Source organism: Hevea brasiliensis, chromosome 6, assembly GCF_030052815.1.
Source record: "Hevea brasiliensis isolate MT/VB/25A 57/8 chromosome 6, ASM3005281v1, whole genome shotgun sequence".
NCBI classification, from domain to species: Eukaryota; Viridiplantae; Streptophyta; class Magnoliopsida; order Malpighiales; family Euphorbiaceae; genus Hevea; species Hevea brasiliensis.
In genome coordinates this window covers 100,986,511-101,130,689 of record NC_079498.1, presented here as the reverse complement: position 1 = coordinate 101,130,689, position 144,179 = coordinate 100,986,511, and the positions used below count along the sequence as shown (strand labels likewise).

The 144,179-nt window shown below is 32.6% G+C and overlaps 13 protein-coding genes, 1 long non-coding RNA gene and 3 pseudogenes across 21 annotated transcripts in view; 6 read left to right on the top strand and 11 right to left on the bottom strand.

Annotated features, from left to right (window-relative positions):
* The first annotated feature begins 5,663 nt into the window (after nt 1-5,663).
* On the top strand, nt 5,664-6,579 carry LOC131180876 (uncharacterized protein At1g15400-like). Its single transcript, XM_058148855.1, has one exon. The coding sequence runs from the start codon at nt 5,848-5,850 to the stop codon at nt 6,220-6,222; it is 375 nt and encodes a 124-aa protein (XP_058004838.1). The 5' UTR covers nt 5,664-5,847; the 3' UTR covers nt 6,223-6,579.
* Nucleotides 6,580-8,447: 1,868 nt separating this feature from the next.
* LOC110659206 (probable polygalacturonase At1g80170) lies at nt 8,448-12,705 on the top strand. Of its 2 annotated transcripts, none has more exons than XM_058148853.1 (10): nt 8,448-8,649; nt 8,774-9,188; nt 9,458-9,589; nt 9,715-9,885; nt 9,983-10,003; nt 10,161-10,368; nt 11,330-11,411; nt 11,492-11,600; nt 11,731-11,847; nt 12,054-12,705. In XM_058148853.1, exons 2-10 carry the CDS (start codon nt 8,970-8,972, stop codon nt 12,330-12,332), a joined length of 1,338 nt encoding a protein of 445 aa, XP_058004836.1. In that variant the 5' UTR covers nt 8,448-8,649; nt 8,774-8,969; the 3' UTR covers nt 12,333-12,705. The 2 variants fall into 2 exon arrangements, with proteins under 2 accessions (XP_058004836.1, XP_058004837.1); XM_058148854.1 differs by having other exon boundaries at nt 8,471-8,649; nt 8,785-9,188.
* Nucleotides 12,706-15,877: 3,172 nt separating this feature from the next.
* LOC110659195 (uncharacterized) lies at nt 15,878-16,505 on the top strand. The gene has a single exon (XM_058148852.1). The coding sequence runs from the start codon at nt 16,009-16,011 to the stop codon at nt 16,333-16,335; it is 327 nt and encodes a 108-aa protein (XP_058004835.1). The 5' UTR covers nt 15,878-16,008; the 3' UTR covers nt 16,336-16,505.
* Nucleotides 16,506-20,520: 4,015 nt separating this feature from the next.
* On the bottom strand, nt 20,521-22,781 carry LOC110659186 (glyoxylase I 4). The gene is made up of 3 exons (XM_021817053.2): nt 22,417-22,781; nt 22,178-22,283; nt 20,521-21,045 (listed from the first exon to the last, which is right to left on the bottom strand). The coding sequence occupies exons 1-3, from the start codon at nt 22,569-22,571 to the stop codon at nt 20,788-20,790; spliced, it is 519 nt and encodes a 172-aa protein (XP_021672745.2). The 5' UTR covers nt 22,572-22,781; the 3' UTR covers nt 20,521-20,787.
* On the bottom strand, nt 21,201-22,171 carry LOC131180875 (uncharacterized). The gene is made up of 2 exons (XR_009149550.1): nt 21,423-22,171; nt 21,201-21,323 (listed from the first exon to the last, which is right to left on the bottom strand). It is a non-coding gene; the product is annotated as an uncharacterized LOC131180875 (long non-coding RNA).
* Nucleotides 22,782-25,836: 3,055 nt separating the features above from the next.
* Nucleotides 25,837-30,862, top strand: LOC110659174 (O-fucosyltransferase 13). Of its 2 annotated transcripts, none has more exons than XM_021817039.2 (6): nt 25,837-26,148; nt 26,269-26,348; nt 28,118-28,188; nt 28,286-28,374; nt 29,212-29,433; nt 29,637-30,862. In XM_021817039.2, exons 1-6 carry the CDS (start codon nt 26,021-26,023, stop codon nt 30,367-30,369), a joined length of 1,323 nt encoding a protein of 440 aa, XP_021672731.2. In that variant the 5' UTR covers nt 25,837-26,020; the 3' UTR covers nt 30,370-30,862. The 2 variants fall into 2 exon arrangements, with proteins under 2 accessions (XP_021672731.2, XP_021672736.2); XM_021817044.2 differs by having other exon boundaries at nt 26,088-26,148; nt 28,084-28,188.
* A 756-nt stretch (nt 30,863-31,618) lies between these two features.
* On the bottom strand, nt 31,619-35,299 carry LOC110659166 (pentatricopeptide repeat-containing protein At1g52620). The gene is made up of 2 exons (XM_021817033.2): nt 32,268-35,299; nt 31,619-32,171 (listed from the first exon to the last, which is right to left on the bottom strand). The coding sequence occupies exon 1, from the start codon at nt 34,941-34,943 to the stop codon at nt 32,475-32,477; it is 2,469 nt and encodes an 822-aa protein (XP_021672725.2). The 5' UTR covers nt 34,944-35,299; the 3' UTR covers nt 31,619-32,171; nt 32,268-32,474.
* Nucleotides 35,300-35,803: 504 nt separating this feature from the next.
* Nucleotides 35,804-40,601, bottom strand: LOC110659156 (uncharacterized). Its single transcript, XM_021817023.2, has 8 exons — nt 40,316-40,601; nt 38,968-39,080; nt 37,651-37,722; nt 37,151-37,186; nt 36,731-36,776; nt 36,464-36,551; nt 36,173-36,230; nt 35,804-36,048 (listed from the first exon to the last, which is right to left on the bottom strand). The coding sequence occupies exons 1-8, from the start codon at nt 40,392-40,394 to the stop codon at nt 35,998-36,000; spliced, it is 543 nt and encodes a 180-aa protein (XP_021672715.1). The 5' UTR covers nt 40,395-40,601; the 3' UTR covers nt 35,804-35,997.
* Nucleotides 40,602-41,371: 770 nt separating this feature from the next.
* On the bottom strand, nt 41,372-42,783 carry LOC110659760 (RHOMBOID-like protein 5; annotated as a pseudogene).
* A 21,907-nt stretch (nt 42,784-64,690) lies between these two features.
* On the bottom strand, nt 64,691-66,991 carry LOC131180684 (probable polygalacturonase At1g80170; annotated as a pseudogene).
* Nucleotides 66,992-68,861: 1,870 nt separating this feature from the next.
* LOC110659150 (DEAD-box ATP-dependent RNA helicase 15) lies at nt 68,862-80,279 on the bottom strand. Of its 2 annotated transcripts, XM_021817013.2 has the most exons (11): nt 80,130-80,279; nt 72,227-72,327; nt 71,686-71,858; nt 71,307-71,538; nt 71,081-71,199; nt 70,657-70,713; nt 70,382-70,566; nt 69,959-70,103; nt 69,736-69,819; nt 69,444-69,507; nt 68,862-69,185 (listed from the first exon to the last, which is right to left on the bottom strand). In XM_021817013.2, exons 1-11 carry the CDS (start codon nt 80,258-80,260, stop codon nt 69,175-69,177), a joined length of 1,302 nt encoding a protein of 433 aa, XP_021672705.2. In that variant the 5' UTR covers nt 80,261-80,279; the 3' UTR covers nt 68,862-69,174. The 2 variants fall into 2 exon arrangements, with proteins under 2 accessions (XP_021672705.2, XP_058004834.1); XM_058148851.1 differs by lacking the exons at nt 68,862-69,185; nt 69,444-69,507; nt 69,736-69,819; nt 69,959-70,103 and adding an exon at nt 70,155-70,262.
* A 1,503-nt stretch (nt 80,280-81,782) lies between these two features.
* Nucleotides 81,783-83,753, bottom strand: LOC131180874 (embryo-specific protein ATS3A-like). The gene is made up of 3 exons (XM_058148850.1): nt 82,854-83,753; nt 82,455-82,560; nt 81,783-82,272 (listed from the first exon to the last, which is right to left on the bottom strand). Exons 1-3 carry the CDS (start codon nt 82,973-82,975, stop codon nt 82,243-82,245), a joined length of 258 nt encoding a protein of 85 aa, XP_058004833.1. The 5' UTR covers nt 82,976-83,753; the 3' UTR covers nt 81,783-82,242.
* A 147-nt stretch (nt 83,754-83,900) lies between these two features.
* On the bottom strand, nt 83,901-86,029 carry LOC110659124 (uncharacterized). 2 transcript variants are annotated; one of them, XM_021816996.2, is made up of 2 exons: nt 85,809-86,029; nt 83,901-84,726 (listed from the first exon to the last, which is right to left on the bottom strand). In XM_021816996.2, exon 2 carries the CDS (start codon nt 84,722-84,724, stop codon nt 84,014-84,016), a length of 711 nt encoding a protein of 236 aa, XP_021672688.1. In that variant the 5' UTR covers nt 84,725-84,726; nt 85,809-86,029; the 3' UTR covers nt 83,901-84,013. The 2 variants fall into 2 exon arrangements, with proteins under 2 accessions (XP_021672688.1, XP_021672680.1); XM_021816988.2 differs by having other exon boundaries at nt 85,729-86,028.
* Nucleotides 86,030-88,797: 2,768 nt separating this feature from the next.
* Nucleotides 88,798-103,235, bottom strand: LOC110659752 (uncharacterized; annotated as a pseudogene).
* A 10,485-nt stretch (nt 103,236-113,720) lies between these two features.
* Nucleotides 113,721-114,840, bottom strand: LOC110659106 (ethylene-responsive transcription factor WIN1). Its single transcript, XM_058149313.1, has 2 exons — nt 114,657-114,840; nt 113,721-114,426 (listed from the first exon to the last, which is right to left on the bottom strand). Exons 1-2 carry the CDS (start codon nt 114,734-114,736, stop codon nt 113,925-113,927), a joined length of 582 nt encoding a protein of 193 aa, XP_058005296.1. The 5' UTR covers nt 114,737-114,840; the 3' UTR covers nt 113,721-113,924.
* Nucleotides 114,841-121,364: 6,524 nt separating this feature from the next.
* Nucleotides 121,365-130,319, top strand: LOC110659095 (phospholipase D alpha 1). 2 transcript variants are annotated; one of them, XM_021816951.2, is made up of 4 exons: nt 121,365-121,550; nt 121,977-122,076; nt 126,977-128,876; nt 129,630-130,319. In XM_021816951.2, exons 2-4 carry the CDS (start codon nt 121,984-121,986, stop codon nt 130,061-130,063), a joined length of 2,427 nt encoding a protein of 808 aa, XP_021672643.2. In that variant the 5' UTR covers nt 121,365-121,550; nt 121,977-121,983; the 3' UTR covers nt 130,064-130,319. The 2 variants fall into 2 exon arrangements, with proteins under 2 accessions (XP_021672643.2, XP_058004832.1); XM_058148849.1 differs by having other exon boundaries at nt 121,801-122,076.
* Nucleotides 130,320-138,893: 8,574 nt separating this feature from the next.
* LOC110659081 (phospholipase D alpha 1) overlaps nt 138,894-144,179 on the top strand; it is a 6,657-nt gene continuing 1,371 nt past the window's right edge. The window contains exons 1-4 of one of the 3 annotated variants that reach the window (XM_021816929.2): nt 138,913-139,106; nt 139,403-139,463; nt 139,604-139,703; nt 142,033-143,932. In XM_021816929.2, the coding sequence (XP_021672621.1) occupies nt 139,611-139,703; nt 142,033-143,932 (1,993 nt within the window). In that variant the 5' untranslated portion in view covers nt 138,913-139,106; nt 139,403-139,463; nt 139,604-139,610. Of the gene's footprint in view, nt 139,107-139,402; nt 139,486-139,603; nt 139,704-142,032; nt 143,933-144,179 lie in introns of those variants that run through there. The other 2 variants (XM_021816922.2, XM_058148847.1) reach the window with 2 other exon arrangements.

Sequence of the window (144,179 nt, the reverse complement as noted above, 5' to 3'; positions counted from 1 at the left end):
AAAATAAATTAAACTTTTTTAATAAATTCAGGTGGTAACCTCAATAAAATTAAAAAACTTTAATTAAGCGTACAATCATGAGGCGCCTTTATTGATAAAGTTGCATGGAAATTTCCTGATGAGTGACAACGCACTTTTGAAAATGGGACCTCATCATCTTACTATGGGCCATTTGTTGCAATAAATAATGATTGCAACCCATATCAAAAAGGTTGTGATATATTTAATATATTTTTTAATTATGTTATTATAAATTTAAGAGTACTGATAAATAGCTCAATTTGAGCTAACTCAAATGATACTAATGTATATAGTTTTACTATTATACCCTTAAAAAAAAGAGAGGAAATAGCTTAAAAATAACTTTAAAGCTTGGAGTTGGTGAGGTTGCTTATTTAATGGCTCATGCAAAGGAAAGTGTGCATGCAATAAACTATTATTGCTTGCAGCCATGCACACCATTCAAGAACTGATGATTCGAAAAGTGTGTCTATTGCATTAATGCATACACATATGAGCTACTACATGCAGTAGTGATGAGCTAGCATAATGAATTAGATTGCAGAGAAGAATTAGATATAAATGTAAAAATAAATATTACTGGACATAATATATAATTTTGACAAATAAAATTTATATTTTTGAAAAAAAAATATATATACACATTAGAACTTGTATAATATATATATTTCATGCAATAAAATGTTAAATGAGAGTAAGTAGCCCAACTGGCATAGAAGTACGCATTTCAGCCTGGTTCAGGGTTCGAGCTCTCCTTATGTCAAATATTATTTTTTTCCATTTATAAGTGCACCTAACACAATACATTCTTTATATATGTATATATATATATTCGTTGATTTAAAAAGTGGATGAGGGCTAATAGTTCGATTGGCACATGCTCCCAAGCATAAGATAGAGATTTTAGGGTTCGATCCCTCCATTTGTCCCTTTTTTTTCTTTTGTGATTCTTTATAATTATTTACATTCCAAAATATAATATTAAATTATGATGATTGTAAGTATTTTTAAATCATAATTAACATTTTTCCTTAAAATTATACAATTCAACTCAACTCAACTAAGCCTTTATCCCAAAAATTTGGAGTCGGCTATATGGATTCGCTTTTTCCACTCTGAACGATTTTGGGTTAAATCCTCATAAATGTGTAATACTTCTAAGTCATGTTGTACTACTCCCCTCCAAGTCAATTTAGGTCTACCTCTTTTTTTCTTTCTATCCTCTAACCTAATGTGCTCTACTTGTCTAACTGGAGCCTTCCGTATGTCTACGCTTCACATTACCAAACCACCTTAATCTCCCTTCTCTCAACTTATCTTCAATTGGCACTTTTCTTTAAAATTATAATATAACAAATATTTAAATTTAAAATTATAAGATATATATATATAAATCATTTACTTATATACACCTAGTTTTATAGTATTAACAACACTTCACTACTATTAGAATAGTCACATATACAACTATCAATAGTTAAATCAGCACCACCGCTATAATCACCACGTGTACAATATTACCATCATTATCATCATTAAATAATTGCTTTTAATTTAAATATAGAGGGAGATAGTCAAAGATATTTAGAGAATGATAAAAATAAAATGAGTTATAGATAGATATATTAAGATTATGATATATATAAAAATAAAGAGAGGAAGAGAGATAAAGATGTGGAGAGAAATATATAGAAATGCATAAATCAATAAATCAACTCATATTGATTTATGCATTTCTATATATTTCTCTCCACATCTTTATCTCTCTCTTCCTCTATTTATCTTTATATATATGATATATAGAAATGTATAAATCAATATATGTGTTGATTTTGAAATCAACACATATATTGATTTATGCATTTCTATATATCTCTCTCCACATCTTTATCTCTTTCTCCCTCTATTTATCTTTATATATATATGATAATCTTAATATCTCTATCTATAATTCATTTTATTTTTATCATTCTCTAAATATCTTTGACTATCTTCCTCTATATTTAAATTAAAAATAATGATTTAATGATAATAATTGTGGTAATATTGTATACGTGGTGATTATAGCGGTGGTGCTGATTTAACTATTGATCGTTGTATAGGTGATTATTCTAATAGTAGTGAAGTGATGTTAATACTATAAAAGTAGATGTATATAAATAAATGATTTATATATATCTTATAATTTTAAATCTAAACATTTGTTATATTATAATTTTAAGGAAAAGTGTTAATTAGGGTTTAAAAATACTTCTAATTATTACAGTTTAATATTATATTTTTTAATGAAAAGAATTATAAAGAATCATAGATAAAAAAAAGGGCAAAGGAAAGATTCGAACCCTTAACCCTCTACCTTATGCTTGGGAGCATGAGCAATCGGGCTATTAACCCTCATCCGCTTTTCAAATCAACGAAAATGTATATATACATATATAAAGAACGTATTGTGTTATGTGTGCTTATAAATGGAAAAAAAATAATATCTAATATAGAGAGGGCTCAAACCTTGAACCACGCTGAGATGCATGTTTCTATGCCAATCAAGCTACTTGCCTTCATCCAATATTTTATTGCATGAAATATATATATTATACAAGCTCTAATATGTGTGTTTGTATATATATATATATATATATATATATAATATTTTTTTCGAAAATATAAATTTTATTTGTGAAAAGTGTATATCATGTCAAGTAATATTTATTTTTACATTCATAACTATCTATATTCATATAATTTGTAAGTAAATGATTTAAATAACGATAATAGTGGTGATTGTAAATCGTGGTGATTTGAGTGTTTATGGAGTATATATGATTTAAAATATATATATAGTGAAATTTATGTCATATTTTAATATTTTATATACTGAAAAAATATAAATATAACTAGTTTGACCTCACCCTACCTACACAACCACCGCCATCATTATCACTCTAACACCACTATCAAATTTCAAACCAATTTTAATATGATACTTACTTTAATATCAATATTTATTGTTATAATATTTAATTTCATTTTTGAAATGCTATTTACTTCATTTCAATTAATATATATCATATTTCAAGTTAAAAAAAATAAATATAACTTATAGTATAACTTATCATTAAAAAGCAATATATCTTATCTTATAACAAATATATTATATGTAATAACTTATAGTATACAATATCTCTAAATTTATATATTTCTCATAGCATTAATTTTTAGAGTTTCAAAAACTGCTAGCATCTTAATTTGATATTGGAAAATGTTGTTTGGTGAGTAGATATTAAATGAAAAGATTTTATAGTCAAGTGGCTTATAAATGAGCTAAATGGCTCACAAGTCACCATAAAATGGCTCATATATTAAAATGGTAAAATGATAATGAATTTCAATTTAATTACTAATATGTCATTTTGAGCTAGCTCAATTTGAGTTGTGTAGCATTTTTGTAAATTTAATTTTACATAAAAATGAATTTTATAATTATTAAAATAAATATTAAAATATAAATTTATATATTTTATATAAAATTTAACATAAAAATACTTCTAATTACAAAGCTTAAATCATGCGAAGAACTCAACAGCAACGAAACAAGTGCCCCCCACCACAAGAGCCGATCTGCCCAGAGCTACGACATTCTTCCTATGGAGGAATCAAGAACAAGAAAGATGTGATCCCTGACTAAAAGTATAGGAGTTTACGTGTTTTTTTTTTTTTTTTTTTCAAAGATGCAATCAAGGAGAGCCTCTGGTTTCCGTGAAATCCAAGAGTAATGGTTGTCCAAAAAGGCAATAGCAGTCAAACTGTCAAAGTGAAGAAACTCCGTAAAGTCGTCTGTCTTAAGTTTACCAGGAACATTGGCAGCACGTGGCAACCCCTGCTTTGGATTTTCTAAATATTATACCTTCATTAGAACAATTTCTATGATCCTTCTCTTTGTAGTACACTGTAGGCTGTGACTAATAATATATATATATATATATATATATATATATATATATATATATATATATATATATATATATAATAAGGCATAAATAATTATAACTAATGGATTTTAGCAAAACAGCATTAATATTATTTTTAAAATTGTCAAATTTTAATTTTAAGTCACAATTAAAATTAAATGGGTACAAAATTAAATTATAAATTTATTGTAAGTTTAAAAATAACTAAAATTTTTAATTATTTAAATTAAATTTTAATTTCATATGTCAATTATAATGCATGCCCAATTTCTATCAAATTGACAAAATTTACTTATATGGCTCTTAACTTTTTTTAATAACATTTAAAATGGCTTTCTAAAAAAAAAGTGTACTTTTAATCTTTTAGGTTTCATTTATTTCATGAAAATTTTTTTATATTTTTTAATATTTAGACGCTAAAAAAAATATTAATAAAAAATATTTTTTTCGATCAATAAAAAAATTAAGTCTATTTTAAGAAAAGATAAAATTATTTTTTATTTTTAAATTTTAATAATCTTATTAAAATATGAAAATACATATATATATATAATATAAATATACATAATTAATTTAATATTACAATCAAATAATAAAAAATATTTTAAAAAAATTTCTTATAAAATATTTTCTATATATAAATTATTTTTCATGAAACAAATTCAACCCTAATTTCAACTTCAAATGGATTGTAAAAGTTAACTTGTTTTTAATTTTCATCATATTATTATTTATCCATTTTCTAAATTACTCTAGTATTCTTTTGATAATTACGCCAATTAGTAATAAATTTTATTTTAGGAATTTAATTTTAAAGTATTAAGAGAAAGGAGAAGTGGAGGCTAAAATTAAAAAAAATTAAAAAACAAAAGGGGAATAAAATAGTTTTCATCAAGTAATTCTCAATAAATGTCATTTTCCTATAAATAATAAAAAAAATACATTCCAAGTAAATAACGTCTCAACGAGCTTATTCTTAAAAAAAAAAAAATTAACTCAACAAGCAATTATTTTTTTTTTAAGGGACACAAGCAATTAATTTATTAATAAGCAGACGTACACCAAAATTCAAGTTAATTTGTTATTTTTTAAGAGAAAGTGAAGGAAAAATATTAAAATACAAAAAAAAAGTTTAGCTTATTTTAGAAATCATTTTTAAATTAGAATTTGAATTTATAATTTCATAAATATATTAATAATTTGAGTATATTTAATTAAAATTTATTAATAAAAAATAAAAAGAAATTGAGGGCGTTACAAGTGGACAGAATATTAGAAAAAAAAAAGGGAAAAATGGAATATTAATTCGGTTGCGGTCCTCTCATTTCTCGGAATTCTTTATCTTCATTTCCTTCCATCTTCAAGCATCTCGCCCTCAAATCCTTCATTTTTATGGATTGGTATTATTACAGTGAGCTGCTCGTTGAGAAAATATATTTTAAATAAATTAGTTAAAAAATATTAAAAATATAATTAAAAATTAAATTTAATAAATTTTAGTTATAAAAAAAAATAATTAAAAAAAAAAATTTTAGCTCTTTAATTCTAAGTATCAAATAGACACTAAATTATTAAGGAATTAACAACTTTGAGAATATTTTTGTTAAATTAAAATATTTATTTGAGATTAATAAAAAAAATTTAAATTTGATTTCGATATTAAACAAATGTCGATGTATTTGACCCAGCTGCCTTGTTGTGACCTTTTCTCTCTTAACCAAAACAGCCCTTCTTTATCATCCTCTTCTTTACCTTTCTATCTGTGAATATAAAAGAAACCCTCAGGTCGTATATATGCAACTAAAGAACACAAGATATTCGTCCGCAGAACTCAGCAAGAAAGATCCAGAGAGAAGCCATGGCTGGTTTGCAAAGATCTGATGTGTCTTTTAGGAGGCAAGGATCTTCAGGTATTGTGTGGGATGATAAGTTTTTGTCAGGGGAGCTAAACCGGGTAGCGAACCTGAAGCAAGAACGAGAACACGAACAAGAACGAGAGCTACAAGAAAAGCTAGATATCAATCAAGAAAAGGATGTTAAGCCATCATCAGGATCAATCACCACCATTGAAAGAAGCCGATCCAACGGTGGACAACGATCCTACCGCACCGGCAAGGTCTCTCCGGCTATCGAACCTCCTTCGCCAAGAGTCTCTGCTTGTGGGTTTTGCGGTGCTTTTGGAAAACCAGCAAAGAATCATCGGAAGAGGGCTGGTAACCCCAGATCACGATAATTTTCCACGTTTTACTGTAGCCGGGGATGGAATATTCCGGTGAGTTAGGGGAAGAGGGAATATGATTGTTTGCACTATTGGTACTATTTACATATGCTGTTAGGTTTGTAGGGTTAAGACCTTGGAAGTTCATCTCACTGAACTGAGATGCAGGGGCCTTTTTTTTTTTGAACAGAACCGAGTTAAATTCCTTTCTTGTCCTGCTAATTTAGCTATGTTCATTTTACTGAGTTCTTGTTCTTAGATTTTACAGATGGTTTTGTGTTTTGGTTGGATCCAGTTATGTGTATATGGTTTGGTTATCGATCAGGAAATTTGCTTTTCTTCTGTATAAAAATCACATCTTTATTTTTTTTTTCTCTGTTCTTGATAGTATGATATTGGGATTTTATTGCAGGGGAAGATTTGTTAGTTAGAATCTCCTGATAGAAATATAACAGATTTGGATTTCACTTTCTTGATTAGTATCAGGATCTCTCTTTTTTTCTCCAAATTCTGAAAAGAACAGAATCTAGGTGAATCTGCTTCAATTCTGGTTCCTTTGCCAGGGAGATTCTGGCCTTCTTCTTGGGATCACCAAGGAGGTGGACCCTGTTAATCAAAGTTGTTGCAGTCAGTTAACAAATAGTTAAGCCTTTCTTTTGACAATCTAGGAGTTTGTACATATCATAAAACCTACTTCTACACAGATTACTCTTTGATTTGTACCAAATGTTAACCATAACCCCACTAGATGGATGGGCTGGTTGGTTGGTCAGGCAGGCTAATTAAAGGGATAGGTTAGGTCAATGTTTTGTGAAAATCAACATTCTCTACAACTTTCCTTCAATCCTCCTTCAATATTTAATGTTGTTTCCAAATCATTTTAATTCAGTGATATTTAATTTTTTTTAGCCTTAAAAATTGAATCTTAACTGAAATTAATTATATATATGAAAAAATAATATCGTAAAGAATTTTAACTTATTTATACTAAAGTCTCTCAAAAACTAAAGTCCAGGAAGCTCATTTTTCAAATTGATTGCCCTGCAGCAAATGCGCAAGGCATCTCTTTTTGATTTGGGATTCTGCGTGTCTCTCGCATTGACATTAAGACCCCCAATCATTGGCCCACACCTGCTGCTCTCCACGCGCTCCCACAACATACATAGAGAATTTTCACAGTTTTACCACTGCCAATCTCCAGCCTCCACAGTTGAAAAGGCCAATCATGCCAGTGTTCTTATGAGGCTAATTTAAATTTGAATTCAGTATATAATTATTTTTTCAAGTATTCTCAGGCAGAAGGGTAATGTAATTGCCTGCCTAAGGCTGTAGTGAAGAAAATTTACGGACATCAGGACATACAAATTAATCTGATAATTAAGGGTAAGTGAGAGCATATGTCAGTTTTACCATATCTTAATGTATTTTGTTGGTTATGAGATGATTCAACTGCAATTGGGTTTGCAAATTTATTATTTTTCTGACACATTGACTGAATTCCTGACACTTGACGCTGACCATGCAAATTCATGGTGTGTTATTTTCCCTTTTTCTTTAAAAAAAAAATATATTTCAATCGTGCATGTGCAGCAATGCACTTTTCAATTTTCATTATTCAGCCCTTTATGGATATATTATCGTGGGGAAAATATATTTAATTAAAAAATATTTAAAATAATTTAAAATTAAATTTAATAAATTGTAATAATAAAAATATTAAAATAATTTAATAATATTTAAAATAACGTTTTCTTTTTTAAAAATAAATTTAATTTTCCAATATTAATGCCACACATATTTGTAGAGATTAGCACTCATGCACTTTCAAAGTGTTGCATGTTATGTTGATGGGGACCAAGAAGTGGTTTCCAATTAATGCCCACATCAATTAATTATCAAGACTTTTTTGACCAAATCTGACCCATTTCATTTTTTAAAAATATTAGACAATATCTATTAAAAATTCAAGCTCAATTAAAAAACCTTGTGTTAGGATTAGAGAGACTAATAAGTTATAAAGAAATTCTAAAATTTATAAGTAAACAATGTTGGTTAAGAGGTCAGGAAGATTTTTTTTTTTTATTTTTTATTTTTTTAACGATATACGAACAAAATAGAGTAGAGTAGATGCTCAACTTTCAGGTTTATTAAGAAAGGTCCATGGTCCAAGCCTAAGTAGTAAGTGAACAGACAACATGCTTCAAGCCGAAGCCCATGTAGTACAATAGATAAAAAAAAACAAACACCACAATAACAAAGAAACAAACTCAACCAATTGGTTTCACCTCACCATCAAGAATTCAAGATAATTGCAGTTCAAACTTGCTCCTCTAATGGCATGGTCCGAGCTTCCAACGTCCCTTTCTCACCTTTTAGGAAACGACAGCTAAATGGGTGTGATAGGGACCCGACCACAAGCATTTTCGTTTGTTAAATCAAACTGTTAGTTTCGGCCAATCAATTTACTATTTCAATTCGGTTATTTTTTTTTTTATTGAATCTATTAATTAGTATTTTCGGATTGATTGTCGATCAAGTTTTCAATTTTTTTTGGATTGTTTCTCAGCTCTGTTGCAGGAGGAGCCTTCACTGGAATCTTTTTGCTTTCTTTAAACGTGGCTTGTCAAATCAAAAGAATAAAAAGAAAGACTAAAAAATGGAATGGGTTGGTGTGGGAAGGTCAGGTCTTTTGAGGTTTCTATACTTCTAACGAACTCTAGAAGTTAACAGACTTTCCACGTTCATGTCCTCTTCTAAACAGCATGAGCTGCCAGGGAATTGGTTCTGGGTCATCATTTCTAACTCTTCTCACTCATATTTTATTATCTTTGTGTACGAGTTTTGTGTATATAGAAGGTTTCGAATCTCACTTGCAGCTCCCACAATCCTTGTTGTCGGCAACTTCCGGATCCAGATCCAAAAGGGTCTTCTTTGTCACTGATTTTGGTGCTAGAGGTGATGGTGTTAGTAATGATACTCAGGTGATAATCTTATCTTATATTATCTGCTTATTTGTTTACTTATTCTTTTTCTCATTTTTTTAAGCTGAGAAATAATTATTTAATTACTTTATTTGAATGGTTTTTAATAATGGGTTATGTGAATCTTTCGTGTTGATTTTACACAGATAGGAAACTATCAGATAGTCACTGTTAGTTCCTCTTTCATGCAAAATCTTTCTGCTATCTCAAATTATTTCAAGGATGTTTTAAAATGCCCTCGTGTGTATTTTTATTTTCTGGGTTTTCAGGCTTTCAAGGATGCTTGGAAGAAGGCTTGTTCTTTCCCAGCAAGAACAAGAATTGTAATTCCAGCTGGAATAACTTTGCTGGTCCATCCTGTTGAATTGGCTGGGCCTTGTAAATCAAGAATCACCCTTAATGTGAGAACAAACAGTTAGATTACTCAATTTTGCAGCCAATTTAGCTTTATATTTGCATTTTTATGCTTTTTCTATTTGAATATGACTGTCCTCTTAGTCATGTTATTGGAATTGTAATTTAGTAGATCTCTGGTACTATTGTTGCCCCCAAAGATCCTGCTTCTTGGAAAGGTCTGAATCCTCGTAAATGGCTATACTTCCATGGGATAAACCACCTTACAATAGATGGGGGAGGAACAATCAATGGTATGGGACGGAGATGGTGGGCTCGATCTTGCAAGATCAACCCAAAAAAAGTATTGCCATTCATTCATTCTCAGACTTCATGTTTCTCAATACGCATTTTAGTTTATGCAAATTTCTGAATCTGGCTTTAATTTTTGTTTGTGGCAGCCATGTCGACATGCTCCTACGGTTAGTGCAGCTTACATACATTATTGGAGCAATGCATTTAGTTCTGTTAAATTTATTTCTTTGTGTTATACTTTCTCTTCTAATTGTGGCCCAAACTTGTTGCTTTTTTTTTAATTTTTTTTTATGGACTTAATCTGGTATCACAATTGCACTACAGGCAATGACTTTCCACAAGTGCAAGGATTTGAGAGTTACGAACCTTCAAATTGTCTATGGTCAGCAAATGCACATTGCATTCACTAATTGTATCCGAGTTATGGTATTCCGTGTTTTGGTGACTTCACCTGCTTTTAGCCCCAATACCGATGGAATTCATATCAGTGCATCCCGTGGTGTCGAGGTCAGAGATAGCATAGTCAGGACAGGTTGGTTATTTCAAAAACCATCATGTTGTTTAAGCTTTACAAATTATGTTCACCTCATAAGCATGTAAACATCAGTAGTTTCACATTTATATCAAGAGTGGAAGGTAGAACTTTGGTATTCCAGTGTCCTTAATCTGCCTTCTATAAGCTGCTGCAAAATAAAGGATTACATAGTGTAAGTAATAAGAGGAAGAATTTTGAATTTAGGTTTTTTAAAAAATATATATAAAGGAATCTAGGATTTGGGAATAAATGGGTTGGCTGAGTTGAACATGGATTATAGGGATTGCTATTTTTTGAATTTCACTGAAAGGTCTTGAGAAAACCATTTCAAGAATTAAGTCAAGGAACAACAGCCAAATGGCAAGTTGGAACCACAAGTCCAGCATAACATAATTTTCCGTCTCTTCATAGATGGAAAGTACATAATATACAACTTTGGGCCAGGGAAACCACACATGATTTAACTATGCATCACCCAATCTAATAGCATCATTTTTGTTCCTATGATGTTCCTTCCTTCAAATATCTCAAGTTTCCTATGGAGTTAAGTTGGGTTTCAGTTTATTTATTAGTTTTCTATTGAAAAACAAAAAAGATTTATAAATATAAGGGGGTTATGAAATTCAAGTTGGCAACTCTGTCCAGAATATGAACATTTTGAGTTCTTGGACTTGTTGTAGCTATGAGTGGCATCAAAAAGATTTTTATTCCATTCTGCATTATGCCTGGGCTAATAAAAAGCTCTAGTTCGCTAGAGTTGCTGGGATGATGCAGGAGCAAAGTTTTCGCTATTCCAATTCCATGTGATTCAAATGATTTTTGAAACCTTCTGGGAAGTTGTTTCTGATATTTTTTTGTCTTCAGCAGCATGCAATACAGACACTAGGCTTCACATATGCATTCTTGTGCTGCATTTTTCATTTCATAATTTTGATTATATGCTAAATTCGGCATCCAGGAGATGACTGCATCTCCATAGTCAGCAACTCCTCACGGATCAGAATCAGGAACTTTGCCTGTGGACCAGGGCATGGCATAAGGTAATGACAATTGAATATAATCTCTAAGGATTATATTGGCATGAATATTTTTTTAACTAATTCTAATATTCATCTATTAGCATTGGAAGCCTGGGAAAATATAACTCGTCATCAAAGGTTTACGATGTAATGGTGGATAGGGCATTCCTATCCAACACTGATAATGGGCTTCGAATAAAAACATGGCAGGTAATTTCCAACATCTCTCTCTCAAAAATGTGTGCTTGTGAAAATGGATGAGTTGATGTTTTGAACAAATGAATTCATAATAAATGGGATCTTGGTTTTTTTTTTTTTTTTCCCCTTTTCACTTGATCAGGGAGGTAATGGTGATGCCAGTCAGATCAAGTTCCAGAATGTTTTAATGGAAAACGTATCAAATCCAATTATAATAGATCAATATTATTGTGATTCACCACTTCCATGTGCAAACCAGGTATGGAATTCTTACCCTCTTTGAGATTTACTGTGAAAACTACAAAATCATTGAATCATTTGGCTGGTTATAATGTTGCTTCCTGGATTGCCCATGTTAACACCATTAGTTGGGATGACTATGTCTTATCAGTAGTCTAGAAACACAAGGGTAGTACTAATCTTAATTAAAAGAAACTGTATAACCTTATATTCCATGGAATGCAGACTTCAGCTGTTAAAGTGGCGAATATATCCTTTATGCACATCAAAGGAACTTCAGCTACAGAGCATGCTATAGTATTTGCTTGCAGTGATTACTCTCCGTGCGAAGGGTTATATTTAGAAGATATTCAACTAGTGTCATACACTGAAGAAATCACAAAATCTTTTTGTTGGGAAGCCTATGGCTCAAGCGTGGGTCTAGTCAGTCCCCCTTCCTGCTTCTCATGTACTGAGAGCTTCATTAAGCAGAGAGTCCCATCCGACTCCCTACTGTTCTTCTGAAGAAAGGCTGCACCATTTGAATTGAACATGTACAAAAATCATAACCAGAAAATTATTATTGGTCCAAGAATCTTGTTGGATCCGATTCTTTGTCAAGAAGACATCGAAGGCATTCCATATTATGGATCATGCCATGGTGAAGAATAATTTATTTCTAGAACTATTCTTATATTTGTTTCTCAAAATTTGCTGATGCCCTTGTTTTATATCGCGGAGAGCATCAGATGGGAAATGATCTGTAAATAGTAGAGACGTCAAAGACTTGAGATTTGATCAAGTATATTCATTGTATAATCTCATGTGACATTAACAATGCCTGAGTTTATCAAAGATTATTAAGTATTTATATAAATGGAGAAATTTGGCACAATAATATTTCACTGTTGTATAATCTCACGTGAAATACAAGCAAATGAGGCAGGCATATTTCACTATTGAACTTCATGTAATGCAGTTCTGTTGCTTTTCTCTTAAAGCTTTGGGTTCAGGATCACCTGCCTCAAATGAACTAATAAATTGTAAAAGTGAAGGGAAAATTTTTGTTTTGAGTAGAATTATTATTAAAATAATATAAAATTTTTAATTTATAATGATTAAGAATTAAATTTATTTAGTGATTTGTTACTTAATAATTATCAGCAAGCAACAGAATTTAATGGCTAATCTTTCATAAGTGGTATTATTAGTAATAATTCTTTGTTAGTGGTATTTTTAAAAAATAACATTATTCTTTTGCCCTTTGAATTCTATTTAGGAGCCTAATTCAACAAATTATAGTTTTGAAGATAAATTTAATATTATTGATTTAAATCTTATTTTTAAAAAAATAATCTTAAAAAAAATTTGACTTTTAAATAAAATTAAATAAAAAATTATCTATATATCATACTGAACGCTTACCTTAATATAAATAGTTAAAAAAAAATAAATTATAATATTTTTTTTAATAATTTTGCAAATAATTATAAACAAATAGGTTCTATTGTTGAACTTGTCTGCGCATGCGAGTATTAGTGACGCGTCGCCAGCTGCATTATATGTGTTTGTTGGGGTCAATATATATTAATATTAAAATTAAATTAAAGTTCAATAATGGTAACAATATGCCATTTATTATTATTATTATTATTTTTACCTTCAAAAGTGAAAAGAGTCTCGAATTTAGAGCACACCATTTACATATTATAAGATAAAATTTATAATAAATACTATTAAAATTCACTAATTATTATTCAATTTATTAAATCTGTATTTTATATATATATATATATATATTTTATAAATAAATTATTTTTAAAAATAAATTATTTTTAAAGATAAATTATAAAAATCTTCTAGGTATTTTAAAAATTTATATTTTTATCTTATTTTTATTAATTATAATTAAAATTTAAATATTATAAACAATTTTAATATTAACAAATTAAATTTAATAATATTAAAATTATTTTCAAAATTATAAATTCTGAATTTGTACAAGAGATAGTACTTTCAAAATGTTTCAATTAAGGACATACACCAAATAATTAATTAGAAGGGGATTTGAGAACAGCAAATTACCAAATTGGAATTGGACATACTCAAAAATAAATAAATAAAAGTATTTGGGCACTTTTAGCTAAATTTAAATTACTCTATTATTAGTTCTTAAAATAAAATAAATAGTCTTTTTCTACAAAAACCTAACCTCTTCTTCCTCTAATCATCTTCATTAAATACTTTCATTTATTATAGAATAGAGACCTTTTTTCTAATCTCCATTACTACAATTTGGCTAAAATATTTCCTTGATAATTACTAGTTTTCAATTTTGTTTTTCCTTTTATAATTACTAATGCATATAGATAGTTACAGTATATTTTCAAAGTACACATATATATTTTCTATTAACAAAATTTAATTTAATAATATTAAAATTATCTATAAAAATATGAAATTTTAAAGTTAAAACTTCCACCAAAACTAAATAACAAATATTAAATTTATAATCTCCTATGACACAAAAGGGCCAAAATATTAGACTCATTTATAATATATTCTCTTCATCCACTTTTATCTGTTATTTTTAAAATTTTTTTATTTACATTAAATACAATTATAACTATTTTTTATAATTTTTTAAAACAAATCTTATTATTTCTTTTACTTTTAATTAGATAAAATAAAAAATAATTTAATCAAATTAATAAATATTTTATTATAATTTAAATAATATAATTATTTATATAAAAACTTTAAATGATGGATAATAGTAGAGTTTATTAAATGAATATATGGGCAACTATTTTATTTTGTTTTATTTTTAAATCATATAGGCAACAACTTGCCAATCCATATCTTAGACAATTAATGTAAAGCATATGCAAGTTGTCCTATCCACTAATTTATTAGGCAAAATGTGTGCAAGCAATGTACCTAACACTCTACAGTTGGACATTTAGGATTTTAGGTATAGATGCCATTCCCTTTCTTCATTATACTTCAACCCTACACTCAAATTATTCAACTACTTCTACATCAACCCACTTCATTTTAGAGTTGACCCTTTTACCTATCTACCAATATAACTTTAACTTTACATTATATATTAATCAAATATATAACCTTAACTGGCTTTGATAATTTATATTAATAATATATATATACATACATATATATATATATATATATATATAGAGAGAGAGAGAGAGAGAGAGAGAGAGAGAGAGAGACCTCGTCTTAAGCCGCACGTTTTTGAATTAAATGGTTCTTATCACATGCGTGCAGTTAATTCAATTATTTGGCAATTATTTTTTTCCGGTCAGCAAAGACTGCTTTCTTTTTTTTTGACGGAGGTCAGCAAAGACTGCTATAATCCTTATTAATTGGGCACTCCATATTTTGCTAATTCAAAACTCTTAAAATTTATTTTAGATATTATTGAGGAATTGTTTAATTATTTTATAATTTTTTTTTCAATGAAAATTTAAATAATAATGCAAAGTTAATTGAGAAATATACCCTTTTTAAAATAAAAAATTTTAATTAAAAAAATGAAATTTAAAATCTCTTATAATATCAGCTGTTAATGCAATGTTAATTACAAGGATATATAATTTCGTATAGTATTGTTTTAAGATGCTATTCTCAGCGGATAAACTTTCCAGAGATGGAAATTTCTGAATTTTGCGGTACATGTGTAATAAATGCAAGTTCTTATCATCTTTTTCTTTTGTATCTCCAAGAAAATTTTAACTGAATTTTCATACCAAAAATTTTGAAGTCTTAGATTGAGTTTTAGAATTTTTAATATTCCAAATGTCTATAAAAATTTAATTCTTTAAATTTTATAAATATATGAAATTTATTTAAAATTATTTATTAAAAAAATTATAATAAAACTTATAAATTATCTATTAAGAGAGAAAAATAATTAATAAGACTTAACTCTTAATATAGTAAAAGCATTGAATAAATCTTTTCAACTAAATCAACTTTCATTGGCGCATATGCTTATCTTTTATCTATGCTTATCTTTTATTAGGGAGAAGTGCTCTTTTAGCAAAAAAATAAAATAAAATAAAAGATTCAGTTTTTACTCATTTAACAAATAGCACCTTCTCATCATTCTCTTCCATGCATATATAAGGAGGCATATGGGGCGTGAAATGTGTATATTATCATCAAGAAACAATAGATGGAGGCTAGCTTTCAAGAATCAAGAAGATTAAGAGAAAGAGAAGAAGCAATGATGAAGAATAATAGCTCCTTTCTTTCTCAATACCACAACTCCAAGCCTTTTGAAGCAAAAGAAGAAGCTCCCAGTTTCAATAAGGAAGATAGAGCTGTGGTGAGGCCTCTGGTTACAGAGAATAATAAACCAGCACAAAAGCTAGAGAGCAAGCCATCCATGGACATAAATGAAAGTGCAGAAGCATTCATCAAGAATTTCAGGAAGCAACTTTTGATCCAGAGGCTCGAATCCATCGAGAATTACGAGAAAATGCTAGAAAGAGGTCTTTAACTTAACCCATGCCTTATTATATATATATATAGGTTGGATTTGTTTCATTGGCTGTGAACTTGTTATCTCTCTTTGATGACCATATATATATGTGTATGTTTGAGAGATGAAACATGTATAAGAATCGTGACAACAATAAAATATACCTTATCATCAATTGGGTATTAGAATTTCTTGGTTCTCTATTAAATATAATATATTGCCTTTATTTCCTCTACCTTTGGCTGATTTCTTCTATCTTCTCACTCTGGGTATTCGTAATTCTGGCTTTTGTTCTTCTTCTTTTCTTTGATTACCTTTATGAGATCAAAAGAATAGAATTCTATGATGATTAGTGATCCAGCTCGTTAATTTGAAACAAATGAATTTCAAAAAAGTTTTATATTTGCATCTAGATATGGATGAATTAAGAGTGAAATTTGAATTTGATGACACATAAATTTTCTTTTAGTTGACACAAGCAAGTAATGAATTCAGATTAGGCTAATTAATATGAAAAGATCTCATTTTCCTGTATTAAGGATGGCCTTTGTCTTTGGCTATTCAATTAATCCCAATAGCCCTGAAATTTTCCGGGCTTAGAATTGGCAATGGAATGGAGTTTTCTGAATCCCAGAACTTAAAGAAATCATATGATTCTGTTTTTAGAGGAAAAACTACTGATTTCATTACACCAGAGGATCTTAAATCAAAGAATACAAGATCAAGAATTTCTTGGGGGACCTCCTGAATCCACAGTAACAACAAAAACCAATTTTAGCTGGAGAGTTAGCCAGATTTTCTGGGAATCCACCCACACTTCACACTACCAAAATGCCTTGTTAGAAGACATAATCGTGGATTTTTCTTTTCATTAAAGTTCTAAAAACTTGATCATTCTTTAATTCAGTGATTAAAGTAAAAATAAAAACTGTCTAAGAAGCAGTTTTTAATATGAAATTTAGGTGGATTATTGGCAATAATTGAATTTTAAACCAAACTTAATTAGGAGCAATAAATCATGTGAAAATTTATAGCTGGCATTTTTAAAGTTATTTGTTCCAATTATTCATGTAATTAGACAGCCAACATGTAACATGTAAAATGCATGGCCATTATATACAAAATAGCATTTAGAGTATTCAACAATAATTAAACCTTAATCATAAATTAGTTGGATTGGTTATGTGAGTTTTTTTTTTATTCAACTCTGTTTGAAATTAATTTCGCGTTAATATTTAAAATTTGTAAATATTTTAATATGACTTTCCTCCATGTTATTTTAGGCTTCATGTTTTCTTTTTCACTCCTTTCTATCATTATTTTATTATATTTTTGTATTAAAAATTTTAATTCTCTACATTGTCCATGACCAAATCATTTTGATCGATTCTCTCTTATTTTATTGCTAAGGTGTGTTACATTCGCTTTTTGGTAAATGTGTTCATTCTTAATATTATCCATTATCGTAATACTAGATATTTATCTTAATATCCACATCATTTTTACGCTCATCTTGTAGATATGTTGTATCTTAGATACCCAATATTCACTTTTATAAAGCATAGCTGACCTAATCACAGTTTTATAATACTTAACTTTCATTTTGTTGGGGATCTTATGAATGTATAACACACCTATTGCACTCTTTTATTATGAGTACAAACTTAATTATTATTCAATTCTTTTAGATAATATAACCTAAATACTTGAATTGGTTGCATTTTTGTATCAAAATTTCGTCCAATTGAACCTCCCCTTCATTCTTTCTATAAGAGCTAAATTCATGATGCATAAATTTCATCTTACTTTTACCTAGCTTAAAACCCCTACTCTCAATAGTCCTCCTTCACAATTCTAACTTTTCATTCTCATTCACTAAGATATAATATTATCTGCAAAAAATATGCACTATGTGACATCACCTTAAATATGGTTATTTAACTTGTCCTTGAGTAACTATGAGGGGAACTTATCCTTGAGTAACTAAGGTAGGCAAACAGGTATGAACTTAGCAATCTCTGGTATAAACCCATTGTTGTGGAGAACTTGTTATATATCTGAGATTGACTCCTTCCTTTTCTAGCACCTACCAAATAATTTCGCTTAGTAATCTATCATATGACTTTTCTATGTCATTGAATATCATGTGTAGGTTCTTCTTCCTCTCCCTATAAATTTCTATTGATTTTCTTAATAGAAAGATAGATTCTATTGTAAATCTACTAGGCATAAAGTCAAACTTGTTCATTGATACCTTTGCTCTAGTAGTTTATATAACTTTAGATGTCTTCTTTATTTTTAAAGATAGAAACTAAAGTGTAACTATATTTAAAAGTTTAATTTAGCACTTGGCACCCATCTTTAATGGCATCCATTTGACACCTAAACTTTATAAAAATAAAATTATTTAATCAGATGAGACTTGTACATGCTTTAATTTTTTGTTACAATTTTATAAAGTTCAAAATTTAATAATTATACTTCTAAAAATTTATGAATTTAACAGTTACATTTTTAAAAAAAATTAGGTATTAAATAAGATATAATTAAAAGTAAGATGTCAAATAACTTATTAGACAGTCACTATGCCACATGTTTTTCTGGTATATGCATGCATTTACGTTTCAAATTAAAAGCCAGAACCATTTTCCATTGTTTTGCTTTTTCTGGTCATAAAAACTAAAGATTCTTCTTGTTATCTAATTAATAAGAAAACTGATTTTATCTTTATATTAATTGTCATCAATTATTATAATTGTAATTATGTAGAAGCTTAATAACTGTTTTTGTCATAATTGTGTCATTGCATTAATTTTTTTTTTTTTATTAATTTTAGTTGCTATATAACTCCGCCTAAGTAATTTGCGCTTAGCCGATCCCAAGCCAGGATAAAGAAGGAGGGTTGCGGTAGGTGACAACCAGCGTAAAAATTCCGTCACACCTTATGATATAGATTCAAATGAAATAAACGTTGGGACGTCCTTTAGGTGCCAATTGAGGATAAGTTGAGAAAAGGGAGATTGAGGTGGTTTGATCATGTGAAGCGTAGACATACGGAGCATCCAGTTAGACAAGTAGAGCACATTAGGTTAGAGGATAGAAAGAAAAAAAAGGGTAGACATAAATTGACTTAGAGGAAAATAGTACAACATGACCTAAAAGCATTACACATTTCTGAGGATCTAACCCAAAATCGTTTAGAATGGAGAAAGCGAATCCATATAACCGACCCCAAATTTTTGAGATAAAAGCTTAGTTGAGTTGAGTTAATTTTAGTTGCTATACGTATATATATATATTTACGAGACTGCATTAAATGATTATATGAATGCTGCATAATATTAGTGGAATATGCTAATACACGTATTAATACCTATATTGTATCTGTAATTCATATATAGAGACTTCCGCTTATATTTGTTCATAAAAAGTGTTGATAAGGGAGAGCACAAAATCTAGCTAGTCATGCATAAGATTAAAACATAATTGATCAATTAAATAATATTTATTAAATAAAATAAATAATTCTTAACGGTTTCTATTTTAAAATATCTAAATATTAATTATATGTAACGTTAAATAATAACTCACATAAAAATTATGTATTTATACATTACATTCATTAGTAAATTATATTATATTATGACATTTTTTCATACAAAATAATTTCAATCATTAATAAAAGATAATTTTTTTAAGATTTTTTTAAAAAATTTTTTCCTAACTTTTAAAATTTTTTATGAAAACGTTTTTCCTAAAAAATTTCAAAAAAAATTAAAAATATTTTTAAAAAATTTTTCTAAAAAGATTTATGAAAAAACAATATTTAAAAAAAACCTAAAAATCACTTTTTCAAATAATTTTTTTTTTATAAAATATTAAGATCTTACTCATGTGACTCAAATGGTTAGAATCAATAAAATTTAAATTATTTTTATGAATAAAGTAATTTTATTATATTTTAAAAAGATAAAAATAAAAACTATTATTAATGAATTTATATATAAATAAATAAATAAATAAATTATTTTTACTTAAATATAACAAAAATTAATTAAAAAGTGTATTACTAAAATTGGTGAAAAAATCTTTAAATTAAATTAATTAAAAAATTAAATAAAAATTATTTAACATTAATTAATAATAATAATTTAAGATTAAATTAGTTAAAAAATAAATTTAAATTATAATTAATATATTAAATTAAAAATAAAAATTATATATTATCACCACGCATATTACTAGTATTTCACTAATTTTTTTTTTAAGTAAATTTACTAGGAATGACAATCTACGTTGAAGTGCAAGACATTTGCGTTTACCTTATTGGTACCAAAAGACCCGACCCAAGTAAAAAAGAAACAAAGGAAACTAAAACCAACACATACACAAAACATAATAAAGACCACACCCCTTAGCCCCACAATTTTATTGACAAATTACATCTATTGCTGGCCTCTATACAACTCTCTACTGCTGGACCACCTGCTGGATCTGCTGCTTGTTATGCTGTATTGTAGGCAGATTCACAAGAGAGCACGTTCGTGCCATCTCTCCAGCTAGAGGAATCACAGGCAGACTATCACAATTGCATATTTCAATCATGAATCCATCTGGGTCATGGAAGAAGAGTTGATCCACATGGACTCCACCTTCCTCCACCATGGCTCGCACGTACTTGATTTCCATGTCCTTCAGCTTCTTCTCCACTGCCCCCATGCTTTCACACTGTAACATAAAATAATAACAAGTTTGTCAGGTAAAATGATTATTAAGTCATAAATTCACCTAATAAGCTAACACTTTGTGGTTTCTAGCAACTTCCACATCTTTTTCAGGATTTATAGTCTTTAGAATCTTTTATATTGATACTTCTTTGCTCATCTGCCATTAGAGAACAAAATTTAGATTATGACTCTTTAGGCAATCTCTATTGCCAAAACTTGGAAAACCCAAATTTTCTTCTAATAGCGGACAAAATGGTCCCAGGCCCCCCCATCATTGCCCTGCATAATTATGATAGTGAGAAAATTGAGAGAAATAATTGAGAACCCAGGCCTTCATTCATAGAAAGTAGAGAGTAAAGAGAACTACTGTATACGTACCTAACTTTCTTGACCTTTAATACTGCATAGCAAAACTTCAGAATCAGCAGGTTTAGTGTCAGATTAGTCATGTTTTTTTTTTCTCAAGTAATCAACGCTATAGGGACCAGGAGTCTGTCAGATTATGGAAACTCCAAAATGGTCATCCAAATTGTAGAAAAGTTAGAATTATATTCAATTTGGAAAGTAAGAGATTATCCCTGCAAAACTTGCAATAGCTGACCACTGTACAGGAAAACTTGCAGAAAGGCCAATTTAGCTGCTCACCACTTTGCCAAACTCTGTTTTAGCAATCAATTGACCTGTAATTGGCTAGTGGCCTTTCCCAAAACTCTTGATCATGTTTGTCAGCTTGATGCCCGAACAGGGCCATGTAATGAAATTGCAGTTCCAAAAAAAAAAGGTATAGAAAAACATGATTTTCACTTCCAGCATCATGTTTTGTCCTTTTGTGCTTTTTTATTATAGGATTCCTCCACAAGTTCCATAACAAACAAAAAAAGCCACTAGGTAGTGACCTCATGAAGCCTGAACCAAATAAAATATGTCTTTTTTTTTTTTTTTTTTTGTTGAATTGCTATGTCTTGGTTCATTGTTCATATCTATAATTACATCTGATGCCTCCAAAACAACAAAAAAGAATCAAATCAAAGAAAAATAATCAATTAATATTAATATATGCCCAGTACAAATTTAAAATCAAATTGAAACCTTAAAAACAAAAGATCAAAACTAAATTGAAAATTTATTTTTACCTGGAAAGAAATATGATTGTCTTTGGGATTAATATTACTTTTCTTGGGCATGTTCTTTGGATCTTCTGATTGCAATAGATGAATTCCAATTCCATAGCCAAATAGCCTACACATACAGTCATACACTCAAATATATGAATAAACAAAATCACAGATCATAAAATTGAAAAAGAAAAAACAAAATTAACTTCAGGAAAACCCAGCAATTAGGTTAAGATCTATGAAAAAAGCAAAATTACCAAGCTCCATCAAAGTCAAAAGATCCTGGCCTCCTAATTGGCACAAACCCAAGAACATTCTGATAGAAATCAATGGATTCCTCAACTGATCTGCACAAAAGCGAGATGTGATTCAAGGACTTGAGATGGAGGGGATTTTCCATGCTCTCCTTCATTATCCAAGAAAACAATGCAAAAGGAAACGAAAGAAATTAAGAAAATTAGATTCTTGAAAACAAATGGTGGACTGCAAAGAATCAGGCACAAAATCAACAAAGAGACGAAAAAAAATCAGGAGAAATCAGCCAAAAAGATAGAAAAGAACAAGAAAGAGAGCTGCCGAGACAGTCACAGAACTGCGAATTGCAATGAAAAAATGGTAGGAAAGTGGTGCTTATTTATGGACGCAGTGGGGTATATTCAAATGTGCCACGTGGCGTGCAAGCAATATCAAACTATTGATGACGACGGCACGTAAATCTCCGGTGCTGAGTTGGATTAGCATCAATAGCAATCTAAACATGGAAATTATTAATTGGGTTTGGATTCCACGTAACCACCAACCATCATGCCACAATCTATAGTTTGGAAAAATTATATATTATTATGTTATTTTATGTAAGGTAATTTATATGAAATAATAAAATAATAAAATATAAATATATTTATAAAAATAAATTTCTTAAAATAATAATTATTTAATAATGAACCTTATAAAAAAATTAAATAATTAGTAATTTTTTTAATAATTGAATTTATTTATTCATTAATTAATTAACATAAAATAACTGATATATTATGAAAATTACTGGTAATTGATTTTTCATAATGTTGAGGATTAAAAAAAAAAAAATTTTTTATTAAAAAAGAGAGAATATAATAGAAATATAGAGAAATAGAAAAAATTGATAAGAGAGACAAATAAAATAGAGAAAAAAAAAGGAGTCTAGTATGGATACAAGTAAATTTATCTATTATACTATTTTGATGAGTAAATTTAGGTAAAAACACTTATTTTAAATAAATTTATTCAATCAAATATCCAATAAATTAAAAAAAAATCAGACTTTTAAAAAGTTGTCACTATATATTTCTTTAATTTTTTTATAAAAAAATCTCTTTTTTTTTTATGCAGTATAATCTGCTTTTGAAAAGATATTTAATTCTGTTATAAGCTATCTTGAGTGACTATTGATAAATATTTTCACCCGTGATTATATATATTTATTTATAGAAATATATTTATATATGTGTTCAAATAAGTTGATTTTATCTTTTTATTGATGTGATTAAAATTTTTAAAATATTAAATTAGCTTAATTATTAAAGTATAAAATTTTTTTAAGGTCGTATGGTTATCATAATTATAAGTTTACAATATTTTATTTTATAATTATAAATTTAATGAAAAAAATTAAATTAATTCTATGCTTTATTTATATTTAATTAAAATTAAAATATTTGAATAAAATTATAGAAAATCTCGCAAATGTTTAGTGTTTTTATGTTGGATGGCCTTTTCAAACTCCTTTTAAAAAAATTATATTATTATTTTAATATTTTTAATTAAAATTAATCGAATTTAATTTTTAAATATTTTTTAATTAATATATTTTAAAAAATAATTTTTAAATAATAATTTCATTAATAATACAAATCGGCTTTTATATATAATATATTATGTTGGGCACCTAGAGTATAAAAATAGTGGCAATTAAGTTTGCAGGACAAACATTGCTCAACAAGTCAGCCCTCACATAAACATTGACACATTGAGGTTTGAGGTTTGTTTTCAAATTAAATAAGGGCTTAAATAAATAGGATCCAACCACTATATTATATATTTTTATTCATCTCATGCCACATATCTTTTGAAAGAAATTAAATAAAAAAAGGTTCTGCGTGCAAATGGTCAATTTTGTTCAAATCATCAAAAAAAAAAAAAAAAAAAAAAAAAAAAAAAAAAAAAAAAAAAAATTAAAAAAAAAAAATTAATAAAAAAAAATCAAAAAAATAAATAATTTCGATTGATTTTTTAAAAAAAAATTAAAAAAAAAAATTTTTTTTTTTTTTTTTTGATAATATAAAAATAAAAAAAAAAAAAAAAAAAAAAAAAAAAAAAAAAAAAAATAAAAATTTTTGGGTTTTTTTTTTTTTTTTGTTTTTCGATTTGATTTAGTTCGATTTTTTTTGATTTTTTTTTTTTTATTATATATATATATATATTTTTTTTTTTTAGATTTTTTTTATTTTTTTTTTAAAAAAAAAAAAAAATAAAATTAAAAAAAAAAAAAAAAAAATAAAAACGAATAAATCATTGCATTAAAAAAAAAAAAATTAAAAACCAAAAAAAAAAATGATTCGATTTTTTTTTTTTAAAAAAAAAAACGCTTCTTCCTACTCATCCCATCTAAGTAGTTCAAAAATTATATGGAACTGACACGTTTATTATTTTTCTCATTTGATTTTTGTTTAATGATTGGACTTATATAATGTGTATGACAATAATTCCTGAATTTAATATAAAAATAAATTGATGATTATGATATTCTAATTATAAAAATTAGTATAATAATTAATTAAGCATGGCTTTCAAGTTAAAAGAAAGGTCGGATATTGAAATTCTTTTTGAAAATATAAAAATTAAATTTTAATTTTAATTAAAATTAAAAAAATATAAAACATTTGTTTTGCTTGAATGTGATGAGATCATGGGTTCACAAGTTCATGCAGAAAGGAAAATAAAATAATAACAATAAAAAAACCCTTTATTTAATATGAGCTGAGTGCCATAGCCATGTAAAGTTAAATCCTACAGAAGTTCTGAAAGTGATTGAAAGTGCAACTTCTTTAGCTTACAGTGAAACTCCTTTTTTTTTTTTTTTAAGGTATTTTTCCACGTTCATCCTTGTCAACAGGCACTAGTTAACAATCACAAATTTGAAAAAAAATTAATTTTTTATAAATTATAAAATGAACATAAATAATATATTATAGTAAAATAAAAAATAAATGAAGTGAAAACAACACAGGACGTAGAATATTGAGTTGGGTGTCTATTTGTGGACACAATTTGAGATTGCAAATAAATGCTTTTTATGTTGTCTGATTCTTTTTTCCCACTCCCTATTGGGCAAAAGAGATCAGCAGCATTTGTTATTGTAATGTATTAAAGGAAATAATTATTTGGATGATACATCATTCTATGGAAAATAATCATCAACAATAAGATTCATTATATGGAAGGTACACCATAAAATTCTTTTTAAAAATTATTTTAATTATATTAAAAAATATTTTACCATATATAAATTGATAAAAAATAAAATAATTTATTTAAGAATATATTAAGCTGCTCATGCAAGCTTTATAATTTTGTAAAATATAACACATGTCCATATTGAAGATAATTGCTCTGTCTGTTAAAAAAACAAAGATATGTCGGGTTCGACCCGGCCCATTGTAATCACCGATATTCCCATCCATAGCTCTAGTTCAGCGCCCACTGATATTACGCACGATCTAATCTAGCGGTTCTCAGATCAGATACTCACAAACCCTAATACCTCTCGAATTTCTTTTCAATAATCAGATCAATTCCTAAATCAGATATCTTCTTTGACAAATGATTGCGGTCTCTGTAAAGCCATTGTTCATCGCCATCTTCACTCTCTCTCTCTTCCTCGCCGGCATTTTGCTCTCTCCTTCGACGCTATTTTCTTCGAGCCTAGTTTCCCCTTCATATTCATCCGCGTAAGTATAAATATTCATTTTGAGCTTTCTTAATAGTTCATGTCTTTATGTTATTTTTAGAATTGGTAATGGAGAATTCACCTATGTGATTCACCTATGTGTATAATTTCTGTAATGCAGAGGGAAATTGGATATATGGAGTGTTAGAAGGGTTGTGGAATGGAGGCCTTGCGGGTGGTGGCTTCAAGGACACCTTACTGGTAAATATTTCTCTGGTTTGCTGCTTTTTGTTTGTGTGAATTGTGATTCGCTATAGAAGTGGTGAAGTTGAAATACGAATTTAGAGTGAGTTGCTAGCGCTAATAGATAGTGGTGAGTTTGTATGTGTGAATGATTGAAGTCGCTGTTTCTTTTCTTTACTTTTGTTTGGTTACTGGGTTAATCTATTATCTAGAACAATACCCTTCACTTCAGCTACGTTAGAAGGAGAAACAGATTTCAGGTTAAATGCAATCCGTGTGCGCAATAGCTAGTTTGAATAGTGGAGATTTGAAATGATTTGTAATTGTTGAAGTAGATAGTACAAGTTTATCCAGTATTTGCTATAATATGCAATTAGGATTAAATTTAGTAGGGATTGTAAAATTGACAGTGCTTCAACTTTTATCCAGTTTCTATTTTAGTCTTAGGCTTTAATTTTTGCAATCAAGTGCTTAAACAGATTAATAATTTCTAATCAAGTGCATTTAGCTATAATTTCTTATCAGAATGTCCGTTTTGACATTAGTGCTTACTTGTAATAGATAGAAAAAAATCAGTTAGATTCATTGTTCGTTTGTTATTTTTACAACAACTTTGTTATTTGTTTTTACTGTTGTGAGTTTTATCTTGTTTGAAAATAATAATGATGGTTTTTTATTAGAAAAATTGGGTACATCCAAGTTACCATTGTAGCTTTTTGTTTTATTTTTCAGTCAAAATATTTTATTTCTGAAAACTGGATTTTAATGTTCATATCAGCATTTCAATGAATAATTCTGGACAAATGCACTTGATTAGAAAGTATTAACTTGTTTAGATGCTTAATTACAAAAAGATAAAGTAAACACCTAGATGGAAATAAGGTGAAAATTTGACCACCATCAATGTTATTATTTCAATCCAGTGTTTTGGAAGATTTAGAGCCTGTTTGGCATTAGGGATGGCAAAAGTTTCCAAAACCGCCCCATCCCGAACCCGATCAATATTCCCCCGACCCCACCCAAATCCCGATTTGTGAGGGGTGGGGATGAGAGGACCTTCTTCCCGCTCCGAAACCCTATAACCCACCCCACACAGTAATATATTATTATTTTTTAATAAAAAATAATTTATTTTTATATATTTAAATATTATAATTGTAACAAAATATATAAATATATTGTTAAAATGATGTATAAAACTTGCATCTAATTATATTTTATTTTTTAATAAATAAATTTATATTATATATTAATAAATTAAAATAAAAAAATAAAAAAAATAAAAAGAAAATTCCCAATGGGGAAACCCGCCCTGCCCCGCTTCGGCCCGCTCCCCAGCGGGGAATGCTCTGCCCCGACCTCAAACTCCTATGGAGTGGGGACGGGTGGAGCGATCTCCGCCCCTGACCTGCTCCGTTGCCATTCCTATTTGGCATTGCTGTTGAAATTGCTGTTGATAAAATGGCTTTTTTAAATATACTAGTTAGAGAGTATTAAAAAATAATTTAAAATTAAATTTGATAAATTTTAGTCATAAAAACACTAAAATAACAAAATAGTTTTTTTTAAATTGTTTTTTTCAACAACATCTAAAATGGTGCTTTTATTCAGAAAAACAGTTTGAACCCTCCAAACTCAATGCCAAACAGGCACTTAGACTATAATAAGGACAGTGTTTGGGTTGCATTAAAGGCTATGAATAGGGTTTTTTTCCTTTTTAATTCTGAGTCAATTTAACTGGTTTTCATTGCAGACAATTGCATTGGTTTTTTGTTGAAATCCTGCAGCTCTACCAGCAGAGAATAATGGATATATCCGTGTGGATTGCTATGGTGGCCTCAATCAGATGAGACGAGATGTGAGTGTTTAGTAGATAAATACATTTGTGTGAAAATGCTTGGTTTGTATTCGCTGCTTCGGTAACTTTTTCTTTTAATTGTTTATGATGTTTGCAGTTCTGTGATGGTGTTGGCATTGCCCGTTTGTTAAATGCAACACTGGTGTTGCCAAAGTTTGAAGCTGCTGCATATTGGAATGAATCAAGGTAATTTCCATTGATTTCTTCATAATTTGGATTGAATGTACAGTTAACAGGATGATTTTTGCCATTGTGCTTTAAAGAACACCATAAGATAATTTCTTTTGCTAATCTCTAAAATTTTAGTAATTTAGGGAGAGGAGCCTGCAATATTTATGTTTTCTCCCTCTATATTGATCCAATATGTTATCAGGCCAACATGTAATAATGTTATGAGATGTTTCCTTACCAGGAGCTGCATATTTCCTTTTCTACATATTGAAATTAGATATCAAAATTTGTTAGTCTATATTTTAGTTTTAAAATAATTATGTTTGTTTCAAATTGGCATCCATAACCGTTTCTTTGTGAATGTTTTCATGATGAACATTTTGGTCATGTGTTCTGCACGTACTTAAAAGTGATGTAGTTAATTCATGATATATTCCAGTAGATTAAAGGAATGAAATAGAAAATACACTTATGAATATATAATTTTTTGTTTCCTTGATCTGAATTTCTTTCTGAATGAGTATCGTATGTTAAATTTTAAAGATTTTTTTTTTTTTACTTATTGTCTTTTTAACTTGAGTTCTTTTTGTTTTGTTTGTTGGTATTCTTTTTGTTTTCTTTGTTAGCATTCTTTGTTTTATCATAATAGACTCAATAAAAACTTCTTTTGAAGGTAACATTTCCAATTACTTTGAGATGTATATATTTAATGCAATATCATAGAGTTGAAACTTGAAGGGCTAATGGCTCACTGATGCATTAATCTTCTTCTTTTTGGGTTACATTGATTTAGTCCATTTTATTATTGTTTTGTAGACTGTGTCAATATATAATTCATTAGTTTTACCTCAGTGGCTTTGCAGATGTATTTGATGTTGATTACTTCATTCAACATATAAATGGCTTTGTTAAAGTCGTTAAAGAATTGCCTCCAGATATAGCATCAAAAGAACCTTTTCAGGTAGACTGTAGCAAACGGAAAGGCCAATTTGATTATATCGAGAGTGTTCTTCCGTCCCTGTTGGAACACCGTTATATTTCAATTACACCGGCAATGAGCCAACGAAGGGACAGGTAGCACGTTGTAATTTGAACTTTCATAGTTTCATGCATGTTTATTGCTATGGAATAACCAACTTAGCTAATAGGCTGACTGGCTGTTGAAACTAAAGTATTGAAATGATATAGTGTCATGTATCTGTTATTAAGGATTTTCACAAAATATTCTAAATTTGGGTATCATGGATACAATTGAAATAATTCATTTTATTTTTTAGGTATCCAAAATATGCAAAAGCTGCACTTTGTCAAGCTTGTTACAGTGCATTACACCTTACAAGATCCTTGGAAAAGAAAGCTTCAGAACTTCTGGAAGCTATACCAAAACCCTTCCTCTCACTTCACCTTCGATTTGAACCTGATATGGTAGCATACAGCCAATGTGAATACTCAGGCCTTTCTTCTACCTCCATGGAAGCCATTGAAGCTGCAAGGGGAGATAGAAAACCATGGACTGGAGAGTTGGCCCGTATTTGGAGAAAACGGGGAAAGTGTCCCTTAACGCCTAGTGAGACGGCCCTCATACTTCAGGCACTTTCTGTTCCTACAAACACAAATATATATCTTGCAGCTGGGGATGGCCTAATGGAAATTGAAGGGTTAACATCTGTATACACCAATGTTTATGTAAAGTCTGCTCTTCTTAGTGGTGAGGATTTCACAAGCATGCATGGGAATACAAAAGCTGCATTGGATTATTATGTATCTATCAATAGCGACTCATACATGGCTACTTATTTTGGTAACATGGATAAGATGGTTGCTGCTATGCGAGCTTATAAGGGCCTGTATAAAACCCTATTCTTAAGTCGAAGAGCTTTTGCAGAGCTCACTTTTCAAGGCTTGAAAGGGAAGGAGTTGATGCAAGCCTTGTGGACAGCTCACAAAGGAGATTTTATCATGGGAAGAGGGTCTGCTTTGCCCGACTGCTTTTGTGAATTTAAATTGTAACTTCATCTTTTGTCTTTTTTTTTTAAATTTTTTTTCCCGACCTGGTTTAGTGATATAGTTTCTTTTGTATCTGATATCATGCTTGTTGCTGTTCCCTTTTGGAAAGTCTGGTGGACAGCAGGAAACCATTTTTTGAAGTCCTTGGAGATTGATTAAAACAGAAAATAATCGATTACCTACTTCAAGCAATAATGTTGGTTGGATAACGTTATGGAAAATATTTTCTCATAGGAAATTTTGGTTATGCTTCTACTGATACGGTGAACACAACGGTGCTTGTTTTTCTCCTGGCGATGAAGCTTTTGGCTTTGGTGACCGTGACAGCTTTAATAAGCAGAGAAGTGTATGGAGATATTGGCACTGTAACATCTTATGACTCTCTACATTCGTGTGGATATTGCGCCTTTTATTTTATTATTTGAATGTTGCAAACTTGCAATGCTTTTAAAATGATAATAGTCGAAGTTGAAATCATGAAGAATTCCCTTTTAAAGGTCTTGTTATTGTACATATACTTAGGGTTGATTTGACATTACTGTTGATAAAATTATTTTTTTAAAATATACTAGTTAGAGAGTATTAAAAAATAATTTAAAATTAAATTTGATAAATTTTAATTATAAGAATATTAAAATAAGATAATTTTTTTTTAATATTTAAAATAGTATTTTTATTTAGAAAAATAATTTTAGCTAAACAGACATTTGGAGAGTTCTTCAGAGAATATTCCAATTGTTAGAACTTGACGTTTTTTGAAAGTTCTCCGGTTCAAAACACATCTTGGAAGAACAGGTAATGCCTGCGATGCAAACGGCAAAGTTAACGATTTTGCAGCTGCCAGGTGCAACGGAAATAGGAAGGATCCATTCCCGCCTGGAAATATTTTTGGTGCAGCGAGGGAATGATTTTGGGGCAATGGTGCTGCCAGTGGATCGCTAGATTGACACGCCTTAGTGGAGCTAATAAACCTTGCAAGCGTAATACCATTGATGTCAAAGTGGACTTTTGCCCAAAAACACCGTGTCCCTCTCCAAAGATGCACTTGCCGCAATTTCACCCTATGCCCGCGGAAAAACCAAAGTTGAATTTATACGGTTAATCAATCTTTCCTCTCCTGGTTGACATAAATATTACATTATTAAATCTTCTATAAAACTCAACCATTTTTTCCATGCAGGAATTGAAGGAGTATAGCGCGTGCAGCAGTTCAAATATCCAATCCCAATCCTTTCATAGACCCGGTCGATCATGGAAAAAGATAAACGATTTATAATACTACCCACCTATTTTACATGAAAGTTCTATACATTTGTGTTTTGAATTATGATAAACTTAGTCTAAACAAAAATAGAATACAAATGGTCACTGGTGACATGCTTAAGAAAACAACAGTAAGAATGGCCCACTGAGAAACCAAAATATTGAGCATTTTTCCTGCCAAAGTTTACCTTTCAAAGAAACAGAGAGAGAGAGAGAGGGAGAGAAGCAAGGAAATTGCCCTTTTTTTGTACGGTCTAGTCCAACTGTACAGGAGCACACGTTACATTTTGTTAAACAATATCCAAGTTAGAAAATTAAGTGTCAAGATTATGTCGTGTCTATACAGAACTAATTACGCAGGATTACTTGGTTCCCTTGGTATATTTGAGTGAAAGAAGGACAAAATGATATTCTTGTGCATACCTCCAAAAGCAATGTCCCCTTCAATATCTTGCTTCCTGGTGCAAAACTTATTTGTTTCACAACATGGTTACAGCAACTGTACAAATGTATTTAACTGTACTTCAATTGAATCAAACAGCCTACAGAAGCACCAAAAACTGAGTTATAATCTCTGATCATAAATTCAATGCATGAACTGTATAATAATTTAACTGCCAAGACTCATGCCACATTACCATGGTGACTGATGTCATCTTCAACGGCCAAATGTACAACAGTTTGTAAAATCCAATACCAACAGGATGTAAAAGGATTTCTGGCAGATCCACATCAAGGAATTAACAAGCATTCTGAAGAATCACTAGAACAGGACATTTATCTCCATGACTCTGTTTAATATCAACTCAGTTCAAAGCATGACCAATCAAATTTTCATCTCCTCCCTATCTTGATGAGACTTCAAATTTATACGCTTGTTGAATATGGAGTTTAAACTGGTCAACCAAGGTATGCAAAATAAGTGAGGCCTCAGAAGTTTGCCCTTGGAAGAGGAACTGATCCAATTTCTCTGAGTACTTGACAGCAATTTGGAGTTGTTGTTCATTCAAATTACAGGGCATAACATTGCTCCAGTCATGCAATCTTCCTTCCAAGCAAAGACCATGTACCAATGCGACAAAAGAAACAGGATCAGGAGAGAAACCCTTGTTCATCATTTTATCACGCAACTGCAAAGCAGTTTTCACCATTCTATGTTGGCAAAGGCAGATGAGGATAGAATTATAGGCAGCAGTCCTCTGATCCCATCCATCTGATGTCATCATTCCAAAAAATTCCAGGACTAAAGAATTCCCATTCTGTTGAGACTCAATTATTTTGTCAGAAGTTGTAATTCCAGTGTTATGTGTTAAGCCATTTATCAGATAGTTGAAGGTAACATCATTAGGAATACATTTGTTTATCAACATTAGTTCAAAAAAGGAGCAAGCTTTTAAAAGTTTACCCTCCTTACAAAAGCAACCAATAAGTATAGTGTATGTTACCACATTAGGCTCCAATCCACAAGATCGCATCTCTTCAAAAGTTGTTTCAGCCATATTGAAGTCTCCACTGCGACAAAATCCATTAATTAGAGATGTATAAGTTACAACATTTGGTTTGCATGTCCTTTTCACCATCAGCCCAAATATTCTCAGTGCTCCATGCAAGTTGTTCTGCTTTACATACCCATCTATGATTGTGGAATACGTGAATTGATCTGGAGAATGAACATCTTCTATCATTCTTTTAAAGCATAGCAGTGCATCGTTCATCCTTCCAGATTTGCAATAACCCTTAATCATGGCATTATAACCAACAATGCCAGGATCTATACCCTTTTCAATTGTGAGCTCAAAGAGCTTTTTGGCCTCATCAAGATCACCATGTCTTACAAATCCATCAATCAAAGTGGCATTAACAAATGCATCAGGGGCTACATTTTGGTCTAGCATCTCTGCAAGCAGGAGCTTGGCAGCAGGTAGCCTCCCTTTCTTGCAAAGTCCACTCATCAAGACATTGTAAATATTTGCATCTGGTAATACTCCCCTCTCCACCATTTTCTCTCGAACTGTCAATGCCGCATCAGCCTCCCCTGCAGCAACAAGCCCATGGACAAGCGCTCCATAAGTAACCAAATCAGGTGCATGTCCTCTTTCTGACATCTCAATAAGCAAATCTGAGGCCCTAACATATTCCCCTTGTTTGCAACACACATGTATAAGAGGAGTATAACTAAATTTATTTGGCAACAATCCCCTCTTTTTTGCCTGTTCTAGAAGTTGTTCAGCTTCATGAACTTTTCCATAGCTACATGAACTGCTAATCAAAGTATTATACGTTGCCATATCAGGCACACAAGTACTCTCAATCATCCATTTTAAAGTCTCTGCTGCTTCAATTTTACAACCATGCTTAAATTGAGCATCAATAATGCTATTATAAATTTGAACACTAACAGTCAAACTCCTCTCCTTCATTTCTAGCAAAACCCTATCAACTGCCTCAAACTTACCTTTCTTACATAACCCATTAATTATAGTGCCATAAGTCTTCACTGTCGGTAAAAACCCCTTCATCTTTAACTCCTTGAGAAGCACATTAGCTCTGTCAATGTCTCCTTTCTTGCAATATCCATCAATTAGCGTGTTATAAAACACAATATTTGGCACACACCCCTTTCCCCACCTCTCCTCAATCAACTTCCTACCCTCCTCAACCTTCCCTTCTTTACACAAGCCTGTTACCATTATACAAACTGTATAATTATCAGTACCACCATCTCTATGGACCATTTCATCATATAGTTTACGTGCAATTTCAACCTTTCTATTTTTTACCAGGAAATTAAGCAAGGCATTGCAAGTAAAACCATCGGGGGCACAATTATGGACATTAACAGCAGTATGGTACCAATCAAGAGCCCTATCAACCAACCCACAATCTGCATACATGCAAATAACATTACTCAAAGCTTCACATGTAGGCACTAAATCCATAGCTTTCATTGTCTTCAACAAATTCTCAATCTCTACAAACACTCTGCATCTCGCTAAGAGCTTCAAAAGTGAAGAACAAGCAAATCCATCTAAGGAATTGCTGCAATCTGATTGCTTTGAGGCCCATTCAAAGAACTTTATACCCAATTCCGGGTCTCGAATTTGATCAAACACAAAGTTTGCAATCTCTGAAACATGAGTTCCTGCCTCCGCAAAATGGGTCCTTAGAGATTCTTGCCATAGTGGGTCGGTTTTGATAATTTGGATGGTGTCTCTGACGAGATTTTTAACATGGGGTGTGAAGGGAATACGAGAAGAAGAATTGGGTTTTGGGTGATGAAGAGGTTTGATGCGAGAGAGAAGACTTTTAGACATGATAAAGTGATGCAAGGGGGAGAGTATATGAAGGTTTTTTCAGGGCTTTAACCATTTGGGATTTGAAGTATTAGCCTTTGTTCTTGCCAGACTGCATAGGGCTTCTCTTCAACAGCAAAATGGAGCCAAATTTGAATGTAGTTTTGCTTAAAGCGATGCCCATCTTCAAATGCAGGGCATAAACCTTGGTTCCTGAATTGGTTAGAATAATCGATCTCCGTCCAGTTTCGAAATTTGTCCCTAAATTCCCATTTTTGAAAAGCAAATCAGAGGAAAATAAAATTGATCGAAATTGCTTTAAAAAAAAAATCTAAATTTTAGTAAGATTTCAATACTAAACAAAAGCCAATTGAATGAAAAATGTGAAATGTTCACATCAATTTATATTTTGTGTGAAACAGTCTTAATAAAAAGAATTATTTTATTATTATTATTATTAATTATTTTTATATTTTCCAAAAGATAAACTAGCTGGTGCCGCTCACATATTATTCAAGTAGCAAACTTCGCAAGGAAACGCTTTCCAATATCCTCCGAGCATTGAACGAGGATCATTTTGGCGGTAATTATCTTGAGAACTGGGTCTCATGAACAGCTCTAAGCTGTGATGACTCTCAAAGTTAAAGGAGGAACCATAAAAGTCTCATAATTCTTAATTTCTTTTTTGACATTTTTTTTAATTTCCAAAATTTCTCTCTTCAACTACTGCATCTTTAAATTATTAATCCAAAGGCATCTCTTTAAAAATGAAATCCCTTCAACCCTCCTCTTCATAAGAAACCCAAGTTCATCTTTAGGCATAAGCCAAAATTGTAGTAAGAAGTTAGGCTGGAAATCAACCAAGTATCAGACAAAATCCAGGTCCTGTAACTAGTCATGCATAAACATTTATAACAGAATAATTTATCTGATAAAATTATCTTTTTCTTCTGTTTTGATTTCAAAAAAGGATTGGAAAATCTCTCTGAAAGGGGAATAAAATGGCAACAGCCACTCCTACAAGAATGGTTTACTTGGAATTTTTTTTTCCCAAGCCTTCATATTGCTCAATCTTTCAGTCCTTGGAAGTTATGACAAGCAATCCCAATGCGCCAATAAGAATGTACTGCAAGCAGAACAAAGGTTATAATTCATCAGAGACTGTGATAATGAAACCAAAAGAGAATTCCTAGATACAATTTCAAAGATTACTATTACAGTTGTATCAAATGACTCAGAGAAAAACAAACCTTGATAATAGGCTTTTCAGTCATGATAATTGTCACCCAACCAACATAAGGTAAGAACCTAGAAATAAGAAAATGTAAGCAACATTTAAGGGCTTTTTCACTTGTCGAACACTGAAGTAGTTTTCTGAAAAAAAGTTAAAAAAATTGGAAAACAAAGTTCTGTGTTCACATATGCCCCTTTTTCAAATGGAGAAATGGTTCTGACACCGACACAAAATGAAGAGTATTCTAAGACACCCAATTACACCTCCTATTCTAAAACAGAGAACAAAATAGTGACTAAGCTTTTACCCAACAGCTCTCCCCATGATATGGTGCCGCTGCAGCCACAGTTGACCTTGAGCATACAAAAGCCTGTCATCCCCATAATTATTATCTCCTGAGAGAACAAGATTATGGTAAAACATTAACATAGTTAACAAAACACCATAAAATAACAATTTTGATGACGTTAGTAAAATTTTTTAAGACTGCAGAAAATTTGAAAACACAGGTAGGCATTGTAAGAAGCAACTATGTCAATTTAGCAAAGTAATCCTTAGATCAAGACGCTGGCACCTTTTGTGAGGACCTCAACTTCCCCAGTATCTTGCCTTTCATGGACCTGCACAACAATAAATATCATGACTCATCAGACAACAAGGAGAAAATTTAAATTTCCACTCTTATTTTTGAGGATGCAAAATTTAATTCAAAAGCTGATGCAAAACATGCCAAAGCAGTAACTATTAAACAGAGATAATAAATAACTCTAATTCATAGATAGGTAAATGGAAGACTTTGCCCACCTCCATTTCCTCCCTAACCCTCTCCCAGCAGTCCCAACTCCCAAGTCCCATATATACACACAGAGAGATTGTAACCCAAAATTTCTCTCATATTTTTATTGTTAAGAGTCAGACTGTTTTGTCCATAAGGAAATTTTGGCACAGGTAAGGAATCAAAATGAGCATGTATTAAGGGGAACCAAATCTTTACCTTGATTACACGATGCACAATTGGAATTTCGCGGCCCTGGCCAATTAAATAGCAATGCACATGGTGAGGGCAAAAGTAGAATAAAAACATTAAGAAAATATGAAAGGGAAAAAAAAAGAGAAGTCAACCATGCAAACAAAAACAGAAGCACGGCAACATGAAGTAACTTGTATCCTAAGATGAAAGAACATTAAAATATGCAAGAAACATACAACTCAGCTATTAGCAACTGAAAATATAATAATAAAAACAGTACATAGAAGATGCTTTACAGTAAATGCTAAATAACCAGTAGCATTTTCCATCCATTTTCCTTTTAATATAAATGATGAGATAAGATTCTATGGTAATCGTATGAATGATAAAATGAAACACAAAACTGGTTTTTTAAGACATTAATAAAAGGGGAAATCAAGGCACTAGCCCACCAACAAACACAAATTAACTGAAAATATAATTAAGGATAGCAATACAGAGCATAAACATAGAAGGGCCCTTACATCTACATTGAAAACTACAATCTCCCCTGCACGAATAGGATCTTTACTCATGTGCAAAAACAAAATATCACCCTGCAAAAGAAGTGAATAGTTACTCAAGGAGCATGATTAATTGGTACAACTAAAGATTTAGAATGTGAAGATGGCACTATATGACAGTATCATCATCATCAAGCACAAGAAGTTAACAACAGCAACAAAATTTACAATAACACACATCAGTGAAGTGTTACTATTGCAGTCTCAAGCAATATTCAAATGATTCCCTAACCAACTAGAAACTCATTTTCCAATGGAAAGGAATGCCTGCATCTTTAAAAATCAGATTGTATTTTTTTTCTTTATCTGTTGTAGATAAGGAGGTTTCTTATCTCTTTTTTTGGCATATGCCTTGCCTTTCAAGTATTATGTAACTTGATTGGAAGGCATTACTTTCTTAGTTGATCTCTATATCCATTAGTATTTTAGGTCCAGAGGATTTCTCATTCTCAATGTTGTGATCTCCTTTCCTTTACTTCCAAAATTTTCTTTTTTTTTTTTCTATCAAAATAATTTGAAATGAGTTGCTAGCCAACAAGTAAAGATGCCTATTAGATCTCAGTAAAAAATTGTCAGCGTGAGTATTTACATTCAGCAGCAGCATACCAATAACATCTACTAGATTTCAGTTGCATCTAAACTAAACTACTTGTATAACACTGCTTTTTGCCAGTTCTTATAATCAGCCTGAGGTATGGAAGAGAGGAATAATTAAAAGAAATGGTAACATAGCAGCACATTAAGAAATGGGAATCAAACATGAGGTTTCTTGGTTGCAGCACTAAGCACATAAAATACCTGCAGTTCAGGCTCATAGAGATGTAATACAAAAGTAGTAAATTTTTCAGAAATGACTCCATCAAAGATGAAACATTTCATTCTATTTCTTTCTTCCTCTTTTTGTGTGATTCAAAAACTATGTTTCTCTTCAACAATATACAAAACACAAAATACAAAAATAGTCTTAATAACAAACCTACAAAGAATAAAAAGATGCTCAAAATCAAAGAAGAGCTTCAAAAGAAAAGGTAAAAACCATAAAGTGAATATGCAAGGATGATTAAATTTTGCTCAATTAAAGACAAGCCATCACAAAAAAGCTTAATCATTTAAAAAATGACATGCCATCTCACGGAAATTGATACAGTACTACAAACAATTTCCAGAGCATTTAATAGAGAACATATGGCTGAGAAGAAAATAAGATCAATATTCATTCCACAAACATGGAAACTACTAAGAAAAGATGATATTAACAAATCATTTATTTTGACTTACCCTCTTAAAGCCAGGTTCCATACTTCCAGATAGAACAACCACCACAGGAGACTCACTACCAGTGATGCACATCAACGCCTTCCATATTATTAGCGCAGATGTAACAATCATTCCTGAAACCAAAAGAAGGTACTGAATAGAACATACACTCTAGCAGATGGGACACAGCTAGAAATTGTAACATTCAATGCTGTGCTTTAGAGATGCAGCTTTCTTTTACAAAATCAGAAATGTGTTTGAATATTAACATAGAAAATTATTTGAACCATCAAAGTGGAGGAAAGGCAACTTAAACCACATGCATGCTAAACCTGATCCAAACACAGAATATAGTGGCACTTGATTTTTCCTATTTTATGTGATCGCAAGATTCCCAATAAGTTGAAAGAAAAATTTTACCGTACAACCATACGACTAGCCATGTTATATGGTACTGAGTGTTGGACAATGAAGAAGTCGTATGTGTCTAAAATAAAAGTTACAAAGATGAGAATGTTAAGGTGGATGAGTGGCCATACTAGACTAGATAAAGTCTGTAATGAGAGTATTAGAGAAAAGGTAGGAGTGGCGACAATTGACAATTGAGGATAAGTTGAGAGAAAGGAGATTGAGGTGGTTTGGTCACGTGAAGCGTAGACATACTAGACAAGTAGAGCACATTGGGTTAAGGTTAGAGGATAGAAAAAAAAAAAAAAAAGAAGGGATTGATCTAAACTGACTAGGAGCTTGGAGGAGAGTAGTACAGCCCATTAGCATTACATTTTTAGGACAAAGGCTTAGTTGAGTTGAGTTGATTTTTCATGAAGAGAATTCTCAAACTTGCATAATCCAAACCAAAAACCATAATTTTAATGGAACTATGCATCTATCAGATTATGATTCATGACTGTGTTTATCTCCAACAAAACAGAAAACCCAATTGGACATAGAACCTACAAATTGCATTAGTTCATTGAAGTTCAATACTTTATTAAGCACCAGTTTTAGGCTTACGCAGCTCGTTTTCAACTATAGTGCAATATTCCTCTCACCCTCTATATCAATTAAAGCTCTTGGGGCAGTTACAAGAGAATCACATAAGTTGTTCATAAAAGCAAATCAACCAAAGAAAAACATGGGCGATAAAGTGCCAAACTTTAACTTTTTAGGCCCATTAACTTAAAAATAAAAATTGTGACAAATTAAAATTCCATTACTGTAGCCAAATTCAACCAGCACCCAAATTTTAGAAATTACAATTTTCTCTCAGTATCTTCACACATCCATTACTCAATGTAAGAGAAGAATTGCAAAAGCATGCATACATTTTCACACAGAAAAACGAATCAACATAAAAGTAGAGACTGACCTAGACTGACAGCCTGAGTGAGGAGCTGACGGATCTGGATAGATTTGATGGAATCGACAGTATCTCCGATCCACCCCATTTTCCTTCAGTTTCTTCTCTTCACTTTCCTTTGTTTTTGCCCCCTGCGTTTTCACAAGGCTTTGATGCCCTCCTTCACTTCGTTTCCTTTTTGGTTTTGCTCTGGTTTGTCTTCTCGTCTGGTAGGGTTTCGTCTGTAATTATGTAGAGGGAAATTAATAAAGCAATTAAATCAATTATAATAAAATGTCATTTCCTTTATCTCATGAGACAATAGAGACGAGTTTTAAGAAATTACATAAATATTTATAATATTATTGTATTTAATAAAAATAAAAATAAAATTAAAATAAAATAATTAATATTTTTAAATTAATAAATAATTATGAATAAAATAATTTTTAAATAGAGATAGTAATTTTTTTATTTTTAATTTTTTTAATTTAATAAAAAAATATATAAATTTTCAAATATTAGGGGAAAAGAAGTTTAAACCCATGATTAACTCATAAATTTTAAATTTTTTATTTTTAATTTAACCCTTGACCAGACATCGCATATTACACCTATAATTTATTTATTTATTTTTAATTAATTTTTTATAATTCATTTTAAATTTATAAAAAAATAAATTAACTTTAATTCAATAATGTTATAATCATTTATAAAAATATAAAATTTTGAATTCAAATTTCATTCAGAGAGAAATCAACTTCCAAATTATAAAAGTTCAAAAACTTTGTATAAAAAAAATAAATAATTTATCATACAAGTTCAAAAACTTCCAAATTATACATGTTTAATATAATATGTGCATAATTATTCCATCATAAAAATATTAGTAACTTACTTATGTGTCTTTGGCTCTATGGTACTGAGTTGTCTTGAAAACTGAAAGATCGAGTTCAAACCCCAATTGTAGCCAAACGAACTAAAAGAAAACTATTAGCAACTTACATGTCAGGTGGGAGTGTACATGCTACATTAATAGGACGATGTATGTATTTTCTGTGCTGGTTGGAGAACTAGCTAAGCTAATTAACTGAAGCTTTTGGAAGGAAAGTTCAATCGACGGCCACTGTACCGCAGGGCCAAGCCCCACAAATACCTGCCAAATTCAGAAATTTTAGCTAAAATTGTTAGTTTGGATATGGACATGTGCCTTAAAACAGTATTACACTTGAGAAATTTTAGTTATTTACCCGATGATTAGGACGATTAATGCTGTGATCGACATTATGTACTGATAGCACTTATGCTTGGGTTTTCTTTTGATATCATATCCTGCAGGTATATACCTGCGGCTAACATATCCATATTGAGGACGGATTAGAAGAATGAACCCAAGAAGAAATCCTGAAAGAAATCCTCCGATGTGAGCTGGATTGTCCACATGAGGAATGAGACCGAAGGCTAGATTCAGGGTAATGATTAGCAGGAGTGTGGAAACTGCATTACACTGAATTGACACGATTAGAAAATTTCCTTATGCAAAGATAATTTTATAGTCAAATTTTGCTTGTTCATGTTTCAAAATCATGCAAAGAAGCCGCTGTTACCTTATTTGCATAGACTGTCTAGTTCAAGAAGAGCTCGGAAAGCGTGGAATCCAGAAGTCCAAGAAGTGCACCAGAAGCACCAATTGATATATTTGGTTTCGGGCTAAGAGCAGACATCAAGCTTCCACCAAAACCAGACAATACGAACAATGTTCCTATCTTCACTGCCATATCAAGAAAAATGTATCAATAGTGGATGAACATATAAAACCAGGTTTGATCATGTCCAGCTACATATAGATTGTAAGTTCTTACAAAATCCAAATTCCTGCTCAAGTGGGATTTCTATAAGTAGAAGGCTTATCATGTTTGTAGCTAGATAAGCAACTCCAGCATGTAGCCATATGCAAGAAAAGAAGCGCCATTCTTCTCCATCCTTCACTATTGCTATCGGATCAAGTGCTCCAAAACGTTCCAGCCTGTGAAGAACAAAAACAATTGGGAGATACTGCTAATCCTAAATCGTCTTCTTAAGCAGTAATTATTTCAAAATAATGCTTGATTTCTTAACTAATTTTTCTTGCTTTTGAAACTCTAAGAAACAGAACAATTCTGGAAACAAAATTAATGAGCAAACTTAAACTTGCAGAAAAAGGTGAGGGAAGAGAAATCTTACGTGACGAGGGAAGGCCCGAGAATAGCATTTTCTTTCAGCGGCTGGAACGAAAACCTCCCTAAATAATCATAAAGGATACAATTATCTGATCCTGTATTTGCAGGGCAGTCATTCACATACATTGCGTAGATAAACATGGTTATATTAACCTCGAATATGAGCGGCAAAAGCCATGAGCACCATTGCTCTGGAGGCGTGGGGGTAAAAGGAGGGAGAGGCGGATGTTTGACACAGGAGCCGGTCTCGATATCCGACGATGGTGGCCTCTTGCCCATCGGCAACGAGAAGAAATGTACAAGGGGAGAGAGAGAGAGAGAGGGAGAATTGGAGGGATGGTTTTGGATGGAAAGATTGGACCTTGACAGGTACCTTTTCCGCTAATTGAAGGGGGAATTATAACATAAGCCCGACGTACCATGTTACAAAGCTTATTTGGCGCTCTGGCCAATAATAAGACAACACATCAGTTAATTATAATTAAAAATAAAAAATAAAACTTACCAAACTGAATAGTATTACTCAAACAATTGAAAATATATTCAAATTTTCACAATAAAAAGTAACTTGGTAGATATAAAGTTGTGATATAAGGTGAAAATATGCACTCTCCAGGTCAAGCCACATATTCAGGATAACGACCATAAACTCAGTGTCAACTGCCAGATTAGGGAGAGGCCGTCTATGACCACATGGATCTGTCTGCGCCCTTAAAAGAGGTAAGCCCAGACTTAATATAGCAACGACCTACATATTATGATTACGACTATTCGTAAGGGCTCTCCAAGCTCCTTTGTGCACAGTACACCATTCCAATGGGTTTCTTGTCACGACCCAACCTATGAACCGGACCGGCACTAGGACCTGGGCCAGCCTAAAGCCCCCGAGGCCCGTAGTAAGCCTTAACTATTCATTAACCCAACTCTAAGGCCCATTTGGGCCCAATTTCAAGAAATCAACCGGACAGAGTCCGACCATAAAATAGACCTTCCAACGGGGAGTTTTTGACTCACCCGACCTGTAAACACAATAAATAATCAATTGGGGAGCATAGCTCACCCTCCACATACTCATATCAACATATAAATAAATGGGAGCTCAGTTCCCTCATCCAGTCCATCAAACATGCATATTATAACAATTTTATAGGTCCGAAATAACAATTTATATTAAAGACCCAAATCAATTAAATATTTCTAACACATGCGGAAATTCTAGAAGTTTATAGAATTACACAAACATGAATAGACGACCTGCGAGGAAGAAAAGCAGGTTAACCTCAATTTCAACCATAATCTCTATAACTATCTAAAGCTAATGCATCCTGTAAAGTGAAATGCAACATCAGCAATAAATTCACATCATAACATCAAAAAGGTAATTTGGAGCACTCACACACCCAGTAATATCAATCATAATATATGGGAGCTGATCCCCTATACAGCTCTCTTAAATCCAACCTGTGCCAGCGAAGAACTCAGCTCGGACTTCCACTTAATAACCAAATCGGGGTCCCAGCGAAGAACTCAAGCCGTGTCTACCCCGAAGGACCGGGTCCCAGCGAAGATCTCAAGCCGTGTCTACCCGTCCTATCCATAGTCCACACCACATCACACGCACGCCAACGCACGCACACTGCTCCAAATTACCACAACAACATCCATGGCACTTCAACAGTTATGAATGCAACATAAAACGTGCCTAGAGTTTAACTACATAGATACATACATATAAGTGATGCATGGGCATGCTTAAACATATAATAATATCGAAATTACAATTAAAATTAATATTTTACTCACAGACTTGACAGCAATCACTGTGGCGGCTGGGCGGAGGAAGAAGGCTGTCCTGACTCACCTGACAATTTTATTACAATCATTTAATAAATTTGACTCGATGCAAACTAAGAAAAGACCAAATACGTCCAAAGTCGTGCCAAAAATCCAGCAGAGTCTCCCCTATACCTAGGATCTACCCAACCTGCAAAAGGGCTCAAAACACACTTCTATATTCACAACCCATATATCCACAACTCAATCACATCACACAGCCCCTCCTCGGCCCATCAAATTAGTCATCCATCACAAAATGTAAAATTTCAATTTAGTCCTTATAATTGATTATTTTTACAAAAATTGCCCCAATAAGCTCTAAAAATTTTAAAAATTTGCCCTGCGGTCCTTAGCAATATTACTAGGCTATTGCAAAAAGAATCATAATTTTCTGAGCTACCACGAATATTTTACGGATTTTTAATCTCATTTAAGCACTAGAAATTTACAAAAAAGTAAGGTTTGGGTTTACCTATGCCGATTCTTACTTCGGGGGCGCGCTCGAGACGTCTGACAATGGTGGGGTAGCCAAAACCTCGTTCCAATTTGGAGACTTTTCCGATAGTCGGTCTGTCTGGCCGGAAATTCACAAATCCGGACAAATGTCAAATTTTCGTGAATTGAAGATATCTACACGAAGCCCACAACACGGGGGTTAGTACATAAATTTTACGAAATTTTCTAAGCTCATTTAATGCTCGGAAAAACACTGCGAAATTTCGTGGGACCCACCAAAAAACGGTATCGAAAAATTTTGAAATTTATATCCCCGCGAAGCTCTCGACGAGTGGAGCGCTCTGGTACTCTCAGTTTTCTCGTGGGGTTTACAGTTTGTGAGAAATCTAGCCCAAAAGTCAAAATGGGCTAAAACTTCCCAAGCAAAAATTGGACAAACTGCTAGATGCATTTCGATGTTCTTGGTGTCTATGGAAAGCTCTCGATGAATAGATGAGTTTAGACACAAGACCCGGTCCAATTGGTGGCCGGATCGGCTGGATTTCGGCAGGGAAGACGGCGAGCGCTCTGCGTCGCGTCGCCGGAGCCTTTTCTGCGTTCGAGCGGCCGGTGGGTGGGGCAGTGGGATGGCGGCGGGTTGGGGTGGCATGGGAGGTGGGGGTGCGGCAAGGGGAGGAGGGAGGAGAGAGAAAACGGGAGAGAAAGAGAGGGGGAGGAAACGCGCGCGGGAGAAAAAGAGAAGAAGAAGAAGGGGCCGGTCCGATTCAACCGGTCCGATCCGGTCCTGTTCGATTCGGCCGGTTCAATTCAGGATACAAAATTTTGAATTTTTACTCTGCCTTGGGACCGAAAACGAGGCCCAAAAATTTCGAAAAAATTCTAGAAAACTCAAAAAAATTCGTAGACTCCAAATATATTTTTAGTCTTCAAATACCTGTAAAAAGCACTTCTAAAAATTTTTCTCAACAACTGCTTCAATTTCATACTCAATCTCAATCAATTTCTCAACACATTTATCAACTTTCAAATTTCAAATCCACTATCCAATGATCATCAAAATACTAACAATCCATTTCATTCAATTTAAATAAAATAGTTCCATTCATATTTCATTAGAGACAAAACAATTTAGATACATCATTATAAAATTTACATTAAGAGAATTTCAAACTACTATATATATTACAACTTTATACAAATTTTATACAAACTGCTCAAGACTCATTTTTACATGTCCATACATTTATGTGCAATATATACATCAAAAAAATTATTTACAGTTAGGGTATAAATTATACCCGAAGACTTTAAGCTGATAGCTCCTCACACCTCAAAGACTCAATCTGCCGCTCCTCTAGTCTCTGTCTGCATGACAATAGAAGCTATCGCTGAGCACTAGGACTCAGTGGTGCACAACATACTAAAATAATCTTTATGCAGAATATAAATCACATTTATTCAAAAATTTGACTAAACATGAGCATTAAACACAAAACATGAATTATGAAATTTTAATGCAAACCAAGTTCATTTCGAAGTATCAAAACACATTTCATAAAACTTACAGTTAGATCATGCCATTCGAAACAAATAGAATCTCAATAGCCAGAGGCTAAAGAGAAATCACATCACAAGGCTAGCTAGCTCAAATATATGGATATCCATTCACATCCTCTTCTACTGGCACACCTCAACACTTCTCCAGAGAAGGAATCAAAATTCGAAACTAATTACCCCTACTAGTCGTGCTAGTGAGGTGTTCAAATATATGGTCATGACACTGTGGTTTCAAAACTTATCTTAACAATTTGCTAAACATTGTCATTTCAATATACATAATAACTTTCAACAATTTAAATCAAAACATCATAAGAATGCCATAATCCAATATTTCACATTATTCAAAACAGTATGCAAAAGATGATTACAAAAAGTATACGTTATGCACAAACCTCAGACGAGTCGCCCCTTAGCCTCAACTCGGTTCCTCGGGTTCCTTCCCGATATTCTTTTCAACTGAAACACACAATTTTACAATGTTTCAGTACTATGATTTAACATAAATCCAAAATAAATTTAGCCTCATTTTTACCTAGCCCTAGTTAAACTTGACGTTCTTGAAATTTTGTGCTTCGGGTTACTATTCACTATACTATTCAAGTCAATTTGTTGACTTTCTAAGGTTTAATAGGTATGGGAATTCCAACTTCACCCACATACCACATTTTGGTCATTAAATTTGTTGGTTTTGGTCATTTTCTCAAAGCTTAAGTCCTTTTGGAAAAATTGTCAAATTTTCAGTTTTGGTGCTTCTAGTTGCACTGTTTCATTGGTAATTTTACTGTTGGAATTTGGCAAAACTTCCTTCATAGGAAATGTTCCTTATTGTCTTAAGTTTATTCCTATTTTTGGATCACCCCAATTGGAGTTTTGTAGCTCAAGTTATGGCCATTTGAACCATGGCTGCCGGATTGGAAACAACTCAGATTTTCTGGGCAAATTTGGTGCTGGCAGTTTTGGGTCACCAACTTGGGGTGGCCAAATGACTTGGTTGCTAGCAGAATTTGGGTTTGTGTTCTTCATGAAAGTTTTATGTTTATATCTCATCTAACCACTGGTAAAATTTCAGGTCATTTGGACTTGCCTAGCTCGAGTTATGACCAAATGAACAAATACTGTTCATTTGGTCAGTTTGTACAGGGCAGCCTGCACTTATCCAACTTTGGTCAATTTGTTCACTAGGTTTTGGTCACTTTTTGGGCATGGTTTCTAAATTAAAATTGTGTCATTTTATGTCTATTTTCATCCCCAATTGGTCCCATATCAATTGGACTTGTAAAATTTCATTTTTGGTCCTTCAAAGTTGACTTGGTCATGCTGCCAGTAACATGACCACACTCCCTCCGAATTTGATTTTAATTCCAACCATTCCAACACAACTCATTTGGTCCCAAATGACCATTTTTAACTTCAAAATAGGTCAAACATATCATTTACTAATTTCTCATAATTTTGCCTCCCAAACCCTAGGTCTAAACCCTAACTCACAATTTTTGTTACATTTTATTAATTCAACACATATAAACTTACTTGCTCAACTCATTCAAGCTCATGTTTACTTTTAATTCAATCAAATGCATGCAATTCTCACCCCTACATAGGCTGGACGAATTTCCCATATGGTCCCTCAACAATAATTCTCTTTTCATTTTAAATTAAAATTCTAAGCTAAAGTAACTCAAATCATATAAATTTAAACATTAAATTTCAATTTAATGCTTACCTCAACTTGGAGTTTCCTCTTCCTCAATTCCTTCCTTTTCCTCTTTTATTTCCTTGCTCAAAATTCTTTTCAAGTTGCCTAGACAAGCTTTAATCAACAAAATTAGGGAATTTATGGGAGATTTTTAGGGTTTATGGAGCTTGAAATCAAGCTTCAATGGTGGATTTTGAGAGAGAGGTGAGAGGTGACGGGAATGGGAGAAGAAATCAATTTTTTTTTCTTTTCTTTTTGTTATTTTATGTCTTAGGAAGACCATAATTCTAATTAAATAAATTTTTAATTAAAATACTTATGGCATCATGCATGTGTCACCACATGATGTCATTACCTTTTTAACTTTTTCATTTTTTTTTATTTTTCTATTAATTCTTTAATTTAATTCTCGATCCCGAAGTTTTCTTTTCTCCGATTTTATTTGACAGTTAGGTCAGGAGTCAGCTCTCGGGGTCAATTGACCAAATTGCCCTTCACCGGTTCAACCCGGTTTACAATTAATTCCATATTTCTTCCGGCTCCCTGACCTAATTATTTGACTGGCTTAACAGTTCTTTTTCGTGATTTTCTCTTTTCCACTGTGTTCATAAGGGTCCTAAGGACCGCAGCGTCACATTTTACGGTTCGAAATTTGAGTTTAAAACGACTTCTCAGTCCTTCCCGAGAAGGTCACCCATCGCTGTGACTCTCGGCTCGTTTAACTTCTTATGTTCTGTTTTTCTTATTTATACTTAACTAATTGAACATTACTAATTATTTGTGTTTATGGCTTCTCTAATTGAATTAAGAGTGGTTCTAATCCCCTTAATTGTCTGGGCCGACACCGGTTACCGGAATAGTGAAATCTACCAGGCTATGCAAACGGGGGTGTTATAATTCTCCTCCCCTTAAAATAAATTTCGTCTCGAAATTTTACTTGGTACTAATCTCTGAATAGCTGTGGGTGTTATCTCCTCATGTCCTCTTCTCGTTCCCAAGTAGTCTCCTGGCCCGAATGATGGTTCCACAGCACTTTTACCAATGGTATCTGCTTGTTCCGTAGCTGCTTCACCTCATAAGCCAGAATTTGTATGGGTTCTTCTTCATATGTGAGGTCTGGATTCACTTTAATTTCTTCTACTGGTAGTACATGAGATGGGTCTGATCGATACCTCCTCAACATAGACACATGGAAGACATTATGTATCTTCTCCAACTTTGGAGGTAGTGCCAACCGATATGCCAAAGGACCCACTCTTTCCAGAACCTCATATGGCCCAATGAAACGAGGGCTCAGTTTCCCCTTTCTGCCGAATCTCATAATTCTCTTCCAAGGAGAAACTTTGAGGAAAACTTTCTCACCCACTGCATACTCAATATCTCTTCTCTTCAAATCAATATAGGACTTCTGACGGTCTGATGCAGTCTTAAGTCGATCTCGGATCACCCTGATTTTCTCTTTAGTTTGCTGAACAATTTCGGGTCCAATCATCTTTCTTTTACCCACGTCATCCCAACATAATGGGGTTCTACATTTTCTGCCATACAAAGCTTCATATGGAGGCATTCCAATGCTTGATTGGTAGTTGTTATTGTAAGCAAACTCAATCAAAGGCAAGTGTGTATCCCAACTGCCTTCAAATTCAATCACACAAGCCCGTAGCATGTCCTCCAAGATCTACATTACCCTCTCGGGTGGCCATGCATGCGTGGGTGGAATGCCGTATCGGAAGTTCAATCTAGTTCCTAGGGCTCTCTGAAGACTACCCCAGAATCTAGAAGTGAACCTAGGATCTCTGTTTGACACGATGGATAATGGCACTCCATGCAGTCTCACAATCTCATCGATGTATAACTTGGCCAATCTTTCTAAACTGTAGTCCATTCGGACTGGCAGAAAATGAGCAGACTTAGTTAGTCTGTCGACAATGACCCATACTACATCATGACTCTTCTGTGTCCTCGGAAGTCCCATCACAAAATCCATTGTTATTCTTTCCCATTTCCAATCTGGTACTGGTAGTGGATGTAACAACCCAGTGGGTACTTGATGCTCTGCCTTTACTTGCTGACAAGTTAGGCATTTGGATACAAACTCTGCCACATCTTTTTTCATACCCATCCACCAGTAATGCTCCTTTAGCCCCCTATACATTTTTGTGCCATCAGGGTGCATGGCAAAAGGAGACTCATGTGCTTCCTTCAAAATGATTTGCCTCAAATCAACATTATTAGGAACACACATTCTGCCCTGGTGTAGCAATAGACCATCATCTCTGATTGAGAATTCTGGTTTCTTGCCCTGTCGGACTTCTTCCATCAACTTCTGATACTTCTGATCATTTTGAGCAGCCATTCTAATATGATCAATCAACACTGGCTGTACATGCCATGCAACTGCTGTCTGCCCATCATTATTAATCTCTAAGTTGGCATGCAATGATCTTAACTCATGTACCAAAGACAAAGGAGTAACTCGTAGACTTGCCATAGTCTTGCGACTTAAGGCATCAGCCACAACATTAGCTTTCCCTGGCTGATAGTCTATCAGACAATCGTAGTCTTTTATCAACTCTAACCATCTCCTCTGTCTCAAATTCAGCTCTTTCTGGGTGCCAAAATACTTCAAACTCTTATGATTTGTATAGATGTAACACTTTTTCCCATACAAATAGTGTCTCCAGATCTTAAGAGCAAACACAATAGCTACAAGCTCCAAATCATGTGTCGGATAATTCCTCTCATGCGGTTTTAGCTGGCGTGATGCATAGGCAATGACATTTCGATCTTGCATCAACACACAACCTAACCCATTGTGAGAAGCATCACTATAAACTGTATATTCTTTACCCGGAGTAAGTAAAGTCAGGACTGGAGCTTCAGTCAAACATCTCTTCAATTCATCAAAACTCTGTTGGCATTTATCCGTCCACTGAAATTTCACATCCTTTCTAAGCATCTTGGTCAATGGAGATGCCAACATGGAGAATCCCTTTACAAATCTACGGTAGTATCCAGCTAAACCAGCGTGAATTTACGTGACATTTAGGTGGTCTTCAATTAAGGACAGCTTCAATCTTACTTGGATCTACCTTAATGCCCTCTTCTGATACTACATGCCCCAAGAAAGATATCTCCTTCAGCCAAAATTCACACTTCAACAATTTGGCATATAGTTGTTTCTCTCTCAAAGTCTGCAGTACAATCCGCAGATGTCTATCATGCTCTTCTGCATTCCTCGAATAGACCAATATATCATCTATGAATACCACAACAAACTGGTCGAGGTATGGTCTGAAGATGGTGTTCATCAGATCCATAAAAGCAGCCGGAGCATTAGTTAACTCGAATGGCATGACTAGGAATTCATAATGGCCATAGCGAGTTACGAAGCGCTTTAGGAATACTCGCTCTTGTACTTTGGTGATAATAACGATCTCAGTCAATTTTGGAGAACACAGCTGCACCCCTCAACTGATCAAACAAGTCATCAATACGGGGCAATGGATATCTGTTCTTTATTGTCACCTTATTCAACTGCTGCTAATCAATACACAAGCGGAGAACGCCATCCTTTTTCTTTACAAACAATACTGGTGCTCCCCAAGGTGACACACTAGGGCGGATAAAGCCCTTGTCAAGCAGTTCTTGCAACTGCACTTTCAACTCTTTCAATTCTGCAGGTGCCATTCTATATGGCGTTATGGAGATTGGATCCACACCAGGCATAACATCAATCTCAAACTGCACCTCTCTTTCGGGAGGTAATCCTGGCAATTCATCAGGAAACACATTCGGAAAGTCACATACAGTAGGTATGTCCCTTAGTTCTGGGCTCCCCACTTGGGTGTCCATCACATGTGCTAAGTATGCTTCACACCCCTTTCTGATCATTCTTCTAGCTAGTGCAGCCGAAATGATATTTGATGGCAGTAAATGCCTCTCCCCATGTATTACCACATCACCGTACAGAGGGAGACCAAAAGTGACTGTCTTCAGTCTACAGTCAATCATGGCGTGATGCCTGGCTAACCAATCCATGCCCAAGATAATATCATAATCTCTGAAGGGCATTTCAATCAAGTCTGATAGGAAAACATGTCCTTGGATCACCAAAGGACAGTCTCTATAAATTCTGTTGACCCGGACCTCTTGTCCTAATGGACTAGTTACTAGCACTTCAAAACCCATTTGCACACATGGAACAGCAAGTGAACTGACTATGCTAGCACTAACATATGAATGGGTTGAACCCGGATCAAACAACACAAATACATCTTGATCAGAGATAGAGAATGTACCAGCTACCACATCGGAAGTCTCAGCCTCTTCTCGCTGTCTCATTGAATAAACCCTGACTGAAGCACTCCCTTGTGCCGACTGACCAATTGTGCCCCGACTGCCTGAAGCAGTTCCTCTACCTCTGCCTCTTCCTCTGCCAACAGACTGTTAACCTCTGGGAGCAGGACTCTGAATAGATCCCTCAGCAGTAGTAGGAGCTGGACCATATCTCGAAGACGGAGCACTAGTGCAGTCTCTTGCTAAATGACCCTTGCCTCCACAGTTAAAGCAGGCTCTAGTGGCCCAATAGCACTCCCCCCCATGAATCTTGCCACAAGTCTCACAGGGGCGGGCAGAATGTGAACCCTTGCTCGACTGTTGACCAGACCTAGGGGGTCTCTGTCCAGAAGATCTGCCTCTACCAAATCTTCCACCTTGACCTCTGCTGGGTCCACTAAACTTCTTTCTCTTTCCAGAGGTAGCACTAGAACTCTGTTCAACTGATTTTTCCCCCTTGTCTTTTTCTGATTTCTCAGCTTTTTCTGATTTTTCTTTTACTGGGGTTGCTTCTGATTCAATTCACTCCAGTTTAAGTGCTTGAGACATAAGCTCTGAGAAGTTGCTGTGTCGAAATCCCACAACTTGCATCCTTATGCTGGGCTTCAAACCCGTCTCAAATCTCTTGCATCTTGCCTTGCTGGTAGTAAGGAGACTCCTCGCATAGTGACTCAGGCGGGAGAACTCCCTCTCATACTTTGCCTCCGATCGGTTCCCTTGTTTCAGACTCAAAAATTCTTGTAGTTTCTGATCAACATATGCATCTGGGATGTATTTACGTGCGAACTTTACGATGAAGTCATCCTGTGTCAAGATCGTGGTTCACCAAGCCGTGGGGATAGTCTTCCACCAATCATATGCATCCCCTTGCAGTAGAGACACAGAATACTCAAACTTTAGTTCATCTTGACAGTGCAGCTTCTTAAATACTCTGTCCATTCTTTCAAGTCATTGCTCTGCCTCTAAAGAGTCCACTGTACCCTTAAATTCTACAACCCCATACTTCAGTAGTTTATCATATTGTCTGGCTGGAGGCAGTGGTTGTGCCACAGGTGGTTAGGGTGGAGCTTGAACAGGCATACCCCCAGCCATTTGTTGAAACATTGCCGCCATCTGCTGTGCGAACTGTGCAGGAAATTACGGCATTTGCGGGGCTGGTGCTACGGATCCACTGACATTCGGTAAAGCTGGGGCTTCCCCTTGTGCCTCAGCTTCAACAAACTGCTCAACTGAGCGATCCCCTTCTTCCATTTCAATCTGAAGTAGGGTATCTCCTGAACAAATAACACATGGAGATTTCCCTCCGTTAGTTCATATTTATGATGTAATGCACTGTATGTAACAAAAATGGAAATTGAACAGTTGTACTTAACAAAGAAAGACACAAATTCATAAGTTAAAACATACTTAAAAAATTTGCTCTGATACCACTAAAACATGTCACACCTTACCCCTCTGTAAGGCATAACATGATTCCGTAGAATACTTAATGAACTACCGAACTTCACCTACCGATAACTCATTAAGCACCCTACAAGGGATTTTAAAACAAATTTCTTACTTTTGGTAAGTGGTGAGCATTTTCTAATAAGTACTTAAAACATTTAGTTAAAATTAAAACTAGTTAATATTTTTTGCCCATTTTATTTTTACGCAAATTTTATAAAAATTTTGATAGAGTTCCCTCTGTATTTTGAGAAAACAGTTCTTCAAATACCTGTAAAAAGCACTTCTAAAAATTTTTCTCAACAACTGCTTCAATTTCATACTCAATCTCAATCAATTTCTCAACACATTTATCAACTTTCAAATTTCAAATCCACTATCCAATGATCATCAAAATACTAACAATCCATTTCATTCAATTTAAATAAAATAGTTCCATTCATATTTCATTAGAGACAAAACAATTTAGATACATCATTACAAAATTTACATTAAGAGAATTTCAAACTACTATATATATTACAACTTTATACAAATTTTATACAAACTGCTCAAGACCCATTTTTACATGTCCATACATTTATGTGCAATATATACATCAAAAAAATTATTTACAGTTAGGGTATAAATTATACCCGAAGACTTTAAGCTGATAGATCCTCACACCTCAGCAGCTCAATCTGCTGCTCCTCTAGTCTCTGTATCTACGACAGTAATAGAAGCTATCGCTGAGTACTAGGACTCAGTGGTGCACAACATACTAAAATAATCTTTATACAGAATATAAATCACATTTATTCAAAAATTTGACTAAACATGAGCATTAAACACAAAACATGAATTATGAAATTTTAATGCAAACCAAGTTCATTTCGAAGTATCAAAACACATTTCATAAAACTTACAGTTAGATCATACCATTCGAAACAAATAGAATCTCAATAGCCAGAGGCTAAAGAGAAATCACATCACAAGGCTAGCTAGCTCAAATATATGGATATCCATTCACATCCTCTTCTACTGGCACACCTCAACACTTCTCCAGAGAATGAATCAAAATTCGAAACTAATTACCCCTACTAGTCGTGCTAGTGAGGTGTTCAAATATATGGTCATGACACTGTGGTTTCAAAACTTATCTTAACAATTTTCTAAACATTGTCATTTCAATATACATAATAACTTTCAACAATTTAAATCAAAACATCATAAGAATGCCATAATCCAATATTTCACATTATTCAAAACAGTATGCAAAAGATGATTACAAAAAGTATACATTGTGCACAAACCTCAGACGAGTCGCCCCTTAGCCTCGACTCGGTTCCTTGGGTTCCTTCCCGATATTCTTTTCAACTGAAACACACAATTTTACAATGTTTTAGTACTAGAACTTACCATAAATCCAAAATAAATTTAGCCTCATTTTTACCTAGCCCTAACGTGCTAAACTCGACGTTCTTGAAATTTTGTGCTTCGGGTTACTATTCACTACACTATTCAAGTCAATTTGTTGACTTTCTAAGGTCTAATAGGTATGGGAATTCCAACTTCACCCACATACCATATTTTGGTCATTAAATTTGTTGGTTTTGGTCATGTTCTCAAAGCTTAAGTCCTTTTGGCAAAATTGTCAAATTTTTAGTTTTGGTGCTTCTAGGTGCACTGTTCCATTGGTAATTCTACTGTTGGAATTTGGCAAAACTTCTTTCATAGAAAATGTTCCTTATTGTCTTAAGTTTATTTTCATTTTTGGATCACCTCAATTGGAGTTTTGTAGCTCAAGTTATGACCATTTGAACCATGGCTGCCAGATTGGAAACAACCCAGATTTTCTGAGCAAATTTGGTGCTGGCAGTTTTGGGTCACCAAATTGGGGTGGTCAAATGATTTGGTTGCTGGCAGAATTTGGGTTTGTGTTCTTCATGAAAGTTTTAGGTCTATATCTCATCTAACCACTGGTAAAATTTCAGGTCATTTGGATCTGCCTAACTCGAGTTATGACCAAATGAACAAACACTGTTCATTTAGTCAGTTTGTACAGGGCAGCTGCACTTATCCAACTTTGGTCAATTTGTTCACTAGGTTTTGGTCACTTTTTGGGCATGGTTTCTAAATGAAAATTGTGTCATTTTATGTCTATTTTCATCCCCAATTGGTCCCATATCAATTGGACTTGTAAAATTTCATTTTTGGTCCTTCAAAGTTAACTTGGTCATGCTGCCAGCGGTATGACCACACTTCCTCCGAATTTGATTTTAATTCCAACCATTCCAACACAACTCATTTGGTCCCAAATGACCATTTTTAACTTCAAAATAGGTCAAACATATCATTTACCAATTTCTCATAATTTTGTCTCCCAAACCCTAGGTTCAAACCCTAACTCACAATTTTTGTTACATTTTATTAATTCAACACATATAAACTTACTTACTCAACTCATTCAAGCTCATGTTTACTTTTAATTCAATCGAATGCATGCAATTCTCACCCCTACATAGGCTGGACGAATTTCCCATATGGTCCCTCAACAATAATTCTCTTTTCATTTTAAATTAAAATTCTAAGCTAAAGTAACTCAAATCATATAAATTTAAACATTAAATTTCAATTTAATGCTTACCTCAACTTGGAGTTTCCTCTTCCTCAACTCCTTCCTTTTCCTCTTTTTATTTCCTTGCTCAAAATTCGTTTCAAGTTGCCTAGACAAGCTTTAATCAACAAAATTAGGGAATTTATGGAAGATTTTTAGGGTTTATGGAGCTTGAAATCAAGCTTCAATGGTGGATTTTGAGAGAGAGGTGAGAGGTGACGGGAATGGGAGAAGAAATCAATTTTTTTTTCTTTTCTTTTTGTTATTTTATGTCTTAGGAAGACCATAATTCTAATTAAATAAAATTTTAATTAAAATACTTATGGCATCATGCATGTGTCACCACATGATGTCATTACCTTTTTAACTTTTTCTTTTTTTTTTCTTTTTATTTTTCTATTAATTTTTTAATTTAATTCTCGATCCCAAAGTTTTCTTTTCTCCTACTTTATTTGACAGTTAGGTCAGGAGTCAGCTCTCGGGGTTAATTGACCAAATTGCCCTTCACCGATTCAACCCGGTTTACAATTAATTCCATATTTCTTCCGGCTCTCTGACCTAATTATTTGACTGGCTTAACAGTTATTTTTCGTGATTTTCTCTTTTCTACTATGTTCATAAGGGTCCTAAGGACCGCAGCGTCACATTTTACGGTTCGAAATTTGAGTTTAAAATGATTTCGCAGTCCTTCCCGAGAAGGTCACCCATTGCTGTGACTCTCGGCTCGTTTAACTTCTTATGTTCTGTTTTTCTTATTTATACTTAACTAATTGAACATTACTAATTATTTGTATTTATGGCTTCTCTAATTGACTTAAGTGTGGTTCTAATCCCTTTAATTATCCGGGCCGACACCGGTCACCGGAACAGTGAAATCTACCAGGCTATGCAAACGGGGGTGTTACAGCGGGAGGGTAAAAGGAGGGAGAGGCGGATGTTTGACACAGGAGCCTGTCTCGATATCTGACGATGGTGGCCTCTTGCCCATCAGCAATGAGAAGAAATGTGCAAGGGGAGAGAGAGGTAGAGAGAGAGAGAGAGAGAGAGAGAGAGAGAATTGGAGGGATGGTTTTGAATGGAAAGATTGGACCTTGATAGGGGAGGTCGTTAATTTAGGTACCTTTTCCGCTAATTGAAGGGGGAATTATAACATAAGCCCGAAGTACCATGTTACAAAGCTTTTTTGGCGCTCTAGCCAATAATAAGACAACACATTAGTTAATTATAATTAAAAAAAAAATAAAACTTACCAAACTGAATAGTATTACTCAAACAATTAAAAATATACTCAAATTTTCACGGTAAAAAGTAACTTGGTAGATATAAAGTTATGATATAAGGTGAAAATATGCACTCTCCAGGTCAAGCCACATATTCAGGATAACGACCATAAACTCAGTGTCAGCTGCCAGATTAGGGAGACGCCATCCATGACCACATGAATCTGTTTGCGCCCTTAAAAGTGGTAAGCCCAGACTTAATATAGCAACGACCTACATATTACGATTACGACTATTCGTAAGGGCTCTCCAAGCTCCTTTGTGCACAGTACACCATTCCAATGAGTTTCTAGATTTCCTTTTAAAACTATCGTGCAATCCAAATTACTTGTAAGCCTACTGACAACATTAATCCATTTTTTTCCTACGGAAAGTGTGATCCCTTTGTTTACTTTTCCTCACTGAACACATAGGAAGGAAAGCAAAAATCCATCAAATTAAGATTCCATTTTAATTTGATATGCTGCATATGGATTTTCCCCATTTTTCCCTTAATTTTGGCCGTGACTTATACTTGTTTCATTCCCTTTATAATGATGAGTCATTAACCTGACTTGGAACATATTCCAGGAATTGCTATATATAAAGATTGTACTAGCTAATTGCAGAAATTTGCATAAATTTTATCTTTTTTCTCCTCCATTTATAGAATATAATCATATACACATTAAATTGCTCATCAGAAGAAATCCTAATAAATCATTTGTCAGAAAAAAAATTTAAAATAATTCTCATGCATGAATTTTATGTTTTTCAAAATAAAAAAATAATTTTTTTTATTTTAAACAATAAAATTAACAAAAAAAATTAATTGAATTTAATTCTTGGAAAATACTACATCTCAAACAAGATGACTAAGATTCTTTTTGACTATTGAAAAAATTCCAGTATTTCTTTCATGCCTGTTGATTATTTCATTGCCTTCATTCTGTCCATCTGTCTCTATACTAATAATGAAAATGAAAGCAGTACGGCTAAGAACAACATCCAAATAAGAACAGTTTTTATTAGATTTTTCTTTTGGAAAAGCGCAAAAAAAAAAAATCTTGTATTTTTAAAAAATTTATAATTTTATATTATAAAAATTATCAATTAAATTATAAATTTTTAATTTTTATTAATTCTATCTCTCTATTAAAAAAAATATTATTTCACTAACAAAGGCTATATAAATATAATCTAGTTATAATTAACAAAAAAAAATAAGGACATATATTTAAATGAAAGGAAAAAAGTATGTTTAATTTAATATAAATAACTTATATTGATATATATTTAATAAGTTATATTTAAATAATTTTTTAAAAGTATAAGATTAGAATATTTGAAGAGATTGAGAATATATATTTTGGAATAAAGTTCTTACTTATTGGGAGGTTTAATTTAGTCCATTTTAAATTTTTTGTCTAATTTAATCTATAAATTTTGATTTATGCTCAAATTAGCCCAATTAATGAAAATATTATTTTTTAATATTAAAATATAATATAAAATAATTTATTTAATATTTTAATTATACAAATTATACAATATAAAAATAATATTTTAATATCATTTTTAAAATATTTAATTATTTTGTTTAAATAATATTAAAAAATGACTTTTGTTAATATTAAAATATTATTTTTATATTGTATAATTAATTAATTTGTTTATATATCAAATAATTTATTTAAATAAATTATTTAATATTTAATTATTTTTTAATATTAAAATATTATTTTTATATCGTATAATTAATTAAATAAAAATATTATTTTTATTATTTAATATTATTAATTGAAATAGTAATAATTTTTAATTTTAATTAATTATATGAAAATATAAAAAATTTTATATTTTTAGTTTGATTAATAATATTGAATAATAAAAATAATATTTTTATTTTTATTAATTAATTATATAATATAAAAATAAAATTTTAATATTTTAAAAAATAATTAAATAATTACACATTTTTGTTAATCAGCTTAATTTGAGTATAAATCAAAATTTATAGATTAAATTGGACTAAAAATTAAAAATAGACTAAATTAAACCTCCCCAATAAGTACACGAGGCAAATTAAACCTTATTTCCATATATTTTTTGTCACGACCCAACCTATGGGCCGGACCGGCACTAGAACCTGGGCCAGCCTAAAGCCCCCGAGGCCCGTAGTAAGCCTAACTATTCATTACTCCAACTCTAAGGCCCATTTGGGCCCAATATCAAGAAATCAACCGGACAGAGTCCGGCCATAAAATGGACCTACCAACGGAGAGTTTATGACTCACCCGACCTGTAAACACAGTAAATACTCAATTGGGGAGCTCAGCTCACCCTTCACATACTCATCAACATAAAAATAAATGGGAGCTCAGCTCCCTCATCCAATCCATCAAACATGCATAGAATATTAAGTTTACAGGTCCACAATAATAATTTAGTTTACAGATCCAAATCAAATAAACATTTCTAACACATGCGAAAATTCTAAGATTTAACAAGTTTATACAAACATTAATAATCAACCTGCGAGGGAGAAAGCAGGTTAGCCTTAAAAATATCCTCCTGTGGCCTGGAAAAATGTTGAACAGGAGTGAGTGTTCGACTCAGAGAATAAAATATCATTTAACCATAATCTCTATAACTATCTAGAACTAGTGCACCCTGTAGAGTGAAATGCAGCATCAGCAATAAATTCACATCATAACATCAAAAAGGTAATTTGGAGCACTCACGCACCCAGCAATATCAATCATATATATATGGGAGTTGATCCCCTATACAGCTCTCTTTATTCCAACTGTGCCAACGAATAACTCAGCTCGGACTTCCACTTAATAACCAAATCGGAGTCCCAGCGAAGAACTCAAGCCGTGTCTACCCCGAAGGACCGGGTCCCAGCGAAGATCTCAAGCCGTGTCTACCCGTCCTATCCATAGTCCACACCACATCACACGCACGCCAACGCACGCACACTGCTCCAAATTACCACAACAACATACATGGCACTTTCACAGTTATGAATGCAACATAAATCGTGCCTAAAGTTTATCTACATAGATATATGCATATAAGTGATGCATGGGCATGCTTGAACATATAATAATAGTGAAATTACAATTAAAATTAATATTTTACTCACAGACTTGAAAACGGTCACTGTGGCGGCTGGGCGGAGGAAGAAGGCTGTCCCGGCTCACCTGACAATTACATTACAATTTTTAATATAAATGAGTCAATACAATCACGAAAAGACCAAATACGTCCTAAGTCGTGCCGAAAATCCGGCAGAGTCTCCCCTATACCTAGGACCTACCCAACCTGCAAAAGGGCTCAAAACACACTTCTATATTCACAATCCATATATCCACAACTCAATCACATCACACAGCCCCTCCTGGGCCATCAAATCAGTCATCCATCACAATATGTAAAATTTCAATTTAGTCTTTATAATTGATCATTTTTGCAAAACTATCCAAACAAGCTCTAAAAATTCTAAAACTTTGCCCCGCGGTCCTTAGCAATATTACTAGGCTATTACAAAAAGAATCATAATTTTATGAGCTACCACGAATATTTTATAAATTTTTAATCCTATTTAAGCACTAAAAAAATTACGAAAAAGCAAGGTTCGGGTTTACCTTTGCCGATTCCGACTTCGAAAACGCGCTCGGGACGTCTGACAATGTGGGGGTAGCCAAAACCTCGGTCCAATTCGGAGACTTTTCGATGTAGTGCATGCGGCCCGAAACTTGCGAACTTGGCCAATCGAATTTCCGCGAATTGAGGATACCTACACGAAACTCACAACACGAGGCTTAGTACATAAATTTTTCAGAATTTTCTAAGCTCATTTAATGCTCGAAAAGACACTGCGAAGTTTCGTGGGACCCATCGAAAAACGGTGTCAGAAAAATTTGAAATTTATGTCGCCGCGAAGCTCTCGACGAGTGGAGCGCTCTGGTACTCTCAGTTTTCTCGTGGGGTTTACGGTTTGTGAGAAATCTAGCCCGAAAGTCAAAATGGGCTAAAACTTCCCGGGCAAAAATTGGACAAACCGCTCGATGGATTTCGGTGTTCTTAGTGTCTATGGAAAGCTCTCGACGAGTAAATGATTTTAGACACAAGACCCGATCCAATTGGTGGCCGGATCGGCCGGATTTTGGCCTGAAGTCCAGGCATTGCGCGCGCGCTGCGCGTCCTTTCTGAGGCCGTTTTTCGGCGTTCCAGGCGGCGGCCGGCCGTGGGGGAGGACTGAAGTGGGGCGCCGGTGAGGTGGAGAGGCAGGGGAGGTGGCGGAGTGGCAAGGGGAGGAGGGAGGAGAGAGAAAAGAGAGAGAGAAGGGGAGGAGGTCGGGACGCGCGGAAGAAAAGAGAAGAAGAAAAAGGAGCCGGTCCGATTCGATCAGTCTGATCCGGTCTGATTCGATTTGGCCGGTTCGATTCGAAATACAAAATTTTAAATTTTTTACTCTGCCTCGGGACCGAAAACGAGGTCCAAAAATTTCGAAAAAATTTCAAAAAACTCAGAAAAATTCGTAGACTCCAAATATATTTTTAGTTTTGCCACGTGGTTTTTAAATTAATTTTTAAAAATCATCAAAGTTTATATTTTCGGAAAATCTACCCGATTTTTAAAATCCGAAAAATCTCAAAAAAATTCCTAAAATTTAAATAAAATTAAAATACCAAAAATGCTCATAAAATAATAAAATTTAAAATTTTGGGGTGTTACATTTTTGGATAAAAATATATTATTTTAACATGCTAATATAAAAAATATTACATATTATTGAAGTTACATGTTTATGTAACGCTTATATGATACTTCTTTAATGAAATAATAATTTTTTTAAAAGTTACGGTAGAGTTGATAAACGTTAAAAAGTTTAAGATTTAATTGATAATTTTTATAGTATAAATTAAAATTATAAAAATTTGAAAAATATAATTTTTTTTACAACATTTTTTTTTCTAAATAAGTCAATCAAAACCCTTATAAAAATTAATTTTTATATTTGTACTCTATTTTTTTTTTTTTAACAATTACATCATCAACCATTAACATCAAATTAATTGCATCTTGCCATTTATTGCATATGGCAAACTTAACAAACCTACCACGTCAAATTGGATTTTCGACAGGCTTATTTAATTTTAAAGTGTGGATTTTAAAAATTGGTAAAATTTGAGAGTTTTTTGTCTTGTATTCGGATGCCAAAATGTCGACTTAGATTATTACACATCAACTCTCCTCAACGTGGCCCCATCACCGATGGAATTCACATTCACTCCTCCAATAATGCGTTCATCCACGCCGGCCAGATTGGATCAATCCTTCTTTCTCAATGTCTGCCACCGCGTAGAAGTTGGATTACAAAACTGCTAGCACTTCGAAATTTCACTGGTGAGATAAACGGGAGAAAAAGACAGAGCACAAGAAGCAGAAAATTAAATTGATATTCCCTTTGCTTCCCAATCTTTGCACTCGGCCAAAACATGCACTTAAATGCTCAGTTATGGGCTCAAGAATTTATTTATTTTTTATTTTTTCAAATCTGCTTAGGTGGCTACAAGGAAGAGCAACGGGGGGATATTAAAATTGGAGTGAGTTACGTTGGAGCAAATTGCGAGAGGGAACGGGAAGCTGTATGCACGGCGTCGTTTGCTTTCCTTTTTATCTATTTTCTTTTCTTTTTAATTTCGATCAATAATTATAAAGAGGACAATTTATTAAAGTTTAATTAATTCATTGATATAATATAAAATTTTAATTAATTAAATTTTTAATTTTTGAAATCAAACTTTCAATATTTTATATATATTTGTATTTTTTAAATTTTCAAGTAAAAATATTAAATTTTAAATATTATTATTAACCTTTTTTTAGTATTTTTAATTAATAAATAAAATTAAAATATTTTTATTAATAAATAATTAATATTCTTAATATTTGTAGAGTATTAGTTATATATATTAAAAAAATAAAGAGAATGAAAAGTATTAAAAGGAGAATATTTAATCAACAAATGATTGAATCCCCAAGCGAATTTTATTTTAATATCTGTGCTTTTTGCTTTTTATTTGCTGTCAGATTTTTATTACTTGTTCTGATCTTGTATATATCTCTGGATTTTTTCACTCAACACTATAAATATTAAATTGGTTGTATGGATTTTAATTTTATGATAAGGTTTAGGTTGACTTGTTCTATTGAGTTTTTCCTGATTATTATCTAATAAAAAGGTTTATTTAAAAAAAAAAATAATAATACAATGACTAATTTTTTTTTATTAATTTATTCATGCATTGAATTTGCACATATAATTAAAATCCTTTTAAAATAACTAGAGTCGAGCAGAATTCGATTCAAATTAAAAAATCAAATCGAATCGAGTCAATTCGGTTTAATTGGTTTTGTTTTAAAATTTAATCGGCTTGATTCAATTTCACATTATAAAAATTTCAGTTCGATTCGATTTTGAAGAGAAAAAAAATTAATTAAACCGAACCGAATTGAATAGTAATTTATATATTCAAATCGAACTAAATCGAATAGAATCGATTTATTTTTATGAGAAATTTATGAATTATATTTAATTTTATATATATTAATTGTTTAATTTCATTGATTAATGGTTATTAGGTTCAAACCAAAGTCAAAATTAGACCAAATAACTTGAAAATCAAGTCTAAATTGAAAAATTAATCAAAAATCAAAACCATTTGATTTAAACCAAACCAAACTGAAATAGAGCGGTTTGGTTCTATTCGATTTTTCAGTCATTTCGATTCGAACCGAATGCGCACCCCTAAAAATAACTAGAATTCCAACTTTGAAAATTTATTCGTATAATAATGAATAAAATCATTGTACATAACCAATAAAATCATTGTACATATAATGATTATATTAAAAAATTTCTTCCGACTATGTGTCGGTCGTTTGAAAAAGCAATGGAAAGAATCTACTTGTGTTTCTTCAATTTCATTGGAGACAGGACTTAGGTTTCACATTTCCATTAGCATGTCCGAAAGCATTGTTGCAGCTTGAAACGACTTCATCTCCTGATGTTGCAGATGTCAATCCAATATTTTCCAAGCTGATATTGGTGCAAGGCACTCTGTCACTACAGTTGAAATTGATAGCCACAGGTGTCTTTGACGTCCCATATAATCTATGATACCGAATTTCACTTATATGAATTCTGCTTTTCTGTCAAATTAAAATGGTTAATATAAATTCTCTTAACTGAATAATTTTTTTAATTTTTTCATAAAGGTATAATTGAAACTCGAATTCGAAACATAATAGCAATTTGAACATCTCTCATATTGTATGTACTGGAGCGATTTTACCATAATGCTGGCCAATAATTATGGGATTTTGGACTTCAGTAAAATTTATATTAGAGAATTTAACATATGGAACTTCGCCACTCCCATCCTAAAAAATTAAAAGAAAAAAAAAAATCAAATGTTATTAATAGAGTTGCTTAGAAAATTTCAGTTATGTAATCTTGACATGCTTATTAAAAAAAATAGTGCCCTTTAATATATCATACCGGCCAAGTCTTGATCCTTGCCCCATTGGTTGTGTTGTAGAAGTTGACATTACTTATGGTTATGTTCTTTACATCTATTCCATCTCCATCTAAGCTTCCAATGCTGTTACAGAAAGGAAGCAACAGAAGATATGAGCTAAAAATTTCAGTGACATTTAGTAATACCAAGAAATCACTTACCTTATTCCGTGACCATGTCCACAGTGAACATAAGTGATGCTAATGTTGTATGAGCGATCCAGCATAGAGATGCAATCATCTCCTGTTAATTAAGAAGTTAATAACAAAGCCTTAAGTGTAAAATCAAAGTAGTATTCAAGACGGAGAATCAATTACCGGAGCCGATGACTGAGTTGTTGATGGATACAGAACTTGAGTGTGAAATGTGGATACCATCTGTGTTGGGGCTTGTTGCAGGTGAATGTTAGTTCAATGTTTCCAATTCGACGTCTTCGCAGCCGTAGAAGGCAAGATGACATCCGCCGCTTTGTACAGTTCTAATTCCTCTCATTTTTACATTTTTACACTGTTCAAAACGGAGTATCTGAAAGCCAAGAATACATTAAACTAGTTCATCTTTGTTGACATTATACATAAGGTATACACTGATACACTAACCGTAGGAGCAAGTTTATTGCAACCCTGTTGACAAATTAGACAGTTAATAATTTCATCAAAGAAAATGAAAAAATTTTGTGGAATTCCTATGAGTGTTGCATACATTTCCAGGATGGTGTTTGCAAGAAATATTCCACCAGGCCTGTCCACGTCCATTTAGCAAGCCACCGCCAGCCACTTCCAGTCCATTTACGTATCGAAAGGTTAACCACTCTCCAAAATCTTTTCCCTTCCAGTCATTGGGATCATCAGGGGCTATTATCTTTCCTGATAGCTGCAAGAAACAAGAGTGTTACTCTTAATCTCTGCAAATAGGAAAAAAAAAAAAAATTCTTTAAAAAATTATCATTTGGTGTCCTGAATATGAAGTTACTGTCAATCAGTTGACATGGAGTATTAACTCGCAATGAAGAAATATTTAAGTTAGGTTCAAGTACTAAAATAACCCATGATGCTTGGAATTTCATTTACTGCATACCTTTTATTTACCTGGACATTGATTTTGCTGGAATTGCAAGGGCCTAAAAGGGTTATAGGATACACCAAAAATGTATTTCCCTCAGGAATGATCATGGTAGGTGTGTCTGAATCCTTACATGTGTCATTCCATGCCCTAACAAATGCCTGCAGTTCACAAATTCCAGGAAAAGTTTAATTATCAGCAAATATTCATCGCATTAAGAACAAATAATCAAAACCAACCAAAAATAGAAGAGATATATAGATGTTTCACCAGCGTATCATCTGCATTTCCATTGCCAACTGCCCCATAACTTAGAACATTGTAAGTACTTGAACTTGAAACGACATTAAACATTGCTGAGACTAAGCTCAAAATATAGAGAATGGTAAATGGATACTGCAAAATGAAAAGAATTTGAGTTCAAATGATGAATAACTCTGCATAGATTTCATATTATAAACTTGAATTGTTGGTAACTGAGATATAGTACTGCTTAGTCCTTACCATTGTATATCTGAGAAAAATGAAAGAGAGATAGAGCAAGAGAAACCAATTTCCTAATGCAATGCGAGTGCATTGATCTAACACAAAAGCTACATATAAGGTGATCAATGTTGGCTTCTGGAGGAATAAAATCCAAGTGGATCTATATTCCATTATTCCTAGTTTCTTTTCCATATCATCTCTAATAAGATAAAAGAAAGAAAATGTCATAATCTGATTTAAGTAGAAGATTATTTAATTTCATAATCTCCTATTTGAAAATGATATTTTATAAGAATTTAATTCAATTAATTTTTTTTATCAATATTTATATTTAAAATAAAAGAATTTAATTCTTTTTTATATGTTGTCATGTAATAAACTTATTTTGTCATAATCATGTTATTCTTTTCAAGCATTTAAATTTGTTAATTATGTGAGAGTAAAACTGGTAAGCTAAAAAAGAAAAAATCTATAATATATAAAAATTTAGGAAAAGAAAATGATGAGATTGTCAAAAATATCATCATAATTTATATTATTTATAAAAATAGCAATAAATCCATCCATAATACTTGTAGCAGTGAGAGATTTATCCATACTAATTCGCCATTAATACATTTAGCAATATTATACTCATCACTAATCTATAAATAATTTTAATTTTTAAATATTTAATATAAATAAAAATTTTAATATTATTATAATAGTAATTCTACTTACACCAAAAATTCATTTATAATCTCTAATTTAGTGATTTTATAATCCTTATCCTACAAGTATTATTAAAAATTTTTAATTTAATTGATTAAATTGGTTTAAATTGATTTCTTATTTAAATTCAAATTTTGTTTTATCAAGGAGTATAATTCTATTAAAAAATTTTTAAATTTAATTAAAAATTAAATTAATATAAATAATAACTAATATTAATTATAATGCTACAATTTCTAAGTCACAGTGGAAGTAGAAGCCACCTTTACACAAGCGTATATAATTTCTAAGAAATAAAGGGGCATCAATAGGCTAATAAAAAAATTTTATATAATTAATTGCCGATTGCAATTAGAGTATAAAAACAATTAAAATTTGCAAATCCCATTATTATAACTTAAAAAATTTTTCATTTTTAATGAATAAAAATAATGTATGATTACGTGAGAATTTAATTTTAATTCTTTTGTTAAAAATGATTTATTTCAAAAGAAGTGAATTTAATTTAAGTAGAAGATCATTTAATAGTTGATATTCTACCAGTTAATAAATTAATTGTCATAAACACATTTTTTTAAGTATTTAAATTTGTTAATTACATCTAAAATTATATGATGAGTAGAACTGTAATGAAAGAAAAGTATATTATCCTTAAATGTAACCCCTAGTTCATGAGACGAGCAACATATGACCTACAAGGGACTAATTATGGACTCCACCCAAGTACAAAATGACCGACTAGCGTCCCAAGTCACCTCAAGGTGACTATGACAAACAAGACATCACTACAAAACCTAAACGTCTCACTTGCTATGATAGGACACATGACCGAGGGATGATATATAAAACCTGCAATCACGTTCAATTATGCAACCAATCTATGCATCACAAGATTTGAGAGTTGCCTCGAGAAAGGAATTCAGCACTCCGAATTCATCCATGTTCATACGGGCAAAAATTTCAACGTTTAAGCCTGCGCTTATGGAGGTCAAAAGAATGACAAAACACTCCACTTCGGCTTCATCTAGATCGAACAGGTCCACAATAACCCTACGGAAAAGGTAGCAGGAAATGGTGCGTTTGAGACAGATTTGAAAATGGTCACTCCAAATTTTCTAATTTCCTCACCCAATCTTTTTTCCATTTTTTACTCTGACATTCCACTTAGCTTAAAACTCTGAAACTAGTGGCTGAAGAGAATGCCAGCCACTGGAAAAGCAAACCAATGGCAGAACGAAACAAATGTGCCGGTTGTTTTCCAGATGCACAATAAAAATGCCATCAATTTAGGATTTAGAAAGAATTAATAGCTAAAATTCTTCAACAAAGTTTTAACTATGCAATAGCCCAACAAAAATCAGAATATAGAATACAACATGCAAAGGCAAGGTAAACAATAAGGGACCATCCAATAACCCAAAAACGTCCCAAAAAGTACTAACTTCAAAATTTAAACGACTTAGCAAGAAGCTCAATATTTAAAGTCATCAACTACCTCCAGAGAAAATATACTCCTGCGTGAATCCCCTACAATACATATTACAAGATAATTGAATCAATGCCATATGGAACTTCCCCATCAATCAAGCTCTCAATGACATCAGTGCTCAACTTCAATGCACATGTAAATTATGATGGCACTGCATATAAGATAAGAAAAAAATGTCAGACTCGTAACAATGAAGTGCCTCAGAGGGAAGAAAATTGGAGTTGCTCAAGATAAAAACTTAATAATATCCGCTTTATTTAATATTTTAACCATTCACATCCACAAGGACACTGCAAATTATGTTTCCAGCTAGGTCTACAAACTACATAACTGTATCCCAGCCACTAGATTTCATATCATAAATATGGCATACTAGTAAAGTAGAAATAGAGACTAGATGGGATCTTACTGTATGTGGAAGTATCAATCTGCTCAGGGAGCTCCTTTATGTCCACCTCAAACCTTGCTTGGACCTGAAGTCATTATGATGTAATTCATGATTATTAAGAAATCACATGTTAATGAATAATGAAGGAAAAGAAAACTTAACTCAATAAAACTCAACTAAGCCTTTATCCCAAGAATTTGGGATCAGCTATATGGATTCTCTTTCTCCATTCTAAACGATTTTGGGTTAAATCCTCAGAAATGTATAATGCTTCTAGGTCATAACGAAGGAAAACTAGTGGAGAATAATTTACCTGATTCAGAACATCAGAGTCAGATGCAGAAGAGACAAATGTAATTGCAAGACCCTTGGTGCCAAACCTACCAGCTCTCCCCACCTATCATTGTCAACAAATTGAAATTGCAGATGTAATTCTATAAGATAGATGAAGTTCATTTGCAGTTTCTAGACAGATATTACCAAAAAAAAAAAAAAAATTTATAATGACCAAATACTAGAATGCACATGCAGCATACCCTATGCAGGTAGGTATCAGCTGAATCTGGCATATCGTAGTTGATAACAATGTTAACACGTTCAATATCAATTCCTCTTCCAACCAAATCAGTTGCCACAAGAATTCGCTTATGCCCCTCCTTGAAACCCTTGTACCGTGTCAACCTTATAACAGAGTAACCAAAGAATATCACACACCCAGACAATCTCATACTACATGGAAAAAGTATAATGTAAGAACTTGATTGCATACTTTGGCTAATTGCCTCCTATATTAAAGCAAACCCACCCAACCCAATCAAACAGCCGGTTGGCAACTCAAAACTGCAAATAAATTTTGCATGGTAATTAATCCTGATACCCAATTTGACTACCACATTTGAAAAAAGGCCAACACATAATAGTACACATTAACAGAGCATCATGTGACATGGAATTAATACCTTTCCTCCTGAGACATTCCGGAGTGGATGCATATTGAGGGGAAGTTGCACTCCACCAATAATTTGTTCAGCTCAGCTGCTCTGTTAACACTTTTTACAAAAATGACTACTTGATTGAAGTCCAAGGCATCAAGTAGGTCATTCAACTTGCGATTTTTCTCCATCTCAGTCAGTTTAATGTAGTGCTGAAAGAAGGAAAAAGCCAGCATTAAATTAGCATAAAACAGTATCGATTGCCATGGCTCAACTTCAATGAGGTATTATGTTATAGATACCTGTACAAGGCCATGAAGAGTCAACTTGGCCTCATCATCTACATAAATTTCCATAGGCTGGAAGAATCAAACATCGTAATTATTATTTTTTTTTAAAGAAAAGAACCAGCAATCAGTAGGATAGCATTAGCCAAAAGCCAATACACATACACATTGTAATTTGGATGCTCAGCATAAAGAAACATAAAACCTACATTGCACTTTCACATGTATCCCTTTTTACATTTTATCTTGCCCCTTCCCCACACCCCCAAGTGCAAAGGTCTAATTCCAAACCCAGCATCTAACCCACATATCATTTCAAATTTTGTCTTCCCTGACAGCAGAATGTGCAAGTCACAAGTACCATCAACAAACATACACGTGAAGCAAAGAACAATAATAAACTTTTCAGATTATATCATTAAGTGCAAGAAATCATTACATCTTGCATAAATTTCTTGCACACAGGACGAATTTCCTTGCTAAGTGTTGCTGAAAACATCATTACTTGCTTGTCATGAGGAGTCATCTTAAAAATCTGCTGCACATCTCTCCTCATATCTGGAAAAGACACAAACACACAGCAAGAAACAAACATATTAAAATAATATAAAATTGAAAGAAAAAAATTGTTATTTTCTCTAGAGGATCAGAACTAGGCAACATACCAAGTGATTCAAGCATCTTATCACACTCGTCTAGAATAAAATGCCTCACATTCTTCAATCCAAGGTCTTTATCTCTTGCTAGAGCCAATATTCTTCCAGGAGTTCCAACAACGATATGGGGGCATTCATTTTTTAGTATATCCTTGTGAACCTTGATATGGACACCACCATAGAACACAGCAACCTTTATATCTGGCAAATAGGTACTGAACCTCTCAAATTCATGGCATATCTATAAAAACAAAAACCATGGGATCTTTAGAATCAAAAAGACAAAATTGATATCCAAAATGCGAGGGGAGGAAAAAAAAACTTCATAGATTAGTCACTTGAGAACCATAAACTTCCATAAGATATATAATAGAACTAGGAGACATACCTGATATGCTAATTCTCTTGTATGGCAAAGAACAAGTGCAGCAACTTGACCTGCAACAGGCTCAATCTGCTGCAGAGTTGATAGAACAAAAACAGCAGTCTTCCCCATCCCAGATTTTGCTTGGCAGAGTACATCCATTCCTAATATAGCTTGAGGGATGCACTCATGTTGCACTGATGAAGGAAATAAAATTGCAGTGGACGAATCCTCAGTAAGTATAAAGACCTTCCAGATCCTTTTAAATGAAAGGTTTACCAAGACGAGTTTTCTTGTTGAAATTATGACTTCCAACAAGTATAGTTAGTAGTTATTACCTGTAAACGTAAAACACAACAAGTCAAAAGAAGAGAAGAATGGCCACATGAATGCATAATGCAAGATGGAAAATTTTCAGCTACATTAATTGTACTGTCAGAAAAAAGGTAAACGCTGGAAATTAGGAAATCACCATATTCATTTCATCTCATTTGATGTAACAATGATAAAACAATTAAAAAATAAAATAATTGAGATTATACAAAGGCGTGACTAAAGAATTTGCCTTCTGAAGGATGCTCGAATCCAGAATCTACAATGGCTCGTAGAAGTTCTGGCTTCAATAGGAAGTCTCTGAATCCCGAACTGTGAATTCCAACATAGCCCCTGCATTGTAAAAAGTAAATCAATAATTAGAAACAATACAAGAGATATTTTCAATATAAATCAATACAAGAAGAACATCCATTTGTACAAGGGGCAAAAAAAAATGAACAGGAAAGCATGCACATGACTCTCCATCACATATACTGAACAAAAAAAATAAGAGAGATTCAAAAAACTATCAAAATGATTCCAATAAGAACATGAAGAATCAAAGGGGGGAATAAATCACAACCATACTTTTATACAACTTGGCATTCATGTGAAACAATTAACCAACTATATCTGTAGAGCTGTGCAGCACAAGCTTTTCATATTATTAGTTGTATTCATGTATTCTAATTCATCTTAAATGCAGAAAACAGAGCAGTCCCTGACCCCCAAGGCCCCAAAACACACACGCATACACTAAAATAGAATTATTTTGTTTGTAGAGAAAATATTGCCAAACATGTTTCAGGCCAGAAAATAATATCCATGGTTTCAAGAATAAAGAAAAATTTTGAAAGAGTGTAGTTCACATGCTCATTATATAAAGAGAGTAACACAGAAAAGCAGGCCTAAATTTAGAAAAACATGCAGTTTTCTGAACAACACAAAAAGGGCATAGTTAACATCAAGTGAAACAAAGAAAGAAAGAAATCATTAGCTATGTAGCACGAAAATGGAAACATGGACACGAGCAAATGCAGAAACGGATATGGGGAGACAACATTTTCAAAAACATAGGAAACAGAAACATGGGGAAACATGTAAAAATAAAAAATATAGAGGTACATTTATAAATATTGAATAAAAAAATACATAAATAAAATGAATATATGGAATTAATTTAGAACTAATTAAGCTATTATATTGATAATTTAATTATATTTAACTTGTTATTGTTAGCATTTTCATTTATTTATATTGTTAATATTAATAGTGTTGTTTAATTTAGTTTGCTTAATTATTAAGAAAGAAATTTAGAATGAGTATGGTACAAGTAGATAGGACAATTGTCATAGAACTTTTTATTTTATTATAATCTATTATATTTTATTAAGTTTTGAAAATAAAAAGAATATAAAAAGAAAAGAAATTAAAAAGGAAACAAAGTAAGCCAATCAAAGACTAAGAAAGTACATGGCACCACTCTTCTCTCTCTCTCTCTCTCTCTCCTCATCAACTCCCCTACTCAATATGAACATTACTGACGAGACTAAAACCACTCTCTGACACTGGCGAAACAATTGATCGATCCAAGCAAGCTCAGGCACGAGAGAAGATGGGATTAACGGTGGCTTTGGGTAGCTTATCGATGAGTTTTGTAGGGCGATCAAGGTTTTAAATCACAGCCAAGGCCGTATTCGCAGTCACAGTCGCGAGTAAAATGGAAATGGACCTGTTAAGGCCATAACGTAACAGTAGCAGTAACAAAAACGGCTTGTCGCTACGCAAATTTTTTTGAAAAATTTACGAAATTCATGAAATGAATAAATATTCAAAGATATAATTAAAACTAAAATATACAACTAAATATCAAGCACAAATATATTAAATAAAGACATTAAATCCACTATTCTTATATATCATTAGTATCAATCAATTTAAAACCAAAATAACTAAGAAGAATATAAACAACTAACCGTATTACAACCAAAATGAATGTCTAGGAGATTCTTGATTATCTTGATTTTGATCCTAGGACTTGGATTGGGAGTTTTGATCATTAGCTTAAGTTGTAAACTTACTTATCATGTAATTAGGTTATTAACTTACTACGTGATTAGGTAGTAACCTTACTATTTAATTTAGAAAATCAATTTCAAGAGTTAATTTCATGATTATTTATTTTTCTTAAATTTAATCTTACCAAATCCTAAATTTATACTTAGTAAATATTATTAAAGCCTAAACTTTTTTTGATATTATTTTTTAATTATTTGAGCATTTACCTAAAAATATTCAAAAATAACTAAAAATTAGATATAAAAAATAATTTATCCATCAATCTCCCTTTACTTCAAAATTATCTTGTCTATTAGATGATCCATGCTCTTGAGCTCAAAAATTTGTAGAGAAATGAATAATTTCACTTGAGTTGATTGTGGAGAAAATTGAGAGAGTTGAGAGAAAATGACTCAGTTGCCTAGTGAGAAAATAAAAGATTATAAAAAGGTACTAAAATAAATGAACCAAGATAGGTTTTTGCCCGAAAAAAGTATCCTCTACTGCATTTCATATGCCCGAAAAAACTAAGAATTCTTAGTTGGAAAAGCAATGGCCCTTACCACACGGTCGGGTAACAGCCGTTACTATAAATGACGGCCTTATAGGCCTTTACGGTTACAAATTTAAAAATCCGTTAAATAACAATGGTAACAGTAATAGTAATCCAAAAAACTTTAAACACCAAATCCTTGGGATTTGTGTGACACCTGTCATGGATGTGTCCTGCCATTTCCGTCTCCGAAACGAGAAAATGTCAGTATTTGGAGTTACTGGAATTTCCATGCTTCACAGATCATTATAAAGATTATTAATTTTCCACTTTTTAAAAGAAACTAATAACTAGAAAAAATAGCTTTAAAAAAAAAAATAAAGGCAATCTTTGAGAGGAGGAACAACTTTCCTACGATATTAGCTCAAGGAGTAATAAGGACGAGTCCGCCTCTCAGGAGAAATAAGGATGCCGTGTTTTTAGGCTTGAGTAAAGGAGTGATAAGGTGAATTCTGTAAATATTGTATATTTGAATGAGTCTTTGTGGTTGAGATTCTTTGGGTAATTCGTTCCCTTCCAAGTGATAGTCTTCATTATTTTTCTCCTCCTTTTCAGCAACCTCTGTTATTATTCTTTTTATTTAAGCTGAATGTATACTGTCAATTGGATCATTGAGGTTTCACATTAATAAAATTACATCTTCTTCACTTTGTTATCTTGGTATCAGAGCCTCAACGATCTGCTCACCATGGCTTCTTCTCTGAATGTAGCCAATTTTGTTACCTTAAAGCTCAAACAATCAAACTATCCTCTGTGGAGAGAACAACTTTTGAGTTTAGCTGAAAGTCAGGAATTGTCGAATCATTTGGTTAATGGCTTTCCAAGATCGTAAATTCGTACCCTCCCAATCCAATTCCAAAACTATCAACCACAAAGAATCGACATCTTCAAGGCGTGGCAAAAGTCGATAGATTACTTCGTGGGTGGATCTATGGCACCCTTAGTGAGGAATCACTCGTAATTGTCATCGGACTAGAAACAGTTCATACTGTTTGGAGTGCATTAAAAGATGCATATGCACAAGATTCTCAAGAGAGGGAATTTACCCTCAGACAGCAATTGACCTAAATTCGCAAAGATGACAAACTGTCCATCAATGAACATCTGCGTTGTTTAAAGAACTCGCGACAGCTTTAGCCGCTATCGGGAAAAAGTACCCGATGAAGAAAAAGTCTTTTGTCTCCTTACGATGGGACCGAAAACGTTTACTACGACGATGCTTAAACCACCGCGACCCAATTTTAATGAACTAGTCTCTCAACTTAAGAATTTAGACCAGCGACGAGTGTGGTTTTCCACACAGAACGAATCTGGTCTTGATCTTATTTCGCTTGTGGCTTTTTATGGAAATCAACAGAATTCATCCAGTAATTCCTCGAATCGGTGTCCTAGATTTAATTCCCAAGGGCGTGGTTTTCAAGCCCAAAGAAACGCAAACCCTTTTCCAAACAAAGAGTCGTATTCTTCCCAACGACGACCTCCCTACCGGGTCGTAGAAGAATGACACCAGGTGAACGAGTCGTATAAGAACGGTGTGTCAATATCGCAATGAGATGGTCACATCGCAAAGATTTGCTGTGGATTCCACAAGAAAAACAAAGCATACTGCTCAAGCTCTTTCGGCACTCACATTGGATACCGATGTTGTAGATACCGATGGGTTGCACTCGTGCATCGAATCATATGACAGTAACAAAATCTATTCCATAAACTTATCGACTATTATGGACTGATTCCATAACCATCGGCGATGGAACGTTTCTATCCATCGATGGTGTTGGAATGACGCCTATAGAAAGCAAAAATTATCACTTTCAAATGTCTTTTCTGCTCTCGCTCTAAAAAGAATTTACTTTTCAGAGGCCAATTATGAGATGATTATCCCGTGAATTGTGAATTTTCTAATGTTTCTATTTACATAAGGATCGAATGCAGTGCTATAAGGGCCACGGAAAAATAACCTTTATATCTTATCGTGAATCAAAGCATATTTTTCCAATCGATTTAGGTCCGAACAACGGACATATGGCATCAACGATTAGGACACCCTCAACCTTCTGCGATTTCTATTTTGTTTAATAAGAACCTTATTGATGTTAAAGGTTCCTTGCATTCTAAATTTTTATGTGATAGCTGCCAATTAGGCAAATTGAGCAAATTTCCATTTAGTTTGTCTTCCAATAAAAGTACCCTTTGTATTTGAAAAAGTTCATTGTGATTTATGGGGACCACCCTGCTTTATCTTTTGCCAAATTTAAATATTATGCTTGCTTGGTAGATGACTATTCTAAATACTCTTGGCTTATACCACTAAAGAAAAAATCGGATTTCTTTGTTGCTTATAAAGCTTTTGAACAGTTTGTGCTAAGACAATTTGGGAAGACCATCAAGGTTTTCCATTCCGATGGAGGAGGTGAGTTTTTGAATAATGCTTTATCTTCACATTTTCTTTCACAAGGTATTAAACATCAAGTGTCGTGTCCTCATACACCCGAGCAAACAGGTGCTGTCGAACGACGACACCGTTTTATTCGTGAATTAGGATTGACGATGATGTATCATAGTCATGTGCCATTGTCTATGTGGGTCGATGCTTTTCAAACTGCTGTTTTTTTAATAAATAGGTTGCCTACTGCATAGGGAATGAAACACCATATTTTAAATTGCATGGAACTCATTTTGATTATAGCTCCCTACGTGTCTTTGGTTCTAAGTGTTTTCCATATATATGGGACACAAGAGGTCATAAGTTTGATCCTAAGTCTTGTTTATGTGTTTTTATAGGGTATAGTGAAAAACACAAAGCTTACAAATGTTTCAATCCCAAAACTAAGAAAATAATAATATCTCGACATGTGAGCTTTGATGAAAATGTTTTTCCGTATAAATCTGCATCTCCTAATAAAATGTTTGTTGACAAGCTTATGGATTCTTGGTTACCATCCACGAGATTACCGATTTTCCACTAAGTTCAAGAAAGTGCAGGTCGGATGTATTACGGTTCCTATACCAAAGAACACATGACAATCGGACTATAGGAGATCATGAAACAGACCGATCCTACAAGTGAGTCTCCACTAGCACTCATCATTCACACTCCGATGTCGCTTCAAGATGACGGATGCATCTAGAACAGTGAACAGAGCAATTGTCTCCACCTCCATTGTTTTTATCAAATAGAGTTGAAGACACAGTTCAAAATTCCTTAGCAGCAGAGGACGTTGTTGGTAAACAAGTTGCTGCAATTGAATCAGACTCGGTGTTTTTGTCATCTCCAACTAATACTCATGTACCTGGTACTTCTATGATTGATGGTAATGTAATCGCCTACCAACGCTTCATACGGATCAAGAAGAGTTGCTTCTCAAGTCTGCTCATCATCTTTGGCTGAAATATCACCGAACAAGTTCAGGACGAAGCATTGCAGCCTCGACATTCGATGGTCACCAGGTCACAGTCCGGAATAGTTAAGCCAAACCCAAAGTATGCTTTACATGTGTCTATATCTCCTGATATACCTCCTGAGCCTAAAACTGTTAAGAGTGCTCTTGCACATCCAGGTTGGAAACAGGCTATGATAGAGGAGTATCAAGCTTTACAGTCAAACCACACTTGGGAACTTGTTCCTAGACCAGCGCATGTAAATATAATAGGGTGTAAGTGGGTTTTTAAAGCTAAAATAAATTCTGATGGGCATTTGGATAGATTGAAAGCTAGACTAGTTGCCAAGGGTTTCATCAACTAGATGGTGTTGATTACAGAAACCTACTCCTGTTATTAAACCAGAACCATACGCTTAGTTCTTTACGTGGCTTTAGTGAAAAATTGGACAATTCGCCAATTAGACGTGATATATGCATTTTTGCATGGATTTATAACAGAAGATTTATATATGGATCAGCCACCTGGAATGAAAGATCCTAATTATCCTAATCATGTTTGCAAATTACAGCGAGCATTGTATGGTTTAAAACAGGCTCCGAGAGCCTGGTTTAATAGGTTGAGTATGTTTTTAATTGATTATGGTTTTTTTTGCAGTTTAGCTGATCCATCCTTGTTTGTCATGCATACATCGACAGGTGTATTGGTTTTATTAATTTACGTTGATGATAAGTTGTTAACAGGATCGCCTATGGCTCTAGTTCGTAATTTTTGCGTGTCTTATGCAATGAGTTTTCCATGAAAGACCTTGGGCCATTGCATCATTTTCTAGGCATTCAAATTCAATCGATCGACTGGGTTACAATTGAATCAAACCCGTTATGCCTATTCAATTTTGGAAAGAGCTCGATGGTGGATTGTCAACCGATGCCCACTCCACTTGTTCAAACACGATCTTTATGCACCGACACCGATGGCCGATCCCACCTTCTTTCGAGGGCTTGTGGGTTCGTTCATGATTTGACACTAACCCACCGGATTTGTCCTATAGTGTCAACTATATTTCTCAATTCATGCACACCAACTTTGTCTCACTTAAAATATGTTCGTCGTATATTACGATATCTCAAAGGAACAATACATTTTGGCTTATTTTTAAAAAGATACCTCACTTGATCTTAGTGCATTTTCTGATGCAGACTGGGCTGGATGTCCAACCACAAGACGGTCTACTACAGGCTACTGTACTTTTCTTGGTTGAAATATCATTTCATGGTGTGCCAACAAACAACACACTGTTGCGCGTTCTAGCACCGAGGCCGAGTATCGTTCCATGGCTCACATCGCAATGAGCTTACTTGGCTTGGATATCTCTTACAGGGACTTGCAAATCTATCCCAAGCACTATTTTATATGGTGATAATCTTAGTGCACTACATTTAACACCAATCCAGATTACATTCACGCAGAAGCATGTTGCTCTTGACTATCACTATGTTAGAGAGCGTGTTGCTCAAGGGGTTTTGATCACAAGATACATTCCCTCAGCATATCAAATCGCTGATATATTTACGAAGTCCATGACAAAGGCTCGCCTAGCACAATTTCGACGCAAACTATGTCTCCACCCTGGACATAGTTTGAGGGGGGATATTAGCTCAAGGAGTAATAAGGACGAGTCCGCCTCTCAGGAGAAATAAAGATGCCGTGTTTTTAGGCTTGAGTAAAGGAGTGATAAGGTGAATTCTGTAAATATTGTATATTTGAATGAGTCTTTGTGGTTGAGATTCTTTGGGTAATTCGTTCCCTTCCAAGTGATAGTCTTCATTATTTTTCTCCTCCTTTTCAGCAACCTCTGTTATTATTCTTTTTATTTAAGCTGAATGTATACTGTCAATTGGATCATTGAGGTTTCACATTAATAAAATTACATCTTCTTCACTTTGTTATCTCAGATAACAACACAACTCCATATACAGACCCCAAATAAATAAAACCACAAAGAAAAATAACTGATAAGTTTTCATTAATTTTTATAAAACTAAAACCAAGAGTAACTAACTATTCAAAAAACACATAGCAAAATTGCAAATCAATAACTTGGAAAAATGAAAAGGAAAAAAGGTAGTAAAATAGTAACAAAACGAGAAAAGAAACGAACTTCTTAGCAGATTCAGCTGCTGCCTTAGCAGATACGGAGTCTGGAGCATTTTCGATCTCTTCCTCGTAGTCAAGCAGCTCCTCCTCGTAGGCGTCGTTGTCTTTTACTTCACCCATTTTGCCTGTAAGCATACAGATACACAGCAAATTCGATCAATTTCCAGGATTATGGTTTAGAGAATCACATAATTTTGCAATTTTAAAAGAAAAATAAGTTCCTTGTAGAGCTCGTGAGCTTACCCGTAGTGCTCGAATAGTGTACAAGGGTTTTGAAAGAAAAAGCAGAAAAATGGAATATAAAGAAACAGAGAGAGAGAGAGAGAGAGAGAGAGAGAGAGAGAGAAAGAAAGCAATAGAGAGAGAGTGCGCTGTGAGGGGAGCAGGGGAGCAGGCTAGGGTTTTTCAAGAGAGTGAAGGGGATATAGGAAGGAAGGGCAGTGGTACAATGACGAAACTACCCTTCCTGGTCAGCTTAAATTCGAGTATTTTGGCAGGGAATGGAGGGGGAAATGGTCGTAATGCAAATATATGCAAATTTTCAAATTTCATTGAATTATTTGGAGCTTTTCATTTTTTTTTACAGAACATGAATATAAAAATAAATAAATAAATAAATAAAAACTGCAATGCATATTATATTTGATGGGTTGTAAATTTCAAATATAAAAATTATTCTGTATTTTTATTAAAATGTTTATCAAAATTATAAATTATTATTTTATTTTATTTAAATATATTAATTTTATTTTATCTTTTATCAGTTATAAATAAATCAAATTGATATATATAACAATAAGAACATTGATATCATCATTTAATAGTATTGATACAAATAAATAATTATAAAAATATTAATATTAAGCATCATACGAAGATTCCATCAAGAGTCCATTTAAAATTGAAATTAAATCGATTTAGTTTAAAATTAAAATTAAAATTAATTTTGAATTGAATTAGAATTGAATAATTTAATTTTATATTAAAATTAATTTTTAAAAATAAAAAATTTAAAAAATTAATGATTGAATTTAATTAAAACTAAAATTAGATTAAAATCTTTTGTTAGACACTTATTTCTCATTATATATCTAATAAATTTTTATAATATTAGCCTTTTGAAAAAAAAATATAACTTAATTCCATTATAGCATTTTTTTTAAATATATAATATTGCCCTCAAAATATATGGATAATGAATGTAAATTATTTTTGAAATAATTTTTAAATATAGCACTGGTCACCTGAAAACAAAAAAAAAATTCTGACTCCTCCCTGTTGCGGATAGGAATGCATGCCATTGATTTCCATTAAAAATGGCAGAGAAGTATGGCATATGGCATACTTAATTTAATAGAAATTCTGAATTCTTGTTGAAATTAAATTCAGGGGAATAACTATAATAGCAGTTCATGTGATTGCACCATGCAGAACAGAACCATAATGCCTTAGTTTGCTTAGCCATCTCCAGCTTTGACATCAGAGGGAATTCTGATTTTGCCAACATTCTTCAGTTCTGGTTTCTTGTTTTTGTCCCTTGAATCTGTCAATCAAAGCAAAATATTTTGCATTGAGCAGTTTTAATAAAATCTATCAATTCTTGATTTTCTCACAGTGGAGGTTTTGTGGAACTTATTAATACCAAGCAATAAAGCTCTTAAACAAATCTATATGCTTTTTGTTGGTTGCATTGAACATATTTTTTGAAGGTCATCTGGATTGAATATCCATAATTTTCCTTCTAAGAGCACCACACTGCAATGAATGAGAAAATTCCAGCAACAATATGGCATAGACCAGGCCGCACAGCATGTGAGAGAAAAGCACTGTGCTTACAGTACAAAACCCCAAAACAAAATGACACAAGCCGGTCTGTAATGTTCACAAATGAAGGCCGAGAAGGCTCCATTACAATCACTAAAGCCATACCAAACACCATTAGAAATAAAAGTGTTGTAGGTAAATGTAATAGACCTGGTGTTGTACCCATAAATAGTCACTGTCTTTGGCTTCCAGCCATCATAGCCACTCCTGTAGAGGTACAAATAGCAAGTCTGCTATGTGCAAGGCCCCTTCATCTGAAAAGCATCTGTAGAGCAACTCTCAAATGTTGCTGATTATGGATTATCTATTCTGGGAGCATACACCTGATCATTCAGATACAAATGGCAGCAATTAGTTGACCATTTTAATTAATTCTTGAATATTTCTGAAATGGGTTGTAAAAGAGATTCAGGCTTAAACTCTTGTTGTGTCAAAAAATTATTTGATCATTAAGCTACTGGCCAATTACATGTGATTTTCATTTATTTCACAGAAGGATGCTAACCTGATTGCCATAAGCGTCTCCAAATGCAAGGCTGATATGGTCTCGCGTATACCGGGTTGAAGAACAGCTTGTCGTTTTCTTGACCGTAAGAGCAGCTATTTGCATTCTAAATTACAGACTTACAAAGCATTAGTTGATTTAGATTTCAAATAACTAACAAAAATAATGAACAAGAAAGAAAATACTCTCTCTAGAACTAATAAATGGGTAACATTGGAATTGAGATAATTTCTTTTTTTTATTTTCTTAGAAAATCAACAGAATGTTCTACTAATAACAACAAGGAATCCCCACTTTTTCTCACTCCCTTAGATTTTCTTTCAGAAGTATCCAATAATGTCGAGTATTTTGCCTTTGGGTGGAAAAATATATACATTAATTTGTAGAACATATTCCTACCTGGGTAGTGTGGATCGTGAAGGATCTGAAAGGCTGTGGCAGAGGAATGATTGATCTAGCTTGCGAAAGGGTGAATATGAAGACCAAGAACAGCAAAAATCAACAGCTTTGCCTTTGATCATTTTCCCAACAAGTATCTGAACTGAACAGAGAGAGAAAGAGGTAGTCTGTGCCTAGACTCTGGAGTCTGGATTGTTTCCGAGTTCTAGTGGCACATCATGTATAAATCAGAGAACTTTCAGCAAAGAAGGGTTTAGTTTCCTCTCGCTTACCCAAGAAGAGACATGTAAGTGGAATGTCCCAATCGCAAAAGAGTTTCTTTTATACTTTAAAATACCGTTTTTGTTAAAGCCTCTATGTATAGAATCCATACTGGGAAACCAACGAATCTACCAAATTTCGGAGGAAGTTTGCAGCAATTAGGGCTGCTTTCTTCCAAGAGGATATATCTTTCTTAGGAAGAATGATTAGGTCACATGTGGCTGCTGAATAAAACACGGCAATTAATTGGAAAGTTACTAAACATTATGATGCTTAACTTCCCATGTTGTTTAGTGGCCACATGCAATCAGCGGATATTTCCATCTCCTCCTCTTCTTGAAAAGATGGGGATCATGTTTGCCTTAACTACAATCCGTTTCCACTGTCCAGTATGGGATAAAATAAAAAAATATTGCTTCAGCATCCCTGATTACCCAAAAGTAGCCTACGTGCCACCTGATCCAAAGAAGATATTAGTCATGTGCTTATAGTTAGTCCACAGTCAAAGCTACTAGACCTCTAATCCTAAATTATGCATAATTCAGCTTCATAAATAGAATCATGATCAGGTTGATACCCTTCAGAATTAACATAAAAACAGCAGCACATTACCCACATCAACCAAGGGCAGAGACACTATTCAAGGGCGAAACTTCAATCAAATAGACAATACACGTTAAGACTGAAGAATGGTAAGGCATAATTTCATTGCATTCCAATCAACCATAACTCCTCAACGACAGAGGAATGAAAGAGAGAGAGGGCTCCCAAGGAACTTATACTAAATGTTTCAATCACTCGAGACTTTATTAATGGTATCCATAAAATGAAACTTTGGGGTGATTATAAAATATACATGCAAACCATGCCAGAAATTTTCTTAGCTGAATACAAATAAGTTAAAAATCCAACCACTTGCTATAGTATACACAAGTTTGAGGGGAGATGATGCCATCAGGTGTACATTGCCGCATCCGTGGACAAACTCCACATGGAATAGATGCCATTGCCCCAGTTTTTGGTTCCCCTCCGATGCTTCCCTTACGAATGCATTTATAACAAATTTTGCCAACTGGAATAGAAGCAAATTCACCCATTCCATTACTCTTAACTTCTATGATCTCGTCATCCAAAACTAATGCCTTCACAATCTCTTCAATTTGCTGCTTTGTTAACTCAACATTCAAGACTCCACTCCTTCTGATCGAATCTGTAACTCCCTCCAATGTAGCAACTTTCAGCTTATATATTTGCTTTGTGCATTGCTCTTTCAGAATCTGTATGAACTCTGTATCAAGGTTCCCATCAACATACCATGCCCCTCCAGTGATTTCCTTTGATGGCTCAAATTCCATTGCCATGTAATGCTTCCTCCCCTTGTTTTGGATGTTTACCACCTCTTTTATCAAATTCTTGGCCTGAAGCACCTTTAGGGATTTATTAACCACATTGTCTGGAAGGTTGGTTTCTCTTTTCATGTCTCGTGTCCATATGCCCATATCTTGTTTGCTTCGTATCACATTATAGAGGACTCGCTCATGTTCTGTCAGAGATTGAGCAGGAGAATTTGAATCTGTCTGTTTCCGTTTTTGTCCATGTAATCGACTCATTCCTATTCAAAGGAACAGCAAAACAGAATAGTAATTTGAGAAGAGTTCTCCTGTAAGGAGCAGTTACAAAGGAAATTCCAACATTTACACAGAAAGTTACAGAAGTCAAAAGGAAGTCATGTAAAATCATATGCATTTTCACATAAAGATCTATTTGGTAGCTAAGAAATTGTAAACAAAATCAGTCAACAAGAAGAAAAAACTCCCAGCATTTCCAATTATGTAACAAGATTAAATACAACATTCATATTTACTATATCTACAATAGCTCTTGCTCAATTAAGCCGAAAAGTATTTAAAGGCCAAAATACAAGAGAGAAATAGATATAATCATTTTATTTTATTTGATTTTTTTTTTCCAGTATTCTTGATCTTAATCATTTCTGAAGGAGATTCTAGATGCAAAGTATGTCCTTCATTCATGCTAAACTATCAAAATTTCGCAAGGTCACATCTCCCAAAACTTCCTAAGAAATGAGTTTTTCATTCATGTATTTAAAGGCTTACTTGCAAAAGGATATTTCACTAATTTTTTTTCTCTACGAACTCCAAAGCCTAAGAGCAATTGCATTGTACTGTCTATTTTTTCATTTGATACAGTTTCAAAACTGTGGCAGCAGCTCTATAGTCTCTCCAAAATCCCAGTCACCAATAATCAAGACTGCACAGTCCAAAAGAGAGTACGAAACTTACTACAAGTTTACAGCAACTTTCAGACCTCCACTAACATTTCGAATGTGATGACACCAAATATAAAGAAGCAGTAAAACAAATAAGAAAAGGAGGGGGGAAATTAATAAAACTTCTCCAGAAGTTCAAACTTAAAGTTAAGAAATTTGACAACACCCAGATAAAACAATTCACTTGCTTTCAACCACAAGGGGCAAAAAAATGACATCTGTTTTTCTTTCAGGAAAATAATCAAACAGATTACACGCAATCGAAAAAACAACCAAAGGAATCCATTTTTCTTTATCAGTGCAAATGGTACACCATTCAAATACCTCAAAGAAGCTGATGGAGACTGAAAGAAAAGGTTCACTAAAACCCTAACTAATACTTTCGCATTTATTCACCGACTCACTGAGTTACAAGCTCGGGTTACAGCGAAACTCCAAATTCATTGAGAACTATCAAGAAGGAAATCTGATACAATGGCAGAGGCTACAGCAGCAGATGGATAACGCTCCGTCTAAATCGACTCAACCCTGGCACATAATATAGGTAAGCAACAATGTAAACACCGCGGCAATGACAGGCGTTGTTTTCTATATAATTTATAAATTTGCGGAAGGGAAGATTAATTTTAATCAAATTGCTTTTTATTATTTGTGGGATTTATATTTATATTTTTTTAATATTTAATTTAATTTTAAATTTTATATAAATTTAAAATAATTAGGGTTTGAAATTTAAATGTTTATATATAATTTTAGAGTTTTTATAAATTTAAAATTTTTAATTTTATTTATATTTAAAATATATTTAATTAAATTTTTATTATAATATAATTTTAAATAAAATTTTATAAAAATATTTTCATAATTTATATTATATAAAAAATAAGAAAATATTTTATTTATATGAATTATTTTTTTATGAATCCTAATAAATTTTTATCTCTATCTTATAATTATTTATATAAATTTATTTTAATACACTTATATTTAAATTTATGTAGAAAAATTAAAAAAATTAATTTTTGTTTGAAAAATATGAATTCTTTTATTAATTTTTTGAAATTCTCATTTAATTTAATTTTTTATAAGTTTATTAAAAAATTTTATATAAAATAAATTTATATTATTTTTAATTATAAATCTATTTCTAAAATTTTTAATTATTATATTAATATATACATATTCTAATTAAAATTAAGTTTATAAGTTTTATGTAAATACTACTTATTGAAAATTCATATTTGTTGATTTATAAAAAAAATATTTAATTAATATATATTATATATTAAAATTTTATGAATCTAAATTTTTTAAATAATATATAATTATGTATAAAGCATAAAAAATTATATATATATTTGAGGAAAAAATTTAAATAGATAAATATGTATTATTTAAAAAGTTAATAATTAACAGAATATATTAAGTTTGAATTTAATTATAAAATTAATATAATTAATAGGATGATTATAATTTTTAAAACTAATTTTTTATTTAAAAATGATACATTACTAAAAATTTAAAAATATTAATGCATGTACATAAAAAAATAATTTTTTTAAATTTTTTAATATTATAATATTATTTTAATTTGGTAAATATTGAATATATATAAAAAAAAATTAGAGATCATACTTTAAATATAGAATTGTTATTTCAATTTAATAAATTTATATTTAAATAAAATACAAATTAATAATTTGATTTAAAAAAATCAAAATTTTCATGTGAATACAAGTATTATATTATAGAATTTTTATTTTTTTGAATTCAATAACTTATTTTTGTTGAAATTTGATATTTGCTTTTAGAAAAATAATTATAAAAAAATTAATTTAAAAATATATTATAAGTTAGTTTGACAAAATATTTTACTATAAATCGAAAAATTGTCTATAAAACTTTCATTGAAACCATTTCAATTAAAATTAATAATATATTAACGTAGTGTTTTTATTCTACTAGTATCTATTTTTTATTTTTTTATAGAAAAAGATCATTTTAATTATTAACTTATTATTTAAAAATAATTTATTAGTATTAATATATTTTTTAGTCTTATTTTTAAAATTTCCTCCATCCCATATCAAAATATGAAATTATGTAAAATATTATATATCAAATAAAAATGAACAATATTGATACTTATTGATATGGATGTGTATAATTAATCTTGTCAAACAAAATTAAAAAATAAAATTAAAAATAACTAAAAGTAAAAAAAAAATCAACATTATGTAAAATTATACCAAATTGAATTTATTTTACTATTATGTATATAAACTCTTAAATAATGCTAAAAAAGTTTAGACTTTTCATATTAATTATATATATTTTATAAAAATTATAAAATAGTAAAAACTAATTGGTGTTGATAAACTCTAAATTTATGAATTAACAAAATAGTAAATAGTTAAATTTATATATTTATAAAAACACTTACAATTATAAAATTATATTATAATAATAAATTTTTTATTATAAATTTTTTATCTACAATTTTTTATTTCCATTGATATATTTTCATTTTCATTATCTTATTCTGAAAATGATAAGTGCATATACATCATACATATCATGAAAAATGAAAATGTATAATATTATCATAACAATAAGTAATATATTCTAATAATATTATATCATATAAAAATTAATAAAAAAATAATGTATAAAAGTACTGAACTATAGATACATATAATGAGTGTAGAAAATATGCAATGCATGTTTAACCAAAAAAACTAGTTAACCAGTAATGGTACGCAGTATTTTAAAACAGAAAAAAGCTTCCCAAATCAAGCTTGTAAAGCAAATTAGAAGAGAAGAATGGTTGCAGCATAGCCCTTGGCTGGAGGAAAATTGAAAGTTTGTGCCTGTCTGTCCCCTTTATCCAAATAAAACATATTAACTTTCTTGAGTTCGGTATCCAATAATCTGATAAAATCAATGCTGAGTCTCATATTATTAACTTCCAAAAATCTTCTGGTGTCAAATCTTAGCAATCGAGCATCTATTACTTTGCCCTTCGACGAATGAGGATAAATCAACTTCAGCTACTTCAACTTCTTGTAAGATTGAAATTGGCCTTTGCATTCAGGGAAAGTTCTCTCAATCTCATCGCCAATGTAAGAGAAGGTGATGAACAAAATGATATTCATATATGCTACAATTTATGCCAGCATACTCTTTTAGTCCTAGAGAAAATATTCTCAAAAGGCCATATTTATGCTTAACCAAGCGAATGTTTCCTCAAACCAATCGAAAAGCTAGACAAAAATATGAGTACTGTAAAGGTATGGACTGGTGAAGCATTACTCATTGTATCAATAAGCATTACTCATTCTACAAAACTCCTTCCATCTCCATTTGGCTGATCACTGCAAGCAGATTTTGGACTCAGAACTCTGTAGGAGGTTTTGATCTCATTAGTCTTCTAATTCTTTCTTTTTCTGTATTCTCCAGCAATCCCTTCACACAAAGAAGAAGAAAAATAGCATAAGCAAAATGCCGCACCCAATTATAGCAAAGCTTAGTTGTCATTTTGTTAAAAAAGCAATAATCAAAACATCCACTGCAAGGTAGCATTCACATCAATCATGGGGTCATAACCAAATTTAGAAAGTCTGAGCTACCCTACCTGTAATGAAATAATGTCAAAGAAAGCATTCACCACATGTTTCTAACCAAATAAAAGATTAGATATGTGTGCAGCAGTCTGTATCAAGAATTTGTGGTGTCAACATTACTTTACTCAACTCAACTCAACTCAACTAAGCCTTTATTCCAAAAATTTGGGGTCGGCTATATGGATTCGCTTTCTTCACTCTGAACGATTTTGGGTTAAATCCTCAGAAATGTGTAATGCTTCTAGGTCATGTTATACTACTCTCCTCCAAGTCAATTTAGGTCTACCCCTTTTTTTTCTTTCTATCCTCTAACCTAATGTGCTCTACTTGTCTAACTGGAGCCTCCGTATGTCTATGCTTCACATGACCAAACCACCTCAATCTCCCTTCTCTCAACTTATCTTCAAATGGCACCACTCCTACCTTTTCTCTAATACTCTCATTACGGACTTTATCTAGTCTAGTATGGCCACTCATCCACCTTAACATTCTCATCTCTGCAACTCTTATCTTAGATGCATACGACTCTTTCAGTGCCCAACACTCACTACCATATAACATAGCCGGTCGTATGGCTGTACGGTAAAATTTTCCTTTCAATTTATTGGGAATCTTACGATCACATAAAACTCCCATGGCACGTCTCCACTTCAACCATCCGGCTTTAATCCTATGACTAACATCCTCCTCACATCCCCCATCTACTTGAAGAACTGAGCCTAGATATTTAAAGTGATTACTTTGGGGCAGTATCACTCCATTCAAACTAACTCTTTCCCTATCACCAGTTTGGCCTTCACTGAACTTGCAATGCATGTATTCTGTCTTTGTTCTACTTAACTTAAAACCCTTTGACTCTAGAGTACTTCTCCAAAGTTCTAGCTTTCTATTGACTCCTTCTCGTGTCTCATCTATCAGAACAATATCATCCACAAACATCATGCACCAAGGAATACTCTCTTGTATATGTTTCGTCAGTTCATCTAAAACTAATGTAAAAAGGTAAGGGCTTATGACTGATCCTTGGTGTAATCCAATTGAGATCGGAAAATCTCTTGTGTCCCCTCCCACTGTGCGCACAATAGTAGTTGCTCCTTCATACATATCTTTCAATACTTGTATGTACCTAATAGATACCCTCTTTTGTTCTAACACATTCCATAAAACCTCTCTTGGAACACTATCATAAGCCTTCTCCAAATCAATAAAAACCATATGTAGATCTTTCTTCGCACCTCTATATTTCTCCATCAAGCTTCTAATGAGAAAGATCGCTTCTATAGTTGAATGACCAGGCATGAAACCAAATTGATTGAGAGAGATAGAAGTATCATGACGTAGTCGATGCTCCACAACTCTCTCCGACAACTTCATAGTATGGCTCATGAGTTTAATTCCCCTATAGTTTGAGCAACTCTGTATGTCTCCCTTATTTTTAAAAATAGGTACTAAAATACTCTTCCTCTATTCATCAGGCATTTTCTTTGAGTTTAGAATCTTATTAAATAATTTAGTTAACCATGCTACTCCCATATCTCCCAAATACTTCCACACTTCAATTAGTATTTCATCGGGTCCACAGGCTTTACCCACTTTCATTCTCTTAAGTGCTTCCTTTACTTCTAAAGATCTAATCCTTCTAGTATAATTCACATTCTTTTCTATTGTTCTATAATCTATATTCACGCTATTACCATTTTGACTATTATTAAAGAGATCATTAAAATAATTTATCCATCTTTCTTTAATGTCCTCATCTTTCACCAACACTTTTCCTTCTTTATCCTTAATGCACCTAACTTGATTGAGATCTTGACATTTCCTTTCTCTGCTCCTTGCTAATCTATAAATATCTTTCTCCCCTTCTTTAGTTCCAAGTTTCTCATATAACTTTTCAAAGGCCTGTGCTCTTGCTTGTCGACATAGTTATTAAAGGCAAACCTTAGGCACGCCTTAGGCTCCAGGCTCACTAGGCTCCAGCCCTAGTGTCTCTACAATAGAAAGGTGGGCGACATTCACCAGGCTCTTGCCTTATGCGCCTAGGCATGCGCCTTATTCTATGAGCAAGGCTAGAAAGGCACACATTTTTTATTTACACATTCAACGAGTACTTCCATAGACAAAACAAACTATCACTCAACTCGAAAAGTTGTCAATCTAGAAGTTTTTTAAATTAGTATCATTGGTGATAACTAGTCACCAAGATCTCATCAAACTAACATACTTAGGATCACAAACTTCTCATATTTATATTTTAACACGACCACTCATTATCTTTTTCAAAAAGAAAAAAGTTGATACTCCCTTAGTTCTTAAAGATGAGGGAAATGACGAAGATATTGATTTTGAAGATGAATATTAAGTGGCTGAACGTGCAGAAGAAGATGAAGAAGACTATGACGCTACTATTGATGAATATTGAAGTGTAGTTATTTTGTAATTGCTTGACTATAGTTATGAAACATTAAAAGACTATTCAAGTTTTAATATATTAGTACTCGAATGCTTATTAGTTGTTCTTATTTTTAGTTTTATATTATTTAAAGTTTGATGGAATATTCATATTTATTTTACTTTGAATTTTTTTTTTTGTGTCTCACCTCGCCCAAGTGCGTGCCTTCGCCTTGTGCCTTGCGCTTAGGCTCCAAGACCCCTTGGCATCTTAGTGCACCTTGAACCTTTAACAACAATGCTTGTTGAGGAAAAGGCGCTTAATTGGAGGCTTCCCACATACATCCTTCACAGCTGATGTAATAGCAAAGATGACTTCTACCACTAGAGAAAAACCCAGATGAGTGTTAGTAACACAATCTATTATCACTATCTGCATCTCCCAGTTCTTTCCTTTTATTTAACTAATTTTCACGTTACAGTCCAGATAGATGCCAGCATAATTTCTCAGGAAAAGTGGTATCAAAATATTTTCCTTTAGTTTTAAGTTAAACATCAACTTTCCATTCTAATAGGCTTTGATAAGTGCCAGGACAGTAATCTCAACAGAGGAGTTGAACCTGGTCTTCACAGCATGTCAGAAACTTTATGTCAAGACTCACTCGAGAAAGAAATAAATGAAATATTTTGATTTCAAGTCATTTAAACTAGAAGGTCATCAAACCTCAGAATGATTTTTGTCATCAATAAACTTAACTGACTTCCCATCTTTGCATAAACAACAAGGTATTCTTAAAGGAAGGAATATATACGCACAGGCAAGTTCATCATAATCATCCTTGCCAACAACAAAAATGCTGACATCCCCAAGCATTATATATACAATATAAACTGATCTAGCAAGAAAACATTTCAATGAATCCTAAAGTGATTGTATAATGATGAAAAAGAAATACTGAAATGAGTACTTAATTGGAATATCAACAAATCAAATCGAAGATATCACATTTTCCTTGCTTCCAAATGCCTCTAGGTTCCAAATTACATAAATAAAATTAAGATCAGCACTACAAATAATTTTGTTTATAACAAACAGATGACGGAGTTTAGCAATAGAAAGTTCAATCTTAACACACAGAATAACCATCAAAATTTTTCAAAATACAAATTTTTGAATCAAAAGCACCTTGTTAATTTAGAGTTGAAGATAATGTAGAGATCTAGTTTTATATTGCAATTTGAATGACTTTAATTAAAATTATGCCAACAATAATAGAATGATGTATTTCATACACAGATTAGCTACCTTCTCGAGGCAGTTTTCAAGGTTTCCTTTACAAATATTGTAACACCCCTGATTTTTTTATATATTATTATTGGGCTTCGTGTAGGTATCCTCAATTCGCGGAAATTCGACAGTTGTCCGGATCTGTGAATTTCCGGCCTACTAGGAAAAGTCTCCGAATTGGATCGAGGTTTTTGCTACCCCACCATTTTCAGACGTCCCGAGCGCGTTCCCGAAGTCGGAATCGGCAAAGGTAAACCCGAACCTTGCTTTTTCGAAATTTTCTAGTGCTTAAATAGGATTAAAAATCCATAAAATATTCGTGGTAGCTTAGAAAATTACGATTCTTTTTGCAATAGCTTAGTAATATTGCTAAGGACCGCGGGGCAAAGTTTTATAATTTTTAGAGCTTGTTTGGGCAGTTTTTGCAAAAATGATCAATAATAAGGACTAAATTGAAATTTTGCGTATTGTGATGGATGACTGATTTGATGGGCCCAGGAGGGGCTGTGTGATATGATTGAACTGTTGATATATGGATTGTGAGTATAGAAGTGTGTTTTGAACCCTTTTGCGTTGGGTAGGTCCTAGGTATGGAGACTCAGGATTTTCGCACGACTTAGGACGTAATTGGTCTTTTTTTGTTTGTATTGAGTCGATTGTATTAAATAATTGTAATATAATTGTCGTGAGCCGATGACCTTTCTTCCTCCGCCCACCGCCACGAATTTGTCGTCAAGTCTGCGTGAGTAGAATATTAATTTTAATTGTAATTTCGATATTATTATATGTTCAAGCATGTCCATGCATCACTTATATGCATATATTTATGTAGTTAAACTCTAGGCACGATTTATGTTGCATTCATAATCTGATGTGCCATGGATGTTGTTGTGGTAATTTGGAGCGCAGCGTGCGTTGGCGTGCGTGTGATGTGGTGGACTATGGATAGACGGGTAGTCACGGCTTGAGTAATTGGGACCCGATCCTTCGAGGGTAGTCACCGCTTGAGTAATTCGGGACCTCGATTTGGTTATTAAGTGGAAGTCCGAGCTTGAGTAATTCGGCACCAAAGTTGGATTTAAGAGAGTATAGGGGATCACCCCATATGTTATGATTGATACTACAGGTGTGTGAGTGCTCCAAATTACCTTTTTGATGTTATGATGTGAAAATGTTGTTGATGTTGCATTTCACTCTACAGGGTGCATTAGTTCTAGATAGTTATAGAGATTATGGTTAAAATTGATATTTTACTCTCTGAGTCGAACGCTCACTCCTGTTCAAAAATTTTTACAGGCCACAGGAGGATATTTTTTTGAGGTTAACCTGCTTTCTCCCTCGCAGGTCGATTACTAATGTTTGTATAAACTGGTTAAATCTTAGAATTTCCGTATGTGTTAGAAATGTTTATTTGATTTGGGTCTGTAACCTAAATTATTATTTTTTTGGACCTGTAAACGTATAATGATATGCATGTTTGATGGATTGGATGAGGGAGCTGAGCTCCCATTTATTTTTATGAGGATATGAGTATGTAGAGGGTGAGCTGAGCTCCCCAATTGAGTATTTATTATGTTTACAGGTCGGGTGAGTCGAAAACTCCCCGTTGGGAAGTCCATTTTATGGCCGGACTCTGTCCGTTTGTTTTCTTGAATTTGGGCCCAAATGGGCTTAGAGTTGAGTTAATGAACAGTTAGGCTTACTACGGGCCTTGGGGGCTTTAGGCTGGCCCAGGTCCTAGTGCCGGTCCGGCCCATAGGTTGGGTCGTGACAAAAGTTGGTATCAGAGCTTAGGCTCTAGATTCATGGGAAAGAATATACTTGGGAGTGTAAAAGGAGTCTTGTTAGGATGTTACATGCGGAGTATAGGATTCTATTTCGTCTTTTTCTGTAATTCTTTGTTTCTAGATTCTGCGTTATACCTCGGGAAATATAAAAGTTCCTCATTTAGTATCTTGATTTTCGTGGAGTACATAGAAATGTGAAATAGAGTTAGTAGACATGTGAGGTCTATCATGAGGATACGTACTCCAAGAAATGCTATGTTTCTGTCTGTATGGGTTTAAATGGTGTGCCCATTTCGTGCAAGGCACGAGTACATAAAGGTGAGTCTTGAAAGTACAGTTGCCCTAGATAAGGATGAGAATACCACTGCTGGCAGTCATCAGTAGATGACCCAGTCAGAATAAGTTTGTGATAATAAAAGATTCAGGAGAGATAAGAAATTGGGAGACCTAGTCTGTCAGGACGTATCGTAGTAACTATACAATGTTCTCGATGTCTGCTCTGTAAGCTGCAGATTACAGTACCGACATGAGATTATTGTGTAGAGCTGCGTACTTCCCTGTAGTGCTTATGATGAGGGTGTTGCAGCGATCTGCTTTGGAATACTGCAATGCGAGTTCTATATTTGCAGAGGAGTTGGGAACTCCTGGTTAAGAGTCTAGAGCTAGAATATCGAAAGGTTACAGTTGGGTGGTAACTAGAGTCAGTGACTCAGTTACCCTAGCATGAGCTAGAGTTGCCATCAGACCAGAGGTTTCGGATTAGTTGCAAAGTAAAGGTGACACTTATAGAGTGAGAATAGTATACCTTTTGTGTATCAGTATGGAATAAAGTACAACCCTACTACCTAGGGAAGGTCGAAACTATGAATTGATGATTCACAGAGATATGATATGATAGGAGAGTCATTAATTTGACATGGTTTGGGCAAGGTGGTCAATGTAGTACCTTTGTTGCAAGTTAGGGTGTAGTCCTATCTTTTCGTAAGGGATCGAAAGTTATTACTAATAATGGTGACCAACCAAATAGTACCCGGATGGGTAGAGTGTGGTAGAGAGTAGTTGGTCAGGGTATCCTGCAGATGATACAAGTTCCATTATAGGAATCATATATAATCAGATCACAATGGATGTAAATCCTTTGAATTGGATGACGGGTTTGGGTGCCCGGAATCTTAAGTTTTGGCTAATTGAGTAAACATGGAAAATAATAATAATGATAATAACATTTACAAATAAATAAAATTGCTGCAGAATCAGTTCTCGAGGTAGTAAAGGTATTATGTAAGCTAAAGGATAAGAATAGAAATCATACAATAAAAGTATGACTGTAATTTCCTGAGTTCCCTTCTAACTTTATATTGTTCAAAACAATAGTATAATCTAATTATAACAGTGTTAAGAGAAATAAATTAGCGAAGATAAGTTATAGAAGGCCAATGGATAGAGGAAGTGCAGAATGAAGGTTTGGATAATTGATTACAGATGCAATATAATCTAAATGCCAGTGGAAGTACTAGCTAGAGTGGTCAAAGGACCAAATCTGAGTAGCACAGATATGTGATAACGTGGTAGAGATTCTGAAAGATATAGTTAGCAGGTACAGCTGTCATGTTAGGAAGAAGAATGGAACCAGGGATAGAATAGTTAAGTTCTATTTTGGATAAGAAAAAAAAAAATAAACGGAAGGACAACCTGAAGGGCGCATAATAAAAGGAACAAAGTTAAGATGTAGGGTAGGCTAAGTGTTATTCTTGGCAAGGTGAATGACAAGGATGGAAAACCCAAAATGGGACCACATTAGTGAGAATAGTGATGGAGGTATGGGATAACATAATAATGAGTAAATGCTAGAAGGTGTGCGATGGTATTGCGGACTACCTAATTAGGTAGAGAAGAAGAAGTTAGTAAGTAGTAAGTTTAATAAAAGTTAATCTAAGGGATCAAAAAGGTATGATAAGAGGAAAAGAATGATAGATAATGACATAGAGGCTTTAAGTTAGACTTTTGAGATAGTGACAAGGTAGTTAGAGGTTCATTATGAATGTCAGGCAAACATTTTTAGTGTGATCAACAGAATCACTTTGTAGTGAAGCAATAATGACATGACAACAGTAGGGGTAGAACGAGAAGTGACAAGTCTGGGTGGTTATAAATCACTAGAAAGTTCAAGGATCAAACTAATGACCATAGATAAGATTAGAATTAGTGTTGGAAGAATCTATTAGTAAGAGAAATCTTTCAGGAATCAACAAAAGTTAAGGCACAATATAAACGATGATGGATATGAATCAGAGGTCGAGTATAAGTAAAGTTAATAAATTATAAAATATTATGTCAGGAAGGACAATGGTTCGGTAAAGAGTTCATGCAGATGACATCTTATAGGTAGAGCACAATTGTGCTAGGAGATGATGAAATTTGAAGAGAAAGACTAAGAAACATAGGTTAAACGTTATTATATGGACAATCGGGTGTAGTTGAATATAAGAGGATATTTTCTTTCTTTTCAAGTTTAGCTTGTGCTTTTGGTTCTAGAAGGTTATATAAGGAACAGAAACTGAGTCAAGGAGACCTAGTTATTGAGAGTTTAGTAGGCACAAATTCATACATAATTTCCTGATATGAGAATGACAGTAAGTGCATACCTAGTATTAAGTATGAAAGGATGAACAGAGTAATGATAGGAGTTAAATTGAGTTAGCTACTAAGGCTTGCAACTGTTTTAAACTATGAGCTGGAGGAAGTACTGTTTATGGTTGAGATTCAATAGATGAAATTGTTGCTGATGGGTAATTTGAGATTGAAATTTAGAAAGCTATGGGCAGTATATATGATTATATTAAGGAGAATGAACACGTGAAGTATCTTGTTTGGAATTAAGGCATGACACATATTTCCTACAGCCGTGTTAGTTCAGATGGAACTTATAGTTTATGGGGCTCATATTCATCCAGATAAGCAATTTCCTACTAAGGTGATAGGGAATGATAATGTTACGATAGTTAAGTTGGAAAAAGGGGATACAAGAAAAAAAATTTTCTATGGGTAATTATAAGTGTTACATAAGGTGAAGAATGTGCTGGTAAGAGTAAATCATAGGGTTAGAATTCTTGAAGTAATGAAACTAGTATTCAAGATAAGACTAAGAAATAAAAAGAAAGTTAAAGTTGATGATGGGATAGACATCTTTGAAGGAAAAGGTGTAAGGATGAGATAGGACTAAAATTAAGGAATAAGTACAATGAGTTGAAATGATACCAACAATACCAAAAATAGGAAAAGGGAAGTGGATAAGATGCAAAGGACGGGAAGAGAGCTCGATAGAGTCGGTTATAATGATGAGGATAAGGAGTGTCTAACCACTTTGTGTTAACACTACCTATGAGCGGTGAAGGATACAGTGTCTTTGTGATGCCTCTAGAGTTGGCCTAGGTGTGTTTTGATGCGGAATGGAAAAGTAGTGGCTTATGCTTCAAGGCAGCTGAAGAGGCATGAGCAGAACTATCCCACCCATGATTTGGAAATGGCGGCTGTAATCTTTGCACTAAAGATCTGGAGACACTATCTGTATGGTGAAGTGTGCGAGATATACACCACCACAAAAGTTTGAAGTACATCTTCCAGAGGGATTTAAACTTAAGGCAGAGGAGATGGATGGAGCTTCGAAAGACTATGATTGCACCATCCAGTACCACCACGGGAAGGCCAATGTTGTGGCAGATGCTCGAGCGTAAAATCTTACGCGGTTGGCGCACATTTCAAGAGAGAAGAGACCGTTGATTCAGGAAGTACATGAGTTGATGGATCAAGGTTTAATCCTAGATCATCGGATGAGGGGTATTGTTGGCTCACTTTTCGTGAGGCGGACTTGAGGGACAGAGTTAGAGTTTTTGAGCACGAGACCAACAATTGATGAAGATTATAGAAAGAGTACAAAGAAGGTGAAGGTGGTGAGTTCGGATTTGCCAATGATGGCGCCCTAGTGCAAGGTTCTAGGATATGTGTGCCCGATGTGGACAACCTCAGAAATGAAATCATGCGAGAGGCACACTACACACTGTAAAGTGTCCACCCAGGTTCCACCAAGATGTACCATGATGTGAAAGATAGCTATTGGTGGAATGGCATGAAGAGAGACATAGCAGACTTTGTGTCCAAGTGCTTGACTTGTCAGAAGGTGAAGTTTGAACACTAGAGACCGTCGAAGTTGCAAGAGCTCCCTATCCCAGAATGGAAGTGGGAAATGATCACTATGGATTTTGTGACTGGGTTACCTCGTACCACGCGAGGATATGATTCGATATGGGTAATTGTAGACCGCTTGACCAAATCAGCTCACTTCTTACCTGTAAAGACTACATACTCTGTGGCACAGTATGTCCGGCTCTACATTCGAGAAATAGTCAGATTGCATGGAGTTCCGGCTTCCATAATATCTCGAGAGGGCCCCGATTCACTTCGGTTTTGGAGAAAGTTGCAGGAGGCACTTGGCACCTGATTGAACTTTAGTACGGCTTTCCACCCTCGCATGCAGACAATTGAAGGACAATCCAAACACTGAAAGACATGCTTCGCATGAGTGTTTTGGATTTTGGAGGTCAATGGGATGATCAGCTAGCTTTGGTGGAGTTTGCCTACAACAACAGTTATCACTCCACCATAGGAATGGCGCCCTATGAGGCACTATATGGAAGAAAGTGTAGGTCTCCTCTGTGTTGGATGGAAATGGGGGAAGCGAAGGTGCATGATGTAGACCTAGTGCAGTACACTTCAGAGGTAGTTCCTTTAATCAGGGAACGACTGAAAACAACTTTCAAGAGGCGGAAGAGTTATGCACCCTGCACGAAGGGATGTGGAGTTTGCGGTGGCGACTATGTATTCTGAAGGTTTCTCCAATGAAGGTAGTCATGAGATTTGGAAAAGGGCAAGTTGGCACCTCAGTATATTGGACCTTTTGAGGTTACGGATAGAGTTGGAGCAGTTGCCTACCGGTTGGAGCTACCACCCAACCTTTCTCATGTTCATCCCGTGTTTCACATCTCCATGCTAAGAAAATACATTCCAGATCCTTCTCATGTACTATAACCAGATGTAATAGAGTTAAAAGAGAACTTGACATTTGAGGAGCAGCCTGTAGCCATAGTGGACTACCAAGTGAGACAGCTGAGATCAAAACAGATCCCTATGGTTAAGGTTTTGTGGAGGAGTCAGTCAGTGGAAGAGTGCACCTGGGAGTTAGAACGGGACATGCGTAGCAAGTACCCTTATCTGTTCAATGTATAATCATGTGCTTTATTCTGCCTTGTGTAAAATTCGAGGATGAATTTTCTGTAAGGGGGGAAGAATGTAACACCCCTGATTTTTTTATATATTATTATTGGGCTTCGTGTAGGTATCCTCAATTCGCGGAAATTCGGCTTGTCGGATGCGTGAATTTCCGGAAAAGTCTCCGAATTGGATCGAGGTTTTTGCTACCCCACCATTTTCAGACGTCCCGAGCCCGTTCCCGAAGTCGGAATCGGCAAAGGTAAACCCAAACCTTGCTTTTTCGAAATTTTCTAGTGCTTAAATAGGATTAAAAATCCATAAAATATTCGTGGTAGCTTAGAAAATTACGATTCTTTTTGCAATAGCTTAGTAATATTGGACATGAGGCAAAAGTTTTATAATTTTTAGAGCTTGTTTGGGCGCTTTTTGCAAAAATGATCAATAATAAGGACTAAATTGAAATTTTATGTGATGGATGACTGATTTGATGGGCCCAGGAGGGGTGTGTGATATGATTGAACCGTTGATATATGGATTGTGAGTATAGAAGTGTGTTTTGAACCCTTTGCGTTGGGTAGGTCCTAGGTATAGGGAGACTCTGTAGGATTTTGCACGACTTAGGACGTAATTGGTCTTTTCTTTGTTTGTATTGAGTCAAATTGTATTAAATAATTGTAATATAATTGTCAGGTGAGCCGGGATAGCCTTCTTCCTCCGCCCAGCCGCCACAGTAATTTGTCGTCAAGTCTGTGAGTAGAATATTAATTTTAATTGTAATTTCGATATTATTATATGTTCAAGCATGTCCATGCATCACTTATATGCATATATTTATGTAGTTAAACTCTAGGCACGATTTATGTTGCATTCATAATCATGATGTGCCATGGATGTTGTTGTGGTAATTTGGAGCGGTGTATGCGTTGGCGTGCGTGTGATGTGGTGTGGACTATGGATAGGGCGGGTAGTCACGCTTGAGTAATTGGGACCCGATCCTTCGAGGGGTAGTCACGGCTTGAGTAATGGGACCTCGATTTGGTTATTAAGTGGAAGTCCGAGCTTGAGTAATTCCGGCACCGTTGGATTTAAGAGAGTCAGATAGGGGATCACTCCCATATGTTATGATTGATACTACAGGGTGTGTGAGTGCTCCAAATTACCTTTTTGATGTTATGATGTAAAAATGTTGTTGATGTTGCATTTCACTCTACAGGGTGCATTAGTTCTAGATAGTTATAGAGATTATGGTTAAAATTGATATTTTACTCTCTGAGTCGAACGCTCACTCCTGTTCAAAAATTTTTACAGGCCACAGGAGGATATTTTTTTGAGGTTAACCTGCTTTCTCCCTCGCAGGTCGATTACTAATGTTTGTATAAACTGGTTAAATCTTAGAATTTCCGCATGTGTTAGAAATGTTTATTTGATTTGAGTCTGTAACCTAAATTATTATTTTTTTGGACCTGTAAACGTATAATGATATGCATGTTTGATGGATTGGATGAGGGAGCTGAGCTCCCATTTATTTTTATGAGGATATGAGTATGTGGAGGGTGAGCTGAGCTCCCCAATTGAGTATTTATTATGTTTACAGGTCGGGTGAGTCGAAAACTCCCCATTGGGAAGTCCATTTTATGGCCGGACTCTGTCCGTTTGTTTTCTTGAATTTGGGCCCAAATGGGCTTAGAGTTGGGTTAATGAACAGTTAGGCTTACTACGGGCCTTAGGGGCTTTAGGCTGGCCCAGGTCCTAGTGCCGGTCCGGCCCATAGGTTGGGTCGTGACAAATATATTAAAGACACAAACCAAACATCAATGGTTCTAGGAAAATGGAAACTCGAACTCTGGAAACTGTGGATCAAATCAAACAACCAAACAAATGGCACTCCATAGTTGATTCAGTCTATCTTGGCTATAGATGTAACATATCATTTCCAAATTAAAAACACATTTTAATTTCAAACTAAAACAGAATTAGTTGCATCTAAACAGATACTCTCAAAAGAACAAAGGGTTTGCATACTTGTGGGAAGCAACAAGTAGCTCTTCATTTTTTACACCTTGAAGATTATCTGCCCCCAGTTTAACCAAAAAAGATCTACAATGTCCATTCCTCAGCTGAACTTCGCTAAACCTGCAATTATATTAACACTTAACAGTTAAAACACTTGAACCAACATGATGACAATTTTGCTCCCATCCTAATAAACTCCAAATGAGATCATCAAGATTGCTAAACTGATGTTTCAACTCCTGTCCTCAACAAGACAATTTCTATCCACAAACATATAATTTATTTTAAAATATTATGATATTGTTTTATGCTAGATAGTAGAATCCAAAGCTTCTGTTATAATAACTACTATTACCAATCCTCCTCATCCCTCTAGAATAACATAGCAAAGACATATTTCTTAAGCGTTCAATGTTTCTGTTGCTTATTAGTAAACTTAAGAGTATGTTTATGTCCATCATCCAAAATATGGTCTTGGCACGGTAACAACTAGAAATGGTCCTAAGTTCCTAAGCACAAGACGACATCCCATGCTTTTTGCGTATATGTTATTGTTATTATTATTGCAATATAAAAATTATGAAAATAACAATAATAAATTAAATATAAATGATAATCTTTCAATAATTTAGTTTCAAATTCAATTGAAAATCATATGTATTTGTATGATATCGAAGTGAAGAGACATTTGAAAAATGAAAAAATTCAAAATTTTAAAAGATACAATTTTATGAATAATTATAACTCTATAAACTTTCATATAGCTCAATTTGAGAATTAATTGAAATAAGGTGTTAAAAAATTAAAATCTTTCAATTAATTACTTCATCCACTTGTCATAAACTGAGAAAGCCACTTGTCAAAATATGGAGAGAACATTCTCTTTGCTTTAGGCTTAATATAGATTAGATAGATAGATATTAGATTAGATTAACATTTTCTCATGAAATGGCCTTCCTCAAGGATCAAATTCGAACCATTGTGTTTGCTCTTGCAATTGGCAGCCTGAGACTTTTACCACTCAGGATCTACATGTTTCAATAGAATTATATCCCTACCCTAACGATAAGTGTACATTGGTGATGCCTCAAAAGTTCGATCAAACAAATACTATTTTCTCAGCACTCAAAAGCACAAATCAATAGTAGAGCATATAAACCACAACCAATTTTGAGCAAAGTAAAATGGGAACCGCACCATGTATGGAATTCAAATCCAACAAAAACCCAACAAGATCTAGCCAAAAGGGTATACAAAACCAAGCAAAATCTAAACAAAATGAGAAAAAATAAAGCAAAAATAAGGAAACACCAGCTCAAAGGCAAGGTTACATTGATCTAATGAGAATTAGATGCATAAAAAAAGATTTGCGTGATTAAAGGACATGAGGGGGGAGATTTACACATACCGTTCAATCAAGATGTTGCCTTTAACATTTGCAAACGAGACCGCTAGTATCATCTTTTATGGGCTTCCTTCCTTCCTTCCTTCCTTTTCCTTTCCTCTGTCTTCATTTCCGTTATGTTTTATGCTTCGAAGAGAAACTGGGAAACTGGGAAGTTCGCATCTTTTGCATTAACTCGTCAAAGCTACCCAGACAATTATGGATTTGCAATTATGCCTCGCAACTTATTTATATTTATTTATTTCCTGATCCCAACCTATCTGACAATTTGAAATTGCCCCCTACATGTTCATCTTATTACTTTATTAGTCCAATAACTTTTTTTTTTCAAAGCTTTAGATATATGAAATTTGCAATATTCATATGAAATTGTCACTTAAATCCTTTTTTTTTTCAGAAAAACTTAATTTGATAGCTATTATATTTATTTGTTATTTGAATTCAAATATTCCATAGGTCTGAGAGTGGATTTATCATATTAAAATTTTACCTAATCAATAATTCAATTAGATTTTTTTTATATAAATTAAAAATTATGTATTGAATGTAACTTCCTGCACTTCTGAACTTTGAACAGTATTATTTTCAGTCCATAAATGATACTATTCATAGCCAGTTTGAGGACCAAAAATAAAATGAAAATAAGTTAAATTAAGCAGTATTAAAATCAAATTGATCATCGAGTTATGGAGTTAAAGGTCATTATTGAAAAAGATTGACTATAATCCGATGAGGAGCATTTTGGTCATTTGACACTCAGAGTTGACTTTTGACCTAAATGTCCATTAAAATGAGTGACATTAAAATGTTGAAAATGAATTAAGAAAATGAAGTGTTTATGAAAATTAAAAAGAGATATAAAGGGAATTAAGAGAATTGATATAATTATAATTATATTAATTATAATTAATTACTTTGACTAATTATAATTAGACACGCCTATAAATAAGAGACAAAACAATTAAATGCCAAAAAAGTCTTTATCTTCTTCTTCCTACCAAAGTGGCCGAACCGCCCTTCTATGGCTCTTCCTCCATTTTTATCTTGCAAAGCTCTAATTTCATGACCTTCTCACCATAATTCCCATACTTCCCAACACTAAATCTTGATATTTCTTCTTGGTAGAATGATTAGAAGCAAAAAGGTTGGAAGAACTTGAAGTTCTTGTCTTCTATCTTGATCTAATCTTGGATTTAAGTTGAGCCATAATGAAATTGAATGAAAAATGAAGAAAATATGCATGAGGGAACAACATGAAATTTCAGTCAGCCTTAGGGGAGATGGGATTTTGATGATTTGTTTTGATTTAACTTGTCTACTAGTGCTGTTGGATGAGTATATATGAATTATGAGTTTAATTGCATGTAGTTGCATGGAATTGAGATTATGTAGTTAGGGTTTTGAAGGGAAATTTGGGGGTTCAATAATATGATGCTTAATAGATGTTGTTGAGGTCAAATATTGACCATTTTATGTGAATTGGTTGAGTTTTGAAGTTGATTGTTGGATTGAATTGATGAATTTGAAGTGTTACCCTTGTGCAGGAATTCTGGATCTCTAAGTCTAGTGGGTTTATGTGGCTATAAGTAGAGCTACATAGCTCTAATTGGTGTGAGACCAATTGGAGATTAAACCTTAGACATAATGCTAGAAATAGCATAAAGAAAGCTTGCTCAAAAACTGACCCTAGGATGCCCTAAAATTGGCTTGAATCTGGATGTGGCATTCTAGACCTAGACAGAATGACCATTTGAATAGTGCTCAGTAATTTGAGCATAACTCACTCTAGGAAACCCCAAATAACCTGATTCTTGAACCCATGAACTCTTGAAATATAGGAGAACATTTCTTTTGAAGAACTCAGAGCCCAGATATGAACCAAACCTAACCAATTTACTAGACTAATTTAGTCTAGCAAACCTGACCATAACCAAACCCGACCTAGAAATCTTGAGTTTCAGGATACCCAACCAGTTGTGGCAAAAATGTCATAACTCAGCCTACAAAACTGCAAATGTAGTAATTCAAAAGCCAAAATTCTCATAGGACCTAAAACTACAACTTTGATGTTTGGGCCAGAACCCATATCCTAAAGGAACTAAGGGAAATTGTTATGATAAGTTAGGAACTCCAATCCTGAATTTCCTGCATTTGGAGTAATTGGCCATTTGACACCCGGATAGTAAATGAATCATAACTTCTAGTAGAAAACTCCAATTGGGATGAGCCAAACTGATATGAAAACTTAAGAAATAGAGCTATAATTTTAGTTTAGAAACCCTACTTAAATTCTGAGTGTAAGGACCTCAAATATGAATTGCAAATACTGACTTGAACTTAAAATCCTGAATGTACAGGGTTTATGAGTCTAGGTTTGTTAAATTGCCATAACTCACCCTACATAACCTGAAACTTAGTGATTCTTGAACCTATGCAACCATAAGACACAGGGGAACAACTCATATGAAGAACATTGAGTCAAATTATGACTGTAACTTGTCCAAATGGCTGGATAAAATTGAGTTTCAGAATCTACCTTGTTTTGGAACAGGAATTGGTCAATAGATCAGTATTAGTAAATTGACTATATCTTGAATTACAGAACCTCAGATTGAGTAATTCAAAAAGGAAATTGAAGTTGATTGTAACACCTCAAATTTTTAAATTTATTATTTTGTGGGTAAATATTAATATTTTATTTTATTTTAATTTTAGGAAATTATTTGAAATTTTTTGGATTTTAGAAATCGGGTTTGATTTTCTAAAAATGTAAAACTTTGATGATTTTTAAAAATTAATTTAAAGACCACATGTCAAAACTAAAAATATATTTGGACTCTACGAATTTTTTTGAATTTTTTAGAATTTTTTCGGAATTTTTGGGCCTCGTTTTCAGTCCCAAGGCAGAGTAAAAATTTAAAATTTTGTATCTTGAATTGGACTGGCCTAATCGAACCGAACTAGATCGAACTGATCGAATCGAACTGGCATTTTCTTTTTCTTCTTCCTTCTCTTTCGTGCGCGCCCGACGTCCCCCCTCTCTCTCTCGTTTTCTCTCTCCTCTCACCTCCCCTAGCCACGCCGCCGCTGCCACCCCAGCCGTCCCCACGGCTGGCCGACGCTCCAAGCTGCCGGAAACCGCGCACAAAGTCCCCCCTGCACGCGGGCACCATTTCGGTTTTCCGGCTAAAATTCAGCCAATCCGGCCACCGTTTGAGCCGGGTCTTGTGTCAAAACACATCTATACCTCGAGAGCTTTCCATAGACACCAAGAACACCAAAATTCATCGAGTGGTTTGCCTAATTTTTGTCCTGGAAGTTTTAGCCCATTTTGATTTTTGGGCTAGATTTCTCGCAAACTGTGAACCCCACTAGAAAACCAAGAGTACTGGAGATCTCCACTCGTCGAGAGCTTCACGGCAATATAAATTTCAAAATTTTCTGACACCATTTTTTGATAGGTCCCACAGAACTTCATAGTGTTTTTCCGAGCACTAAATGAGCTTAGAAAATTTCGTAAAAATTATATACTAACTCCCGTGTTGTGGGCTTCGTGTAGGTACCTTCAATTCGTCGAAATTCAACGGTTGCCCGAGTTTGTGAATTTCTGGCCAGACAGACAGGCTACCGAAAAAGTCTTGGAATTGGGTCCGAATTTTGGCTACCCTACTGTTGTCAGACGTCTTGAGCGCGTCCCTGGGGTCGGAGTCGGCATAGGTAAACCCGAACCTTACTTTTTCTTAATTGTCTAGTGCTTGAATTGGATTAAAAATTCATAAAATATTCATGGTAGCTCAAAAAATTATGATTCCTTTTGCATTAGCTTAGTAATATTGCTAAGGACCGCGGGGCAAAGTTTTAGAATATTTAGAGCTCATTTGGGTAGTTTTTGCAAAAAGGTTAATTATAAGGACTAAACTGTAATTTTTCATATTACGATTATTGACTATTTGGATGGGTCCAAGAGGAGCTGTGTGATGTGATGTATGGTTTGTGGATACAGAAGTGCGTTTTAAGCCCTTTTGCAGGTTGGGTAGGTCCTAGGTATAGGGGAGACTCTGCCGAATTTTTAACAAGACTTAGGACATCTTTGGTATTTTCTCAGTTTGTATTGAGTAAAATATATTAAACAATTATAAAAAAGTTGTCAGGTGAGTCGGGATAGCCTTCTTCCTCCGCCCAACCGCCACAGTGACTTCGGTTGAGTCTGTGAGTAGAATATTAATTTTAATTATAATTTCAATATTATTATATGTTCAGGTATGCTCCTGCATCACTTATATGTATATATATTTATGTAGTTAAACACTAGGCACGTTTTATATTGCATTCTAAATTGATGAATTGCCATGGGTGTTGTTTGGGATAATTTGGAGCAGTGTGTGTGCGTTGGCATGCGTATGGTATGGTGTTAGATATGGACAGAACAGGTAGACACGGCTTGAGGGATACTCGCTGGGACCCGGTCCTTCGAGGTAGACATAGCTTGAGATCTTCGCTAGGACCCCGTATTTGGTTTATTAAGTGAAAGTCCGGCTTGAGATCTTCGCTGGCAGAGGTTGGATTAAGAGGGCTGTATAGGGGATCAACTTCCGTATATGTATTGTTTGACATTATCGGGTGTGTGAATGCTCCAAATTGCCTTTTTGATGTGATTTGTATGAAATTTATGACGATGTTGCATTTCACTCCAAATGGTGCATTAGCTTTAGATAGCTATAGAGATTATGGTTAAAATTGATATTTTACTCTCTGAGTCGAATGCTCACTCCTATTCACCCTTTTTTTTTTAGGATACAGGAGGTTTATTTTTAAGTTTTAACTTGTTCCCATCCCTTGTAGGTTGCCTGTTTATGTCATGATATTATATAATTTTTTTTATTTATTTACTCCTAGAATTTCGCATGTGTTAGAAATATTTATTTGATTGGGTCTGTAATGTAATTGTCATGTTGGACCTGTAAACTTATTAAAAGCATGTGTGGTTGGATTGGATGAGGGAGCCGAGCTCCCATATATTTTTATGACATTTGATTATGTGAAGGGTGAGCTGAGCTCCCCAGATGATTATATATATTGTGTTTACAGGTCGGACGAGTCAAAAACCCCCCGTTAAATGGTCTATTTATGGCCGAACTCTGTCCGGTTGAATTCTTGAAATTGGGCTCAAATGGGCCTTAGAGTTAGGTTGAGGAATAGTTAGGCTTACTACGGGCCTCGGGGGCTTTAGGTTGGCCCAGGTCCTAGTGTCGGTCCGGCCCATAGGTTGGGTCGTGACATTGACACATTAAGGAACAACTTCCATGAAGGAAGTATGGCCAAAAGGACTATGCATCTTGGCCAGATTGCTAGGGAAATTTAAGGCACAAAATCTGGAATACATGAAATGTTCAAGAATGACTTGAAATGTGAAATGTATATAACATAAATGAATTGTGAGGCACATTAGTCATATGAAAATGTAATTGAGACTTATGTTCCCATTACAAATAGAATAACAATGGTATGAACAAATAATAGCACATGAGATGAATTAATGTAAGTCATAAATACTTATTATGCTAAGTTGCCCATATATGCCTAGACTTTATGTATGGGTTGGGTAGATTGGCATGCTAATAGGGTTCTGATTTGCAGTAGTACTTATGGCTTGTGCCATTCTGTTATCATGGCTTTCATGCCATTTTGTTATTATGGTTTTTAGCCATTCTGTTATATGATGATGTATATGGCTTTATGCCTGATTGCTATCATGGGCTTTTAGCCATTCTGTTGCATACCTGGTTGACATTATGTGTCCCACGGTATGACAGCCCGAGGCATAAATGTATCCAGTGCTAGTTTACCCACTTATTTAGTCTAGTCAGTCTGTCATAGGTTACTAGGGCACTGAAATAAGATGTTGAAAAGTAAATAATAAATAAATGAATGAAAGGATCAACAATATGTAAATCGAATATTTATTAAAAATACATCTCCCATGACAACATGAACATGAATTCATTATTTTTAATTATTTAGTTTATTTTTATATTATTATTGCACCACTAAGCATTATGCTTAGCGCGGTAAATTTTTCCCTCGTGTAGGTACTGAAGATAAGGCTCAGGAGTAGGGGTGGCCACGGTCCGATTTTGAACCGGAACCGAGCCGGAACTGATTCGGTCAAAACATGACCAAAACCGGTCAAAATCAGAACCGACTTCGAACCGGACCGAAACCGTCCTTCTGCGGTTTGGTTCAGATTCATATTTTTTAAGAACCATGAACCGGTGGTTCCGAACCGGATTAAACCAACGATTTCGAACCGGATTAAACCAGCGATTTAAATATAAAAAAATTCAATAAATATGTTGCCTCACTCCTAATTCATTTATATATATTATTAATTCTCTACACAATTATTCTCTGCATTTTCTTCAATTCTTAATATTTTTTCAATTTTTCTCAAATTCTCTAAATAATTATTTTCTACACTCATTTTAATTTCCAATACTCTCTCAATTTTCCTACTTTATTATTTTATATACTTACTGAAATTTTTAATACTATCTCAATTACTTTGTTATTACTTTAAATCCTCAATAAAATTTTCAATACCCTCTATTTTAATTTTTTTTCTCTTTTATACTTTTTAATTATCAATTATTATATAATTTTTTAAAAAAGGCAAGTAATAGAACTAAAAATTTTTATTCCTCTAAATCCTAAGGGATACATAGGCAAAATTAAGTTTATACACTTTTTGCTAATTTAAAAAAAAATTAATTTAATCTCTAGTTTTTTAATCAAGTTCAAGTCTTTACTTATTAAATTTTTCTTAAAGATAAATTATTTTCTTTCTTTTTTTTTCTTATTTTATTTTGATTAAAAGATTTCTAAGAAAAATTAAAATATTTTTACAAATATAACTTAAATTTTGAATCAATAAAATTTTCTCTAATTTTTTTTGTCTAAGCTACCCTTAAACCATCCTTAAATCGCTTCCAAACTGTCTTCCAAACTGTCTTGAACCGTTCTTTTTCGAACCGCCCTTCAAACCGTTTTAAACCGAGGCTCAAACCGGAACCGGCGGTTCAGGAACCGTCTTCCAAACCGTCCCCTAGCGGTTTGGTTCAGGTTCATGATTTCATTAAACCTAAATCGGCAGTTCCTGAACCGTGGCCACCCCTACTCAGGAGACATCTGACTGGAATTATTTGGATCGGATCTACATCAGTGTCTGATAGTGTCACCTCCTCACGCTGTGCATTTTGGTATGGTCTGTCAGACCACAGTAGTGTATTTTGTACATTGTAAATATTCATTAATTTTGTAATGTAAATTATGAATTTATGTAATTAAATTTATATATGATGCAAATTAATAAATTTGTAAATCTCATGTATGATGAAAGTTTGAAATTTGATATGGATGAATATGCAGATGTTATGTAAATGAATATGAATGACATTTTAAATTTTGAGATATTGAGATGATGATAGAAATGTGGAATTTTATATATAAATTTGTTTTAAGGAGGTGAATAGCATAACTTGTCAAATATCCATAAAACATGGGAAAACTCCGTCAGTTTCTCCAATGAAAAACAAATTGAGTTTTAAATTAAAATGGCATTAAAATTGATAATGAATAAAGTAAGATAAGATAAGGTGCTCTGGTACAGAGTGTGGTATTCTTTGCTCAGCTACACTGTAGATCAGGTAAGGAGTGTCATATTGAAAGCATAGATTAGAAATGAAATTTTGATCAAATAAGGATAATACCAAAAGACAAAATAATAAATCAATATATATAGTCAAAAGTTTAACATAAAAATACTTCATTAAATAATTAGAGATTCTTATCAATAAGTTTCAATTAAGTGATATGATGAAATCATTTTTAAGACTGTAATATTTCGAGTTTAAATCTTAATTGAAGCTAATTACTAAAAAAAATTAGACAATAAATTAAGAAAAAAAAACATGGGATCTTAGGACTCTTATGGTTTCTCTTGTTCATTATTATACATAGCCAACCTAAAAGTTCACATATAAATGTCCCTAGACAATATAATATGTGGTAGCTAGATACATGAAAGAGCATACCTAGTTTAAGAGAATTCTACATTTAATTTTTTTTTCTATAATTTAAAAATTTTAGAGCAAGAGTTGTTATATATATATATATATATATATATATATATATATATATATATATATATATAGAAAATTCTATGGTTACTTAGTTTCATATAAAATATGATTATTTTGTTACAGAAAATAAGTTAGTTTCACATAAATTTACTACCCATCTTATTAAATTTTCATAAAATGATTCTTTTTTTCATAAATTAGTTAATCACAAAAATTTTATTAACTTAACAAAAAAAATTTCCTCAAATAAAAAATCACATATAATATTTTTTTGAAAAAATCAAAGAGTTGAATTATATATGATAAATTTTACTAAAAAGTTATAAGAACAAGTTTAGATTTATTAAATATTATTTATTAGATTTTTAAAAATATATCATACATATATTTTTTACATTTTTTATCAAGTTAATAAAATTTCCATAATTAACTACTTTGCAGAAAAAAATTTATATGATAAAGATTTTTCATTTAGTTGCCGTAGATATTGCATAATAATATTTTACCAAAAATTTACCTCTCTATTATAGATACCGTAAATGACAACTAAACCATATAGCTAGGAATGACAAGGACTCCTTGAAAATGATTTTGATCTCCTATTAAAAAAAGTTAATAAATTTATCAATCAGTGTTGAGTGTACTAAGAAGGTTCAATAGAGAAAAAGAGCTAGCATCAATAATAATAGAGGATATAAAACTTTATTGCATATATATTATGAGTGCTAATTAAACTGACTAGTTGTGTTGTCCCAGCCACACAAGTAGCTAGCTAGAATCTCCACTCCATGAATATGCAATTAGAAGAGACAAAACTTCATCAATGGCAATTGAAGAGAATTGATGATAGGCCACCAACCAGGAAATGTCCCCACTTTCTTGTCAAATGTTGCCCTTAGGGCTTATCATCATTTCCTTGCGAAGTAAAGTACATATGTTGATGTCACTTGACAATTTTCCTCGTTCCCCATCACATGGCCTATTCAAAGCCCCAAAAGTTAGGAATTTTTTGCCGAAATTTCTGAAACTCATCAATGATTATAACTTCTAACAATTCCAGCTTCGTTGGATTTTGTGGAATGTATCATAACTGTCAAGATTCACACCATTACATTTTTATGATAAAGGATATCAATCCTTTTAACTGGAAAGATTTTCTTTTCTTTTCTTTAGAGTATATGGTATAATTGGCTAGTCATCTAATCTTTACTCCTCTCCCAAATTATTATGAAGAGAGAAAACTAATTATGTTCTGATAATTATTATACCCAACTAGTTATAAGTAAACCAATTATAAAATTTGTATAATATTTGAGTACTAGGCATATGGGCTAGGACGCTAAAGTAATTCATGCCATATTCTTAAAAAAATAAAAAAAACTCAAGAGACCTTCAATAAAAGGTACCTCTATCCGAAACCAACACTAGTGGATGGGTAGAGAATATCTAGGAGCGTGAAACAACTTTCTGTAAGGAACTCACAGCTAAATAGTCCCATAACTTTTGAAACCATAACTAATTTGATAGTTTTCAATAATTATTAGTATGGTGATTGTTGATAATAAATGACCTGTTTTTTTTTTATAAGCAAAATATTATTAAAAGAAAATCAGGAAAAACTTAATACGTGTAGATCCAACTAAATCAAACCACTAAATCTTCCCCGATATACTCAGTTTAGGATAAGACATGTTAAGTGAAAAAAACTTGTGAAAAGTACATCAAAATCAAATGCAAGGACCAAGAATAGACAACAAAGAGTAATTGAATGTTCTGATATTTATAATCAAACCTTTTTGTGATTGAATCTATTTCATCTCCCGTTTGTGTTGATTTAGAGAAAGCAAATTAATTGGATGTTTTTGTCAATGTAATCATCAAGACTAATCCCCAACGTATCTAATCATATACTTTTGGTGTTTACATCAACACATCACTATCAGAAGAATAATTAAGACACTGAAAACTGACGTTTTAAGTCATTAATTTTGCAGAATTAGCGATCTACAACCAAACCCTCCAATAAATTAACATAATTTTTTAATTTAATTTAGAAAGAATTCAGATATATGTAAGAACTTCCAAGACACATCCAAAGAGATAGACAGACAAGTCCACAAATAGACATAAAGCTTAAAGAGAGAAAAACATGCTAAGGAAAAGCCTCAATTCATTTATTTTCTTTTCATATACCAAATCAAATATATATATTATTTGTTATATAGAACACTGGCTAGCTAGTATGCATGGTTGAATGGCGAAAAGGGATTCATTTAGCTGATTCTAACTAATTTGGGATTATGGCTTAGTTGTTATTGTTGAATATTTCATATCATGTTGCCTTCTGTGGAACACTTGCTAGCTAATATGCAAAGGGATAACAGTGGAGATCTTTATCAAACGTATATAAAGTAGACAATATTACTATCCCCTTCTTAATTGTGAACTTGAAGCAACTCATTCCAACTTAATTTGGATAAATTAAACAAACATAATGCAATGGAACAGAATTTTCACTTGGAATATTACTAGCCTAGCTAGCTAGCTTTATAACCAGCTTCAATGTCGTTGAAGCCCTATGAAGAGTTCATCAAATGCTCGTCGAGTTCAGTTACTATTGAGCAGTTCCTCTATCATCTGCAATGCAACCCTCTGTTCCTCATCTAAACCACCGCCACCGCCACCTTCTTTCCCTACCATTATCTCCGGTGTCTCCGAGCCAGGCAATTTAGTCTCCTGTGCTTGACCTTCCTTTTTTCCAAGCTCAACAATCATAACCCAATTCGAATCTGAACGTGGCCCAGCACGCTTTTGCCATACTCCAATATGGCAATTCTCATTGTCAAGCCTTAGGCAAGTAAGAGAGGGAGACAGAGATTTGCAAGGCTTGCGAAGTTTAGCACTAAGCAGGGAAGACAGTGGAGTACTTGCAGTAGTAGTAGTGGAAGGAGCAGGAGATGATGACAAGGAACACTTGTCACTGCCTTGTTGATCAGTGACAGGGAAGTTCGTTTTGGCATTCCGGCCACATATTAAAACTGCTGCTTCATCATATGCTCTCGCTGCCTCTTCAGCCGTCTCAAAAGTTCCCAGCCACACCCTTCTTTTCCTGTATCACAAACAACAACGAGAACAACAGATAATTAATCAAATAGGAAACTATACCTTTGTTATTTTCGGGCTTTGGGTGACAAGAATAATACTAAAATGGAGCACTGAAAGCTGAAAAAAGAAGAAGACGAAGACAACCATATAAGGTGTTAGAAGATGGATATATATATATAGAGAGAGAGAGAGAGAGAGAGAGAGAGAGAGAGAGATGTAGTTGGAGAAAGGTACAGTAAAGGGTGACGAATCTCAGACACCCATGAGCCCCAGTGGCGCTGCCTGACACCTCTGAACTTCTTAGATTGTACCATATTGTTGAAACTGACTACTGTATCTTTCCCTTGAGCACAGAGAAAAGTTTAATGCATAACTAAAAACTACAGGGAGACTGCTCATGTTATATACATAAATACACATGCACAAAAGGGTATCTATCTTTTTTATAGCATTTAACAATATTGACAAATGAAAGGAATTATCAAAATTTAAATTTCCATAATTCTATAATATGAACGGATACTTGATAATTCAATTATTGTACGATTGCATGCATCTAGCTATCTTATTATGAGATTAATATATGGAGCTATTATTTGCTGTGTTATTTCAGAGGTAATTGCCATATCTACCCTATGAGGTCAGCTCCCATAAGCCATTATTAAGTAACAGCTACTACATCAGTGGTACCATGTACTCTAGCTTTCATTCTATGTGCATAGGGAAAGGGAATAAGGCATCCACTCCAATAAGGCATCCACTCCAATGATATGAAAATCAAACCCAATTCAACTGATAGCAATTTAAGATCCGTTTGATATTGCTGTTAAAATTACTGTCGAGAAAATTATTATTTTAAATATACTAATCAGAGAATATTAAAATATAATTAAAAATTAAATTTAATTAATTTTAGTCATAAGAATACTAAAATAATAAAACAGCTTTTTCTAAATTGTTTTTTTCAACAGTATCTAAAATGATACTTTTATTCAGAAAAACAATTTTAATCTGTAAAACTCAATACCAAACAGGCCGTTAATAGTTGGGTCGTGTACCTATCTATATATTTGCTGGTGTGGATGGATTTTGCAAGTTACGGTCAATTCTTCTTATGTCCAAAGTTAGTAAAAAAACCTAGACTTCACTAAGTACTTTCATCTTTGCATGGTCGTTTCTAAAGTGACCCTTCATTCTATATATTTACATAGAAGAGGTGTGTATAAGTGAAATTCAAAATATGCTTTAGGATTTCATTACTTCATTGATATATTAAAATTTTAAAAAAAAAAAAAGAACTTAAAAGATAGGGGATTCTCTAATCCAGAGTTAAGATTTTTTACAACGAAACTTACAAATCGTTAATCAAAAGAAACGGTCGATAAAGTTTAAAATCTCAACGAATCTATATGATATAGGAGCATGTTGTATTTTTTTTTTTAATGTAGCTAATAACTCATTATTATTACTTAATTAAATAAGATGTTGGCTCGCACATTGCCAGCATGTATTTTAAAATTGCGTTATAAAAGATATCAATAAAAAAATATGTTCATAGCTCAAACAATTTTGCAAATTACGTGCAAGAAGTCATAGTTGTGATCAACAATGATAGGTTGCTATGTTTCTCTTATGCTGATAATAAAAAAAAGCACTAATGAAATATTACAAACTTGAATTGAATGGAGAGGTGAATGAGTATATTGAGACAAAAGTCCATAAAGTATGAGATTCACTTACTTGGACTTGGACCTACCATTGTTAAAATGTTAGAACCAACCAATTATTCATATTTAGTCCATCATCCTTGCAAGCCCTTTGAATTTCATTAATATTTAGATGTAAAACTCTTGACACTCCACCTCAAGTGGCAATTATTAACCTTGACACTTGAATTGAATCGGGTCTGACCTACTATGATATCATATTACTAAATTTAGTAAATTGAGTTAAGTGAGTTGAGGTAAAATTCTATGAAATGTGAGATGAATTTACTCGGATTTGGACTTCAACTATTGCTAAAAAGTTAAAACTAAGCAATTAATTAACTAACTCTTAATTTTACTGCTAAACTATATTAGTCAAATAGTAATTTGCCATCCTTTTTATGAATCTAGCTGTCAAAAATTATTAAAAGAAACATGCACGCACGTTGTTGAAAAATATATATATATATATCTAACATGTTCTTGGTTTAATTACCGGCAATAAATCTTTGCGGTTGCCAACCATACAAGTAGTTGTATATTGGAAAGCTGAAAATGGGATATGAGTTAAAGAGAGTAATAAGTTGTTTAATGCAAAGAATCGCAGATGGTGCATTCTTATTTTGAAATGGTGAGATTAACAGCTCGATGCATGCAGAAGAGGACCACCGATCAATAAGCTAGCTATCTATCCATTGACTATTGTGATGAATTGTAGTGGCTCTAAAAGCAACATCCATTCAAGGCCAAGATTCATAGCTGATGCTTTTGCATTTCTACCACTCATAACATAGAAAAGCTTAGGGTGGCAAAGCACATGGATGGAATTGGAGGGTATAGATAATGATACATTGAGTTAGTTGAGCCTCAACTTTTATTGTTATGGAAAAATATATAATTCTCTTTGGGTTGGTTTCTTGTACAACAAAGGGCTTTGCATTTATTAGCTATGTCTAACTCAAGATGGATTGTGCTAACATTCTCGATTAATTTTTTATTTTGTGCTAATGAGCTTTAATTCAATGATATTGAAGTAATTTTTAAAACTATGATATTTTAAATTTGAGTTCTAATCATACTCTATTATATAAAAAAATTATTTTATTAGAATCAATTTTGTTCATTGAGATTAATCAAAATGAGTATCTTAGTCCAAATGCTATATAATTACAATTAACTACTATAAAATTAGGGATGGCAATAGATCAGATATTTGCGGATATTCGATCTGATTGAATCCTAATAAAACGAATTTGAGTGGTATATAATAAAGGTTTGCAACGAGTTTAAGTTTGAAAAATAATATTTATAACGGGTTTAGATCAAGTTTGAATTTGACCTATTAGATACTCATTATACGAACTTGTTTATATAAATGATTAATTAAATATAAAATATTTTTTTATAACAATATTTATATATTTTATATATATTATATTTTAAATAAATAGAATTTAAATATTTTATAGAATTATTAAATTTTTAAAATATAAATTATTAATTAAAAATAATTTTTATGCAGTTTGTAATAAAATACACAAAATCAAATAGACTTTACATTATTCATGTAATAATAATCAAATTTGAAATAAATTAAAATAATAAAAAATAAATTTTAATTAGGATCGAGATAGGTTCGTGTAATGTAAATATTAATATGTTCGGATTCAAATATAGTGACCCATTGTTATCTAATAATTTCATCTTTTTTATCTTTTGATTACATATTAAAATTTCTTTTTAATCAAATGATTGCATTATATGTGGAAAAAGAAAGTGAAATTCTTCATGATAAAAAAATAATAGAACTTGAAGCCTAACGTTATTTTTGGATAGCTTAATATTTATTTTTTCTTGAAAAAGAACACACACACGGCATCATTTATTATTATCCAGTGCGTTCATATTTATTATTAGCGGCATCATTATATAATAAAAATAATAATTAAAAATATATTTACATGTTATATAAATAACAGGACATGCCAAAGCCCAATGTAATATATCATCTATGCCTAGATTTTTGCCAAATTAAATTATTAATATTAAAATCATTAAAAATAATATTTTATTAAATATCAATGTATTTAACTTTAATTAAAATTTTCATTAACTTATTTAGTCTAAAATTTGATTTTTGAATTTATTTCACCTTTATTAGTTATTTTTTTAAATAAAAATGATTTGACTTGCGTAAAAGACAACGTTATATTAAAATTAAAGCTTCTCTGAGAATTATGACATAAAGATAATGATTTGATTTATGACGTTGGCCATCCATCTCAATTTATCCACTCCTTTAGTCCCATCAACGGCATCGATGAGCCTGATCCTTTTATCTAGACCGCCGGATCCTAGCCGTTGACGTCTGCCCCCGTCGGCAATTCCTCATGGGACCCACTCTGACACGCACTAATCTGTTCTGATGAAACGCTACGCACTAATCTTTTTCTCATAATATTTCATTTAGCGTAAATTATAAATTAGTTTTTGATGTCAAAAACTATAAATTAATTTTATTTTCTTAATGAAAATAATTTAATTTTTAAAATATGATTTATTTAATAAATTATTTAAGTTGATAGTAATCTTTAAAATATTATTTTATTAATAAAATTATTTTTATTCAATTTATATTTAAATAATATAATTATAAAAATATTAATATTTTTATAAATTATATAATTATTTAAATATAAATTACTAAAAATATTTAATTAGATAATATTTTTTTTAAATAATAAAAAATAGTTCATAAAAAAATATGTTTGGCTAAATTTTAAATTTTTTATATGATGAATATAATTTTGTAAAATTTTTTGTATTAGTATTTTTTTAATAAATGAATAATTATGAAAAATATTTTGATATGATTTTGAAGAAAATTGTAAATAAAAAAAAATTCATAATCTAATATAACTTATTTTAACAATATATAATTGTACATATTTTTGCAAATTTAAATTATATAAAAGAATTTAAATATTTTTATTAATTATAAATTCAAAATATGCATTAATTCTCAAAAAATTATTTAAATAATATATATTTTAAATATTTAAAATACTAGTATTTAAATATTTTCTAATTACAAAACCAAAATTTTCATTTATTTTTTACTTGTTATTTTAAATTATTCAAGAAAATTTATTTTTATTTGTTATTTTAAATTAATTTTTCATTTGAAATCAAACAAAATTTAATTTTTGAAACACTTAATTTAAATTGAAATTTTAATTTAAAATATATTTTTAATGATATTTATAAATTTTATATAAATAATGATTTTAAAAGATTTATGTATAATTATATTTTGTGAAAACAAATTATATTAAACCAAATAACAATATTTTTATATATATATAATTTATGTTTTGTAGATTGATGTAAATGTTTGCACATTTATGGCCCACTCTTAGGGAAAAAATATGCTCTCATCATTACTATTGAATGGCTACAACTCTCCCACTAAAAGAGTAAATTACATAGAAAATATTTCAATTTTTGGTGTATAATAATAAAATATTTAAATTTAAATTTATAATTTATAATTTCTTAAAATTTTAATTTAAATAATATAAAAGTCCTTTATGACTTTTACTAATTAATTTTTAAATTATTTTTATTAGAATGATATTTGTTAGATTAAAAAATTATATTTTCTCTCTCTATTAACGCGATATGTATCAGTAAAAAATTTAGTTATTCTCTCTTTATCTATAGTTTTGATGATCAAAATTACACATTACCTAAAACTATCAACTTATGAAACTATAATATTTTAATGGGCAACTGGATAAAAAAAAAACATACTTTTTTTTCATCTTTTTATAATTTTATCTTAATGTTTAATTTTAGTTTTGATATCGTAACATTTGATATTGGGGCAATTATAATCAAAATTTTAGTTCAAATTTGTAATTGAATGTAAAAGGCTAAACGTTTTGGTAATTTGCCATTATAGCCAAATGTTTTGATTTTGGATAAAATTAATATCAACTTTTGAGATTGGGTATATTTATGGCTAAAACCTAAAATTAATTTAGAAAAATTTAAGTTTTGTCTATCAAACTTATAATTTTAGTAACCAAATACATAAAACTTAAAAGTAATCAAACACCCTAAAAACATATTGTATTTTAGTAATTAAATATATTTATTATTTTTTAAAAATTGTGATCACGTTAATCAAAAGAATAAAATTAGCTTATTTAAAATATATATATATATATTAAGTAATAAAATTTAAAATTTAGAGCAATTAGTTACCATAATTATAAATTTAGTAGACAAATTTTAAACTTATCTGAATTAATTTTGGATTTTCAATAAAATTCTCAAACTAATTATTTTGCTCATGTATTGTATAGATTATTTATTATATTATTTTAATAACATAATTTAATATTTATTTTCTATATTTTATATTTTCAAAATCCTACAATAAAATTTTGTTAATGGCAAAATTCTTAATTAGTATAATTTTATTTCAAGTATTAATAAATAATTTTTAATAGCACCTTATATTACTTTATTTTAATAAAAGATGTAAATATATATATATATATATATATGTAATTTATTTTAAAAATTACAAATAAATAAATTAATTAATTGTTTTTATATTATGCCAATAAAAGAATAAACAAAGTGAAAAAATATATGTATGTACCACGTGGCAATTTAGTGTCAGTAAAGCAAACTTACTTATAACCATCTTATTTTAAATTGACGTCTACTACTACTACTCATTTAATAATTAGTCCATGGTGTTTAAAAATACTAGTCAATATAATTTTTTAAATTGATATATCAAAATTTTTAGCTATATATATTATTTATTATTAATTAAAATATGTTAGTATGATATTTTCAATAATAATAAATTTTAAAATAATATTTTATTAATATATGATATTTTATTTTAGTTTTATGAAAAAATTATAAATAATAATTTATAAATTTATTTTGATTAAATATTAATTTAGTGTAAAATTAAAAAAAAAAATCTAGCATCCCCTTTTTTAGTTTAAAGAAAATTTTTTTAAATAAAATTAAAAAAATTATTTTAATAAATTAAAATTAAGTCACTTTTTTTTTTTTCCGAAGAGTCACTAATTCAGTAATACATGCCCCATATATATAAGTCCACTCGAGGATATAATTTCCCGCCAAGCAATTATTAATAGTTGTAGTGGAAATGCTAAAACCGAGAGATTTTTCAAGAGCTAATAATATCGCAAATCACTCATTCTCTTTCTTCTTCTTTCTTTTTCACATTCTTTGCTTTCTATTCTCTTTGTATTTTTGTGTATATAATGAATACATAAGCGAAGATAAAATGGAATAAGGATCACAAGAGTCTGCTCCTCTCTTCTGTCGACTCTCTCATTCTCAGATCTCTCAATTTCTCTTGATCCAAGTCTGTTTTTCTTTCTCTTCTCTCCTCTTTTGAGTGATCTCTCTTGTTTATTTTTCCTTTTAGATTTTCATTTTCCTTGATTATTACTTGAATTGTAATCGCAATCCTTAGTTTTCATGATAATTCACTTTCAATTTGTCTTCTTATTTTCATGATCACTCAGCTTCAATAGCTTTAATCAATTTTTTTTTTCTAATTACGAGTTTAGTCATCGTTTTAAATTTCTATTTTCTTTTTTTTTTTCAAAAAGCTTTTGATGTGGTGATTGGATTGCTTGCCGAGAACCAGCAAAGAAACAGAATGATGTTCTTGTTGATCTCTTCTGCATCGGCAGTCATTTTAACAGGCTCAAATACACGCCACACGCACGAGTGTATGCATATATACATTTAATTCACCATTTCACCGTTTGTGTTTTGGCTACAGGTGAGAGATGGCACAGATATTGCTGCACGGGACTTTACATGCAACGATCTATGAGGCGGATAAGCTTCACAGTGAGGGTGGACCCCACTTCATTCAGAAGGTATATTTTATATTTACATTTCTCTGTTTTTTTTTTTTTGTTTTCTTCTTGGATCTGGTTGACTCTATCCATTTTGGTAATGATGCTAATCTCTTTTTTATTCAGTATTATTAGTTGTTAGTATTTTTTTTAAATGATTTTTTTTTTTAGATAAAGTTATTCATTAGAGTTAGAGCTTACATGGATTAGAACAAGTGCATAAGGTAGAACAAGTCTGAATAAGCAAACATACAACTAATGAAAATCCAAACCCATTTACAAATCAATATTCATAACCCAGAGAAAAAAAATGCCCAAGAACCTAATGCATAGAATGCCCCAAAACTTAAGGTAACCTTAACTATGGCCGATGCTAAGGTAGCCACCAGCCAGAGGGAAAACCACTGTCGCCACGCTCAAAGGCATCTCCAGTGGTTGCTGAAAGCCGAAAACATCATTAGGTCCATGCAAGACAACCGGAACTCAAATCGATCCCAAATGAAGTTGTGAACCAAGCCTCGAGCCTTAAGGAACCACATGAAAGTGTAAGGGGCAATAAGGGTGTCGAGGATCTAAAACACGGGGGGCGACACAGAGCTCTTTGGCATCTTTAGTTGTTGAGAGTCGACTACTACCAAGGTAGGGAGAAGACTCTAGAGATGACGTCAACCAAACTAAACCCATACCCTCTCCAAACTCAGCACCAAGACTTGCAAAGCAGAGAAAACCTGGCACCAACAAACGCAAAACGAATTCTTTGTTCACCAAACCAGCCCACAACTCAAGAATGGCCGGATTAGCAAAGTTGGGAGACAGCCAAAGCAGATCAAAAAATGCACATCCCTCTCAATGAAGCATAGATCTGCAACCAAACACCAACAAAATCACTATTTACAACCCACCCGGTGGTGGGGAGGGAAACCCACTACCAAGCAGAGGACACGTCAAGGGAAACCAGCTCTCAGAGAAGGGTCAAAACCAGAGAAAAAAAAACGGAGTTTGAAAATGAAATCTCAGCTTACAAATTGGGTAATGAGAATTGTTTAGTCAAGTTCATCTGCAGTGACCTCCATTAATGTATTTGCTCTGGCCATAGATCTTTTCTTTCTAATGTTTTTACACGCACCATTTTGGTGTTTCTTTAGACTTTATCCAAGACATTGACTGCTAGGAGTGATGAAGGGTCTTTTATTTGAAAAAGCCGTTGCTTGTGCGCTGGTTGATGACCTTAGTAGATATATATATATTTTATTTGGAAGCAAATAAATCAACTAATGGAATAATGTATTTGTTGATACTATTTCAACTGTTAATCAATTTAGTTTTCAAATTAGACTGATTAATGGGAGTAGTTTGATGGAGTTTCGATCAAGCACTTTGTTATAGTGTTGTGATCGTAATGACTTGTTAATTGTGATTCTCTTCCAAGAGCAAATTTTTTCTTTTCTGTGATGGAAAATTAACATTTTGTGCTATCACACAACTGATGTGGCTTGAGATTCTTGGGAAATCATGGAACATGTAAATTTTAACAGAATAATGTTAGAATGGCTTTTTTTTATTACTTTTTTTTTTTTGGTAAAGGGTCTATTTGTTTCTGAAAATTAAAAACAAAAGAGAACGTATTTTGTAGATGCCCTCAACAATCTATCTTCTTATAAGAATAGAAAAATTTTTGCTGTAATTTTTTGATATAAGTAATATTGAAATGTTATGCGTATAAATCACAACATTCACTTTAATTTTGTCCCGAATCTCCAACTTTTGTGATATATTTCTAGCAATCTTAAGGGCTTTTTATACTCAACTTTTATTTTGGTTTGGAACTTTCATTGGAGTGATAATTAAGGTCTATTGTGGAAGGATAGGGAGAAATAAAACTGAGAGAAGAAAATAATTGATTGTAATATTAATATTTATTAGATAGCCTTTACTACTGTCCTTTATGGTTACTAGTTTTTTTTGTTTGGGTGCGTTACATTAAGGCTTTGTTTAGATGGGGTGAAGAAGGTAAATATATATATATATATATATATATATATATATGATATTTAAGTTGAATATGAATAATTTTATATCTAAGAAAATTTTATTTTTATAATTTTAATAATTATTTACCATATAAAAATATACATTATCTATTCTTAATAAATTATATTTAATATATATATATATATATTAAAATATTAATTTTAATATTATTTTATTTAATTATATAATAAAAAATATATAATAATAAATTTTAAAAATATAAATGAGTAAAGATATTAAAAAATTAATAATAAATTCAAGTTAGTTCATTTCAAATTTTGTTATTTTATTTTTAAAAAAAAAGCTTGAAATGCTTATATTTTATTTTTTTCCATAATTTAAAGTAATGTTAACTTGTATAATGAGGTCTTGTAGCCAAATTAATATGAAAGAAAGTTATAAAATTTGAAAAATATAATATTTTAAAATATATTTTGTAATTTAGTGTATCATCATTATAAATTTTCCATTTTCATTATATTGATATCTTGAAATTTTATTGTGATATTATTTAATATAAATAATTTTAAAATTTATTTAATAAATTAAATAATTTTTATTTTTTAAATTATAGATTATATTTTATATGTTATAAATACATTATACATTAAAATATAAATATAAATTTAATCATTCAATTTTAATTAATTCATAATAAACATATAATTAATACTCTCAAGTAATCAAATTATTTTTTTTTCTTTTTTCTTTTTGAATCTTTTTCTCATTTATATTATTTTAAAAAATTTAAAACATAACAATTTAAAATTAATATTAAGAGAAGCATAATTTCTCACATAATATATATATATATAAAAATATAATTTGATTTTCTTATAACTTTATGGTTATGATCTATGACCTATATAGCTAAGATTTGAAAAATAAAATAAAAAATAAAAAATATGTTCATGCACATGTAAGATGCACTTTTTATATAAAAATAATATTAATCATCTCAAATATTATTGGATATATCAGTATTAAACATTAAAAAAAATGAAAATCAATTTATCTTAACCTATATAAATATCATTAAATTTATAAGAATATTAATTTCATTTGATATTAGAAAATAAAATCCTATTAATCACATTTGCATACAACTATCCTAATAAGAATAGCACATATGATATATAAAAACTCAAAAAATTTAAAGACTTCTAAATAGATTTTGTTAATTGAAAAAAAACGAACACACACAAAAATATAGTGAAGAAAAAAAATCACAATAAACATCAAAATTAATTAAATTTGAATTTTATTATATGAAAATAGAGTGTTTCAATGTAAAACTTATTTATTTATAATTTTTCTAAAACAATAGCTAAAAATTTATAACAAATAACATATTTTTGTCATTAAATAGGATTAGAAGTTCATATTTATTGTTATAAATATAAAATTTTTTATTTAATTAAATAATATTAATGTTAAATTGTTATGCTTAATGAGATATTTGATATTTCTTGGATGGCCTGCCTAATAGTTATTTATACAACTTTGTCTTTGTCTTGCATAACTGTCCCGCCACCCTAACTATTCTACCCTCTTTAGCCTACAATTATAGCCCCTTACATCTTATTAGTATTCATAACAAGATCTTTCTGATCTCTATCAAATTAATGGAGTATATTTCTGAAAAAAAATAAAAATTAATGGAATATATTACCACTTCCACATGGCATAGCTAATATGCTTTTCTCTTGCGACATGTGTTGAGTAAGTCATCTCAGAAGGATGAATTACCAAGAAAAACAAAAATAGGAAAAGGAGATTTGCACTTAAACAAAGATCCCAGCTATCTCGTCAACATGAATATTGTGTTGCTGCTTGTAACACCATACGAATTTTACTTCTTGATTTTAGCACTAATGATATAACTTTTTTGTAAACTAGAAATGCAATATTCCGAGCAATTATGTCATAGTGAAAAACATGTCCTGGCCTTCTCATTCGGGTGGAACTTAAAGTTTGTAGTCAAATGTTTGGACCAGAGTTCAGAAATTGCATGTCTGCATTGAGGATTTGCTTGCTTAGATTGATGGCAAGCTTTTCTTTTCTTTTCTTTTCTTTTTTGGTTTTGAAAATGCTATAAATTTTCTTTTTTGTATTTACAACCACATTTCTGAGATTGGCATAATGTCACGTGTTGCATGCCTTCTCTTGAGAATTGAATTGACTGTTAGATGGTTAATAGTAGTACTAAGGCTCCATAATAATTTTCTTTGGAAGGAATCATTCTGTTGATCTCTCTTGTCAATGTTCCATTGAGTTGTAATTGTCCCATCACATTGGTCATTGACATGAAGTCATTTTAACTTTGTACATTTTTCCTTATGAGCTTCACCAGGGCCTATTTTGATAGTTCCTGATGCACAGGAGGTCATCTTTGGCAATACGGAAATAATGTCCTCTGGAATAAATAAAATATAGGAAAAAAAATAGAGAAAGAAAGTTTGAGTCATTCTGATGGTAATTATTTCGAATATATCGGTGATAATAATTTTAGTTCTTTCATGTATTATATTCCTTATAGATGTTTAGCTTTTTGAAATGATATTCTCTCTTTCAGTTTGCTTTTTTTTTTTTTTTTGGGTTTTTGGATCACCCTTGTTTATCTGATTATTGCCTCTGAGTTTTGGCACTTTGCTGAAGAAACTTTGGCTTTCATGCTCTCATGAAGTTGTATTTATATTTCAACTGTTTGGCACTGTAGAAGTTTATCCTGTTTTGCTCAACAGGGCATTCAGAGCTGTATTATTTTCTCCTAGTGAAAGATATTGCTTTACAGCTCTCTTTCCCAATGTGCAGTTCTTGAAGTTTTCATAAGTTCATATTTTTTTAATTTTCTTGCTTCAAGTATCTTATTGAAGAGTTTTTGTTGCAGCTCATGGAAAACATTGAGGAGATAGTTGGTTTAGGCAAAGGAGTCAGTAAACTCTATGCAACTATTGACCTCGAAAAGGCTAGAGTTGGGAGGACTAGAATTCTTGAGAATGAACAAACCAACCCCAGGTGGTATGAGTCTTTTCACATTTACTGTGCACATTTGGCATCAAATGTCATATTCACAATCAAGGATGATAATCCCATTGGGGCAACCTTAATTGGAAGAGCATATATACCAGTTCAAGAGCTCCTAGATGGGGAAGAGATAGATAGATGGGTTGAGATATTGGATGAAGACAAAAACCCTGTACGTGGTGGTTCTAAGATCCATGTGAAGCTGCAGTACTTTGATGTTAGCAAGGACCCTAACTGGGGCCGGGGTATCAGGAGTCCAAAATATCCTGGAGTGCCATATACATTCTACTCACAGAGACAAGGATGTAAGGTTTCTCTGTACCAAGATGCTCATGTCCCAGACAAATTTTTTCCTAAAATCCCTCTTGCTGGAGGCAAGTATTATGAGCCCCACAGATGTTGGGAAGATGTTTTTGATGCAATTACGAATGCAAAACACTTGATCTACATCACTGGCTGGTCTGTTTATGCTGAAATTAGCTTGGTAAGGGATTCAAGGAGGCCAAAGCCAGGAGGAGACATCACTCTTGGCGAGCTGCTTAAAAAGAAGGCAAGCGAAGGTGTTAGGGTTCTTATGCTTGTTTGGGATGACAGAACCTCAGTTGGTTTATTGAAAAAGGATGGACTGATGGAGACTCATGATGAAGAAACTGAACATTACTTTCACAATACTGATGTATATTGTGTCCTATGTCCCCGAAATCCTGATGACGGTGGAAGCATAGTTCAGGATATAGAAATTTCTACCATGTTCACTCATCACCAGAAAATTGTGGTGGTGGATAGTGCAATGCCAAATGGAGATTCCCAAAGGAGGAGAATTGTTAGCTTTGTAGGGGGTATTGACCTATGTGATGGGAGATATGATTCCCCATTTCATTCTCTTTTCAGGACATTGGACACAGCGCATCATGATGATTTCCATCAGCCCAACTTTGCTGGTCATTCAATCGAAAAAGGTGGTCCAAGAGAACCTTGGCATGACATCCACTCCAGACTTGAAGGACCTATTGCTTGGGATGTCCTGTTTAATTTTGAGCAGAGATGGAGAAAGCAAGGAGGTAAAGATCTGCTTGTTCAGCTGAGAGAACTGGAAGATATCATCATTCCCCCCTCTCCGGTTATGTACCCTGATGACTATGAGACATGGAATGTCCAGTTGTTTAGATCCATTGATGCTGGGGCTGCATTTGGTTTCCCTGAGACTCCTGAAGATGCTGCCAGATCTGGGCTTGTCAGTGGGAAGGATAATATCATTGATCGGAGCATTCAAGATGCTTATATCCATGCCATTCGAAGGGCAAAGAATTTCATTTATATCGAAAATCAATATTTCCTTGGAAGTTCATTTGGTTGGGCTCCTGATGGTATTAAGCCTGAAGATATTAATGCATTGCATGTAATCCCAAAGGAACTATCACTGAAGATAGTTAGCAAGATTGAGGCTGGGGAGAGGTTCACTGTGTACATTGTTGTCCCAATGTGGCCAGAGGGTATCCCTGAGAAAGGATCGGTTCAGGCAATATTAGATTGGCAGAGGAGGACAATGGAAATGATGTATAAAGATGTTGTGCAGGCTCTTCGAGCCAAGGGTATTGAGGAGGATCCTCGAAACTACTTGACATTCTACTGCCTCGGGAACCGCGAAGTGAAGAAGAGCGGTGAATATGAACCTTCTGAAAGACCAGAGTCTGATTCAGATTATTTAAGAGCTCAGGAGGCCCGGCGCTTCATGATTTATGTTCATGCAAAGATGATGATCGGTAAGTGCCTTTGTTAACTACTTTTTTGCTTATCCATTACTACCATTACCAAACTATTTTCATCGTCTCTAACACTACTACCACTGTTTTCATCAAGATCATCACTGCTGTGGCTATCAGTTGCTACTACTACTTGTATCACTCCAATACCACCATTATCTTTATCACCTCAATAACTATCACTCCGAGTGCCATTATATCTATGACCAGAATTACTAGCACAATCATCATGGCAATCATCTATTGCCGCTACCGCCATCAGGACAACTATAATCTCAACCCACCACCAAAATCCGTCTACCTCCCCATGTTACATTTCTGCTACGACTATAATCATTGCTATTAATTCTTTAAATACTACAATTAAATTCAAGACAATTTTTAAATTTAGATTTTAGTACTTGCTTCTTATCTTGCAATATTTCAGCTCTTAGTTTCTTCTGTTACTAAAACTATTGAGCTCCTAAAATTTCAGTGCATAATTTTCAATTTTACCAAACAACACCTTGGAAGAACTCTATAAATGAAAGCTAATCTTTGCATAATGTCTCTATTAGCAAAGATGTTAAAGCAGGTTGTGCCTACAAAATGAACAACACATTAACTCACTTGTATTCTAGAGAAGAAATTAAAATCGCTAAACAATCTAAACTTTAAGTTCAATCATGCCTGGAAAGTGTTACTATGTTTCTCTCTCATATTGTGACACTTGCATTCTTTGATATTGTCAAATTCAACCCATGGATTTTGCAGTTGATGATGAATACATAATAATTGGGTCTGCCAACATCAACCAAAGATCAATGGATGGTGCTAGGGACTCAGAAATAGCCATGGGAGCTTATCAACCATATCACTTGTCAACCAGGCAGCCAGCACGAGGTCAAGTTCATGGCTTCCGTATGGCATTATGGTATGAACACCTTGGCATGCTTGATGATGCCTTCCTTATTCCAGAAAGTGAGGAGTGTGTCAGGAAGGTGAACCAGATTGCAGACAAATATTGGGATCAATATTCAAGCGAGACACTTGAACATGACTTACCTGGTCATTTGCTCCGCTATCCTGTTGGAATTGCTAGTGAAGGAGATGTGACACATCTCCCTGGAACCGAATTCTTCCCTGACACCAAGGCTCGAGTTCTAGGTGCCAAATCTGATTACCTCCCTCCTGTCCTTACAACATAATGGAAGTCTATGCAGTTATCAAGTAATAGCCTCCTAATCATTGAGTAATTTTATAGTGGAAGAACAATACATGTAAGCAAGTTACATGGAATGCTAAGCCACTACAAAGTTATCATGTAAGTAATTATGGTTATTAAAATTAGTTTAAAAACACTGCATGGTGGTTACAAATTTGTGAGACTCGCTCACATATGTGTATAATATTAGACTATCTTACATGAAATCATATATATAAATATTATATAGTTTTTCCTTATCATCTGGTCTATGCTATTAGTTGCAGGAATAATTAAATGGTAAATTACAACTTAGTACCTAAGATTTAGTGAAATGTACAATTTTGTCCCATATTTTAAAAACCACTTATTTAGTCTTTAACTTTTTTAGGGCCTGTTTGGTTTAACTGTTGAATACAACTGATAGCTGTTACTGTTAAGTATTTGGTAAAATTATATTTAACTGTTACTGTTAATACGTGAAATAACTAATAAGGGTATATATCATATAATTTATTTAATTTTTAAATAAATATAAAATTATAAATTTATTACATTATATTATTTATTTTATTACTAAATTAAATATATAATTATTAAATTAATATATTATATTATTTAAATAAATATATAATTATTAATCTATTATATTATATCATTTATTTTATTATTGAAATAAGAAAATAATTATTTTTTAAGATAATTAAATAATTTTAAAAATATAGATAAAATAATAAAATAATTATTATTGTTAATAGAAAAATTTATAATTAATTTTAAGTTTTTAGATATAAATAAATATTTTATATTTTATGTTATTAATAAAAATATTTTAATAAAGTTAAAATACGTTAATTAAAATGTTAAAATTACAAATAAAAAATAAAAACATTAATAATATTAATTTTTAAGTTAAATAAAAAAGGATAATATGGTCAAAATAAAAAATAAAACTAAATCAGCTATGAGAAACATCTCTAAAAATAGAGCTGATACAAACGGCAGCTGATGGGTATCATATCAGTTGCCCATCAACTTTCAGCTACATTTTTTTAAGCTTTTCAAATATTATAATTTACCTGTTTGGATGTCTATCAGCTATCAGCTACACCCAACAGGTAAATCAAACACCCCCTTAAAAAATTAACACTTTAGTCCTTACCATTAGTAAGGGCATTTAAGTCATCATGAATGAGGAGGAAAATACCAAAATGCCCTTAATTAATTTATGAAAAAAAGTTAATGCAATCAACTATTCCTTTAATGCCCTCACAAGCCTTCCCCTTCGTCACTGGACGCCCACCAACACCACCATAGTACGTTACCAATCTCGTATTCTCCTCCTCCATCAAACCCTATCTCCCCGTCCTTCGGGCCCTCATGTAACACCCCTAATTTTTAAATTTATTATTTTTGAGCAAATATTAATGTTTTAATTTTATTTAAATTTTAGAAAATTATTTGAAATTTTTAGGATTTTCAAAATCGGGTTTGATTTCCCGAAAATATAAAACTTTGATGATTTTTTTAAAAATTAATTTAAAGACCACGTGGCAAAACTAAAAATATATTTGGAGTATACGAATTTTTCTGAGTTTTCTAGAATTTTTTTCAAAATTTTTGGACTACGTTTTCAGTCCCAAGGCAGAGTAAAAATTCAAAATTTTTGTATCCTGAATCGAATCGGACCGAATCGGACCGAATCGGACCGGCCGAATCGGGCTGGCTCCTTTTTTCTTCTTCTTCTCCTCTCCCGCGCGCGTTTTCCTTCCTCTCTCTCTCTCTCCCGTTTTCTCTCTCCTCCCACCATCCGCCACCGATCCGGGTCTTGTGTCTAAACCCATCTACACCTCGAGAGCTTTCCATAGACACCAAGAACACCAAAATCCATCTAGCGGTTTGTCCAATTTTTGTCCAGGAAGTTTTAGCCTATTTTGACTTTTGGGCTAGATTTCTCGCAAACCGTGAACCCCACGAGAAAGCGCTCCACTCGAGAGCCAATATAAATTTCAAAATTTTTTGACACCGTTTTTTGATGGGTCCCACGAAACTTCACAGTGTTTTTCCGAGCATTAAATGAGCTTAGAAAATTCCGTAAAATTTATGTACTAACCCCCGTATTGTGGGCTTCGTGTAGGTATCTTCAATTCGCGAAAATTCCATGAATTTAAAAGTCTCTGGATTGAGGTTTTGGCTATCCCACCATTTGAGTTGGAATCGGCAAAGATAAACCCGAACCTTGTTTTTTCATAATTTTCTAGTGCTTAAATGGGATTAAAAATCATAAAATATTCGTGGTAGCTCAGAAAATTATGATTCTTTTTGCAATAGGCTAGTAATATTGCTAAGGACCGTGGGGCAAAGTGTTAGAATTTTTAGAGCTTATTTGGGTAGTTTTTGCAAAAATGATCAATTATAAGGACTAAACTGTAAATTTACATATTGTGATTGATGACTGTTTGGATGGGCCCAGGAGGGGCTGTGTGATGAGATTAAGTTGTGCGTGTATGATTTGTGAATATAGAAGTGCGTTTTGAGCCCTTTTGCAGGTTGGGTAGGTCCTAGGTATAGGGGAGACTCTGCCGGATTTTCGGCACGACTTAGGACGTATTTGGTCTTTTCGTAGTTTGTATTGAGTCAAATTTACTAAATAATTGTAATAAAATTGTCACCTTCTTCCTCCGCGTGAGTAAAATATTAATTTTAATTGTAATTTCACTATTATTATATGTTCAAGCATGCCCATGCATCATTTATATGTGTATCGATGTAGTTAAACTCTAAGCACGTTTTATGTTGCATTCACAACTGTTAAAGTGCCATGGATGTTGTTGTGGTAATTTGGAGCAGTGTGCGTACGTTGGCGTGCGTGAGATGTGGTGTTGGCTATGGATAGGACGGGTAGTCACAGCTTGAGATTTTCGCTGGGACCCGGTCCTTCGGGGTAGTCATGGCTTGAGTTCTTCGCTGGGACCCCGATTTGGTTTATTAAGCGAAAGTCCAGCTTGAGTTCTTCGCTGGCACAGGTTGGATTTAAGAGGGTTGTATAAAGAATCAACTCCCATATATTATGATTGATATTACTGGGTGTGTGAGTGCTCCAAATTACCTTTTTGCTGTTATGATGTGAAAATATTGCTGATGTTGCATTTCACTCTACAGGGTGCATTAGTTTTAGATAGTTATAGAGATTATGGTTAAAATTGATATTTTACTCTCTGAGTCAAACGCTCACTCTGCTCAATATTTGAGGATATTTTTGAGGTTAACCTGCTTTTCTCTCTCGCAGGTCGTTTATTAATTTTTGTATAAACCTGTTAACTCTTAGAATTTTCGCATGTGTTAGAAATATTTATTCGATTTGGGTATGTAATATAATTATCATGTTAGACCTGTAAAATTATTATTATATGCATGTGAGTGAGCTGAGCTCCCATTTATTTCTATGTTGATATGAGTATGTGGAGGGTGAGCTGAGCTCCCCAATTGATTATATATCATGTTTACAGGTCGGGTGAGTCAAAAACTCTCCGTTGAAAGGTCCACTTTATGGCCGGACTCTGTCCGGTTGAATTTTTGAAATTGAGCCCAAATGGGCCTTAGAGTTGGGTTAAGGAATATTAGGCTTACTACGGGTCTCGGGGGCTTTAGGCTGGCCCAGGTCCTAGCACCGGTCTGGCCCATAGGTTGGGTCGTGACACCTCACATCTCGCAGTTCCCCTTTCCCCTATGGCCATCCTCCTGACCACGCTCCTCCACCTTCAATTGAACCACCTCTTTTCCTCAGTCTAAGACAAAATCAGTCTCACAAACTATCTTTCATTGCCATGCTTCGCAGAATACAACAACACACGCCACACCCATAACACCAACTTATACATATAAAAATATCCACTCAATAGATTGATAACATATGGACCTACGACAGCTATCACTTTCATATATACAATATAGCTGAGGAGTACCACCAATGTCACCATTACTAACAGTATAACTGCCGCTGTAATAATGGCAATCTCCTAACACAGTAGACAAGTTCTGCATCTCACGCCGCAAGAGCCGAACACTACTACCTATTCTATATCATGTAATGACGTTTGGCACTCCATCATTAATCCAACAACTGATATATAAAGTTTTACGGCCATAAGGTAAAACATTAGGACTCAGATATTGGACTCTTTTATTCACTTTGCTGTCCACTACCTTTCTTTACTTTCTCTAACTTAACCAACAAAATGCCATTGGGAAATAGTTCCCCTTTGGCCCTCTTGTTATCTTGCAGGAAGGGAGATACATTATCCCTTACCAGTCTAACCTAGTCAGGACAAGGTCCTTACCACTTGAATAGTGTATATTCCAACCTGATACACACTCGTATTCCGTTACCATACCTATACCCTTTTAATACCATCTACATGTCACTTATCCATGATACCCCCCAACCCATATCCCTGTCCTTTGAGCTTGAGTTTGATTTGGCTAGTCAATATGGCAAGACCAAGGGGGTGTCAATGGCTTCTTTAATGCATCAACCTTGGCAGGGAGCCAAAGGGAAAGAAGGCCCGAGGCGAACTTGAATCAAGGCTTGGATGCATTTAGAGGAGTAAATTTGTTGTTGAGCTTCAATTTTCCATTTAGCGTGCCCTTGATTTTTTATTCCCCTTCGATTGAGCTTAGAGGCGTAAATTTGTTGTGATTTCTTCATCTTTTTCTTTTTTGAGCGATCAAAGTTGAAATTGACAGCGTAATAATTCAATATCACAATTAGTGCCATCAAGATTGAATCTTTTTGAATTTGAATGTAGTACTGAAAATTCTCTATTTTTCTTCAATTTTTTAGAATAGAAGCAAGCTTAACCACCTAAGTAAAAGGAGAAAGAGTGTGGCTACAGAGTGCTTGAATTCATATAAAAATTAATACATTAATCATTAGATCAAATATTTATATATAAATTTATGCACTTTTTAAACACACTTTATAGATTCACTTCACGTGAAAAGCAAATTCCAAACAATATTTAACCAAAAAAACTCGAAATCTAAACATCCAAATAGAGTTTTGCATCCAAAATCAAGATAAAGATTAACGGTCTAATAAATGATTAAAGGGAGTATTAGAGGCCTTTTAGGTATTAAAAATTATTAATTATGTTGACTAGTTTGACTAATGGTGAGTTAACCTTAATTTTAACAGTAAAATTAAATTAATGGATTATTGAAATCTCAACTATTAAATAAGTAATTTTCAAAAAAACAGACTAAATTATAATAATTTACTCATGTTATGCGATGCTGCCTGTTTTATTTTCCTGCGAAGATGTTCATTTCAGGACGTACAAAGATGTGCTAATAGAAAGAGATGTATATTTATTGATAATTAAATATAATTTGTAATAAAAATTATATAATTAAAATAATAAAGGAAAGGAATGTGTAAAAGACAACATTCTATTGAAATTCAATTTTTAAAGCTTCTTTCAGAGTCATGGCATAAAGATATTGGTTTTCATTTATGAGGTGGGCCATCCTTATCCAGCTATCCTTTCTTTTAGTCCCATCAACAGCCACGATGGGCCTGATCCTTTCATCTAGACCGCTGGATCTTGGCCGTTGACGTCTACTCCTGTCGGCAATACCTCTTGGGACCCACTCTGACATGAAGTTTGGTGCACGTGTTGCTTTACAGATGTCCACGCACTATTCTTTTTTTGATGAAACGCTATGCAGGGAAGGTAATGAGTAATGGCTGGATAGGGACCTTTTTTTTTAATAAATTATGCTAAAAAAATTTCTAATTAAAATAGTTCATTTAGAGTAAATTATAAATTAATTTTTATTTTTTAAAAGAATTTAAATTAATTATTAATTTCATTAATTTTTTTAATTTAAAATAATTTAATTTTTAAAATTTTATTTTATGAATGAAATGATATCTAAATTTTATATTTAAGTAATTTTTTGTTTTATATTTAAATAATTATATTATAAAATATTAATTTATTATAAATTATATAATTATTTAAATATGAAATAGTAAAAATATTTCACTAAATAAAAAATTTTTAAATAGTAAAAAATAGTTCATTTAAAATAATATGTTTTACTATTTCTTAATTTTTTATATTATAATTATAATTTTATAAAAAATATTTATTTTTAGTAAAAATTTTCAATTAGTGAATAATTATAAAAAAATTTAATATGATATTCAAGAAAAAATAAACAATAATTCTTATATAATATCATATATTTATTTTGACAATATATAATTATAGATATATTATTTAGGTTATAATTTATTTATCTTGAAAATTTAAATTTTATAAAGTATTTAAATATTTTCCCAATTATGAATTCAAAATTTGAATAATTGTAAAAAGTTAAATAATTTATATTTTTAAATACTTTAAATATTGAAAGTATTTAACATTTCTTTCTAATTAGTAATTCAAATTTCAAGTTAATTCAAAAAAAAATTATACAAGAAATTTTATTTTTTTATTTTTCATTTTAAATTAATTTTTCCTTTAAAAAATAAAATATAATTTAAATTTTCAAACATGCAGTTTAAATGAAATTTTAATTAAAATATATTTATGAAAATATTAATAAATTATGATTACATATTATTAAAATAAATTATATTAAATGACCCGCTCCTTAAAAAAAAAAAAAAAAAAAAAAAGAGGCTCTCATCAGTACTATTGGATGAGTGGACCTCTTCAACTAATGTGTTGTCCAAAGTCAAAATTTCACAGGGGGAATCGATTGAGGCCGAGGCAGAGAAAGCAAGAAAAGTGGGAGGGGAAAGAAAGGGCAGGGCCAGCTAGGGAGAGCCCTGGAGTGAGCGGCATATTTATATATATAATAATAAATATATTTGAAAATTAGATATAATTAAATTAAATGAATATGAAAATTCATATAATAATGACAACAGTAAAAGTATTTTAAAAACAAAATAAAATAAAAATTAAATACTTAATATATAAGATAATAACTAATTAATTACTATAATTATAGAGCATAACAATTTTTATATGATAAGTAATATGTAATAATATCAAGAAAAAATTTATCAACATGACAATGTTGTGGAAAAATATGTCTATAGATAGATTTTGAAGGTGAAATTTGGGATTCTCAAGAGTTGCAGGAAAAGCTTGTGTTATGATGAGTAAGCTTAGGATTGTTTTCTTAGCACATGTGAGCTTGAGCCATGCAACTCAAAGCACTTTTAGATTGCTTAGATGATGGTCACTACCTTTTTAAAAGATGATAGAATTAAATGTATAAGGTATCCTGGGAGATGATAGAATTGGATTTGGGGTTGTGTGCATGATTGTTAATGTGTGATTCATATTAGATTCAACTGGCGGTTAAATTAGTAAAATAGCGGATTTATTATTAAATTTATCTGAATTTATAATTGAATTAAATAAAAAAGTAACTTGATTTATTCGGTGATTAAATTAATATAATGTAGTTAATTTGATCAATTTAATTATTTAATAAAATTAATTTTTTAAAATGTTGATACAGAGAATTAAACTTACAACCTACTAAAAATTTTTAAAATTAAAATTAATTAAGCTAACTTACTTAATGGTTATTATGTTTTTTATTTTAATATATTTATTTTGTAACATATACTTAATATTTCATAAATATTAAAAAAATTACACATTTTTAGAAAATTTTTTTATATTATTTTACTTGAATTTTCCCACCTATTCTCTAAAATTATATTTTTGTCTGATTTTGTCGAAAACACATTGATATTGTGGTGTCTCCCCTCCAATGGCCTTTAAGAACTATTTGGATAAATTTTAATAATTGTCTCTAAATTTATCTAATTTTAATATTACAGTTACTTAATTTAAAAATGTAACATAAAATTATATCAATTTTTAAATTTTATATAGTAAAATTCCTCTAACTTTCAATTATCAATTTTTCAATTAGTTAGTGATTTGGATAATCAGTATAGAGCTTAGTCAGTATTTCTTTTTTTTCTCTTAAACTATGTTTAAATTGAATATCTCTTTTATTTATAAATAGAATAATATTTCATACGTAAGGAGAATAATTTTATAATTTGTATAAGAAATGAGAGAGAAATATTAATAATCGTCATACAGAAATTATTTATATTAATTTTTAATTAAAAAATTAATAATTAAAAATGAGAAAAATTTTATTATATAAAATTTAAAATATTTTATATAATATTTTAAAATTAAAAATTATAATATTATAATTATATAAATTCATAAACGATCGTTAAAATTTATTCAGAATTATTCACTCCAATGCGTTGCACACCACCTGTTTGAAGAACAACAAGCTTCGTTCTCGCCGGTGATGGGGGGCTTTGATTAAAATTGTGAACCACTGCAAGCCGCGGATCCGCAGAATTAGTAAAAGACTAATAGTGTCACTATCTGCCTGCCGCGTGGCCAAATAGTATCTCTACATCTTCTCATTCTCTCTCCTTTTCTTTTCAAAACTGTGGGAGTAATATTTAAATAATTGATCCTATTAAAATAAATTAAAAAATTAATTAAACTACATTTAATTTATTATTTTCTTTTCCTTACTAGAAATCCTCACATCTGAGAAACTCCCAATAGTTTAATTCTTATGATTAACATTAAAATTAAAATTAAAATTAACGTATAAATTATTTTTTAATCTTCACTTGAAAAAAAACATGTTCACAGTAATAAAAATAAAAAAATATTAAATAAGAAAAGGAAGGAGGCAGTGTGCAATTAACCCAGCCCCGCTCTCTTTTTAATAGTCACAGTGGCTTACGCTAAAACCGCGAGCTTTTTCAAGAGCTAATAATATCGCAAATCACTCACTCTCTCTCTCTCTCTCTCTCTCTTCTTTCTTTTCGCATTCTGTGCTTTCTACTCTCTTTGTATTTTGTGTATATAGTACATATAGAAGCGGAGATAAAGCGGATAAGGATCTTAAGAGCTGCTTCTCTCTTCTCTCGACTCTATCATTCTCAGATCTCTCAATTTCTCTTGATCCAAGTTTGTGTTTCTTTCTCTTCTCTTCTCTTTTGAGTGATCTCTCTTGTTTATTTTTCCTTTTAGTTTTTCATTTTCCTTGATTGTTGCTTGAATTGCAATTGCAATTGCAATCCTTGGTTTGCATAATAATTCCCTTCCAATTTCTTTTGTTACTTTTCCTTTTTTTGTATGGTTGATGCTTGTCTCTTGTCTCAGCTGAGCTTATCTGATCTCTCAGCTTCAGTAGCTGTAATCATTGTTTTGTTATTAAAAGTTTAATAATCTCTTTTAAATGCTATATTCCTTCTTTTTTAAAGCTTTTGATGTGGTGATCGGTTTGCTTGTCCGGAACCAGCAAAGAAACAGAGCGATCTTTTGGTTGATCTCTTCTGCACAGGCGGTCATTTTCACACGCTCAAATACACACACACACACACACGCACACGAGTGTATGCCTATATTTATATATATATAGATATGTATAATTCACCATTTCACCGCTTGTGTTTTGGTTACAGGTGAGAGATGGCGCAGATATTGTTGCACGGGACTTTACATGTAACGATCTATGAGGTGGATAAGCTTCACAGCGAGGGTGGACCCCACTTCATCCGCAAGGTATTTTATCTTTATATTTCCTTTTTTTTTTTTTCCTTCTTCTTGGATCCGTTTGACTTGATCCATTTTGGTAATGATGCTTATTCTTCTTTTCTTTTTTTTTTCTTTTTATGTATTTTTAGTACCTTTATTTAAAATAAAAAAAAAAAAGAAGAAATCTCAGCTTATAAATTGGGTAATGGGAATTGTTTAGTGAAGTTCATCTGCAGTGACCTTCATTAATGTATTTGCTGTGGCCATAGATCTTTTCTTTCTAATGTTTTTATATGCACCATCATTTTTGTGTTTCTTTAGACTTTATCCAAGACATTGAGCAATAGGAGGGATAAAGTGTCTTTTATTTTAAAAAAGCTGTTGTTTGTGCGCTGGGTGATGATCTTAGTAGATGTTTATTTATTTGGAAGCAAATAAATCAAGTAATGGAATAATGTAGTATGTGTTGATACTATTTCAACTATTAATCAATTTAGTTTTCCAATTAGACTGAATAATGGGAGTGGTTTGATGGAGTTTCGATCAAGCACTTTGTTATAGTGTTGTGATCGTAATGAATTGTTAATTGTGATTTTCTTCCAAGAGTCGTGGAACATTTAAACTTTAACAAAATAATGTTAGAGAGGCCTTTTTCTTTTTAATTTTCTTTGGTAAAGGGTATACTTGTTTCTGAAAATTAAAAACAAAAGAGAATGGATTTTGAGATGCCCTCAACAATCTATCTTCTTATAAGAGCAGAAAATTTTTTGCTGAAATTTTTGGATACAGGTAATTTTAAAATGTTATGCGTGTAAATTGCAACATTCCTTTAGTTTTGTCCCAAATCTCCAACTTGCAAAATATATTTCTAGCAATCCTGGGGGCCTTTTATGCCCAATTTTTATTTTGGTTTGGAACTTTCACTTGAGTGATGGCTAAGTTCTCTCTGATCTCTATTAAATTACTGGAGTATATACCACTTTCACATGGCATTGCTAATGTGCGCTTCTCTTACGACATGTGTAGAGGAAATCATCCCAGAAGGTTAAATTACCAAGAAAAACAAAAATAGGCGAAGGAGATTTGTACTTGAACAAAGATCCCAGCTATCTCGTCAACATTAATGTTGGGTTGCTGCTTGTAACACCATAAGAACTTTACTTCTTGATTCTTAGCACTAGTAACTTCTTTGTAAGCTACAAGTGAAGTTACTAGTGCACTTTTCTGAGCAATTATGTCATAGTGAAAACATGTCCTGGCTTCACATAAGGGTGGAAGTTGAAGTTTATAGTCAAATGTTTGGACCAGAGTTCAGAAACTGCATGTCTGCATTGAGGATTTGCTTGCTTAGATTGATGGCAAGCTTCTTTTTTTACAACCACTTGACATAATGTCATGTTGCATACCTTGTCTTGAGGATGGAATTGGCTGTTAGATGGTTAATAGTAGTACAGAGATTCGATAATAATTTTCCTTCAAAGGGATCATTTATGTTGATCTCTCTTGTCATTTTTCCATTGAGTTGTAATTGTCCCATCCCAATGGTTATTGACATGAAGTCATTTTAACTTTGTACATTTTTTCTTATGAGCTTCACCAGGGCCTATTTTGATAGTTCCTGATGCACAGGAGGTCATCTTTGGTAATATGGAAATGATGTCCTCTGGAATAAATAAAATATGGAAAAAATAGAGAAAGAAATTTTGAGTCATTCAGATGGTAATTATTATGAATATATTGGTGAAGATAATTTTAGTTCTCTCATGTATTATATTCCCTTTTTTTTAGTTTTTTTGCTTATGAAAATCAGTTTGTATTTAGTTCAATGTCAAAATGGATGTCATGTTTACATTTAAATCTCATACACACATGCATGCACATGGATATGCACTAGGATTTGGCTTCTTGTAATTGATCTTTTCTTTTTTTGTAAAAGAAAATGAAATAAAAGTAGCTTGTAATCTTTTATCAATCTCTTGTTTGAGGTCCTTCTGGATGTTTAACTTTTTGAAATGATACTCTCTCTTTCAGTTTGCTTTTTTTGATCCCCTTTGTTTATCTGATTATTGCATCTGTGTTTTGGCATTTTAGTGAGGAAACTTTGGCTTTCTTGCTCTCATGAAGTTGTATTTATATTTCAACTGTTTGCATCATCTTCTCTTTTAACTTCTTTTTTCTCGCACTGTACAAGTTTATCGTATTTTGCTTAACAGGGCATCCAAAGCTGTATTATTTTCTGCTGATGAAAGATATTGCTTTATAGCTTTCTTTTCCAATGTGCAGTTCTTGATGTTGTTATAAGTTCATATTTTTTATTTTTTGCTTCAAGTATCTGATTGAAGATTTTTTATTGTAGCTCATGGAAAACATTGAGGAGAAAGTTGGTTTTGGCAAAGGAGTCAGTAAACTCTATGCAACTATTGACCTAGAAAAGGCTAGAGTTGGAAGGACTAGAATTCTTGAAAATCAACAGAACAACCCCAGGTGGTATGAGTCTTTTCACATTTACTGTGCACATCAGGCCTCAAATGTCATATTCACAATCAAGGATGATAATCCCATTGGGGCAACCTTAATTGGAAGGGCATATGTACCAGTTGAAGAGCTCATAGATGGGGAAGAGATAGATAGATTGGTTGAGATATTGGATGAAGACAAAAATCCTGTACGTGGTGGTTCTAAGATCCATGTGAAGCTGCAGTACTTTGATGTTAGCAAGGACCCTAACTGGGGCCGGGGTATTAAGAGTCAAAAATATCCTGGAGTGCCATATACATTCTACTCACAGAGAAACGGATGTAAGGTTTCTCTCTACCAAGACGCTCACGTCCCAGACAAATTTGTTCCTAAAATCCCTCTTGCTGGAGGCAAGTACTATGAGCCCCACAGATGTTGGGAAGATATTTTTGATGCAATTACTAATGCAAAACACTTGATCTACATCACTGGCTGGTCTGTATATACTGAAATAAGCTTGGTAAGGGATTCAAGGAGGCCGAAGCCAGGAGGAGACATAACTCTTGGTGAGCTGCTAAAGAAGAAGGCCAGTGAAGGTGTTAGGGTTCTTATGCTTGTTTGGGATGACAGAACCTCAGTTGGTTTATTGAAAAAGGATGGACTGATGGCCACTCATGATGAAGAAACTGAACATTTCTTCCAGAATACTGATGTACATTGTGTCTTATGTCCCCGAAATCCTGATGATGGTGGAAGCTTCGTTCAGGATCTACAAATCTCTACCATGTTCACTCATCACCAGAAAATTGTGGTGGTGGACAGTGCAATGCCAAGTGGAGATTCCCAGAGGAGGAGAATTGTTAGTTTTGTGGGGGGTCTTGACCTGTGTGATGGGAGATATGATTCCCCATTTCATTCTCTCTTCAGGACATTGGACACAGCGCACCATGATGATTTCCATCAGCCCAACTTTGCGGGTGCTTCAATTGAAAAAGGTGGTCCAAGAGAACCTTGGCATGACATCCACTCCAGACTTGAAGGACCTATTGCTTGGGATGTCTTGTTTAATTTTGAGCAGAGATGGAGAAAGCAAGGAGGTAAAGATCTGCTTGTTCAGCTGAGAGAACTGGAAGATATCATCATTCCCCCATCTCCAGTTATGTACCCTGAGGACTATGAAACATGGAATGTCCAGTTGTTTAGATCCATTGATGGTGGGGCTGCATTTGGTTTCCCTGAGACTCCTGAAGATGCTGCCAGATCTGGGCTTGTCAGTGGGAAGGATAATATCATTGACCGGAGCATTCAAGATGCTTATATCCATGCCATTCGAAGGGCAAAGAATTTCATTTATATTGAAAATCAATATTTCCTTGGAAGTTCATTTGGTTGGGCTCCTGATGGAATTAAGCCTGAAGATATTAATGCATTGCATGTAATCCCAAAGGAACTATCACTTAAGATAGTTAGCAAGATTGAGGCTGGGGAGAGGTTCACTGTGTATGTTGTTGTCCCAATGTGGCCAGAGGGTATACCAGAGAGTGGATCAGTTCAGGCAATATTAGATTGGCAGAGGAGGACAATGGAAATGATGTATAAAGATGTTGTGCAGGCTCTTCGAGCCCAGGGTATTGAGGATGATCCTCGAAACTACTTGACATTTTTTTGTCTTGGGAACCGCGAAGTGAAGAAGAGCGGTGAATATGAACCTTCGGAAAGACCAGAGTCTGATTCAGATTACATGAGAGCTCAGGAGGCCCGGCGCTTCATGATTTATGTTCATACAAAAATGATGATTGGTAAGTGCCTTTGTTAACTTTCTTCTGACCATTTTTTTCCACTTTCTTCCACAACGCTTCACCTCCTTCCCCTCATCTTTACCCCTTTTCATTTTGTGTTTCTTTTTTTCTGGTATCTTTTGAATGTGTGTTTGACTAAATGTTTTTTTCAGCTCTTTGAAGTGTTTTGGATATCTTATATTTTTCTTTTCAACACTAGAAATAAATCATTTAATATGTTTTATAATTCTACCTAATGTGTTGAACT

Coding starts and splice junctions, on each gene's coding strand:
- LOC131180876 (XM_058148855.1), top strand. CDS start 5,848: ATGGCTGGTTTGCAAAGATCTGATGTGTCTTTTAGGAGGCAAGGATCT.
- LOC110659206 (XM_058148853.1), top strand. CDS start 8,970: ATGAGCTGCCAGGGAATTGGTTCTGGGTCATCATTTCTAACTCTTCTC. Junction 9,189..9,457: donor GTGTTAGTAATGATACTCAG/GTGATAATCTTA, acceptor CTGGGTTTTCAG/GCTTTCAAGGATGCTTGGAA. Junction 9,590..9,714: donor AATCAAGAATCACCCTTAAT/GTGAGAACAAAC, acceptor GTAATTTAGTAG/ATCTCTGGTACTATTGTTGC.
- LOC110659195 (XM_058148852.1), top strand. CDS start 16,009: ATGGAGGCTAGCTTTCAAGAATCAAGAAGATTAAGAGAAAGAGAAGAA.
- LOC110659186 (XM_021817053.2), bottom strand. CDS start 22,571: ATGAAGGAGAGCATGGAAAATCCCCTCCATCTCAAGTCCTTGAATCAC. Junction 22,284..22,416: donor TTTGACTTTGATGGAGCTTG/GTAATTTTGCTT, acceptor CTGTATGTGTAG/GCTATTTGGCTATGGAATTG. Junction 21,046..22,177: donor ACAATCATATTTCTTTCCAG/GTAAAAATAAAT, acceptor TTTATGTTACAG/TGTGAAAGCATGGGGGCAGT.
- LOC110659174 (XM_021817039.2), top strand. CDS start 26,021: ATGATTGCGGTCTCTGTAAAGCCATTGTTCATCGCCATCTTCACTCTC. Junction 26,349..28,117: donor GCTTCAAGGACACCTTACTG/GTAAATATTTCT, acceptor GAAATCCTGCAG/CTCTACCAGCAGAGAATAAT. Junction 28,189..28,285: donor TCAATCAGATGAGACGAGAT/GTGAGTGTTTAG, acceptor TGATGTTTGCAG/TTCTGTGATGGTGTTGGCAT.
- LOC110659166 (XM_021817033.2), bottom strand. CDS start 34,943: ATGTCTAAAAGTCTTCTCTCTCGCATCAAACCTCTTCATCACCCAAAA.
- LOC110659156 (XM_021817023.2), bottom strand. CDS start 40,394: ATGGGGTGGATCGGAGATACTGTCGATTCCATCAAATCTATCCAGATC. Junction 37,723..38,967: donor TGGAACCTGGCTTTAAGAGG/GTAAGTCAAAAT, acceptor CTTCTTTTGCAG/GGTGATATTTTGTTTTTGCA. Junction 36,231..36,463: donor ATCATGGGGAGAGCTGTTGG/GTAAAAGCTTAG, acceptor TCTTATTTCTAG/GTTCTTACCTTATGTTGGTT.
- LOC110659150 (XM_021817013.2), bottom strand. CDS start 80,260: ATGCTTACAGGCAAAATGGGTGAAGTAAAAGACAACGACGCCTACGAG. Junction 71,859..72,226: donor ATTCGAGCATCCTTCAGAAG/GCAAATTCTTTA, acceptor TTCCTTCATCAG/TGCAACATGAGTGCATCCCT. Junction 69,820..69,958: donor CTGATACCTACCTGCATAGG/GTATGCTGCATG, acceptor TGACAATGATAG/GTGGGGAGAGCTGGTAGGTT.
- LOC131180874 (XM_058148850.1), bottom strand. CDS start 82,975: ATGATCAAAGGCAAAGCTGTTGATTTTTGCTGTTCTTGGTCTTCATAT. Junction 82,561..82,853: donor TCACGATCCACACTACCCAG/GTAGGAATATGT, acceptor TCTGTAATTTAG/AATGCAAATAGCTGCTCTTA. Junction 82,273..82,454: donor GAGACGCTTATGGCAATCAG/GTTAGCATCCTT, acceptor CTGAATGATCAG/GTGTATGCTCCCAGAATAGA.
- LOC110659124 (XM_021816996.2), bottom strand. CDS start 84,724: ATGAGTCGATTACATGGACAAAAACGGAAACAGACAGATTCAAATTCT.
- LOC110659106 (XM_058149313.1), bottom strand. CDS start 114,736: ATGGTACAATCTAAGAAGTTCAGAGGTGTCAGGCAGCGCCACTGGGGC. Junction 114,427..114,656: donor GAGATTCGTCACCCTTTACT/GTACCTTTCTCC, acceptor TTTGTGATACAG/GAAAAGAAGGGTGTGGCTGG.
- LOC110659095 (XM_021816951.2), top strand. CDS start 121,984: ATGGCACAGATATTGCTGCACGGGACTTTACATGCAACGATCTATGAG. Junction 122,077..126,976: donor GACCCCACTTCATTCAGAAG/GTATATTTTATA, acceptor TTTTTGTTGCAG/CTCATGGAAAACATTGAGGA. Junction 128,877..129,629: donor TCATGCAAAGATGATGATCG/GTAAGTGCCTTT, acceptor TGGATTTTGCAG/TTGATGATGAATACATAATA.